The sequence below is a fragment of the Lampris incognitus genome, chromosome 4 (assembly GCF_029633865.1).
Source record: "Lampris incognitus isolate fLamInc1 chromosome 4, fLamInc1.hap2, whole genome shotgun sequence".
NCBI lineage: Eukaryota > Metazoa > Chordata > Actinopteri > Lampriformes > Lampridae > Lampris > Lampris incognitus.
Genome location: NC_079214.1, coordinates 26,650,168 through 26,790,289, shown reverse-complemented (window position 1 = coordinate 26,790,289; position 140,122 = coordinate 26,650,168). Strand labels below are relative to the sequence as shown.

General features: G+C 44.1%; 3 protein-coding genes across 4 annotated transcripts; 2 read left to right on the top strand and 1 right to left on the bottom strand.

Annotated features, from left to right (window-relative positions):
* The first annotated feature begins 41,824 nt into the window (after positions 1–41,824).
* Positions 41,825–69,601, top strand: tmod2 (tropomodulin 2). Its single transcript, XM_056278558.1, has 10 exons — positions 41,825–41,942; positions 51,723–51,969; positions 54,524–54,680; positions 63,375–63,497; positions 63,872–63,946; positions 64,050–64,180; positions 64,266–64,373; positions 64,585–64,728; positions 64,826–64,970; positions 67,090–69,601. The coding sequence occupies exons 2-10, from the start codon at positions 51,844–51,846 to the stop codon at positions 67,119–67,121; spliced, it is 1,041 nt and encodes a 346-aa protein (XP_056134533.1). The 5' UTR covers positions 41,825–41,942; positions 51,723–51,843; the 3' UTR covers positions 67,122–69,601.
* A 15,549-nt stretch (positions 69,602–85,150) lies between these two features.
* Positions 85,151–93,795, top strand: lysmd2 (LysM, putative peptidoglycan-binding, domain containing 2). 2 transcript variants are annotated; one of them, XR_008810170.1, is made up of 4 exons: positions 85,151–85,542; positions 86,340–86,683; positions 90,849–91,003; positions 92,978–93,021. XR_008810170.1 is itself a non-coding variant. In XM_056279000.1 (3 exons), the coding sequence occupies exons 1-3, from the start codon at positions 85,297–85,299 to the stop codon at positions 93,027–93,029; spliced, it is 642 nt and encodes a 213-aa protein (XP_056134975.1). In that variant the 5' UTR covers positions 85,151–85,296; the 3' UTR covers positions 93,030–93,795. The 2 variants fall into 2 exon arrangements, 1 of the variants encoding a protein (XP_056134975.1); XM_056279000.1 differs by lacking the exon at positions 90,849–91,003 and having other exon boundaries at positions 92,978–93,795.
* Positions 93,796–94,652: 857 nt separating this feature from the next.
* On the bottom strand, positions 94,653–109,173 carry scg3 (secretogranin III). Its single transcript, XM_056279054.1, has 12 exons — positions 108,643–109,173; positions 108,077–108,129; positions 107,877–107,919; positions 107,442–107,678; positions 105,172–105,314; positions 104,674–104,829; positions 104,355–104,586; positions 103,750–103,866; positions 101,819–101,902; positions 101,044–101,154; positions 99,708–99,797; positions 94,653–94,880 (listed from the first exon to the last, which is right to left on the bottom strand). Exons 1-12 carry the CDS (start codon positions 108,743–108,745, stop codon positions 94,762–94,764), a joined length of 1,488 nt encoding a protein of 495 aa, XP_056135029.1. The 5' UTR covers positions 108,746–109,173; the 3' UTR covers positions 94,653–94,761.
* Positions 109,174–140,122: the final 30,949 nt, after the last annotated feature.

The following is a 140,122-nucleotide window of genomic DNA, read 5'->3' as shown; positions in this document are numbered from 1 at the left end:
GCCCCAACCGACCAGAGAAGGCGCTAGTGCCGCGGCTAGGACACATAACCGCATCCGGCTTCCCACCCGCAGACTCGGCCAATTGTCTCTGTAAGGACGCCCGACCAAGCCGGAGGTAACACGGGGATTCGAACTGGCGATCCCCGTGTTGGTAGGCAACGGAATAGACTGCTACGCTAGCCGGACGCCCCTGCACTTTTTCATAGTTGCTGTAGGGTTCCTCAGATATTTTCAGTTTTTCATAAGCTCTGAGGAGAGATTTTGCATGTTGTTTTTTTTGTTTTTGTTTTTTCATGAGTCTCAAAGCACTGAGATGATTATCCACAAGGTCCCTTTTGAAAACAGAAAAAGGGGTTTAATTTTCCTTTATTTGGATGTGTGGATGACAAAATTCGCCAGGAGTATCAGGTTGTTCAAAATCAAGTCCCTCTTAATGTCCTTCATGTTATTACCAAACACAATATTTTCTCTTGTGAGAGTTTGGTTAACAGCCAGTCCTGCAAGACTCGACTTAGCTGATGAATATCCAGAGACTTGACTTTGACTGCATGAAATGACTTTATTAACGACAACCCGTACTGCATACACATACATTGAAGGCATGGCCGGACGAATCACACACTGAGTTACTCCACCTCCACATCAACTTCCGTATTCATATCAGTGCACGGCACTATAGGCAAAACACTCCCCACCTGGCCTCTGTGAGGTCCCTACTCAACCAACATACGAACTAAACTGCTTCCTGAACCTCAGTCTTTAGATGGAAGTAAGATAACTTCTGAGACTGGTCTGAGGAAAGTCTTTGAATGTCCTTGATCCGTGGTCTTTAATTCCACCTTTCTCACTTTTCCATCTTCTCCAGGGAAGGTCTTTGTGATCATGGCCATTGGCCGGTTGTTGTGGGCAGCTTGATCGTCTTGAAAAGGACAATGTCTCCTTCTTGCAGATTTTGGGGGAATTTGGTCCATTTCTTCTGGCCTTACAATGTGGACAAGTACTCTCGACTCCAACGGTTCCAGAATTCGTTAGCCAGAACCTGTACTTGTCTCTATTATTTGGTGAGGAGGTCTTTGTCTGTAAAGTCTCCTGTTTAGTCTTCATTGGAGTGATGCAAAGCGTTTGACCGCTTGTTCTCGGTTGTTAAGCAAGCGTCGTCTCGGCTGTCTGAATGGGAGTGGGGTTACCCAACTATGTGACTCATTGCTGTAGACTTCTTCATCAATTACATTCAAGAAAATCTAATTTTCAACTGAAGATGCCAGCTTGTTGTCATGTTCGGGGTGATTAAATATGGTTTGTCCCAACATCTCTTCTGCGGCCTTACTGGACTCTGAGAACCTGTCTTGCACCTCCCTTCCATGATGAATCTTTTCTTTGATATTTAAAAGGCTTGTGCAGGGTTGGAGGAGAGAGGGATGGCCATAGTCCAGCACAGTTGTCTTAAAGGTGTTGACTGTTGGCCTGCGTGTGTTCCCCAAAGAAACTTCTCCAACTAGCACCCAGGCTAGGTCTAGGCATTGGGCGAAGGGGGCATCGTGAGGGCCGTTGACTTGTTGTTATACCTTGTGCACTCTAATTAGGCCTCTGCCTAGCAACAGGAGAATCTCAGCAGCAGGATCCAGCTCTGGGATGTGCTCTGCTACCTTGACAAGATGTGGGTGATGTAGAGCTGCATTTGGTGTTGGGATTTCGGACCGATTGTTAGAGTATATTGTTGCACTCAATGAGTGGTGGGAGAGGGATTGTGACCTTTCCATTGAGTGACTCAACCACAAAGTCTTCAGCCTTTCAGCCGGACGTTTCCATTGTGCCGGAACATGTTCTCAGAGAGTAAGAATATGGTTCACATTTGACGTCGAACAGCTCAAAAAAATTGGACGCTAGCAACCGGTTACTTTGGTCATTCAGGATGACATAGGCCTTGATAGCTTTATCCGGTTGATCATTGCGATATACTTTCACAAGACAAATCTTAGAACAAGACCGGCTGACTTGTCCTGTTTCACAAACTTCAGTGCAGTTTGATTTGACAACAGATTTGACGTTGTTGTTTTCTTCTCTCTCCCCGCCGTTGTGTGGTGCAGTTGAGGGAGCTTTGATTTGAGGTGCAGGGCGGATGCATAGCAGAGTCGTGATAGGTGCTATCACACTCTGTACACTTAACTGCAGTAGCACAGTTCTTTGCTAAGTGAGTGGTTGAGCCACAACACTTAAAGCAGATTCCTCTTTCTTTAAGAAAACTCTTTCTGTCCTCCAGCTTTTTGGCTCTGAAAGCTTTACATAGCTTGATGGGTGTGGCTTGCAGCATTTGGGTCATTGACACTTTTCACAAGACTGTTTGTGCTCGAACCTGTTGAGGAAACATTTTTCTTGTGAACCAAAATAGGGTTCCTTGTGCCTTTATAGACAGGGTTTTCAGTTGAGCCATTAGCACTTGGAAGAGTGAAAATAGGGTCATTCCTCTTCCATGCTTCATAGCATATGAACCTGTCGAAGAATTAAAATGGTGGAAATTGTCCTCCATTTTCTTCTTCGTGCCTCGAACCAGCAGAAATCCATTTTTCTTGAACTGTATAGGATAGTTTCGCAACTATGGGTTCAATCCCGCGTGCAGTATCCAGGTAGGACAGGGCTGGGAGGTATCCATCCTCCTTGGCACACTGTAGTTCCATTAGCAAGTCTGCTAGTTACCGGAGCTACATAGTATGGTCTTTCCCTGAAACTCTTGGGAAATTGTCAAGCCGGTTGGAAAGGGCCTTTTCGATCATTTCAGGTGCTGCATAACATTGCTGGAGTCATTCCCCGGCCTTTTTGAGTGCTGGACTGGATTTGTTACGTGCACTGACCATAAACGTTTAACGTGGTCGCTGGTTTCCCTACCAAGCCATTTAGTCATCAAGTCCAATTCCTCAGTGGCTGTGAGGACTAACCCTTGAGTGGCGCGATGACTCTCACGCACGATAGTTTTCAGGCTTATCGTCAAATTGATATAAACTTGAACTCACCAGGTCACGCCGAGCTAAGTACTATGCTAGGTGTTCAGTTGTGGGTGCACTGTGGTTAGCTGTTGGCATATGGAAGGGCTGTGCAGACTTGTTTAAGTCAGTGTGACACATTTTTGAATTCCTCCGACGGTCACTTTCTCCATATGGAACCTGTTTTTCACTTTGTTTGCTGATGGCACATACACATCACCAAAACTGCCTTTGGCTAACGTAGGGTGGCTAGTGTTATTAGCATGTAATGGCTCATTTGGAAAAACAGAGGGCCGCCATCTTGTGGTGAAAGGATTGTTAGGGCTTACTTGAAAGTAGGGGTGGGACGATAGACTCAGCTCATGATTACGATACTGTCACGATACTTTGCCTACGATTATGATTAAATCACAATACAGTGATTCTGCTATTCTCGATGCATTGCAATTTAATTAATCTATGATACATCACGATATCTGTGTAACTGAACAAAAAATACCACTAAAAAGGCAAAAAACAGGAATTACGTACTTATTCACTGCATAGTCAGTGTCAGTTTCACAGAATGACGAATAAAATAAAACAAAAGGCTAAACTGCCAGAGAGCAGAACAGTTCTGTGCAAATTAGGTACTTTACAGAATACAAACCCCCCCCCAAAAAAAACAAATTAATGCAAAAATACATTCTGTAGTGCATAACAAGCATAACCAGCATTAGTTGATGCTGCATTACTTTATGTAAACCTGGACACATTTCAGTGCTTACGAACTTGTTTTATGTAAACCTGGACACATTTCAGTTACTAAACTTGCATGTTCTTCTTCAGGAACAGCAACTGATCAACATGCTCAGAGGTGAGTGCACTCCTCTGAGCAGTGATTATGTCACCAGCAGTCGAAAAGACTCTGCAGATACACTAGTCCCCGGGACACACTCATGCTTTTGTGCCAGCTTGACTAGAAGTGGGTACCTTTGTGCCTGAGATTTCCACCAATCCAATGGATCATCTGTCAGTGGTAGAGGTGGAGCTTCTTGGTACTGCCTGACCTCCTTTTCAGCTATGGAAGTAACTGACAGCAAGGGAGCTCTGGTGGTCTTGATCGTCTGCCCGAGGAGGTCAGAAAGTGCAGATTTCCTCTTCTTTGGTGTGTGTGCAGTGAAAGGATCGTTCCCATCGTCATCACAGGTGTCATCACTCTGCTCAGTGCTTCCTTCCTCAGTAGTGCTCTCTTCTGGATTATTCGCCATCCCCAAATCTGCATCCTGAAAGAAAATAAATCAGTGGCAAACCTTTTACATTATTATTTAAAAACATGTTCAATCTTCACATCAAGTCAACCATTTCCATTCATTTAAAATGTTCACACATTACTTTTTGCACATGAATAGGATATATGGATGGCATCTCTAGCAATAGTCTGATGGTTTAAAGTCACAACTTAAACTAAGAATTCAGATGACCTACTACTGTTTATAAGATGCATTTACCTTCAGAGCAGCAGCCTTTGACACCACTTTGGCATACATCTCCTGCATAACTTGCGGTGATAGGAAGAGCAGAGTTTTAAACCTGGGGTCCAAGGCTGATGAGACATACAGGTTGTTCTTCTCCTCTGCGGAGTCATATCTATTTGATAGGTCTTGATGGATGGTGTTCTTTATCTCTCTGACAAGAGGGGAATCCTCAATGGTTCTGATGGTGTCACTCAGAAGTTGGGCATGAAGCGGAGCGATGACACAAATGATTGGGTTCTTCTCCTCGCACATGATGTTTGTTGCAACCAGCATTGGCTTGAGGGCTTGCACAACCTCTTCGGCATTCGTGACGTCTGTCTCACTCAAGGTGCAAATGTCAGAGACACTCTTTCTTACTGTCGCGGTTTTTCTATAGCCCGGATAACTATGGATGGAGGCGGGGACTTTTAGGTGCGACAAACCGGGCTTCACCACCGTTAGCTAGATAGCTGCGCCAATGCTAGGGCTGGCCTGCTAGTTAGCTAGTTAGCCGTGTGCTAATGGGTTAGCAAGCTCACCTTGGGACCAGGGCTGGTGATGGAACAGGGCGGCTGAGCTCTAGGCGGGGCGGGAGATGGATGGCTGCTCTCCGGGGTGCGTGTCTCTCTCTCTCTCCGTACTCTGGCTCCGGCGTGACCGGGTGAATGTCTCTCTCAGTCTCTCTGGGGAAGCTCACGGGGGTAGTCAGCTAGCTACAGGTACCGAGGCAGTCTGCTGCTAACACTACCACTGCTAGCCACCGTATCTGCTGTCTAGCCCAGGATACGCTAGGTTTCCCTGCTCTATCCCACGCTAAGGTGACAGTCTACGATATGGTTGCTAAACAGTTCTGCCCTTTGTCTCCCCCGCGGTGTCTAATATAGTTGCGTCTGTGACAGCGCGAGCTAACCTGTGATTGGTCCTCTAGCTGCACGTGCCCAGTGCAACAGTCCAAGTACATCCCCAGGCATTTCCCACTACACTGCCCCCCTCCAGCACTGTTGAGTCCCTTCAACATAAATGAACAACAGACTACAAAGATCAGTCTGATTAATCTAACACGATAAACGGGACAGAACACCCGCGAAATGAACTAGGCCCGGAACAAAGGGCGTCAAACAAATGTGGGTGGTCGCTATCCATACTGGACTCTTGTGACTAGCCTAGTAACCCCCAAGTCAACTAGTCACGTCCGTCAAAGTTAGTCTAGGAGCCAGGCGGGCCTCCGGACTGGCCGGCCCCGTCTGGTGGTGTACGGGAGATGGGACTCAGCGGCGTCGGCTTCGTCTCCTTCTGGGTCAGGGGCGTTGGACTGCCCGCCCGGAGCACAGGCTGCTGTCCCACGACGTTGGGTGATTGTCGACTCGCCTGAAGAGTAGCTGGCAGCAGTGTGTTGAAGCGGCTGGAACCGAGCCGGGGAGCCTGGTGTGCTGGGTCCTCCATCGTCGTTTGCGTGGAACAGGTCCTCCAGCCGGAGATCAAGGTCTTCATCGATCTCCTCCTGCTCTGTCACTCCTTCGTACTCCTCTGTTCTCTGCGCCCCCGGCTCCTCCATGTCAGCAGCGGGAGGACCTCCTTCAGGTGTTTCCTGCGGCCCTATGGCTGGTGCTGGAGCAGACAACAGAGCATGGCGCCTGTCATCTGTGCCCCAGATCTTCACCAGGCAGTCATCTGAGCCCGTGAAAATGCGTCGCCCGGTGCGGTCGAAGGTGACACAGTAGACAGAGGAGAGATGTCCCAGAATCCTCTTGTGCATCTTCATGTGCTGGTAGACAGCTGTAGGCAGTAGCTGGCGTAGACGGTAGGAGCCATTGAGCCGACGCCCATTGCTCGTCTCCACGATATTGGGTGGACTCCCATAGATAATAGGAGGCTCTGGGGGTCGTCCACAGTGCAGAGCAGCCAGCGCTGAGCCCTTCCACACAACATGCTTGCAGCTCTTGTTGGTACGCAGGAGGTTCTGCCTGCCGGCTCCCAGGATGCTGTGGAGACCAGGCACGCTGGCAGGAACCTCTTTCTCCAGCAGTGGACATACTCGAGAACACACTTGGAGTAGGTGGTCTGGGCTGATGTGCCTGTGCAACTTCACCTTGTTAATGTTGTCGATGCCACTGGCCAGGGTCTTGAGCTCGGGGGTGCTCAAGCTGTCTCCTACCGGCGGAGGACTTGGAGAGCTATCGCGACGCCGCTCGTCTTCCCATGCTACTCGCCGGACTCTCCCCCCTCCTTCAACCTCTCGCCCCAGCGTCGCTCCAAAGTCATACTCGCGTGCCTCAACCTTCCTGATTGCTTCAGCTAGTGTTTTGGGTTCTGCCCCCAGGACTTCATACGCGATGTTTTGGTTCTTCAGCCCGCGCAGAAAGGCTTCTGCAGCGTAGGCCTCCTGCAGTGTAACACCAACCCGCGGGTATGCCAGTGTGACAAGTCCCCTCACTTCCTCGCCAAACGCATAGAGGGTCATCTCTCTGGCCTGCTTAACCTCGCTGAGTTTACGGCGCGCAGTTCCCCCAGGCAGCTCTTTACCGTAGCGGCGGCGTAACTGGGTGATGAGCGCGTGGTAGTCATCTTTTATCGGAGCCGGCTGCGCGATGACAAAAGACATGGCGTTGTCCCTCAGTCGGAGATACAAGGCGTCCAAACAGGTCTCGTCGGTCCAGCCCCTCTTTCTCGCCATCCGTTCGAATGGTCCAACGAAACTATCCCAGTCGCCCTTACCATCAAAAGTGGCGAGGAGCTTGATGTCATTTTCGTGTCCTCAGTCGGGACCTTGTGAGCTTCGGTTGCCGCTCCGACTTTGAAGGTCTCCTGTCTGGCTCTGTTGACCTCTAGAGGAACCTGCCTGCCCTCCAACGCTGTCATCCAGCAGGTTTCGGCCGCCGTTGCTGTCCAGGGACATTTGGCCACCCTGCATCCCGTCGGGGGGTGGTACTGCAGTCGCTCCATTTTTTCCACCATGACCGATCGGAGTGCTGGTAAGTGGTGCGGGCTCACTGGGTCCATTTCCTGTATAGCGCAGGGCTGCTGGGGCCGCTTTGCTGCTCGGCCTGGCTGGCGTCTCCTCATTGCGCCGGTCGCTCAAGTTAGCCACTGCGCCCATAGCTGCTGGCAACAGGTGATCAGCGCCATCTCGCTGTCTGGCCCCTGGGTTCTCCCGGGCCGGGGTGAACTGCGAGAGTAGGCCCATGTCTTGCACCGTTCTGCTAGTTCGTTCTCCGAGCACAGCCCCTGCCGACCCTACACAACTATCGCTTTGAGGGCCACCAGGAGAAACCCCCTGCTTCACCACTTGAGCGATGGGCGACAAACCGGGAGGCTCACCCCGGATATCCGAACGATGACGGGCCCAATCGGCGCGCTGAATGGGAGGTGTGGGGGGACGAAATCGCTTAGCCACCGCCTCCGCTAGTCCATCGATATGCGCTGTGAGGGCCTCCATCTGCATCTCTATCTGGCGTTGCATCTTAACCTGGGCCTGGCGTTCCACGTTTTCCATCTGGCGTTGCATCTGAACCTGGGCCTGGTTCATGGTTTCCATCTGCGCCAGGAGGAGCTTCATCCAGGCGTGCTCTCCGGGGTCTTCGGTCCCCACACCAGCACCATCCAGACTCAACTCAGACTGTTCTTCTACATCTCCCTTGTCCTGTGACATTTTCACTTTTCCACTGATTTACGTGACTGCTGAAGAAATTACAGTGCTTCACAAAACGGCTGACTCACTCAGTTGCTAGCTGGGTTAGCTCACAGTGTGCAGGCTGAATTATGCCGCCATGTGACCGGGGCAGGATCCTCCGGTGTTGAGATTATGGTGAATCCCAACCTTTTATCCCGCTTCTGACACCACTTGTCGCGGTTTTTCTATAGCCCGGATAACTATGGATGGAGGCGGGGACTTTTAGGTGCGACAAACCGGGCTTCACCACCGTTAGCTAGATAGCTGCGCCAATGCTAGGGCTGGCCTGCTAGTTAGCTAGTTAGCCGTGTGCTAATGGGTTAGCAAGCTCACCTTGGGACCAGGGCTGGTGATGGAACAGGGCGGCTGAGCTCTAGGCGGGGCGGGAGATGGATGGCTGCTCTCCGGGGTGCGTGTCTCTCTCTCTCTCCGTACTCTGGCTCCGGCGTGACCGGGTGAATGTCTCTCTCAGTCTCTCTGGGGAAGCTCACGGGGGTAGTCAGCTAGCTACAGGTACCGAGGCAGTCTGCTGCTAACACTACCACTGCTAGCCACCGTATCTGCTGTCTAGCCCAGGATACGCTAGGTTTCCCTGCTCTATCCCACGCTAAGGTGACAGTCTACGATATGGTTGCTAAACAGTTCTGCCCTTTGTCTCCCCCGCGGTGTCTAATATAGTTGCGTCTGTGACAGCGCGAGCTAACCTGTGATTGGTCCTCTAGCTGCACGTGCCCAGTGCAACAGTCCAAGTACATCCCCAGGCATTTCCCACTACATTACCTTTAATGAAAGAACATGACATTATGGAAATTTCATTAAAAACATTCATTTAATGTATATTTTGTGAATGAGATATAGCCTAAAATATTAATTAACGTGCTATGGTGCTCTGTTCTTGCAGTAATTTAAAACTAGGATGTGAATTATATAAATATCCAACTTGCCTAAGCTTTAACGCAGTAAAATTATGAATTAATATTTTAGGCTAGGCTATATCATTCACAACCTCAGTATTAAAATATAATCTATATGACATACAAACAAACACATTAGATCCATACAGATTTTAATACACTTAATCAATAACAATGTAGTATCACAACTTCGGCCTACCTCGGGAGAAAAGGGCAGCACAGACAGCAGGCTGCTGCTCGAGAAACCGGGACAGCATCTCATAGGCGCTGTTCCATCGGACGGCAACATCTGTTATGAGCTTGTGTGGAGGAAGCTCAAGCATCCTCTGGTTTCTCTTCAGTGCACCGGCGGCTGTGGTGCTTCTGTGGAAGAAGACGGAAATCCTCCGGACCTTCGCAAGCAGTCGAGCTACAGCTGTCAGTTTCAGGGCACGCTGTGATGCGAGGTTCAGTATATGCGCAAAACACTGAATGTGCTGATATCCAATCAGCTCAACAGCTACAATCATATTCAATGCGTTGTCGGTAACGACCACTGGACCCTTCTCAGTAAGCTTCCACTCTTCTGTAGCCTTCTGTAACACTTCTGCCATATGAGCACCGGTGTGGCTCTCGTTCATCACCCTAGTCTGAAGAACGTAAGATTTCATCTTCCACTAGTTGTCAATAAAATGAGCGGTGATGGTCACATATGACTCGGTGGCCCTTGAAGTCCACCCATCGCAGGTGAGTGCAACTCTGTCCGCCGATTGAAGTGCATCCTCCACCTCTGCTCTCGTTTCTGCATACATCGCTGGAATAGCTTTGTCGGTGAAATATTTTCGAGATGGTATCTCGTACCTTGGTTCTAGTGTTTTAACCATGTGGTGAAAACCTATATTTTCGACAACGCTGTACGGGCGAAGATCCTTGCAAATAAACCCAGCAGCTGACTTTGTGATGCTCGTAGCCCTCGGCGAGGTAAAGGGAAACTTTGACTTGAACATATTTTCCAGTGCTGTATGACTACTTCCAGCCGGGGTATCCTTTTTCTTGAGGCGATCGGGATGATGGCGAAATTGGTTGTGGAGGTTGGTGGTGTTCCCAGTGTACTTGAGTTTTACAAGACAGTTTTTGCAGATTACATGTTTTTTGTCTAGTTTGTCCTTCCCCTCATCACTCTCGTGGAACCCAAAGTGGGCCCATACTGTGGACTTGTAACAAGCCGGTGCGTCTCTTGTTGTCTTTTCTCTGCCGTTATCAGCCATTTGAGCTAGCTTCTTTACGCACAGGTCGTACGCATGCTTCTTCCGTTCACCTACTTCCGTTCACGTATTTTACCGTCGTTCATTTGATTAGCGCCACCACGAGGAGTCTTGAAATAGTGACTTTGGTAAGATAAATGGTAATGGCGGGGGAATCCATTTAAACGCTTGCATGTTTTAACAAAAACATCGATCTCTCACGCCAGTGAATCGATTACGCATCGCGCGAGGAAGCATCGCGATGCATTGCCGCATCGCTATTTTCGCTCCATTTTGTCTTCCTCTGATGGGCCTGCTTCATCCAATACAACACAATTTTCCATTGCACCTGCTGCTTCCCACACAGCCACTTTGGCTTCGGCAGCCGCTGCCTTTCGTCGGGATAGCGAGCGTTTCTAGCTCAGCATCCCTTCTTACCTTTTCTAGCTGCGCTACTAGGTCTTAAGCTGCTTTCTCTTTCTGGTATTCAGCTTCTCTGTCGGCTTTTTCTTTCTGTAACTCAGCCTCCTTAGCAGCTCTCTATTTTAGCTTTAGCTTCTTGGTCTGCAAATGCAAGGCGTACTTTAGCTGCCCCCGTTTTAGTGCGAGCGTGTATTAATGAGCTAGTTGACAAAGTAGATGACCCTGAACTTCTACTCGCCACTGAAATCTTGTCACTTTGTTTTGCATCCATCTCACCACGATGTACAACACCAGCTTTTCAGTGTCTTTTCACTATGTTGTCCTCACTACAGCGTAGGAACTGCAGCTATAAAACTAGCTAAACTCTTTCTCGCAAAATTATGACTTGAGTCGTAGTAAGCTTTGTAATATTTGCTAGTAATATTTGCTTTGCTAATGTCCCTTACGGCTTTCCGTAGCGTCACAACAAAGTCACGTGATGTACGTAACAACGAGAGTCGGAATCCGGTCGGTGAATAAACACTCAGCACGAGAGAAGTCGTCCTTGCTTTATTAATGTTATAAGTTAACATAGCCAGAGGGCACAGATCATTACAAGCTTTACTTGCTGTTTACTATGCTCTTTACACCATCTTACACAGACAGAGTGAAAACTGCAACGAAAACAATACATACAATCACCATTTTGTCGGTAGCATGCATTTCTTCAAATGTAAATACATGTAAATAAAACCCTTTTAATTACAAACAAATCACGTTTTTTCATGTAAATAACTTTTTTAACATTACCATAACTACTAAAACTATGAAATTATTACATTGCCTCTGTGGCATTTACAGTTTGGATTGGGGTGGATACAAAAGGCATGCGCACAGATTCAGCGGCTTCTTCGAATACATAACAGGAAGTGAACTCTGTGAACGTGGAACTCTTTTACGCTTGACAAACGCTTATCAAAATAAGAGTCTATCCAATATTATGCCTTAAAGGCAACAGACAGAGCTTTACCGACTTTCTGTCTACTCCGCCATTCGCCAAACCGGAAGTCCAACAATTGATTTTTAAAAACTTTTTTTTCAATAGTAGTAGCCTCCTCGCTGCTGGCAATGTTGACTTGCCACGCATCTGTTCACCCATCCATCAATTATCCAAACCGCTTATCCTGCTCTCAGGGTCGCAGAGATGCTGGAGCCTATTCAGGCTTCCGGAAAACACGACCGTCAGTCGCTGCTAACGTTAGCTCTTGGTAGCCTTTCTAGAAATGGAGCAGCAACAAATTCAGCCAGTCTCATCATCATTGAAGGCAAGCGTCTGGGCGCAATTTGGATTTCACAGTCTCCCGGGGAAGAAGGAGCATTCAAATATGCAAGATTTGCAAAACGAAAGTTAAGTATTGTAACGTGCATGGATAAGTAGACACGTTGGTCCCTGACTAACGGGTCGGACCCTTTAGTCGGCTGGTTAACGTTGTCCCTTGCGGTGTGGAAAACACGGGTTCGCGTCCCGGCTGTGGCGGTTCCCGGACTGCCCCCCGAATTCGCTACAGTATTTTGGGAACACTACAAATGTTAGCTTTAACATCAAACGCCATCATCCAGAGTTCAACGAAGTGGAACAACGTCCTCCTGCAACATTAACAAACAACCAATGCACACTGCACCACTTAACAAAACTCCTAGCCAATTCTGAACGGGCAAAACAAACAAACAAAACTAGATCCATCGCCTGTTGTATTTCAAAAGAGCTGCGCCCCTACAGCGTAGTCAACAATGAAGGCTTTAGATTTATGATCCAGACAATTGAGTCAAAGTACAACATACCATCTGTGATGTCTACAAGACACAAGTTGTATTTTTGTAAATTTTTTGTAATGATTTACTATGCCTTTGTATTGAATTGAATTGTTTGTTTAAAATATTCGATAAAGTTAGTTCAAACAGGCCACATCCTGTTAGTCAGTGCATCACTTCCTGTTAGTCAGCGATACCAGAAATGCAGGGGAAGCCGCACTTGTTATTCAGCATGTGAATCCATTCGCATCTACACTCAAGGACTGATGATTCAATGTCGTAAGTTGTTGTGTTTCATAATTTTCACGTTAAAGCTCATACATATATTAAGGGTTATTTGACGAAAAATGTAACAATAAGTTAAGATTATAAAACGTTGTATTTACAAGTATGTACAAGCTAGCTCATGCCTTTGCTAGGCTAATTCAGTACAGTTCTAAGTTTGTAAAAAAAACAACACAAGACTTAGTTTGCTTTTCTGTATTTTTATTATCCTGCAGTTTTCACTCCATGTCATTGTGAAGGAGTAGCCCTTTCTTCAACTACTACGACGACTCTTTTCTTCATCTCGAGTGGAGTTTAGCTTCGTGTTTAGTCTGCGGCTCTTACGCCTTTATGAGAACACTAAACCATTGCATCGTTTTTTTTACTGAGAAAGGTTAGGTTTGCCTTTGTGTGTTCACATTATTGCAATCAATTGATATAACTACATAATCTTATACACACTTTAGAGTGCTTTTATGCCATAATTTGACACACCGGACTAGATCCTGAAATTAGCACCCCTACGTACCAAATCTAGAATTGATTTTGAATCGGGAATCCTTTTGAATCGAAAATCGATTTTTAATCGAATCATGACTCCAAGAATCAAAACTGAATCGAATCATGACATTCCGAAAGATTCCCAACCCCCAAGGTGTGATGATGTCTATGTTGTTGAGCATAGGCTACGTTTGAATGTTTTGGGTCTTTTTTTAAAGAAAATACCTTGAGGTATCTGGTTATACAGCTAATAATTTTAAAGCTACTGTTGTTCATTTTGTTATTTCTAATATATGTGCAAAAGTGATTTGGTAGGCTTTAGCCTAACAGTTGTGATGTTTATTAAAAGCTGAGAGTTTTTTTATCAGCTGAATAAAAAACTTTGTTGCAAAGCAGTTGCATTTAATGGTACAGTATTTTTGCTACATCAAAGTCTCATGTATGAATGTAGAGGAGGAGAACAGAATACAGGAGCGCTACTCCTGTTAAAAGACACAGGGAAGCGTAAAACAACCTCAGCAAAACAAACAACGTATAGGTTCTAAAATAATGATGAGTCAAGTAAATACAGTTTAATTTTGCCCTAGAATAGGTGTACTTATTGCACTGCAAGATGTGTAATTATTGCATTAAGTATCAATGTAATTATGCACTAGAATGTAATTCCATCCATCCATTATCCAAACAGCTTATCCTGCTCTCAGGGTCGTGGGGACAGTGGTGGGACTAGAGTTTTTTTTTAATTGGGGTGGCCAAGGCTATTCAGGGGGGTCCATGATATCATGATAGAAAATTAATGTGTAGGCTAACCCTAACCTGGCGTCTTATAAGCATGAATGCCATTATTGCTGATTAGAGGTGTATGAATGAAGAAACATGATATAATTTACCTTTATTTAACCAGGTTAGTCCCATTGAGATTAAAATCTCTTTTTCAAGCGAGACCTGGCCAAGAATGGAAGCAATACATCAGTTTCAGCACATACTCACATGAAGATAGCCAGTGCTCCGAGTTGGAACCACAGCTCAATTTATTCCTCTCTTTTCTCTCTTTTCTCTCTCTCTCTCTCTCTCTCTCTCTCTCTCTCTCTCTCTCACACACACAGTACTGTACTCGCATACTGTACTGGAGAGACTAAGGTCACAGTTTTCATGGATACACAATCTGGGTGTATGTCTTGAACATCCAAAATATTTTCAGAAAATAAAGCTCAGGCATCAGTGAGATAAGATAACAACTGATTTGTGTGTGACACTTTACGGTTTATTTATGAAAGTGCTTTGACGTACCAGGTATGACCAACTTGTTAAGTCAACAATGTTTTTGTGTGTCTGACTGAAAACACAAGATATGCATGGACAAAATATTTAAACAGAAATGGACTGGAAATAAACTTTTCTTTGCCATTATTTATACAAAGGTACAAGTTTTAAAGCTTCTGCAGGAGGCAAAAAATATTTTACAGCATTGACAAGAAAAAAACAAACAATGTCCATAACAGTACACATAAAACACAAATCTTGCCTTATATCAGTGCACACATCATAGTCTTATGATTATTTCTGAGTCCAGACCATGTTTACAAGGCAATTGATGATCATTTTTTAGAGACATGTTTATTAACCTTTACAATGATGTCCAACTTGTAAGGATCATGCATATGTAGAATGAGCCATGTATCTGCATGCCCAGCTAACATCAGTTCATCTTTGGGCTGCTGCTGAGGATAGAGCTCTTGCCCCACAAGATTATTTCTGTAGTCTAGACCATGTTTTTGAAGGCAATCAATTATCATTTTTGAGTGGAAGATCCATACACAGCCACAACAGCCTGGCACCTCCTCCTCATGCTGGTCACCAACCTGGTCACAAGAGTCTAGAGCTTAACCCAATTAAACACACTGGGATCAGCTTGGACATGTTGTCCATGTTAAAGTGACCAACACAATCAAGCTTGCTGACCTGCAAAGAATCCTAGTTGAGGAATGGAATGCCATCCCACAGCAATGTGTGACCAGGTTGGTGACCAGCATGAGGAGGAGGTGCCAGGCTGTTGTGGCTGCATATGGATCTTCCACCTGCTGTTGAGGCTCCTGATGGTGTATTAAATGATAAAGTGTAAGATTGGAAATATGTCTTGTTTCATCCTTGTTGCTGATTAAAACCAATCCAAAAAAAAAAAAAAAAAAGATACCAACAGTAGAATACACTGCTAAGCATTGGCAGAGTGCTACCCACATTAACAGCCATGCTGCTCATTCCACATATGCTTGATCCCTACAAGCTGGACATCATTGTAAAGGTTGACAAACAGGCTTTCCAATAATATGAAATACAAAGCCAGTTAACACTGTAACATAGGCATAATGGACCAAACACAAATTTTATATTATTTTGAGATTATATTATCAATTTTTCTTTGCTGGTATCATGTTTATGCTCATACATATTATATATTGACTTTTCTAGGCCATCATTTTAGAGTGTACTAGCTAGTAGGACTACACAGTGCAGGTTTTATGACCAGAGGGGACCGCCAAAATGCCCAATTTTCATAGGTATTTAAAACAGCATAATTCTGCTTTTCGTGTGAGAACTGGCAAAATGTTTCACAAACTCATCCATGTTAAGGGAGCGTGCCCTCCTTGACTCAACACTAAGAATTCTGAGGTGACTTAAGCTGTCATCAGCCATTGTTGTCCTAAGGTGGGTTTTAATCAGTTTTAAAGCTGAGAAGCTTCTCTCACAGGAAGCACTGCTGACTGGTGTAACAACAGAAATCTTACAAAGTCGAAATAACTCTTTAGAGACCTCTTTGTATGGTTCTAGAAACACAGCAAAGTCAAGGAGTGTAGACAGTCTATCCATTCCACTTTTCTCTCTCCTTTCAATAAGCCGCTTGGTTTGATCCTTTGGCTGACTCAAATGTCAGAGCAAAGGCAAACAGAGGCTCCTCACTCAAGAATGTTGTACTCTTTGGGTTATGAGACTGGGCCCCTTGCATTATCTCACAAGTCTTCTTTGAAAAATGCCTCTGCAGCTCAGCTGTGACACAGTCAAGCACCTGATAAAAGATAGTCCTTTAGAAGCTCTCGTCATCCCTTTGGTCACTATTTTTCTGTCCTACAGTGCTCATCATAAATGAGACGTGGAATCTTGAGCTTGTAGTAGGCTGTGTCTTACACCCTGTTGAACCCTAATTTTGCAGTGATCTGCAATCTCTTTGACCTCATTCCACAAGTCCCCAAAGTAACCCTCACTTCTGCAGTCCAATAATGTGTCTTTCAGGGCATCTACTAGATCCACAGCCCTTGCTATGTCAAGAGAGCTGGAGTGGAGTGTAACGGGGGCAGTCCTATGCTGTTCTATGCTGGTCAGCCTGCTGCATGCCCGTCACTCTCATCATTAGCTCTGCGTTGTGTTCTAGTTGTGTGGGGCCCCAGGTGTTGTGGGGGGCCCTCAGTCTCTCATCATCATCATCATCATCATGATTAAGGAAGGAGCGGGGACACACAGGACTCTATTTGGCCCACCTTGCCATTTATTTTGGTTTCAAACCCTTCGACAACCGTCCAGTCCTCCAGCGGGAGCGGTGTTTCTTACGGACGTGGGGGTCGAAGTTCAACCACTGCCCGGACTCCACTCGTGTGCGTTAGAAGTAGAAACCGTCCAGGGGACTCCGATGTAAGAAAGGATAAACAAGTATTTTATCCCACAGCTTGCAGTATCTTCTTACAGGGATACTCAAGGTTACGTTCTCCTCAACCAGCAAAACTGTCCCACGGTAAGAAACACGTGTGGCTCGGCTCGATTGCTGCTTGAGACTCCTCCCACAAAACAAAAATGGCCTCTCCCGCGTTCCGTCTTCCGTGTACCCATAAGACCTCTCTCTTAAAGCGACAGTACACGTATATGACGGTCGTTGTAAAACACATAAAAGTAAATAATGACATAAAGTAAAATGTAGTAAACACAAATAACAGCACACAGACAGGATTTGGTGATATTTCATACTCAAACAAAATAAAATAAAAACATTAATTTTAACCTGGTTACATTCACCCCTCCTGAAATTCACCAACATCCTGACAGCAGGATAAAAAGAGAAAGAGGAAAGGAAAAGCCCATCACTGACTACTGGCACAAGTGAAAAGAAGGACCTAGTCCTCCAGTCAACTTAGGAGCTACCTCGGTTACGAGGTCCAGAAAATAATGAGGTTGATCAAGTCTCAGAATTCCCTTAGATCAATGTGACGCCTGATACGCCACACCATGCACTTGGCCCAAAACAACCCTGTCTGATAGACACCTAATAACTCACATTAAACTAGTTTGAATGACTCCAACCTCCATCAAAGTTCAAACCCTCACACTCCGTAGAAATGGCATCTGAGCCATAGATTCTATTAACCTGTTCACTGACCTCACCACCCTCCCTGTGCGTGTCCTAACCCGACCATCGCTCTCTACTTGTGTGCGTGAGACAGTGCGAGCTGCAACATCTGTATCGAGTGAGGGAGGTGCCCCTGTGTGCGAATCAGTGTGAGATATAACACCTACATCGAGTGAGTGTGATGCCTCTATGTGTGGTGCATGTGTGTTGTGTGGTGCGTGTGTGTTGGGTGGAGACTGAGCAGTGGCCCCCACAGGACTGACTACCAGACTAGACGGAATGAACTCTTCCGCTTCTGCCCACTCAGATCTAGGTGAGTCTCCAAGTGATGAGACTGCTAGCCCCACTGCATCCCCTGAGACCGTCAGGCCATCTGCACTGTCCTCCTCATCGGACCCTGCGCAGTCAAGCAACTGACTGGTTGTACTGGACTCCTCACCCTGATCTAACTCAGGAAGGGGCAAGAAGTTGACCTCCAACAAACGGTTCCTGTGCACCACCCTGGTGTGCCCCTCTGCATCCTGAATCTTGTAGACGTGGATATTGGGGTTGACACCGACAACCGTGTACACTCCGTTCTCCCATTTGTCAGCCAACTTTCTCTTCCCTCACTCACTCTGGTTCGCAACCAAAACACGATCCCCGACAGACAGGACAGTGCCCTTGGCATGTCTGTTGTACTGTCGCGCCTGATGCTGCTGCTCAGCCGTGGAGTGCTTCTGAGCGATCTCCATTGCACTCCTTAGACAGGAAAGCAGAGACTGAGCATAAGAGTCATAATCAACAACGTGAGGGTCATGCAAAACCTGCCTGAACATAACATCCACCGGCAGTCTTGGGACACGCCCATACATCAGGAAGAAAGGCGCGTAACCCGTGGTCTCGTGAACAGTGGCATTGTACGCGAGCGTGAGAGAATGGATCTGCTGAGGCCACTGTTGCTTCTGCTGAAGCGGAAGGGAACGGAGCATATTCCCCATCGTGCGATTAAACCGCTCTGTCCCGCCATTACCCATAGGATGGTAGGCCGTCGTGTGGGACTTCGCTACACCCGCCAACCTGAGAAGCTCTGCAATCAGGTTGCTCTCAAAGTTTGTGCCCTGGTCAGAATGTATTCTCTCCGGAAACCCGTAAACACAGAATACATGATCCCAGAGTTTCTTGGCGACCTGCTTCGCTGTCTGATTGGCGCAGGGGAACGCGTGAGCAAGCTTAGTGAAGTGGTCAGTAACCACTAGGACATCGACCGACCGCTGCTTACTGTCCTCAGCGGACCAGAAATCCATACACACAAGCTGCATTGGTGCGGAGGTTTTAATGCTCTCCAGGGGCGCGCAAGCAGCTGGCTCTGGGGTCTTCCCAAACACACATCTCCGACAGCATCTGACATATGCTCTGATATCCCTCTCCATGTCAGGCCAATAAAAACGCTGCCTTGCAAGAGAGAGAGTACGGTCCTGGCCCTGATGACCAGCGTGATCGTGGATGCCAGACAGTGCCTTGTCTTTCAGACTCAGAGGTAAAACATACTGAGACCTCCTCTGCTTGGACACTGGGTCCTTTGTCACCCTGTACAAGACACCATCATTGACTTCCAACTTCTCCCACTGTTTCAACAGCCTGAGGACCTTCTGGTCAGCACCATGTCTCTCACGTCTCGATGGCCGCTTCCGAACAGCGACAAAGGGCAACACCTTGGAGATGCAGGGGTCCTGCTCCTGACTCAACCTGAGCTCCTCGGTGGATAACATTGGCAGTGTATCCTGACCACCCGACAGATGCTGAACGTGCTGGACCAAACTGAGTGCTGTGAATACTGATGCATCAGGCCAGTCACATTTGGCTTGACAAAAAGCCCTGACCTCAGCTGCATCACAAGCAAACCCAGATCGCGCACTACTCACTGTTTGGGACTGGCAACTGAGTCTGAAAACATCCTGCACAGAGTCCCCCTCAACCCCGTCGGCTTCCTGAACAAGGGCCGGGTAGGGCTCCCTAAGTAGCCTCTGACTGACGGGCTTGGAAAAAGGGTCGCGACTCAAGGCATCTGCCACCACGTTTTTCTTCCCTGGCAGGTGTTTGAGATCGAAAGTGTAAGACGCCAACTTAGACACCCAGCGGATCTCACACGCGTCAAGCTTCGGCTTCGTTAGGAGATAAGTCAGCGGATTATTATCTGTCCAAACGGTGAAGCTTTGACCCTTCAGCCAGTGGCTGAACTTTTCACAAACACTCCACTTCAGCGCCATGAACTCCAGTCTATGAGCTGGATACTTCCGCTGTGAGGCACTGAGGGACTTGCTTGCAAAACCAACAGGTCTGGCCTTGGACTCTCCTCGGGGCACTTGAGACAGCACCGCGCCGAGTCCGTCCAAAGACGCATCGACCGACAAAATGAAAGGCACCTCAAAGTCTGGATGGGCAAGCACCACACACTCCAGTAACATCGTCTTCAACAGATCAAATGCTTCCCCACATTCCACCGTCCAGTCTGCGGAGGTAAGCTTACGGAAGCTGCCATGGGGCTTCTTATCCTTAGCTGACCTCCCCCTCCTCTTTTGTCCAGCTGTAAGGGCGAACAGGGGCTTAGCCACGGAGGAGCAGTTCGGGAGGAAATGCTGGTAGTAAAATACCATACCAAGGAAAGATTTGATCCTACGAACAGAAGGCGTGCACCCATCACCTTCCATGAGATCCTGCACTGTCATGTTGGAGATGACCTCTACTTTGGAGGGATCGACAGACACACCTCCGCCATCAACCACGTGGCCCAAAAACCGCACCCGCTTCTGCAGCAGATGACACTTTTTCGGAGCCAGTTTCAAGTTGTTCTCCCTCAACCTCTGAAACACAGTGCGGAGCCTCGACAGAGCCTCAACCTCTGACGGCGCGAAGACAAGAAGATCATCAAGATAGCACAAAAGCTTCGTGAAGTTCAGATCCCCAAAGATCCCAATCATCATTCTCATGAAGGCTGCAGGGCTATTACAAAGGCCCTGTGGCATGCGATTGTATTCATGCAACCCAAGGGGAGTCGTGAAAGCAGTGTACTTCTTGTCATCTTCATGCATTGGGATGTTGAAGAAGCCAGAGGTGAGGTCCATCGTACTAAAGAGGCAGTTACCACCCAGCGCGGCAAGACAGTCCGACTGGTGTGGCAAGGGATGAGCGTCTTTCAAGGTCCGAGCATTCAGCCATCTGAAATCAGTGCAGATCCGAAGCCCGCCATCCTTCTTCCACACCATAACCAGCGGTGAAGCGTATGCGCTCGAGGACTTCCAGATAATCCCTTTCTCCTCCATATCAGTGAGAACCTGTCTCAACTTCTGATAGTGGGCTGGGGGAACCCTCCTGTAGGGCAAGCGAAAGGGGCGCTCATCCACCAGATGGATGCGATGTGTGTATCCTGTGACCTCGCCACAGTCCAGAGAGTCCCTGGAGAAGATGTCATGGTACTCGGTGAGCAGCTGAGTGAGCTGGGACTTGCATGCCTCACTAACCTGACAGGAGCTGAGGTCAATGTCACTGAGTCCGAGCTCTGACAAACTCCTAGCCGGCTGGACAGGGGGACAGGCACTATCTGTGGCGTTGGACTCATGCCTCCCTGCAACTGATTGCAGTCCCTGGAAAACATTAAAGTCCTCAATCGCCAAGCGTGGAAACACATCAGCCAACTTGCAGTTCCTTTTCAGTGTGATGGCTTTGTCAGATGGATTGACAACAGTCATGGGTACCCACCTATCACCCCAGAGCGGTGTGACAAGTCGACCTACGAGGACACTGCGTAGCATGGCCTTGGAGTCTGTCGGCTCCACAACAACAGTGCTTCCAGCTGACATAGGCACCTTAGCAGGAAGTCTGCCCCAGACTAAGTGCTCGTGCCTCGGTAAGAGTGTCACGGCCTGGGTGAGCTTAACAGTACCTATCTTCTCAGGAACTGCACCACCCCTCCAGCGCTCTACATTCGTGAACATGGACAAGAACTGTTCAACGTCAGGACTAGACGGATGTTCCTGTCCGGACGCGATGTCCCAGTACTCAGTACCACTCTTGAGTACATGGGCCACATGTTTAATGACGTTTGTGCCGACTATCAGATCATCATGCTGACCGGGCACGACCAGAGTGGGTATGACAAAGGAAACACCATAAAGCTGCATGTTGAGGTCATAAAAACCATCAGGCCTAGTCTCTAGACCACCGCAGCCAATCAAGACAATGTTCTCTTCAGGCTGCTGCTTCTCAGGTAAAACACCCCCAGAGCGGAGCTTCTCTACTGCATTTTCACTGATACTGCATGACATAGAGCCAGTATCCAACATGCCATTAAGCTGCACACTCTGGTTGACAAGAACAGGAGCATAGAACAAGTCACTGAAAGCCTGAATCCTCTGTGTCGCCTGAATGACCATACGCGAACCCTGAGGTGCTTTGGCACACTTGTCTTCATACAAGTGAGCCAGGTCGGAGACATCAGTGAGGGATACATCTACTTTACCCACACCATCCCTCTCTAGGTGTGGGTTTAGTAGTTTAACGGACGAGACTGACGACCAGCTCTTCCACCAGGCTGAGAACGGAGCTGGTTGGGCGGCTGAGGGTGAGGACAGTCCCTCTTCCAATGACCAGGAGACAAACAGTTTATACATCGGTTCTCCCGGCTGCAGTGGGAAAATGTGGAGTGATCCGGAGACTTACAAATCCTGCACAACCTCTGTGGTGCGTCTGGCACCCGCCCTACGGCGTTAGCTGGCGGTTGAGTCAGCGTCGGTGTCCGGACTGCAGCGCTAACTGGAACCTGAGTCTGCATTGTGACCAAACGGTCTAGCAAGCTCACCAAACTCCTCATATAGTCATCACCGCCAGAGACAGGTGTGGGAGACGGTGCGGGAGACGGTGTAGGAGACCTTGCAAAAAATGGTATAGGAGATGACGCATGAGCCGGAACGGGAGATGGCACCACCGGCACGGTCGTGTTCAAGTCGGGAGCCATGTCGACTACAGGGACATGAACCTGTGAATGGAACCTACGCTCTACCGCGCCTGCTTCACGTTGTCCACCTGCAGCAACACGGGACTTCCTCTCCAGCATGTGCTCATCAAGCCTCTCCTGAATCTCGCTAGCAGACCATTTCCCTGCGGACTTGAACTTAAAAACATTGGCAAGAGACTGATCTGGACAGTGTTTGATAAACATCATGCTTACCTCGTGGCTTGGCTCTTCAATACTACGGCCCTGCCACTTCAAGCATTCGTCAGCCACCTCCACTGTCTTATTAAGCCTAATCCAATACTCCATAGCGTCCTCACCTGGCTTGGGCAGCGTACTGTAAAAGTCCGCCAGGGGCATGCTCGAGTATGTGAAGTCACTAAAGTGTTGCTTCAGTACATCAAAAATAATGTGGGGGTTCGCTATGTGGTCGACAGATGTGTTGCGCAGCTTTATCCTCACCACGTCCCCTGCTTTCCCCATAAGCTTAGCTAGAATATCATGTGACTGCTCACTAACTGGAATGGCTCGCTTCCTCAAATACAAAGTCATAAGGCTCTCCCACTCATGAACTGTAAACTTATCAGAGCTATCGCCCCTGAAAATAGGAGGCTCCCTAGCGTCTGTTTGCATTACTACTCTAACACTAGGAGCTGTCTCCAAACGCTGTTCAGCAGACCTAGCACTGTCTGTGTGTGTGTTTCTAAGCACTTGTGTTTCCTGCAGCTTAGCAGTGATTGACTCTCCTATCTTCTCTGCTAACCGAGTAATGAGCATGGCTAACCCTCCCACTGGCTGCTCGCTTTTACCTAGCACAGCCCCTTCGCTGATACCTGGCCTGGCCCGTTCTACGTAGCGTGTGGAGGTGAACTGAGGAGTGCCAAATGTGGTCGGGTCTCTAGGTCCTGGTGCTCTGGTGTCTGGTTCCCCACCCTCTAAGAGCTGCCCGAAACTCCTACCTACACCTAGCCGTAAACCCCCACCCACATCTAACTGGTACCCCCTCTCCATAGCACACTGGCGATCCAAAAGATCCTGATCAGCAATGTTACCCCCACCTACGTACGAACCACCCTCTGCCATGTTCCTACCTCTAACACTCAGATAAAATAAAAAATAAAATAAAAAATTGAAAAGCTCAATTCATTTAAATAATTGAATCTAGAAATCACTAAGAGATTGAAACAATCACACACAATCAACAAATTCACCAATAGATTATTCACATATGCACATATCCAGTAGTTTAGATCAATAGAGTCCTTCAATCACATCAACATTAACCTTTTTTTCCTTTTTTTTTCGTGTGTTTTTCTTCCTTCAGTATATACAAATGTCCTGTTCACAAGCCCAGTCCATGGTAACCACAGCTATGACTGTCTAGTGTCCACACAGCTCAACTCCAGTCCACTGTAACATGAGTGTACAGTCTATAGAAATACCTGAGGACGTCTGGGGCTTGATGACGACAGCAGCCTCCCGCGGCGAGCAACTGCTGTCACTCTCAGGATCCAGGAGGGTCACGGCACCAATGTAACGGGGGCAGTCCTATGCTGTTCTATGCTGGTCAGCCTGCTGCATGCCCGTCACTCTCATCATTAGCTCTGCGTTGTGTTCTAGTTGTGTGGGGCCCCAGGTGTTGTGGGGGGCCCTCAGTCTCTCATCATCATCATCATCATCATGATTAAGGAAGGAGCGGGGACACACAGGACTCTATTTGGCCCACCTTGCCATTTATTTTGGTTTCAAACCCTTCGACAACCGTCCAGTCCTCCAGCGGGAGCGGTGTTTCTTACGGACGTGGGGGTCGAAGTTCAACCACTGCCCGGACTCCACTCGTGTGCGTTAGAAGTAGAAACCGTCCAGGGGACTCCGATGTAAGAAAGGATAAACAAGTATTTTATCCCACAGCTTGCAGTATCTTCTTACAGGGATACTCAAGGTTACGTTCTCCTCAACCAGCAAAACTGTCCCACGGTAAGAAACACGTGTGGCTCGGCTCGATTGCTGCTTGAGACTCCTCCCACAAAACAAAAATGGCCTCTCCCGCGTTCCGTCTTCCGTGTACCCATAAGACCTCTCTCTTAAAGCGACAGTACACGTATATGACGGTCGTTGTAAAACACATAAAAGTAAATAATGACATAAAGTAAAATGTAGTAAACACAAATAACAGCACACAGACAGGATTTGGTGATATTTCATACTCAAACAAAATAAAATAAAAACATTAATTTTAACCTGGTTACAGGAGCATGTCAAAAAGACATTTGGCATCACCTAGTACTTTACAAAAGGTAACTAAAAGCCCTATGAAGTGTAAATCTATCTGACAAAGAAGGCCCTTTGCCTCCACTGATCTATCGCCGCTATTTTCAAGTGCAATATCCTGTAGCAGTCTCAGAACTGCTGGAAGCCTGTCCCTCAGGCTGCAGCATGTCATGTATCTGCATGCCTATCTAGTATCAGTTAGTCTTTATAGTTCCCTGGGCTGCTGCTGAGGCTAGAGCTCTTTCTGAACAGCAAGCCACTTGAGATGCACATATGAGCCAGATACAAAATTATAAAGTTTCTGCAGAAGAGAAAAAAAGTTAACTGTTTCGGGCACAGATTTTACAGCGTCAACAAGAACTAAGTTCAAACAATGGGCATTATAGTGCACATAAAAAGCAAATCTTGCACTACTTTTGATTTGTGCAGCCACACCAGAATGCTTACCACTCATGACGGAAGCACCATCATACCCTTGCCCCACACTGTAGTCCAGTCCGTGTTTTTCAAGGCAATCAATAATCTTTTTTTTAGAGACCTGCAGCATCTAAGCTTTCAGCAGACTTAAATTGTAAAACGCTCTAGTGGATGGTCCCGTTGTAATAGTATCTCACAACTAAAGACATTTGTTCCTTTTTCTTCAGATATTTTGTTTCATCTGCAATTACACTGAGCACTTCACTTGATTTCACTTCTCTCATTATTTCACTTTGTACCATCTCAGCTAATGTCTCAAGAACTTCGTTCTGTATTAGGTGGCTTGTGTACTTGGCATTGCCAGTTTCGTTCATTCTCTCCTCTATGAGAAGATCATGCTTTGCTATTTCTTCTAAGATTGTTAAAAAATTGCCCTTGTTGTGAGAATCATCATCAGACTCTTGATGACCTCTCCGCGCTATATTTTGAGTGGCAGTTAATAGGAGCACATCTGCAATAGATTTCATGTAAGTTCAGTTTTCCTCAACTTTCTTTTTACGGTCCTCATTTATGCTATCCAGGATTGAGGAGTTGCTTTCTCTGGCCCTTTTATGTTGATTCCATGCATACATTGCATTAATATGCTTAAAACCAGAATCTTTGAACAGTCCCTTTTTCCAATTACAAAAGCCTGAGTTTGATGTGAAGGCAGATTGAGGTGTATTTGGCAGTGAAAAAATGCCTACAGGCAAAACAATAGGTTGAATATCGACTAACAGAATATTCAACCCATGGATTTTCTATGTACCAAGAGCTGTTAAAACCCTTCTTCCTTGTACCATGCTGTGTCCTAGGAAGTGGCGTCAAAGATGGCTGTACAGGACCCTCGTCTCTGGATCTTGATATGTCTGGAATACACATTAAAAAAAAATTCATATCTCTATGGAAATGTGTAATTAAAGAATCAACAAGATTGCATACGAACAGTTGCCAACAAAAATTTGTAGTTTTTAAGTAGAGGCCTAGAACAACACTCCTTGATGCAGTTGCACCTGGAAAGGGCTCGATGTCTCCCTCGATGTCTCTCTCAGAAGCAGAGGTCTCTGTGTCATCATTAATGCAAGAATCATCAGTGTATAATCACAATACAAATGCCACAGCCATTAAAACAAAAACACAAGAATCAACATAGTGAGGCTCAATCTGACAAAAATAAACTATTGTTGCTAGTTGAAACTAAACTTAAATTCTGAACTGGGCATGTGACTGGCTGTCTGGTAGATACTCTGACCTGATGGTGGAGGACTACGCTCCTGGGCCTGTGAAGCCTGACCACACTGACTCTCAGCATTACTATCCTCGGGTAGGGAGCTGCTGTGGGGTCTGGTGGTTATGCAAGGGCTGGAGGCTGTGACCACCTGATCTGATTTTTTCTTTTTTATAAAGAAATTTGAAATTCCCTTTCTTTTCATGACTTTTTGACCCTATGCAAAAATAAGACTGTGGCATTAGCTCTGGAACACATTTACCCATCTGAAATAATCAGGGACTAATCTTAACCATCCCACATAAATCACAAAATGAACTGATATAGCGCAGTTAATACATAATATATTATATTTCAGTAAAATTGTGTAATATTTATGCCGGATGGTCAAGATTAGCCTTGGATTGTTTCAGATGGTTAAACGTGCTCCACAGCTAACGTTGATGCTGCTGTAATAGGCCACGTTGAGTAACGCTAGCTAGCTATAATTTATCAGACTAATCTTAACCATCCGATGTAAATATCAAAAATGAACGCTGATATAGCGCAGTTAATACACAATATATGATATTTTAGTAAAATTGGGTAATATTTATGATGGATGGTCAAGATTAGCCTTGGATTGTTTCAGATGGTTAAACGTGATCCACAGCTAACGTTGATGCTGCTGTAGTAGGCCACATTAAGTAACGCTAGCTAGCTATAATTTCTCAGACTAGTATTAATCATCCTACATAAATATCACAAAATGTACTATGATACGGCACAGTCAGTACACATTATATGATATTTCAGTAAAACTGATATTTATGTAGGATGGTCAAGATTAGCCATTGATTGTTTCAGAGGGTTAAACGTGCTTCACGGCTAGCTAACATTAATCCTGCTGCTGTATAGGTAAGATTTTCGCTAGCTATAATTTATCTAGCGCACATTTCCCTTTTTGAAACAATCAGATGCTAATCTTAACCATCCCACATAAATATCACAAAATGGCCTAAACCAATGCAAGTTTATTTAAAACTTACTTCAACATATATTGTTCTTTCACGTAGATCCCATTGTGTGTAGTGGCATGAACTCTGGAAGTATTGTCCTCGTCCTCGATATTAAAAAGACGCCAATAAATAAAAATTTGGGGTGGCACCTGGGGTGGCCAATCAGATATCAGGGGGCACGTGCCACCCTGGACACCCCTCTGGCTCTGCCAGAACATGGGGATGCTGGAGTCTATCCCAGCAGTCATTGGGTGGCAGGCAGGGAGACACCCTGGACAGGCCACCAGGCCATCACAGGGTATTATGTATTCAGATACACAGAGTTTATCTTTTTATTTTGGCAGTTAGACTCTACCGAGACCAAACGTCTCCGTAGAACTCTGCCTGTGAAGGTAAAGTCTAGATGCGTGTGGTGGTTGAGACCCTGGAGGTGGATACCCCAGACAAATTAAGGTTTTATTGGGGAGGTGATAGGGTGGGGGTGGAGATGGGTTGTGCTGCTAGAATGTAATTTCGCTCCATTATTACCGACAGGTATCAATCTCTTTATTAAAAGTACACAGTAAAATAATGTGTTTTCCCTGTGGGACGGGAGAAGACGCAAAATCAATGGAATCCTACTGTGTGGGCCTGAATGGTCAGAATGTTTGCGGGAGTGGGCGGGAGTGGACAAGCACATCGTGGAGTGTAACACGCATATTGCGGGTGCAGGCGGTAATGGTCAGAAATCCAGCGGGAGCGGGATTAAGAAAACAGTTCCGTGTAGGGCTCTAGCAGCAGGTATTCTTCTCCGGTACAAGATCAATAAAATTAGGGCATGTTCAGACAATTACCAGAGGAAGCGTTAGAAATGGTGGTGAAACTCATCAACAAGATATGGACAGAAGGAATGTTACCTGTTAAGTGGAAGGTGGCTTTACTTTTACTGTTCAGTAGACCAGGAAAAGATACAACAAATGATGGGAATTACAGACCAATAGCACTAACCTCCCAGTTGGCTATCATATTTTTTCGAAAAAAAGAAGGTTGTTCAATGAGAGTGGCTTTCAGAAAGGAAGATCTACAGCAGATGCTCTAATTAAAGTAAGTGATGAAATTGAAAAGACACTCAAGATGAATGAAATGATGGCTATAATTTTCTTTAATGTAGAGAAAGCATGTGGAGAAAAGGTCTTTTAGCTAAAATGAACAAACTAGGCTTAGGTGGAAGGTTATATAACTGGGTGAAGGATCTTCTATCAAATAGAACTACTACTACTACTTGCGGCTGCTCCCGTTAGGGGTCGCCACAGTGGATCATCCATTTATTTCTTCCTGTCCTCTGCATCTTCCTCCATCACACCAGCCACCTGCATGTCCTCCCTCACCACATCCATAAACCTCCTCTTTGGCCTTCCTCTTTTCCTCTTCTCTGGCAGCTCCATATTCAGCATCCTTCTCCCAATATACACAGCATCTCTCCTCCACACCCAAGCCATCTCAATCTTGCCTCTCTTGTTTTGTCTCCAAACCATCCAACCTGAGCTGTCCCTCTAATATAATCGTTCTTAACCCTGTCCTTCTTCATTGCTCCCAATGAAAATCTCAGCATCTTCAACTATGGCACTTCCAGCTCCGCCTACTGTCTTTTGGTCAGTGCCACTGTCGCCAAACAATATAACATAGCTGGTGTCATGGTGTGTGATCTGGGCTCTCCCATCCCCTGATTGGTGGCTTAGTTCACCTGCGTCCGTGTGCCTGAATGACCCTGATGGCCCGGCTTCACTCACCTCCCCCTTCTCCGATTGGCTGCCCGGTTTCTGCCCGGTCCTGCACGCCTGCGCCAAATCTTCCTGATTGGCCTCCACGGGGTATATATGCCCCTTGGTTGTTCTGCCCTTTTTCGGTTCGCTTCACTTACACTCTGAGACACACAGAGACTTTGTTTGCCAGAGTGCCGCGTCTGTTGTCAGCGCTCCCCGTTGTCTGTTCCTACCATTTTGTTCCTGCAGCGCGTAAGTTTGGTCTCGTTCCTGCTGTGAGCTTTCCCCGCTGTTTGTACCTACTATTTGTCATTTCCCGGTAATAAAAGAGTTGTCCGCACTCGGGTCCTCTCCCCACTACTTCCGTGACAGCTGGTCTCACAACCATCTTGTAAACCTTCCATTTAACTCTTGCTGGTAACCTTCTGTCACAAATCACTCCTGACATTCTTCTCCACCCTGCCTGCACTCTCTTCTGCACTCTCCGTTACTTTGGACAGTTGACCCCAAGTATTCCAACTCATATGCCTTCGTCACCTCCACTTCTTGCTTCTTCACCATTCCGCTGTCCTCCCTCTCATTCACGTTTATGTATTCTGTCTTGCTCCTTCATTCCTCTTCTCTCCAGTGCATACCTCCACCTCTCCAGGCTCTCCTCAACCTGCACCCTACTCTTGCTACAGATCACAATGTCATCCGAAAACATCATAGTCCATGGAGACTCCTACCTGATCTCGTCTGTCAACCTGTCTATCACCACTGCAAACAAGAAAGGGCTCAGAGCCAATCCTTGATGTTATCCCTCCTCCACCTTGAACCCATCTGTTATTCCAACTGCACACCTCACCATTGTCACACTTCCCTCATACATATCCTGCACCACTCCTACATACTTCTCTGCAACTCCCGACTTCCTCATACAACACCACACCTCCTCTCTTGGCACTCTGTCATATGCTTTCTCTAAATCCACAAAGACACAATGCAACTCCTTCTGGCCTTCTCTATACTTCTCAATCAACATTCTCAAAGCAAACATCGCATCTGTAGTGCTGTTTCGTGGCATGAAACCATACTGCTGCTCGCTAATCCTCACTTCTCTTAACCTAGCTTCTATTACTCTTTTCCATATCTTCATGCTGTGGCTGATCAACTTTATACCTCTGTAGTTGCTGCAGTTCTCCACATCGCCCTTATTCTTGAAAATCGGTACCAGTATGCTTCTTCTCCACTCCTCAGGCATCCTCTCATTTTCCAAGATTGTGTTAAACAATCTAGTTAAAAACTCCACTGCCATCTCTCCTAAACATCTCCATGCCTCAGCAGGAATGTCATCAGGACCAACTGCCTTTCCACTCTTCATCCTCTTCATAGCTGCCCTCACTTCCTCCTTGCTAATCCACCGCACTTCCTGATTCACTATCCCCACATCATCCAACCCTCTCTCATTTTCTTCATTCATCAGCCCCTCAAAGCACTCCTTCTACCTTCTCAGCACACTCTCCTCGCTTGTGAGCACATTTCCATCATCCTTGATCACCCTAACTTGCTTCAAATCCTTTCCAGCCCGGTCCCTCTGTCTAGCCAATCGGTACAAGTCCTTTTCTCCTTCCTTAGTGTCTAACCACTCATACAACTCACCATCCACCTTTTCCTTTTCCTTTGCCACCTCTCTCTTTGCTTTATGCTGCATCTCCTTGTATGCCTGTCTACTTCTTCATCTCTCTGATTATCCCACTTCTTCTTTGCCAACCTCTTCCTCTGTATACTTTACTGTACTTCCTCATTCCACCACTAAGTCTCCTTGTCTTCCTTCCCCTGTCCTGATGACACACCAAAACCTTTCTAGCGGTCTCCCTCACTATTTCTGCAGTGCTTGCCCAGCCATCTGGCAATTCTTCACTACCACCCAGTGCCTGTCGTAACTCCTCCCTGAACGCCACACAACAGTCTTCCTTCTTTAACTTCCACCATTTGATCCTTGGCTCTGCCTTCACTCTCTTCCTCTTCTTGGTCTCCAAAGTCATCCTACAGTCCACCATCCGATGCTGCCTAGCTACGTTCTCCCGTGTCACTACTTTGCAGTCTCCAATCCCTTTCAGATCATGCCTTCTCCATAAGATATAGTCCACCTGTGTGCACTTTCCTCCACTCTTGTACATCACTCTGTGTTCCTCCCGCTTCTTGAACTATGTATTCACAGCCATTTCCATCCATTTCGCAAAATCCACCACCATCTGTCCTTCCGCATTTCTCTCCTTGACACAATACCTACCATCACCTCCTCATCACCTCTGTTCCCTTCACCAACATGCCCATTGAAGTCTGCTCCAATCACCCCTTTCTACTCCTTGGGTACACTCTCCACCAATTCATCCAACTCATTCCAGAATTCTTTTCTCTTCCATCTCACACCTAACTTTGCGGGACATATGCGCTAATAACATTCATCAATACACCTTCTATTTCCAGCTTCATATTTATCACTGCCTGACACTCCCTTCACCTCCAGCACACTCTTGACATACTCTTCCTTCAGAATTACCCCTATCCCATTTCTCCTCCCATTCACACCGTGGTAGAAGAGTTTGAACCCACCTCTAATGCTCCTGGCCTTACTCCACTCCCACCTGGTCTCTTGCACACACAGTATTACCTGCCTTTCTTCTTTCCATCATATCAGCCAGCTCTCTCTCTGGGGCCGTGCCTATAGTCCCCGGGTCCTATATTCCCCAGGTCCCATATTCCCCGTTTTCCCCTAAAAAGGTCCTATAAACCCCGTTGCAATAGACACCGGGGAACATAGAACCCTCTTTTGGAAAAAGGGTCCTATATTCCCCGCTGTTTCCAGGGGGACATAGGACCTTTTTCCAAATAAAGGGTCCTATATTCCCCGCTATTGCCAATCGAGGAACAAACCGGGGAACTTAGAACCCTTTTTGCAAATTATTTCCTTAACGGGTCCAAACTAATAAAAACTGGGGTCATGGCTGAGATGTAGGCTACGACAATCTATTCCTCCGCTGATTAAATTAGGCCGTATTACCATTGTTGGCTGTTGTATATCGCAGGCCACCTTGAGTGCGTATCCAAATTCGGCCTAGAGGAGGCTGTAATTTGCTTTATTATTTCTTACCAATATTTACTGCAGTAGGCCTAGTTAGTTGGCTCTCCGGCTCAGCATGGACAGTCGGCAATCAACGTAAGTTTGTCTTGCAGTAGGCCCGCCTACCAGTATAACCTAGCCATTTCCACCTTCGCTCAAAGTTCAATTTGCACAGCACTGGACACTTCAGCCACTTTCTTGTTACTTTGCAGTTCGTTTTCCATATTAAATCACTTGGCAGACTTTCTTTCAAAAAGACTTTAATGATGAACTTTTTAGGCAGAGAACTTAGACCAGGACTTGGGAATTTAGGACCAGCACAAAGTATCCATCAACGGGGGCCGCCTACCTTACACAATAGGCTAATTGCCTAATAATAATAATATGTGCTTCTCAAAAAACTAAAGGCTTGTGGAGGTGCTAAACCAAAAACATGAATCAAAGACGAACATCAAAGGATGTAAGGTAACACTCACCAAATGGTAAAAAAATAACAGAGGCAGTCCTCTATTTCACCATTTTATTGTTTGGCATCAGTCATTAAGGTTTCTGAAGAAGACTACCCGGCCAAGTTAATGACTGATGCCAAACAATGAAATGGTAAAATAGAGAATTGTGTCTTTTTTTTCATTTGATGAGTGCTACCTTACATCCTTTGATGTTCTTCTTTAATAATAATAATAATAATAATACCCTAATAACAAATAACAATTACAGGCATAATACTATCAATAGTAACACTGATAATAGGCTATTAATAACAAAATGCTTCTAGTAAAAGCTTGGCTGAAAAAGGGTTGGTCTATGGCAGAAGCCCCCCAGAAAAGGCATGGTCTAAAACAAAAATCTCCAAGGCCTAACTAGCCTAACGTTAAGGCTTTTTTCTTCTTCAAAAAAGCAAAATGAGTAGTCCTAGCCCATTAGGCTACTCAACAAAGAGGGGCTAAAACCTCTACTCAGCCTATCTGAAAATGTGATGGCTTACAGCCCTCCAATATGATTCCAAATCTCTGTGACCAGCATCCAGTTGACCCTTGAGCCGCAGGAGACGGGCCTCCAACCTCCTCCACTTGGGCTTCCGCCTTGGGGGAGCATCTCCTTGCTCCGCCATCTCCAGCCTTTCCTCTGCCAGGGTTTGCTGGTCCTTAATGTGGCGCAGAAACATCCAAAGGGATGGGTGGCGCACTTGGACCGCATCATTTAGAGTGCGATGATAAGCTACAAAAACAAAAACAAGAGGTTAATCATGTAAACTGTTAAAGAAACGTGAATATGCTGAACATGTTGACAGTGGCTTGATAAACATGAATGCATAATACAGCTTTAGGAGTGTAGGCCTTTGTGTGATGTAGACCTCCAAAAATTATGCTGGATTGTGTTAAACTGATTTTTAAAATGAAAGTTAAATACATAGCCTATGGTGAATTCCACAGCTAATTGATGGAAACAATGTAGATTCATCAAGCTTTAAGAGTATCCAAAGCAATGGTTGACTGTGAGTCCTACACCGATGCTATATTATTTTTTTAAATAATGATACAAATAATCGACTAAAAACAGTATAGCCTAATTTACACAACCATAATCATACAATTGGCCTACGTTATCATAGCCTGCACGCTTCTGTGGTGTCGCATGAAAATGTTAAGTGTGTTATGGACCACACATCAAAAATAAAGTCTGTTCGCTGATTATTCAATAAATCAGAAAATAAGTCTTAGTCACTTACACTCAACGTGGTTGTTGGTCCTTTGCTCCATGTTGCGTGCATAGACGTTCCACATTGGATGTGGGAAGAGGGCTCCATCGTGGACGTATGTGTTCCCGACATACTGCAGGAAGTCATGCAGCTCTGGATGGTCCCGCTGGACGCGCCTCGTGTATGGGTGGTGAACGAGCAGGGCGAAGTTGCCTTGAACTGTGTCCAGTGGTAGGTGGCCGAGTGCCATCACCTTGCGGATGACTGCTGCCAACTGAAGGTCATCCCGGAATGCAGTAGTCAGTCCAAGTCTTTGCACCCTCTTCCACAGGGCTTGACTGAAATGGAAGTAGCATCCACTCACTTGTGCCCTTGGAAGTTCTGTTTCCAGCGCATTGATAAGCGCCTGTTCAAAGTCGCATATGACCTTTTGAGGTGCCCAGTGGTGCTGCGTAATCCTCCTGGTTTCCCGTTTGATGCAATCGAGCACCTGCCGGTAGTGCCCAATTGTGCGCTGGCCCATCAGCGCATGCACAAGAGGGATAACGAAGCCATGCATGTTTCCAAGTACTGTAAAAACTTGGCTGAAGGGGCGGGGGCCCGTTCTGAACGTTGCATCCATATATACGGTTCCACAGCCTCGCAGCTTCCTGATGTTTCCCTCTGTGGCAAACACAGCGATAGCCCACTCGTTGTCTTGGTGCAGGAGGAACTGTTCCCTGTCCCATGTTTCAGCCCATGCACCTTCGATGACGACATCCTCAAGTGTAGCTGGAATCGGGGGCGTGACTGCTGCGCGTGCTCTGGCCATAACAGTCCTTACAGACTGGAATCCTTGTGGTGGTGGTCTGTCGCCGCCACCTTGGATTTGACGTTGCCGATGCTGCAGGACCCTTTGCGCATTATAGATCCTTCTGATTGGGACTGTTGGCTCCCTCGCAACTTCTGCAATCACCCCCTGTCGGAATTCTGCACGGTGCACCATTTCTCCGTCAGGGGGATGCACGTGTTCCCCAACATCGTGCACAATAATGTTAGCATCCACGTCCTCCACTTCAAATCTATTTGTGATCAGTGGCACTCTACAGTTCCACCTCCAGCACCTCCATCTAATGGTGTCTTGATTGGTGCGGTGCTTCTGTTATCTGAAGTTCTCATGTACCAACACTTTGCCCCCTCGATCACCATCCATAACTATCGCCATTGTTTGTCTTCTTGTAGGCTAGTAAGCACATGACAGTGAGTCCACGAGTTATCGCCGATAACAACCGATTGTTGCAAATTGTTGCAAGTTGGCGGGCGGTTTAGACATTGGTGAATTTTGATCATGTGGTTTAGAACGCCAGGAAACTTGCGTGCAGATGACCACACATCCACGACAAGTTTTAAATATTTCCAAACTCGAAATCATGTGTGCATTTGGCTATTTATAAATTATTTTTCGAGCAATATGTGTTTTGTGATTCAGCTTTAGCGTTGTTGATTAGCCTTTCATTCATATTTTGTCAAAAAGGCGTATTCATTAGCCTAGGCCTATGTCCCGTTATTTCTGTAGCATACAGCATCTTGGAATCTTAAGAGACCAGGCAGATATTGTTATTATTTTGTTATTACCATGCTATATTAGCCTACTTTATAATTATAAATATTTCAATTATCCAATTTTTAGCATTTCTAATATAAGGCTATATTGTTATTATTATTATTATTATCATCATCATCATCGTCATCATCATTATTATTAGGCTATTATTATTATTATTATTATTATTGTCATTATTATTATATTATTATTATTATTATCATTACAATTATGATGCTTAAAGGGCCTTACTGAGCAGATGGTTTCTATCTAATATCTGTCAGATGCTTTTCCCAATAAGCTGGTGTGGTTATGATGGGAACGACGGCTTTCTAGCGAACATAGAAGAAGTGGGTCGGAATTGGCCTATTGTCGATATCAGCTAGCTTTCGCAGGAGTCTATCCCTGGTACAATGCACGAGACCTCTGGGAGATGGACTGCTGAGGACGGAACACAACACCCATCCTCAGCTCCCAGCACTTCTCGCACAATGTGCTACTCATACGCTGAGTTGGCGGCACCCGGGATCGAACTCACAACCTTGCGATCCGTAGGCGAGAGCTCTACCGACTGAGCTACGCCCGGGTACAATTGCCCAAGAAGCATAGGCTTACTATATTACATTCAGACACAGACGAGCCAGCTCACCTACTCGGCGAGGCGCATTTTCCTCGATAAGTAACACATTTCACGCATAAATATCAGAGAACTACCGGGGTGGGTTATGCGCCCAAATATAGGCTATAGCCTAATAAGTTGAAATTGGTTTAGTGTCGAAAGTTTCCACATACTTTAGCCAACCTGGACTTTGTGAATTCGTTTTTGTGATATAAAAATAGAAATCGTATGATTCATTGTCTTCTTAATAATCTGCCCTAAATAATGCATTATTGAAAATGCACTTTTTGCGCCAAACAGCGTCAAACCTGCTGACCGGGAACATAGGACCTTTCTTTATAAAAAGGGTCCTATGTTCCCCGGGTGCCCTAGGGGAACATAGGACCCTTTTTATAAAGAAAGGTCCTATGTTCCCCTGCACATACAAAACGGGGAACATAGGACCCTTTTGGGGAAAAGTGGGGAATATAGGGCCTCTGTATACAAAAAGGTCCGATATTCCCCGGTCTCATACAAAGCGGGGAACATAGGACCCGGGGACTATAGGACCCGGGGACTATAGGGAGGACCCCCTCTCTCTTTACCAGTCATAGTGCCAACATTGAAAGTTCCGACACTCACCTCCACACTCCTACCCTTCCTCCTCTCCTGCTGCCTCTGGACATGCATTCCCTCTCTCCTCCACCCAACAGTAGCATAGTTTCCGCCGGCACCCTGCTAGCCAACAGTACTGGTGGTGGTCGTTATTAACCCGGGCCTCGACTGATCCGGTATGGAAATCCGATTTATGATCCACATATTTGATTTGGCAAAGATTTTATGCCGGGTGCCTTTCCTGATGCAACCCTCCTCATTTATCTGAACTTGTGCACTAAGAATGCACTGGCTTGTGCATCCTCAGTGGCTGAGTTCAAAATAGTGCTATATGCTGGTCACCAAAAAAACAAAACAGGTAATGGGAAGGGGTTAACACTATATAGCAAGCCCATAGAAAGAGTTAAAGTATTTAAAACATTAGTTTATGGATTGATGAAAAATATACATGGAAGAATCATATTAATCATATTGAAAATACTGACACCTTTGCGTCCAGGTGGCATCGCAGTCTCTTCCGTTGCCTATCAACACAGGGAAATCGCCGGTTCGAATCCCCATGTTACCTCCGGCTTGGTCGGGCGTCACTACAGACACAATTGGCCGTGTCTGTGGGTGGGAAGCTGGATTGTGTGTATGTGTCCTGGTCACTGCACTGGCGCCTCCTCTGGTCGGTCGGGGCACCTGGTAGCGGGGGGACTGGGAGGAATAGCGGGATTCTCCCACGCGTTACGTACCCCTACCCGCTACGCCTCGGCCAACCAGAGGAGGTACTAGTGCAGCAACCAGGACACATACACACATCCGGCTTCCCACCCACAGACACGGCCAGTTGTGTCTGTAGGGATGCCTGACCAAGGCGGAGGTAACATGGGGAATCGAACCGGCGATCCCCATGTTGGTAGCAACGGAATAGACTGCTACACTACCCGAACGCCCCCAATAAAGGAATTGTTGAGAGAATTTCAAACAGGGTATCAGTATACACAGCAGAGCTGTCAGCAATAACTCTCAGTCTTCAGTGGGTAGAGGAGGTTAATCCAGTTAAAGTAGTGATATGTTCAGATTATGCTGCTGCAATGCAAAGTATAAAATCATATAAAATAATTGAGGTTTATACTTTATATATATATATATATATATATATATATATATATATATATATATATATATATATATATATATATATATATATATATATATTGGGCGGCACGATGGTCCTGTGGTTAGCACTGTGTCCTCACAGCTGGAAGGTCCTGGGTTTGAACCCCAGGCCGTCCCAGGTCCTTTCTGTGTGGAGTTTGTATATTCTTCTTGTGTCTGTGTGGGTTTCCTCCGGGCGCTGCGGTTTCCTCCCACCATCAAAAAGACATGCATGTTAGGGTTAATGCTCCTGTCTGTGCCCACTGACCAAGGCAATTGAAAGAACTGGAGTTGGTCCTCCTCCTCCTCCTCCACTACTACTTTCGGCTGCTCCCATTAGGGGTCGCCACACCGGATCATCAGTTTCCATCTCTTTCTGTCTTCTGCATCTTCCTCTGTCACTCCCGCCACCTGCATGTCCTCTCTCACCAAATCCATTAACCTCCTCTTTACGGGCGTCCGGGTAGCGCAGCGGTCTATTCCATTGCCTACCAACACGGGATCGCCGGGTCGAATACATGTGTTACCTCTGGCTTGGTCGGGCGTCCCTATAGACACAATTGGCCATGTCTGCGGGTGGGAAGTCGGATGTGGGTATTTGTCCTGGTCGCTGCACTAGTGCCTTCTCTGGTCAGTCGGGGCGCCCCCCGGATCGGCAGAGGGGGTGGAGCAGCGACCGGGATGGCTCAAAAGAGCGGGGTAATTGGCCAGATACAATTGGGGAGGAAAAAAAGGGGGGAAATAGAAAAATAAACCTCCTCTTTGGCCTTCCTCTTTTCCTCTTCCCTGGCAGCGCCATATTCAGCACTGCTCCTATACAATAGGAAGAGTTAAATGCAGAGAACAAATTTCATTGTAACCTGTACAATGACAAAAATAAAGTAGCTTTCTTTCTGGCTTGCTTTCTTCTTCTTATACGATCTTATTAAAATATACAGCAACTAGAAATAGATATTCATCCTGTTGGATACCAGCACATGTTGGAAAAGAGTGGCATGGGGTTGTAGATAAGCTTGCTGAAAGTGCATTAAACAAATATTACCTGGAATAATGACACTAAGGGTAGAGATTACGAAATTCAAAAGTCTGTCAGAATGAGAAGTAATATAGGTAAATGTCGGAAAGAAGATGCTATTTTCTCTAGATTGAGAATAGGACATACAGGACCCAGTGCTACGTTACACACAATGAAAAAGACCGTGTCAGATAAATGTGAAACTTGCAACTGCAAGGGGACAGTTGAACATGTGCTGATAGGTTGTTAAGTGTAGAAAGAGAAAGCTGAAGGACAGGGTGGTAGATATGGGAAGGGAGTGGAGCATCAAAGGTCTGTTAGAGACAGGGGACAAACAATTACAGGTGATAAGGACTTTGTCTAAATATTTAAACGGAACAGATTTGTTATCCAGACTATAACTCCTTTATAAAGTTATGATGTTACACACTCCAGTACAGTAGGTGGCGCCATGGATCTTTAACCTTGGTTTGTAGTCCGCCAGTAAAACCAAAGAAGAAGATAAGCAACTTTTTGTGCCAACTGTCAGTCTCGCTCTCTCTCTCTCTCTCTCTCTCTCTCTCTCTCTCTCTCTCTCTCTCTCTCTCTCTCTCTCTCTCTCTCTCTCTCTCTCTCTCTCTCTCTCTCTCTCTCTCTCTCTCTCTCTCTCTCTCTCTCTCTCTCTCTGTGTGAACATACTTCATTTCTTAGACGATTTACAATTCACACATATAGGATGCCCAGGTTTGTTTTCCAACAGAATTGTATGCTTTTTTAATTACAGTCTACTACTATTCAGTATGTACTACTACTTAGTATGTAGTACTAACATACTACAGTATGTTTTGGACATTCAAATATGTCTGGCAATACAATAACGCCATTCTAAAACATATCCCTGCATGCAATCATGTCCTAAAACGACAAATAGATGTTAAGTCTTTGTGCTCGTTTCGAATTCAACGGTGCCCTTAATCTTGGCGTTGTTCTTGATATTTTTGGGGGTCTATTTTCAGTGCCTCAAGGTACAGTTCATCTGAGAGGATTAACCTTTGCAATGAATAATATACATTCGTGTTTAAAATAACTCATAGTGCACATTATCTTTACTCACAGTTTACAATTTTTATTTTTTAAACGTTCAGGAAAAAAATCACCAGCATTAAGTATTTTGTTCACATCCTCCATGGTTCAAGATGCAAGACTTTAGGGATCCCTCTAAATACTATAAAAGATTGGTGGTTGGTGTTTAGCTTGGCAGCCGCACAGACAGTATCCATGGCTGCTCTATTCAGCGGCATGTCATTGAAAAACCACAGGGGTTCTCTTTGGCATTCTTTCTCACTACTACTCCACCCCCAAACAACAGAAAAAAAAGCTATTCAGTGGGCTGGCACCGACTGAGAGGCAAAAAGACACATTACATTTGGCCTACTATCTGACTGGAATCTCTCATATTGGATCCTATCTTTAAATACTACTGCAGTCATTATTTATTAGCAAGAATTGTAAAGCATTGTACAAGCGTTGAGTGGTGCTTTACCTTACATTCTAGACATGTGGTGGTGCTAATGAGCTGTACGTAAGGGGCAATATGTTATCTTAGGTTAACTAGGTTAACCAAAGGCCATTAGATGTTCACCTCTGATAGGATAGAGGATTGTGGATGACAAAAGTGCCTTTAGGGCAAGGCAACATCTTTTATTCCTTAAGTGGTTTTTGTCCTGCAATTAAGTTTGTTTTCAAGGTAATAGGAATTTTGCTAATAGGTATTATGTTGTGATTGTATGACAGAAGACAAATACCATTATTATTTTTTTAATGGCAATATACTTCTCATTTTCTGTAAATTCTGCAGGCCATTATTAGGAAGGCCGGAGGCTCAGGCAATTGCAAACCTCAAGATTTTCCTAATACCAAGACCTAACTCGTTCAGACATATTCATGTACCTTTGAGCACCTACTACTGCCAGCAAGGTTTGTGCATTACATACAAGATATCTCATTACAGTGCATGTATTGTATGTCTGAGAAGACTCGTGAAATTCTACCACCGCTATTGTGTAACATGCAGTTGTAGAGAAAAGGCTGAGTTGCCCTTAATCTTTGAAATCTGAGGTACAGTCACGTCTTCAATGTCACTTGGATGTAAGAGATTATTATTTAGACTGGAAAGTATAGCAATTGCTATTAGGGTTCCTTCCAATATCCAAAATGCATTCTAAAATGCACTCAAGAACCGGTAGTTCCTTCCTGAATGGAATCAAAATGCGCAACAACCTTTTCACTTTCTCTCTCTTTTAACATCATTATGTTGCCTATTCATGAGACATGTTTTACCTCTTTAAGTCGGTGCAGCCAGAATGACTGTCAAGTCAATTTAATTTTATTTGTATAGCCCAATATAACAAATTTCAAATTTGCCAGTGTTCCAGCCAAAGCTTACATCAACTAAACTCATATTTGCCTTTTCAACTTCAGTGATGCAACTCTCATTAAACCCTGCATAACTCGCTATCTTCCAAATTGCTAACAATTGGGCCGATGGACGCAATTACTGTCGTTATTTAATAATGATAAGCAACCCTTTCCCGTGTAACCACTGTCAAACAGAATCGCTCACCTGGTTATCATCTGATTGGTCCGTCGGCAAGAAGGGGCAGATTCACTTACGCTATTGGTTAAAATGAAATATCCTCCCAGGTTATTGGTTGGATTGGCCTTCCGTCGGTGAATGTCCTGGTTCTCTGTTCCTGCGTTACCGCCCTTGGGGTGAGTGAGTAAAGTAAGCATTGGAGACAACACACCCGCAGGGAAGACTGAGTTATTGGCAGAGGTTTTTCCCAATTCGACTTCATCAGTCATAGGTAAGAAAATGACTTTTATTGCTTTTCTGCGTTTAGGAATGTATTTCGACTTAAGCCGAGTGCTCGCTATGATATTTCCCATACTGTCACTTTCATTGTAGCTAGTTGCTGTGGCTAGCTGAACGGCTAACGGTAACGTCAACTCGGGCGTTAATGGACTAACACATTAGCGCGCTAGCATGCTAAAAGCTCGCGAATTTTTTGAGCATTGAGTCGTTGGGATGATGTTGTTGTACTGCTTCCAACTCACGCAAGCTAACCACTCAAGCTAAGTTAAGGTGTGTCCCCTATTACCGCGTCAGTATGACTTGAACGGTTACGTCAGGGTGACTATCGTTAACTGTGTTACCTTCTGCTTTGTAATGATGGTCGTGGTCATGATGAATAAGACCTCGATTTTTCAGGTATAATGTCTGCTGTCGCTATTATGTTTTTTTCTTCTCTCTCTCTCTCTCTCTCGCTCTTTCTCTCTCCCTCTCCCTCTCTCTCTTTTTGCAGTAGTCGGGTGTCGTGTGTTACTGCTGTTCTGCTACCTGAACCTTACTCCTTTGAATTGGGATTGCACTGCGTGTATAATAGTCCTTTAAGTTTGTAAGTTGAATGTTCAGAACCCCCTCAGCCAGCGGTACAGGCACGTTGCAGACAGTACGCATTTATCTGTTGTGTGCTGTCTGCCTGAAACAGCTGGAAAAAGGAAAATACACGATTTCAAAGATATAGTTTTGCTGCAGTGACTGACATCGGCGTGAACATCCAGTTGGGTACGGCTCCGGTGCTGAATTGTTTACTCTGAATTGGGTTTGAGCACTGCTGCTCTCATTATTATTATTATTATTAGCTAGGGCATTGTACCCGTGTCAATGACTCGACTGACACACGCCTGGCTTGATAAGGTTTTTGTCCCGGAGCTTGTGCATGTTGTTATGCGAGTTGACAAGGCTTGTTTGTTTGGCAATGCTCAATAGTGAATAATGGGTGTGGTTCAAGTCTCAAGGAGTAGAAAGAGGAAAGCCTGCATAGGAAAGTGTTTTTCCCAGGCCTGAAAAGCAGGTAGCCTTCATTTCAAACCGCCTTCCAAAGCTATAGAGCAGCTGTTGCCAGTGAGTGGTACTCATTTTCACCGCTGACCTGGCGTGTATGTTGAAACTGCTGCTGTAGTTTAACACGTTGCCATGTTGTATTGCTGATAAACAGGCTCCACAGTCCTTACTCTGCAAAACCTGAAGTTTGCTAGTGTGCTGGTGTTCTATGATTGAGAGAGAGAAACTAGGCTATAAACTAAAAGTAAGGCATACTGATAATTACCATTAGCTTTCATTAAGGAGAGGTGGTGTGTCTTGGTGGGGGGGCTAAAGAAATGGTCTGGAGTGGAGCTGTGTTAGCCCTCGTTAACATGCAGTACAAGAGAAGGCTCTCCTTGAAGTCACTTCTCATTATATAGTACTGTAATGTGTGAGAGTGGTTAGTGAGGGAAGGGAACACAGATCACGTGTCTTGCTTTGAAAATCATCCTTGCTTCTTTTTCTACCCTCCATTCTCCTTCCTTCTACTACTTATTCTTCAATTCTTCGTAAAATTATTGGTACAACATTCCTCCAATCGGGGCTTAGCAACTGAACTGCTTGCTCCAGCATTAGAGCTTTAACAAAGAACAGCTTTTATGTAATGTTTAATGATAGACATATCTAAGGCTAAAAAATTGGTAAAAATTTGTAATACAGATTCGTGCTATCCTAAGCATTCAGTAAACTTGTGATAATTAGCAGAGGTGGATGGTAGTGGCCTTCATCTTGGAAGCTTGTCAAATGGAGCAACAGTAGCTCAGGAAGGTGGGCCTCGCAGAAATGTTGGCAACATGTTGATAGTCTATACAAAAACGGAGGATAGTGTGTGGCAATGTACTTAAACAGAACTCCTTGACACTTCTCTATTATTTTCGTCCAATATTATCCCCAGCTTTTAACTGCAAGGATAGTTTTGATAACAAATCCCATTCGTCATTTTTTTCATAAATAATTTGTTTTATATCTGTTGATAAAGCTTGTTAGTCAGCATCGGCCAAACCAAACGGCTCTCAAAATTTTTTTAATGAGAAACCAGGCACCCATTTGTTCATATATTATGTGTTTATGTGCTGTATTACAGTGAGTGGATCTAAGGGTCAGCATGACAAGACCCTACCTAGCCATCTCTAGCCCCCATCCATCTGTTTTCAATCAAACTCTTCCTTTCCCTAGACATGCTGGTAGGGCTTATATCACTGAAGGACAGATGAGCGTTCAGGAGCAGCTGGATGGAGAGGAGGAAAGTAAGAGAATAGAGAAATGAGAGAATAGGTGGAGGAGGAAGTGTAGACTCTTCCCCTGGGTAGCAGGACTGGGTCATTCTAAGTATAGTCTTACTGTCCTCTGGGGCCGCGTTCTGTAATAATGTAATAACTAGTCTCCACTTCCTGTTCATTTCTCAGCCTTGAATTACTGTCCTCCAGCTTCTCCCTTTGACATCAAAAATAATTCAGGCAACCTGGAAATAATTAGTACATACTGCCAAATGTTGTGGGATGCTTGGAAAACATGTGCACATACAATTCCAGCACACATTTAACCTCATTAACCTTGTAAGTATGGGAACATATTCCATACTCCATACTTGTATTTCATTCTTTACAGTTATTATTTTATGTAATAAAACAGCTGAAACTGATGTTATCTAATCCAGTACCACCTTATACTTACTGCCTAAATATTTTGCTCTTTATTTAAATTTTTTTTGGGGGGGGGGTCAACTGCAAAGAAGCTCATCCCCAGATTAACCCAACTTTTAATGTGAGTGTAATGCACATGTCTGCAAGTGTGCTTCACAGTAGCCCAGGTTCAGGTCGCTGGAGTAAAGTGTAGGCCTATTGTGAGCACAGAGAGGATGGTGATGTTATTGGCTCTCAACCATCTGTTGTTCAGCAGGATTATCTGCCAGAGGGAAAGGAGAAAGGGATCAATCGGACTGGACTAAGGAGTCGTCTCAGTGTCTCATCTTCTCCTTAGCCCACCCATAGCCATTTTAACTGTTGTCTGGAACATCGCCACAAGAGCAGCCATTCCTTTGAGTGTTCATGTATTTTGAACTCTGTGTGTGTGTGTGTGTGTGTGTGTGTGTGTGTGTGTGTGTGTGTGTGTGTGTGTGTGTGTGTGTGTGTGTGTGTGCGTGCGTGCGTGCGTGCGTGCGCGCGCGCGCGTGTGTTGTCCCAGTCAACGCTTCAGGGATATCTACCCTTCAGGGAAATAATTTTGCTTTTTCCCATACTAAACAAGAGCTGTCACATCATCATTTGCTTTTATGCATCTTGAGTGGTCCTAACTAAAGCTAAGACAGCCTAGTCAGTGGTTCATACTTGATACGATGTAAAAATAGTTGCACTTGTGGATTGAATTTTAGTGTCCAATTAGCCTTTTATTGCTTTAATCCTTAAATCAGTTCTGGCTGTTTTATCCCTCTACATTTTTCCTTTAGTCTCTTTTTAAAATGCCCACTTCTCCATTTCTTACTTAATGTCTTTTTTTTTGCCTTAATGTAAAACACTTTGAGATGTCTGTGCATGGAATGTTCTATACAGATAAAATTGCCTTTTTTTTTAATCAGAAATACATATCTAAATCCCGAAAACCTTTAAAAACAAAGTAGGAGAACTATGGTTTGCAATGATGTAAGAACCAAATCGTGGAGCTGTTCCATGAACAGTGAATAGCGGACTGCAGTTTTCATGGAGTGGTGGTTATATCTGCTATTTTTGAATCTTTTGGCATTAGAATTAAAAGTCGGTCTGATCTAATTTTTATTATAGCCTTCATTATCTGGTTTCTAGTTAGCTAATAGAGATATTTTGTGTGAACAAACATTTGGGCATATTATGCTCTAAGGTAAAACATTGTGGAATTTTTTTAAATGATTTAGATAAACCCAAATAGAGCTGATGACATTTTTGACGTTTACACTAGCTGGCTGACTGTGGCTTATTGTCCTTTTGGTTGCAGCATCTGCACTCAACTTACAAAATTAGTTTAACCCACATTGCAGTTTATATGGACAATCTGTTTCTGCCCTATTCAGCTCAGTTAGCAGTAATCATTGTCCATCTTGACCCTTTGCAATCACAATGGACTACATTGATCCTTGGTGCTCTGTTAACATGATTTGATTCAGCCATGATTCAGTGGAGCATAAAAAGATGTATACTGTACTGATTTTACAATCAGTACAGTATACAACAGTATACAACATAGTACACTCTCTATCATTGGACTGTAAACCCAAATGAGGAAAAACTCCACAAGAAAAACCTTTTCAGGGAAAAAAATAAAAGTGGGAGAAACCTCAGAAAGAGCAACAGAGGAGGGCTCCATCTTCCAGGATGGACAGATATGCAATAGGTGTCAAGTGCACAAAATACACAGAAATAACAAAATTATAATGTAACATAATAGATTATACAGAGCAAGGTAATGTAGTATACGTAGAGTTAAATGCCTAAAATGTAACGAATTTAAATGTGCGGGGTAATAAACTTGTATGGAATGCTAGGCAAATTTAGGCAGACTTCAACACAGCATTCACACACAAGTGCTTTTCAAACATAGTTCCTGGTAAATTCCTGGGATAACCTTTCAGGCACCACTAGTGATTGTCACTATTTACACATGGAAGCTACATGCAGGGACATTTCCGTCTTGCGCCTTTTCACAGCCTTTTCACACATGCCATGTCAATGCCAGAATAGATGAGCCAAGGGAAAGTCCAGGAGATGATGATGATGATGATGATGACGACGACGACAACAACAAAACTTTATTTGTGTAGCACTTTTTAAAAACGAGTTTATAAAGTGCTTCACAGATATAAAAACAGAAAATACACAGTGCAATCAAGAAATAGAAACATAGATAAGACAATGAAATAAAAATCTTAAGAAAAAATAAATGAATAAAACCATAATACAAAGATAAAAACTCCTAATTAAAAGCCATTTTATAAAAATTAGGTTTTTAAAGAGATGGCGGTAATGCAACATTTCTGGATATCAATTTCATCCTCTGTGCACACTGAGAGGAGCTCCCTTATTTCTGAATCAATCCAGTTTCCAGCCATTCTTGGAAAAAAAGAACTTGTATGACAGTTATCAAATCACCCGCAAGGCATGGAAACCGTTGCGAATTAAAATACGTCATCAGCAGAGTCTTGCAATTGGTTCACTCGCTCCACGTGAAAGCATCTTTCGTCAGACGGCCGTAATCCTTTATATGCGCTTCCCTGCAGTGTTACTGCTTTCATTCACAATACAGCCTTACCAGCATTTTCCCTGGAATGTTACATGGTCTTTTTTTTTTTTTTTTTTTGATTTTCCCCTTTTTCTCCCCAATTGTACTTGGCCAATTACCCTGTTTTCCAAGCCATCCCAGTTGCTGCTCCACCCCCTCTGTCGGTCCGGGGAGGGCTGCAGACTACCTCATGCCTCCTCCGACACATTTGGAGTCGCCAGCTGCTTCTTTTCACCTGACAGTGAGGAATTTCACCAGGGGGATGTAGCGCGTGGGAGGATCACGCTACTCTCCCCAGTTCCCCCTCCCCCCTGAACAGGCACCCCGGCTGACCAGAGGAGGCGCTAGTGCAGAGACCAGGACACATACCCACATCCGGCTTCCCACCTGCAGACACGGCCAATTGTGTCTGTAGGGACGCCTGACCAAGCCGAAGGTAACACGGGGATTTGAACTGGTGATCCTTGTGTTGATAGGCAATGGAATAGACCACCACATCACCTGGACGCCCCTATGTTACATGGTCTTGAGGCGGGAAATTGGCAGTACAGATTTCCCAGAATATCAATCCCTGCTCCCATGAACCCATGCAGGAAGTGTCCCTGAACATTTCGGGGAAAGAAAGGTGTTGGGAAGAGAAAGAAAATGAGAGAAGTGATGAGTTTTGTTTTTTTTTGTACTATTTTGATATACTTTACTGATCCCTGTATAGAAATTACGCTCTGCATTTAACCCATCCTAGCTGTGGAGCTAGGAGTAGTGGGCAGCCACCGTGCAGCACCCGGGGACCAACTCCAGTTCGTGTTGCCATGCCTTGGTCAAGGGCACAGACAGGAGTAGTAACCCTAACATGCTTGTCTTTTTGATGGTGGGGGAAACTGGAGCACCCAGAGAAAACCTACCGCAGACACGAGGAAAACATGTAAACTCCACACAGAGGACAGCCTGGGATGACCCCAAGGTTGGACAAACCCAGGGTTCGAACCCAGGACCTTCTTGCTGTGAGGCGATAGTGCTAACCACTGCACCACCGTGCCGCCAAAGTTGATGCTGAAGTTGCCATTGCTAAAACAAATGACATAAAAGAAAAGCAATTTCAAATGAGAACAGTGCAAAGGATGGCATAAATCTACAGGCTCTCCATGGCTAAGAGCATTTTGAAGAGTCTCAGTAAACCACAAACCCATCATACAGGATATTTTTCTGCTAGGACTGGGCTTATTGTTGGACTTGGTGCTGTTGGGACTTTTAAGATAGGTAAGCCAGACAGAGTGGGCTTTCCTATGAAAATTATAACATGCGTGATGATCACACACGCACACACATTAGATGAGCGTCAGGGCTGGTTTTAATTCAAAGCATCTGTGCATTTAATCCAGATGATGTGCTGTATATTGTCTTTCCTTGGTCTTTAGTCACATACACATGAATAAACACACACACACTAGAACCCTATCCCTGTGTATTAAACTAGACTAACTCCTAAATGTTCCACTTATTCTGAATGCACACAAGTTTGTCCCCTGGCTTTGGTCATGAGGTGCTGTTTTAGGGTGTGTAGGGTGTGTATGATGCAAGATGGTGTGAAAGTGCTTCTTGGAAGTAACAGGTTAGATTGTGTGTGTGTGTGTGTGTGTGTGTGTGTGTGTGTGTGTGTGTGCGCGCGCGTGCGTGCGTGCGTGCGTGTGTCTGAGTGGTAAAGAATCATAACCATCTGTGGGCCAATTAAGAGAGTCTAGAAATCACCTTAGCTGTATCCGAAATCACATACTAGCACACTATTTACACCTGAAATCATAGTATGCATCAAGTGGTACCTGAAAAATACCAGGATGTCATACTACATTCAGAGAAATTTCGTAGTATGCAAACACTGACACTACGCTGGCATGCATATCCTTCAATACATTGTCATACTTCACGACAACGACCAACAATGGCGAAGGGCGTTACACAACCAAACGGCCGAACGGTTTAAATTTAAGTATTACTTTTCACTATGCTAAGCAGAAAGTGGTGAAACCTTGTTTATTTTTTTGTTAAAAAAAAAAAAAGTTGTGGGTCCCCACACCTGTAAAAGTTTGTGCGCAGCCTGTCATAACCTGCAAAGAGGTGAAAGGAGGTGGTGTGGCTCTATGATGAATTAGTATGTCTAACCAACCCTTGTACTTTCTACTCACATACTAATAGTATGCTGGAAGATAGTAAACATATGTAGCAAGTAGTATGTGATTTCGGATGCAACCCTTGTGCTCTACACCTGTCATATAGGAGGCTGAAACCTTTTCAGTCTCTTAGATAGGACACATCCCGCTTGCTCATACACTCACTTGTGGTCTATGTAATCCTTGCCGTTTATTTTAAATCCTACCTACTTATGAGTCTATAATTTTCTGTCATTTTTTTCTATCATCTGTAACTCCTGTGAGCTCTAATAAGATTATGCTTTCTCAGTCTTTTTTTTCCCCTTAAAGTTGATTGTTCTTTCTATGCTCACGCAAAATTGGTGTACACGTAGAGCTTGTTTGTCCACATGGGACTATTCTGTGTCCTGCCCAGCCTGAGAAAGTTCCTCTTCCGTCACATCTGTGTGTGTGCATGCGCGTGTGTGTGTGTGTGTGTGTGTGTTTGTGTGTTTGTGTGTGTGTTTGTGCGTGCATGTGTGACAACAGTTAAATGTGTCGTTTTTCAACCCAGCTGTGATTAGTGATCCATTCTTGTTGCTCTGGTATGTTTTATACTGAGGTGAACATTGTTCTGCCGTAATTACAGTAGTGCTTGAAAGTTTGTGAGCCCTTTGGAATTTTCCATATTTCTGCATAAATTACCTAAAACGTCTGATTTTCACACAAGTCTTAAAAGTAGATAAAGAGAACCCAATTAAACAAATGAGACAACAATATTATAGTTGGTCATTTATTTATTGAAGAAAATGATTCAATATTACATATTTGTGAGTGGCAAAAGTATGTGAGCCTTTGCTTTCAGTATCTGGTGTGACCCCTCCCCCCTTGTGCAGCAATAACTGCAACTAAACCGTTCTGGTACCTGTTGATCAGTCCTGCATATCGGCTTGGAGAAATTTTAGCCCATTCGTCCATACAGAACAGCTTCAACTCTGGGATGTTGGTGGGTTTCCTGACATGAACTGCTCGCTTCAGGTCCGTCCACAACATTTCGATTGGATTAAGGTCAGGACTTTCACTTGGCCATTCCAAAACATTAACTTTATTCTTCTTTAACCATTCTTTGGTAGAATGACTTGTGTGCTTAGGGTTGTTGTCTTGCTGCATGACCCACTTTCTCTTGAGATTCAGTTCACGGACAGATGTCCTGACGTTTTCCTTAAGAATTCGCTGGGGTATAATTCAGAATTCATTGTTCCATCAATGATGGTAAGCCATCCTGGCCCAGATGCAGCAAAACAGGCCCAAACCATGATGCTACCACCACCATGTTTCACAGATGGGATAAGGTTCTTATGCTGGAATGCAGTGTTTTCCTTTCTCCAAACATAACACTTCTCATTTAAACCAGAAAGTTCTGTTTTGGTCTAATCCGTCCACAAAACATTTTTCCAATAGCCTTCTGGCTTGTCCATGTCATCTTTAGCAAACTGCAGATGGGCAGCAATGTTCTTTTTGGAGAGCAGTGGCTTTCTCCTTGCAACCCTGCTATGCACACCATTGTTGATCAGTGTTCTCCTGATGGTGGACTCATAAACATTAGACAATGTAACAGAGGTCTTTAGTTGGTTAGAAGTTACTCTGGGTTCCTTTGTGACCTGGCCGACTATGACACGCCTTGCTGTTGGAGTGATCTTTGATGGTCAACCACTCCTGGGGAAGGTAACAATGGTCTTGAATTTCCTCCAGTTGTACACAATCTGTCTGACACTGGATTGGTGGAGTCCAAACTCTTCAGAGATGGTTTTGTAACCTTTTCCAGCCTGATGAGCATCAACAGCGCTTTTTCTGAGGTCCTCAGAAATCTCTGTTCTTGCCATGATACACTTCCACAAACATGTGTTGTGAAGATCAGACTTTGATAGATCCCTGTTCTTTAAATAAAACAGGGCGCCCACTCACACCTGATTGTCATCCCATTGATTGAAAACACCTGACTTTAATTTCACCTGCAAATTAACTGCTAATCCTAGAGGTTCACATACTTTTGCCGCTCACAGATATGTCATATTGGATAATCTTCTTCAGTAAATAAATGACCAAGTATCGTATTTTTGTCTCATTTGTTTAATTAGGTTCTCTTTTTCTACTTTTAGGACTTGTGTGAAAATGTGATGATGTTTTAGGTCATATTTATGCAGAAATATAGAAAATTCTAAAGGGTTCACAAACTTTCAAGCATCACTGTACATCAGCATGTTTCATACAGCTAAATAAATCTGAACTTTCTCTCTCTCATATGTTTGTGTGTTCGCCTTTGGTCACGTGTGTTTGCGTGTCTTTAGGAAGCCTCGCTTGGGTCCAGAACTGCGATTGAGTTGAAGGAACAGTGAGGTTGTGCTTTTTCTGTGCTGTACCGTGCTCCTGCTGTGCCGTGTGAGTTTCAAGCTAGCCGCAGCCTGAACCATGGCTCTGTCGTACAAGAAAGACCTGGACAAGTACAAGGAGATTGACGAAGATGAGATCCTCAACAAGTTGTCTGTGGAGGAGCTCAAACAGCTGGAGACGGCGCTCGAGGAAATGGACCCTGAGGTGAGCAGTCTTGATGAGGGGATGGCTAGGGAAATTACAGGGTTCCCCAAGTATGAGTGCTTGGGGGTTTTCTGAAGTCAAAAACATAGAAATGAATTGGAAGTTGGAGGGTGAGGATTAACTGAGGTTTGATCATAGTGTGATAGAAGAGAATGCAGGCCAAGAGATAGTTGGATACAGTAGGTGAGGAGACAGACAACAAGGGGTTAACCACTCCTCAGCTTTCTTGACTTGAGGAAAATAGCTCAGAGGGAGAGAGCAGAGTTTCAGCTGCGTGACTTTGGTCAGCTGGCTGTCAACTGTTTGTATTTATTTGTGTTTATTTATGAACAGCGCTCTTGAGTGCAATGCAATCGCCCATGGCCTCTGAACAGTTTATTTGAATTCTATTTTAAACAGCCAGAGTGAAACCATTCACCCTACATGTTAACAATGTCCAAGGTAGCCTGACCATTATGGGATTTTTGAGACAGATACCGATTTTAGAGGGGAAATTTTCACCGGTTATTGATATGCTGGCTGATATAATGAATTTTTGAGCTGGAATAAAAATAGACCTTTTCTATGTGGATTGTGCACTGATTTTGCACCGATATAAATATGCAAAGATACTCAGAAGGCTGCTTTCTTAAATGAATAACTTTATTAAAGAATATTTAACATTATTATACATTGTCAACCAATTCTAGAAATGAACTCTGAGAAAATAAAGAATAAATGAAAATAAAACCAATAGCCAAATAAACATCAGTACTGTATGTTCAGTATCGGCCAAATGCTGATCATTTAAATAAAGAATGAATAAAAATGAAATAAATAGCTAAATAAACATCAGTACTGTTCAGTATCAGTCAATAGCTGACTATTTGTTATGTGTAGCTAGATAACTTTGTTGGCTACCAAGCCATGTTAGATACTTGTTCAGCTCACATTTATTTACGTATCCCCTCTGGATAAATAATTGCCAATGCACAGACTAACTACAGACATGCAAATCGCAGATATATTTACAATTGCTTCATTTAGGCAGAACAAGTTAAACGCTACCGTTTAAACGGTCATTAACGTTAGCGGTCTTGCACTGATGAACATGACATTAGCTAGCTTTGTGGGCAACCTAATTTAGCAATGGACAACGTTATAAGCTACTGTAAGTGATGTTGCCAGAAATTTTTTAGAAGTGATAAAGGAGAAATGATAGGACTGTTGCTTGTTTACTTGCTAGAACTGCTGCACTGTTTCATAAATAAACCTACAATGAAGTTTGTCAACAGATTTGCCTATACCACTCAGCTACCGTAACATTAAACATAATTTTGAAGTTTGACTGACGGTACTGGCTTTCACGTTACTGCAGCAAAACTAAGCACTGCAGACATGAATGGTGTCAGGTTTATTTAGGCTAAAAGGAGAAGTGATGGGGGATATCAATTATAATTTAAGTATTGTATTTCACGTGACAATTATCAACATACCATGAACACAGATGATCTCCGTCCTGGGTTACTCTGCTCAGCTCTGCTTGGGTCAGCTGATTGTTGTGATTTGTGGCATTCCAAATGCATGTGTTGCCACAGTGGAGTTGCAAACTACACAACGGCAACACTCATAACATGGTTGAAGGGTCCATTTTCCATCTTCCCGTTTCTTTTATAACCCATTATGACCTAAGGTGTCCTCTAATAAAATATTCTAAATCCTAAGGCATTGTTTGAAAACAACCTTCTAAAACACGATGGTTTTCTGAAAAGCTTGACAGCATTGTCAACATTCACTAAAACTTGTATTTCTCAGCCTCTGTAGCAAATAGAAACATGAAATAACCATTTTAGAGCTTAAAGCTTTGTCTTTAATTGGAAATTATTACCTTTGCTCTAATGTTCATTAACATTTAAAAAAAATCAATAACAAAAAAATACGGAATCGGCAAACTCGCTGAAATCATCCTCCTCCTCAGACATGTCTCTTATCCACTGAGCCTTCGCTAGCGGGTCAGCAGCCACATCATAATCTTCTAATTCATTGTTGTTTTTGTCTTCAAATTACTGCTGTGCTCAGTGTCAATGTTGCTGCCCTTGCTGCGATCATCAGCGTCAGCCATTGTCACTGTTTGAAGCACAACTTCAGAAACTTTTTTGCAGTCCGCACAGAGGCTAAGACAGGCTAAGAGCACTGAACCCCCCCCAAAAAGGGAGAAAAATGCACACGTCACACCCTGTCTTAAAGGGATGTACACGCAAATGTTGCATCTGGTCTTAATGGGTTGTCATTTATCAGCTGTTATAAATGCCAATATCGATTTATCTGCAGTTGGCTCATATCAGCCGATAATACCAGCACGCCGATTTATCGGCTGGGCTCTAGTCCAAGGGATACACTAAAAATCAGTTGGATCATAGAATTTTTTGTTCTTTCCCCACAATGTCCTGTCCATTCACAAATGGAGTTGTGGAGTGTTAAGTCTTAAGGGATTGAAGATGTGTCTTAATACAGCAGATAGACTGTCATTCTGCAATCAACAGATTGGCACTAATTGTCCCTTTGTCTATTTCAGAATGCTCTCCTCCCAGCAGGCCTGCGTCAGAAGGACCAGACAGCCAAGACAGCAACAGGAACCTTCAATAGGGAACGCCTCCTCAGCTACCTGGAGAAGGAGGCCCTGGAGTACAAGGACAGAGACGATATCGTGCCCTTCACTGGGGAGAAAAAAGGTAGGTGTGTGTATCAGTCATCAATGTTGCCCCACTGTCTATGAGATAGAGCTGCACAATATTGGAAAAACTCATATTGCGATATGTCTTTATGCATGCTCAATAATCCAGGTAAGGAAATCACAGAAAGTTGAGTCAGTTCATTCAACTTTCTGTGATCATATTGCGATAATTTTTTTTTCTATATATTGTGTTATGAAAAAATACAGGGATTTTCACCAGGTGACTTGAATAACTCTATTTGGAAAGAATTAATCATCTAGAATGATTGGGGTGATTTTGTGGGGGAGGTGTTGGGAAATTTTGAAAAGTGAGCAGTGCCTTTTTTCGGCATTCGTAAGGGAAGAGGAGATGGTGCCAGACAGAGGACACAGAGCAATGGGTAACAATAGTGATGGCGTGGATTGGCTCTGGCATCTTCCAAATCTGCATGTATGCATCGTCCACCCGCCAACCACCCGAACAAATTATTTTCTCTGATTTATTGGAGACCCCCACCCAATCACACATTAACATTATTTCTCAGTGGGATATATGTAAGCGTGATGATATAGTAACATATTACACCATGTTTGAGGTACCACTTTTGTGGGTATCATATACCTACATAGAGCGCTTTGCAGCTGTTGCATTTGACATACCCAGCACTTGACTCGTTGTGGTTAAGTATTTCACTAAATTGCTCCCACATGGAACTTTTCTGCCCTTTTTTTGTTTTTAATTCTATTTTAATTTTCTCTCGGTTCTTTTTTGCTTCCATTGCTGTTTAAGACAAATGGATGCCGCAATGACAGTCTAGTCTGCTAATTTGTGCCTGATGAAAAACTAAGCTTAGAATATGTTCACATTTTAGAGAATGTAATATTTTCCTTATTAATTATGTATTATTTTACCCACCTGCAACCCATCCACTATTAATCAGAATGTTAATTTTTATGACTTGGCCTGCAGATATAACTGCGATCTGCGCGTAACTAGCTGAGAAGCAGATGAACATGTCTCGATGTGTCATTTGTCCAAACGGAGTGAGAAATTACGATGTTTCAAGCATTAAATCGGAGTAAATTATGTTACATCAGACAGAATTCTCTTGTAGATTAGTCATGGAATATGAGAACCGTGTGAGTTTTCCTTTTGCATCAAGTAGCATAAAATTGTAGCATGAGGTGTTTGAGTTAATTTGCCTTACTTCACATTGCACGTTCTGCGATGTGACTGATGCACATGTGCACATCGCTATGACAATGCTGAAACAATATATCGTACAGCCCTACTATGGGAGTATTATTAATGCATGCCTGCTCTTATGCAACACACAACAGTGTGGGGTAGGCCGTTTAGGCCAGTGGGAGGGTTGACGGAGGATAGAGAAGGAGTGTTGGAGGATTGGAGATGATTTAGACGGAATTCCTCACAAATGGTGAAACTGAGAAATGATTTAAGACACCTAAGATGTGAAGCTTAGCTTAGCCCAAGGTCTTTTTATCTCCTCAAGTGATAGTCACTGGTGGATCTTTGGTTGATGGTTTCTTAACAGGCTGGGGTCTGCTTTGGAAGAGGCTGTGTAGTTTCTGATGGCATCATGTGCCTCAAAGGTCCTTCCACTTATTTTCTGGAAGAGAGGAAAGTAGATGTTCTATTTACAGTTTCTACCCTTGACTTGGTTGAAATTCTGTCCAGTGGAATTTCAGAGGCCAAGTGTCAAGAGTCTCAGGGGATCCAAACACTCCTCTCTTGCTGAAGAGGAAATGTAGAGCTAACGCATTACCCTGACCCTGACCCTCGACTTGCTGGAAATATCCCTTTGTTTAAGTGTTTTGTGTACACACATGCATGTGTGCCTATGAAGCACTGAGAACATGGAAAATTCAAATCACTGTTGTAATTCTGTGGAGTAAAGCTGATTCTTTCCCCTTGTAGAGGTCACCTCCTGCGGATAAATAATGTGTTGGTCAAGGGAAATGCAAATACATGCAGACATGTTCTTGCATTGCCGAACAGCCTCATTGGTGGCTGGTATTGGTTCTTCATTACACTTGCTCCTTCTCTTTTCTGTCCTCTTTCTTCTGGGATGAAAACTATGATAATCACAACTAGAGATGCAAGATAACTCTACATTCTATATTAAAAGAAAAATGCTTTTATAGCTTTATTGGCCCTAAATTAGCAGCACCTTAGAGTTCGAGAGACATACAAGCACTTCATGTCATTGTTCAGTTCAGGTTTCAGGTGGGAGTTAATTCAGACCCAACAGACAACTGAGGCATTATAATGTGTTGAGTTATAGGCATATTTCATACTGTCTCACTCAACAGAGCCTTCAAGGCATCCTTCCACTAAAGATTGATAGCTATAATGTTTAAAAAAACAAAGCATGAAGGGTGTGGCTACTTTAACAAAGAATGCTGTCTTACACAAACAAATACACGAATGCACACAAACACACACACAGAAATAGAAATAACACACACCACTTCTGTCCCACCAGCCTTCAGCAGAAGCCCCTTTCTTCCTGTTCTCAAGGTTTACATAATGATCCCGAGAGCAATTGAAACGCAGCCATTACCCAGCATTCACTGCCAGCACAAGTCCCTGTGGATTTACATGTAGGGACCGGCACTGCCCGTGGACTACAATACCCATAACTCCCTGCTCAACCTCACAGGTGATCTTCACCTACCGCCTCACCTTTCACTGTAACATTATTGCATATAGCAGTACTGTACCCAGTGATGCAATTTCGCCCTTAAAACCACCACAAAATGGGCGTCCAGGTGGCATGTCAGTCTATTCTGTTGCCTAACAACACGGGGATCGCCAGTTCAAATCCCCATGTTACCTCCGGCTTGGTTGGGCGTCCCTACAGGCACAATTGGCCGTGTCTGTGGGTGGGAAGCCGGATGTAGTATGTGTCCTGGTCGCTGCACTAGCACCTCCTCTGGTCAGTTGGGGCGCCTGTTCATGGAGGAGGAGGAACTGGGGGGGAAAGTGTGATCCTCCCACGTGCTACATCCCACTGGTGAAACTCCTCATCACAGGTGAGAAGAAGCAGCTGGCGACTCAACATGTATCGGCGGAAACATGTGGTAGTCTGCAGCCCTCCCCAGATCGGCAGAGGGGGTGGAGCAATGACCGGGACGGCTCAGAAGAGTGGGGTAATTGGCCAAGTACAATTGACCTTTCGCAAAGTCCCGCCCCCCTTAGTTACTGTTGCTATGCCCGTCAAGCATTTCAGAACTATCCAGGAAGTAGCCGGAAAACACGAAAACATGAAGGAAGAAATCAGCGCATTGTGTGGGTAAAAGTAACAGTAATAATACGTTAGCTGTATTAGCTATCAATAATAGCTAGTAGCAAGCTTAGCTTGGAGCAGACAGGTATTTTCGTTGATTTTGGGTGGATTAAGCTGGCCATGGGGTCTGCTATACTGCGAAATCTATTGCCGACATTGCGCTTCTTGCTTTCTGGGTTTCGGGAAGGGAAAGAAAATGACACTCCCTCCAAACTTTTCAGAGATCTAGTATCCGATTTGCAGATCCCATAGGTACACCGTTTCAGCATTTTGCTGTCTGTTTGAAAGCTTGACGTACCGTTGCTAAGGTAGGATTGGACAAGCACCGTTCTGGGGCGGTACTTTGCGAAAGGTCAATTGTGAGAAAAAGAGGGGACCCCCCCCAAAAAAAACGCAACATGTAAATTTATCCTCTTGCTGTGGACCGTGCACCCACAAGCATTTAGAGATATTCTCTCCTGCAGAAGAACAAGAAGATAACCTAGTTTTTTTCATCTGCTAACCAACTGTGATTACCGGTTAACCTTTCCTCCAAGCCATGCAGTTTCTACTGAAAGAGAAGGTGACCGGATCCCTTTTTGTTTCTTAAACATCGATGCAGTCACAATTTAGACTCCTTCGAGACCATCCGACGACCAACGGAGCATTGAAGTTCTTTTAGCGGACGAGCTGTGTGAAAGAAAAGAGACTTTGTTTTTCCATGGAGCCGCACTTTGACATCGGACGACGAGGAAAAGAAATGGTTTTCTTGAACCTGCGCCCCGTGCTGTTCGTCAGACAACAAGGACTTTGATAGCCGCAGAGGAGGGATCTCAAGTAAGGCTGGTATCTGTGCAAGAGTTAGCCTTTGCGGTTTAGTGGCAGAGTTAGTTTGAACAGTTGGTCCAATTATCTCACAAGAAAAGTGTTGTTAGTTGAAATCATCCGCGATCTAGATAACGTACTGTGATTCACGTAGGAAGTGTTACATAGACTAAGTTTTTTTTTAATTATTATTTAATTTTTCTTTTGTTTGAATCTTCCCTTGTTACTTGAGAAAAATACTTTTGTTTGAATTCAGTTGCATTTCAGTTGCGTACACTGATCTGCATGGAGTTTGCTGGACAGACCAGCTACTTTCTTTTGTTCATTTGCTACTTTCATTTTGTTTTCTTTGCACAATTATTTATGGTAGATTGTGCACGCGCTGCTCTCTGCCCCGCTCTCTCTTTTCTCTCCTGTCTCTTTGTCTTAACTTCATCACACTCCTCTCCTGCGCACAATTTTGTCTGCGTGATTTTGCACAGCCTTTCCCCCACAAACACCTCCTTGTGGCGTACACATGCAGGGGTGTAACTTTCACTTGAACATTGGGGGGGACACATTTAGCGGGGGTCAGGGGGTCCTCCCCCTGGAAATTTTGAGCATAACACATTTAATTTCCTGCATTCTGGTGAATTTGTATGCACCAATTTGCTCTTTTTCTACATCAATTTATTGTGGAAATGTCTTATTTATGTAAAAGAAAAACAACTTTCAGATAGGCTAGCCTATAGTGACACAAAAAGGAAAATAATGAAGTAGACTGTCATTATGTATTTCAAATACAAAAAGCACCGGATATCTTCTGTAACTTTCCTCTTGCTCATGTTGACTCTGTGAATGAAAGTAGTAGATGCATTTGAACTAATACAATACCCTTGGCACAAATTGGTTTGTAGATGTACGTGTTATGTTATCTCATGTGCCCGAAATTATCAGTTCAAGTTCATTTAAGCTAACATAAACGTCTACGGGCTACTGTTAGCAAGCGCTAGCTAGCTAGCTAGCTAGTTTGTGAGGGGGTCTGAACTGATAACCCCAAACACAAGTTATAAACTAGATAAGGCTATAATTCATCCGGAAATACATACGGAAATCTAACTCAGAAACCCCAAAGGTAAGAAAGGGTGGTGTACTGGGCTAGACGAGCAAGCTGGCTAGCTACGTTACTTACACTTGCTTACACAATCATTCATGCTCCGGTCTCCTGGTTGTCAGGAGCAACTGCAAGACAGCAACGAGGTCGGCAATCCCAGTGGCAAGGTTAAAATGGTATGGTCCAAGCATAGGGGTGTATGAAATCGTTGGAAAACAAGTATGAATGACATTGTAAGTAGTTCGACTGTCTGTGTTGTTATTTTACCTTTTTTGGCGAGGGAGTTAACATTATCATTCATGATATATTTTTTGGGGGGGACAAATTCACCTCTTCTAAATATTGAGGGGGACATGTCCCCCTGAGCCCCCCATAAGTTACGCCTGTACACACACAATTGGTGTAACATTGATTCCATCCATTCGAATGGTTCAATTATAACTATTGAACACCAAAGTTAATGATTTTATGAGACTGATTTAATGAGACAGATTTGATTATTCCATCAATTTTAGTAGTTCAATTATAAATTATTAAACACCAAAATTACTGGTTAATACATTTGAGACTGATTTTTTTTTTTTAGACTGATTTGACAACCCTGTTGCACTCATACAACTCATACACATAACTCCCATTACAGATAGGCACCACTGCACTGATCGTGCTAATTCTCCCACCCTGTTTGACACGTTAACTCCACTCTCCACTGTATTTCTCCATTAGCCACGTTCTTCATGAATCACGTGGATGACTACTCTTTCTGGCACCGTGCTTATGCACTGCTGAGAGGCTGAATGTCAGTCCAGAGGGACTGGCACAGGATGTTGCTGGTTAGACTGTATTGATGTACTGTTTATGGCTTTCAGGAAGTGCCTTTCCCTCCTCCCTTGGAAAACAGCAATCTGACTGGCCTGCCTATGGAGAGAAGTGATTTTGTTTGTGAAGACTTTAATGGGTGGAAGAATGGGAGGGTTCAGCTTTATCAGCCAAGTGTTTGTCACCCCGGCAGCACAGTGAGTTTAAACTCCAGTCATTGTTCCGGGACAGTTCCCTCTGTTTCTTTCTTTTGCTTCCTTCAGTCTGGTTGCTATGGAAATGCCGTGATTGTAAGGAGAGTCATTGCTGCACTTGGCCCATTTTGTCTATGTTGTCGGTGGTTGTGTGTGTGTGGGGGTTGGGTTGGGGGGTAGGGTAGGAAAGTGCCTTTTGGTGCTCTGTAGTCCTTAAAATCCTCTCAATTAGTGTAAAATGCAGGAGACTCAGTTTCAAAAAGCAGTTGTAGTAGAGGTGCGCTCCATCATTCACCTCACTGGTGCTAATTTCTCTTCCTCTTTGGCAACCCTTTAATTGTTACAGCTGTGCACCATAGCCTGCTTTGGAGCAGACACTGTATGTCTCTATGATGCAAATATCGCCGCATGCACAAGCCTGTTTGCCTGGGTGTGCAGCATAATGCAAACCTCGAATATGTGACAGTAAGATAAACCTCAGGTCATGTAGTAATGGATAGTGCACATGAAATGGTTAATGAAGGTTCAAAACATATCAGACCTTTTATTTAGCACATTTTGTTGTAAAATAATACATTTCATTTACAATGATGATTGAAGATGAAGTGAAACAAATGGAAGAGTTGACCTCTGAATGACACATGACAGGTCACAAACCAGCCACCAACCAGTTGTTTTTTTTGCTTTTTACATGCCAGATGTTACTCAACTGTGTTGACTGAGGGCAAGAGCAAAATGAAATGTGTGAATGATGACATAAGATACATACTGCAATTAGATTAGCATCAGGGCTGGTTTTAATTCAAAGCATCTGTGCATTTAATCCAGATGATGTATATTGTCTTTCCTTGCTTTTCGGACACACACACACACACACACACACACACACACACACACACACACACAAGTGAGCCAGAGCTTAACAGTCATGTGATTCCATGAGTGAGGTACGAATCAAGAGGATAGGGAGGGTTGGGAGGAATAACATCAAGCCAAGTTAACTAACAGTTTGACATTTAAAATACTTGTAGAAATAGGAGGTTGGGCAGAATCTCTGAAACTTTAGACTAGCCTGTATATGTTGTTAGTATCTGATAGGGATCGACTGATTATCGGCCTGGCCGATTATTGGCGTAGATATTTGTCATGTTTCATATTATCATTATCGGCATATTTTTATCGGCCAAGCCGATATTTTTTTTAATCACGTATTGAAAATGTTTATTATTTCCTTACATACAGAAAAAAGGTTTTGAAACAATCACATGAAGAGAAGAGATGTGAAAAGAGGAGAAAGGGGAAACTTGTACAAAAACGTCAAGCAAGAATGGTCAGGGTGTGTGTTCAAGAGCATAACTACAGCATGATCAGGAGTAAAATCTATTAAGACACTCCAATAAATGCAGCAGTCAAATTTCGCTGCACAGGAGCAAGGTTATAAAAATAAGCTTCAGAATGAAGCTACTACCTTTATATACCTGGAATTCACCTGAATATTTTTCAAGGCATTTCTAAATTTTGCAAAAGTCTTTAAACCTTCTCAGCATTGGCAACATCATTCCTTCAAAATACATTATTGACAGTTGCTTTTAAAAACTGTCATAAACTTTCATAAATATAGAGAGCAAAGGCCAACTCTTTGAACTCTTTGGTAAACTGGTAGGGCTGTCAATGAATGTTCCAAATTCATGTATAACCGAATCGTGGGGGGGGACACATGGGAGGGTTTTGTCTGTGTCCCATTCCTCAACTTCTATGCCAGCTACTCCTGCTGAATCTCCAAACTGGGAGCACACAGACTCCCATCTACTGCGGGTAATATACACTGACTATTGATAAGTACCTCATGCAACCCCACTTCAAAAACCCAAACTATCACTTTAAAGATAAGCGAAAGGGAACATAATGACACTAATGTACATTTTTCCATTCAGTTCAGTCAAAGCCTGCTGGGAGCACTTTAACCAATTTATGTGGAATTATTTTAATATTATAATTATTCAGTTTGGTCAGAGTTTACTTACTGCTGTTCATGCTGTTTAATTCATTCCATTTTCATGTTTTGGAAGTTATTTATTTTTAATTAGAAAATAATTCCACTCAGATTGTTATCTAGTGCCCTGAACATCATGCGCTTTATTTTTTCAAAGAGTTTCTGTTTTACACAAACTTCAATCAAACATATGTTCATTTAAAGGCAACCCTGTGTTGGGGTTTGTGTTGCTGTAAATTTTGGCACAAATTTTTTTACATTTACTGCAACTGAATATCAACCCAAAATATCGGTTATCGGCCGCCACAACTTACCGATAATCGATGTCAGTATCGGCCCTGAAAAAACCATATCGGTCGACCCCTGGTATCTGAGTTAGTGGAGAAATGATTTTTGTGTGTGTGTGTGTGTGTGTGTGTGTGTGTGTGTGTGTGTGTGTGTGTGTGTGTGTGTGTGTGTGTGTGTATGTGTCCTTCTCCTTTTCTTCCTTTCTTCCTAGGCAAAGTGTTCATCCCCAAACAGAAACCCATCGAAACACGCCAGGAAGATGTTACGACTCTTGACCCAGAGCTGGAGGAAGCTTTATCCAGCGCCACAGACACAGAACTGTGTGACCTTGCAGGTAAAAGTGAATGAATGACTCCTGCTGTTATTTACGAGATTTTGTTTTCTTTTTAAATGAAACTATGCTCATGCAAAGTGACCTACTGGTTCTGGAGGTTCTTACACTTTGCCTCTACTGGTGTAGTAAAACACAGGCCCCTTTTTACTCTTCCCATGGCATCATCCCTTAGCTGAGTGTCCATGTGTGGGAAAGGGCTCGCTTTGCAAGAGAAGAGTTCTATTGTTTACTAGCTCTCTAAATGTAATTACTGTTCACTTGCTCAACAATGGAGTGCTGGAGAACACAAACGCACATCACAAAAAAATCTACAGTACTCTGCTCAGCTTGCTCAGCTTGTTGGTCTGTTTTTTTTTTGTTTTGTTTTTTTTAAGCAATCCTGGGAGTGCACACACTTGTGACCAGTACTCAGACATATGATGGGACCACTACTAAAGAGGGTTTCAACAGTGAGTAAAATTTAAAAAAAAAAAACATTACTCTTCTGCAAAACTGATACCGAAATGCAGCTTAGGGCCAATAACCTGACACGTGTGTCTGTGTTTTTCCTAGATGTGATCAAGGGAGAGAAGATGAATCCAGTGTTTGATGAGCCACCCAACCCCACCAATGTAGAGGAAACCCTGCAGAGGATAAAAAGCAATGACAGCTCCCTAACAGAGGTCAATCTTAACAACATCAAGGTACCACCACAAACAAACACACACAAACACACTTTTACTTTCTTGTCTATGCCACTATCTGTGAGAGCATTTTGTATGCTTTCAGAACATTCCAATACCCACGTTGAAGGAGTTTGCCAAAGCCATGGAGAGCAACATACATGTCAAGAAGTTCAGCTTGGCAGCCACACGGAGTAATGACCCCATCGCTGTGGTGAGTGCCCACATGCATTTGTGGTGTATGTGTATGGTTTAACAGCACTATTTAGTGTCTTTCAGTTTTCATATCCTTCATGAATTTCAAGAGCTTTCTGCCACCCCTGATCTCACTCTCATTTCTCTTTCTTGCTGTTCTCTCTCTTCTTCCCTGCCTTGTACTTTTTCTTGTCCCTCTGTTCTCTGTCTCTCATTCTCCCTGATTCTAGGCATTCAGTGATATGCTGAGGGAGAACAAGACATTGCGTAGTCTCAATCTGGAGTCTAACTTCATCACTGGGGCCGGGGTGCAGGCACTGGTTGAAGCGTTAAGGGACAATGACACTCTCACAGAGATCAAAATAGACAACCAGGTACCCCACACACACGCACGCACAGACACACAGACACACACACACACACACACACATACATAAAATCCTAATTGCTGTGTATCTCCGTGTTCCTCAGAGGCAGCAGCTGGGTACCACAGTTGAGATGGAGATAGCTAAAATGCTGGAGGAGAACAACGGCATAGTGAAATTTGGTTACCACTTCACCCAGCAGGGACCACGCTCCAGGGCTGCTGCAGCTATCACCAAGAACAACGATCTAGGTAGAACATTTCACAGGCACATGGACACACAAGAGCAAACAGGAGATTCGTAGATTTTGATGTACCCATTAACCCCATTTACACCTGGTATTTACATGGAATCTGTGCCCAGGTATTGAATCTGGGTCAAGAAAGTTGCATAATAATGCAAAGTGTAAATGCAAACAGCACATATTGTGATCGGATCTATCAGACACCCCTCAATGGAAATTGGGAGCTGTAGAAACATTCACAGTGTTTGCAAAACAATTTGTTTGGCCAAATGATTCTTTTCTTTCACCTCTGTTGTATTAAATACGATCCCTTGAATGGTTTTTTTCTCCCCCTTTCATCCCAGTTTGGCATGTCCAGTCTATTCTCCTAAATTCCTGCCATTTTGCAACCCTTACAATGGTTGGAGAGGGTCTAGACTCCATTAAGATGCTCCGATACATGTAGAGCAAGCCAACTGCTTCTTTTCACTCTGCCAGCTGAGGGTTTCTTTGGGGGAACATAACACATATGGAGGCTCATGCTATTTCCCCCAGATTCACCTGCAGCTGTAAAGGTGTCCCACCACCTGTAGCAGTCACTTTTCACGATGGCAGGACACATTACCCCTGCCTGCTCCCCATCTCGGAGTACTGTGATGCTCGGTTGAGCTGGAGGCAACACGGGATCAGACAGTGGACCTCAGCATTGGGGTGCTAGCACACTAGTCTGCTGTGCTGCCCAGATGACCTTTTTCTAAATTTTCTATTTGACTATTAATTTCGACTGTCTGCCCATTCTCCCACCCACTTGTTTTTGCATGGAATGCTTGTGAAATGAAAATTTAATCACAATGCAGACAACGAGAATGCATCTGAATACCAAGTGTAAATGAAAAAGTGAAGTGAATAATTTGATTGTTCTTTATGTAGATAACATCCAGATATATATTGCATGTTGATACTAGGTGTAAATGGGCCTTTCTGTCATCCTATGTTGCAATAAAGACTAAAAGATAAGGCATCTAAACAACTTGGATAAAGTGCATTTGGATAATATGCCATGTTTTATTCATAAGAGCAGAGCCAAGCAAAAGTAGAGTGTGTAGTAGCCCCAAGTCATGATATTAATCTTCATGCTCTTTGTACTGGAGAAATGGCACATCCTTCATTCTGATAACTAAATGTTCAGATAATCCAAGCACATAGGGCCTTTTCTAATATGTTACCACTAGTTAACTGGTAAACTTTAAAGCAGAGCTTTTTCTATAAAATTTCCCATAAATAATCTAAAAACTATATATTCCCACTGCTAGCTTCTTGAAAACACAGTTTATTTTGAAAGAAGATTTTAAGTATCAGTGGATAACCATTTTGAAGCATTGAGATTTTATTGAAATAAGTGTTCCCTAGTTTAATATGTGTATACTGAACTTGCTAGTGTATTCTAATAGTTAGGAAAAGATCATAAATTGTGTTGTAGGAGATAAGCGAGACTACAGTAAAGATTTGATGTGATGGTCTGCCTTACAAAGAATATTGGCAGAGATTGGTGCTGGTTTAGTTGCCTATGTGCTTTAGAGTGTGTCACAATAGATAAAAAGTACTCCACCTGCAGTGGTCTTGTCTTGATGTCCATATCTCTTCACCCTACACTGGGTCCTTTGCCCTTACAGTGACGGTCCTCGGTGTACCCTTTGCTCTCTCCTCTAGCTCCTCATCTTCTCAGAGCCGCGGTAGCACAGGTCTGATGCATGGGTGTGGTCTTAAGTTTGTCCAAATGCATTGAGAAAACAGCGGTTACTTTCACAGTATTTTCAATGGAGCATTCACCGCATTCACATTAACAATATCTGGGCTGACACTGTGTGTTCCTCCGACTTGTTGTAGCAGCAAAGACTTATCACTCATTTCCTGTACACAGTGACACATTACATAAGGATGGGTGTGACCTTTGACCACATAGTTCATAACTCACTCTTTATAAGAACTAACAGGATTGAGTAGGTTAAGGGTTACAAAGCATGTTTGCAGTTGCTCCTTATTCAACCCTGTCCTTCTCTTTGTCATTTCATTGCTATTGAAGAATCTGTGTCTTTCTTTATCATTTTTAATTTCTGTCTTTGATTCATCCCTCCTGTTCTCTCTAGTCCGCAGGAGGCGAGTGGAAGGGGACCTGTAAGGGGCAGAGCCTATCCTGTCTCAAGCCAATGTCTCATCTCACAATGTGGAATAATTTCAGCCAATCCCCTGGTCTCATCTCACTGTGTGGAATCTTGTGCCAAACTGTGGAGTAAGGCACCCTCAACCAGAACCAACATCTGAGAAGAAGGGAAATAACTGGAATTGCCCTCTCCCATCTACTTGTTCATACTTATTTTTATTATGTTATTATTGATGCTATTATTGCAGCTGTAAATCTATTTTTTAGTTTTTAGTAATTTCATTTCACTTGCTCCTTTTGTTTTCCTGAGCCTATATGTGATCTTTCCAAACATATATTCGTTCTGTTTGGTTTCGTTTTTTTTATACGATGAGCTTGTGAAACATGACATGATCATGATCAAGTAAGGGAAACATCAGCTTTCAACCATAAACTAACATTGAGGAGTCCCTGTTTCCTCTACTTTGATAATGACTTGTCGATCCATTAGCTTCCAAGGAGTTCAAATCCAGAGCGTTCCTCATCAGTGGAGAAACTAGGATAGCTGAAAGATCACAAATTGCATCTTTCCTTGAGAAAGTTGAGCAGAGTGAGGCTTAAGCAAACCTCCACCCACCCACCCATTCCAGCTAACTGGTGCCCCATAGAGAATGATAAATTCTTGGCCATTGCTGGTACCTTGCATCCCATGCAGATTCACTGTACAGCTGTAGAAAGCACACAGTGCTGTCACTTGCCGTGTAAACAACAGCAGAAAGTAACAACATTCAGCTGTACTGTGACTGAACAGACGGCTGTTCTTCGTTTACACAGCAGAGGGTATCTGCTCTTGAGATGCTGTGTGCTGGTAGTGCTAGGCTTAGCTTAGAGGCAGGGGGGATTTCAGGGCTAGCTAAGAGGGGTTGCCTTTTGAAGTGAGCTGCATGTTGGCCAAAACAGCTAGACCTGTAGATAAGCTAGTGTTTGTGTCAGTTATTGTGTGCGGTTACATTGTGCAATCGCTTGGTTGGCGCTGGTTTCATTTGGTGGTCAGATAGCATTTAGGAAAAGGCTCCATTTGTCTTGTGAAGATGCTATATTAAAACAATAATGATTTTTTTTTCAGCTCTTTGGTATAAAGTGCATGAAAGTCTTAAAATTTCTCTAGTGTTTTATTCTGGCTGAAGCTGTTTTTATATATATATATATATATATATGGTTCAGATTCTGGTTTTGAATATCAATGGTTATCCCCACACCTCAGTGGTTAAAAAAAAAAAAGGATCTACACTGCTCATTTTGAACCCTGTAAAAGTGGGACTGCACCACAGGATATGAAGCCCATTCCAGTCTGAAGAAGCACTGACCTGAATTTGCTTTCTTAGCAGTGATCTTATTGTTTATGTTTTCGCTTCTATTTGGCTTCTCCGACATGTAACCATGCCAAAGACAAGCCTGTGCAGCGCCTAATGTATCTATACCAGACTTCTTATAGGCTAGGTGCTTGCTTCATCCTGATACTGTGGTTTCTTTATACAAAGGAGATGTTGGACTGTAGGGGAGCCATTCAAGAGTCTGTGAGTTCATAACAATAGTCTGTACATGTCTAGTGCATCAAATCACTTTTTTTTCCATTTGCACCATGCCATTACACTTTTTTTCCTCTTTGTGGGCCATCACTGTATAAAGGAATATGTTAAACTCATATAGTTCACAATGAGATGTGAAAAAGGAATGGCACAACAGATTTTTTTTGTCTTGTGAACCCTTCCTGACTTGTTTTGTCAAGTTGCAGCTACCTGTTAGTTGTTTTTATGAATATCAGGACTTAGATGGAAAGGGTTTCCAACAGGCCTTGAAAATGTGAGCCTTTAACACAAACTCACAAACTCATCTACACTCACACAGCATGATCGTGGTGGTGGTGTGTCATTCATTATGTATGAGATTGAAAAGTCTTGGGTGCACTGGCTTGCCTGAGATGGGCACAACAGGACCAATTCAACGGTTACTTGAAACGTGTATTTACTGTTAATGTCTTTTAATAGGAACAATGTGTTGGCATGCACTCATCATGTTTCCGTTGACCAAATATGTATTTTCATCTTAACCTCTACATTCCTCGGACACAGGTTCAGTGCTGTGGATTTTACTCTCTTTGTGCTGCGTCTGTCATCTCTCCTTTCCCTCTTCTACTTTTGTTTTTTCATTACTTTCCTTTGCTGGTGGATCATCTGCTTAAGTGGACTGCCTCTTTGCTTCATGTTGTTCATATCCTGTGATCTTACAGTATGTATTCACAATACATTGTAAAATGCCATCTCAAATGTAAAAAACACAAATACACAAGCGTAAGCAAGACACTGCTTAATGGGTTTTTTTGTTTTTTGTTTGTTTTTTTTACTGCTGAAGCATCCAGGTCTAGTCTCCTGAAGAGGGAATACATACTATTGTAAAACCACAATACTGGGGAAGGCACTGTTGAATATGACGTCCTCAACAATAAATGTTTTTGCATACTTGGTCCCATGGAGTTTGATTTATTTATTGTTCATTCATCTGATATTCCCTTTACAAATTAATTACAAGTGAATTATAATAAATCATACTTAGCATCTATAGCTTGGGTACTAGAAAAAAAGGCCAGCTGCTAATGCAAACCTGGGCGTTGTGCGCCTTTTGGCCGAAACTCAAATTCACAGAGCGTTCTCGTGATGATTATAAGAGCAGACCTTTAGTTGGTGGAATGTGTGTGTGTGTGTGTGTGTGTGTGTGTGTGCGCGTGCGTGCGTGTGTGTGTGTACACATATAACGTGTAACGTGTGTGTCCTCTAATTGGATCCAGTTTCTGTGATTGTTTTCACATGCCTGAGAGATGATGCAATGTATGACTCCATCCCTTGCTTGGTTTCCTGTGCCAGAGCATTGCGGTGAATCTAGCCGCTGCAAAGAAGAAAAGAAAAAGAAAAAAAACTGATGGGGGGGGGGGACGAATGACTTAAGTGTTTCCACTCCACGAGAAAAGAGAAGACGGAGTACATTTCATGACAGCGGCAGGTTTCAGTCATCCGTGTTTATCACACCCAAAGAGTTTCCTTCTTTTCGATGGAAAAACCTCAACATAAGAGTCAGTTTGGGAAATGGTAGTGACGTGTAGCTTCTTTGTGGAAGTACAGTAGGCCGTGACTTTTTGCAGAGCCCGGCTGGTTGCCCTTTGTATCGTAACACTGTTGGAATCAAGAGATTCGGTGAAGCAACAGGAACAGTCAAGAATTCAGTCAACAGTTCCCCTGTCTCACTCTTCTGATTTTCACAGAAATTATGTTACAGTGTTTGGTATTAAGGGGAGAAGGCCTAGTGGCAGTAAAATCTGAAATCTGCTGTCAACAGCTTGCATGCTGTATAAGGCCTGAGTATTACAGGAGGGGAAAATCAGTAGTATACATACTGCAAACGGCCCTGTGATGGCCTGGCGGCCTGTCCAGGGTGTCTCCCCGCCTGCTGCCCAATGACTGCTGGAATAGGCTCCAGCATCCCCACGACCATGAGAGCAGGATAAGCGGTTCAGATAATGGATGCATGGATGGACATAATGCAAACAGTAAAGCCTGATACTGAAAAGTAATCGGCTCGCTGGAGATGAAATATTGCATCGGCATTTAAACCATCCATAACTGAGTATGATATTGATAATGATCCCCCCCCCGGCACTTTGACATTTGGACTTAGATTGGATGCGATTATGTGATTGTTCAATCTGTAGAAGTTCTTTGCTTTATTACTTGCGAATGAGAAAACCAGCCAGTGTTGAATTGCATGCAGTCCCTTTTGAGGCTTTCAGTTGTGTCCATTTCTCAAACAAATACGCCGCGTTGACCGGGTATGTGACGTTTCTTGTTGTCAATAGAGCGCTCATGCTAACATCATGTATCCATATTACTCAGGTGGAGCATCAAGGTCGTACTTTCACAGAGGGAGCTGTTTGAGCTGCTGGAATATGCCTAATCAGAGGCAAGAGGTGCATAAACAGCATCCTTAATGATTGTGTCACTTGTCGGAAGCTCCGGGGAAAGCTAGAAAGGCAGAAGATGTCAGACCTACCAGAAGAGCGACTGAGCACCTCCCCAACTTTCACCTACAACGGTTTGGATGTCTTTGGCCTCTGGACAATGGTTGCACGGCGTACAAGAAGTGGTCTAGCATACAGCAAGCGCTGGACAATACTCTTTACCTGTATGAGCACTCATGCAGTCCACATTGAAGTGATCAAAGCCATGGCCACTTCTAACGACATTAATGCCGTTAGAAGGTTCTTTGCCATCCGAGGACTCTCTAAGCAGTTACAGCCGGATTATGGAACGAATTTTATTGTTGCCTGCAATGAGCTTGAGTTTCGCAAAGTGGTCAAGGAGTCAAGGGTTCAGAGGTTTGTGAACAGTCAGGGTTGCACCCGGGAGGACTTCAATGTACCACATGCTTCTCACATGGGAGGAGCATGGGAGCGTTTGACTGGAGTGGCATGGAGAATCTTGGATTCTATGCTGGCACGCACAAGCTCTTCTGGTCTAACTCATGAGGTTCTGTCAATCCTAATGAGGACTCCCGGCCCCTGGTCCCAGTTTCCACTGATGGAGACTCATCTTTAATACTTACTCTTGCAATGCTCCTAACTCAGAAAGTTAGTGCACCGCCTTCACTTGGAAACTTCAGTGGAGAACATCTCTATTAACAGCAATGGCGCCAAGTGCAGAGTCTCGCGAACCAGTTCTGGAGTCGCTGGAAACCAGAATATCTGCAGACACTTCAAATGCGATACAAATGCCAAGATTCATGCCCTAACATCCAGGTTGGCGAAATCGTAGTGCTAAAGCACAGTCAAGCAGCCCAGAACGATTGGCCCATGTCACATGTTTCAAGCTTCTTTCCTAGTGGTGATGGGAGAGTTCGCAAGGTCAAACTCAAGGTGACAAAAACGGGGACAACTAAGAGGTTCCTCAGACCTGTAACTTACACTTCTTCTTGAGTAGTAGGACTGGAGGACTGGATTCAACTTTGTAAATTTGTAGGTTACACGTATGTGGAATCTTGACAGATTCCAGGCGGGGAGTGTTTTGTATCCCGATTGTAGTAGATACAACCTGCCTTTCGGCGCTTTTATTTAGTTTGCAAAGAAGTCGGGGTGGGGCGGGACGTAACGGCAAAAGGATCCACTGTAATCCTTGCCTGTATCTTGTGTTGCCTTCGGAAGCATTGACTGTGAATAGTTGTCCATCACATATTGTAGTTTATTGTTCTTTGATTATTGTTGGGAATTTGTGTGGTAGAGATACATGGGGCCCGATTTGAAATGAGCATGCGTTTTGCGGGCGGCGCAGTGGTTAGCGCGGTCGCTTCACAGCAAGAAGATCCCGGGTGCGAGCCCCGGAGTAATCCAACCTTGGGGGTCGTCCTTGGTCCTCTGTGTGGAGTTTGCATGTTCTCCCCGTGTCTGCGTGGGTTTCCTCCAGGGGCTCCGGTTTCCTCCCACAGTCCAAAGAAATGTAGGTCAGGTGAATCGGCCATACTAAATTGTCTCTAGGTGTGTGCGCGTGTGTGTGTGTGTGTGCCTTTGTGCGATGGCCTAGCGGCCAGTCCAGGGTGTCTCCCCGCCTACCGCCCAATGACTGCTGGGATAGGCTCCAGCATCCCTCAGAGCAGGATAAGCGGTTCGGATAATGTATGAATGTGTTTTCGGTGAGCAAGTTAGCTGTTTAGCCTAGCTTCACGTAACCAAATTTTTATTTAGCCTAGCTTAGCCCATTTTTTGGGCTAGCCTAGTTTAGCATACGCTATTATTCGATGCAACTGTTGAATGTAAATTGTATTAATGTCTATGCATGTCCATGTGTAAATACTGCTTTATTGTTTTTATTTCAGTTTTACACCATTCATTGTGAATGCAGCAGTGCCCCAAAATAAAGCACTAGGTGCGTAGAACGCTACTCCCTGACACCGGTATTCATTTTGATGGAGTTTGGCTGGCTGCTTAGTTGTGTTCCTTTCCTCTTTACACACAATGAGAGGCAGGACAGCCGCTCGGGAAGCCGGTGGCGTGGACAGGGACAACCGCGGGACCGCTTGGGGCGCCTGAGGCGGAGCCACTGGAGACCCGGGAAGCTGAGCCACTGGAGATCCGGGAAGCTGAGCCACTTGAGACCCGGGAAGCTGTGCCACTGGAGACCCGCGAAGCTGTGCCACTGGAGACCCAGGAAGCTGAGCAACTGGAGACCCGCGAAGCTGTGCCACTGGAGACCCAGGAAGCTGATTTGAGATGGGCATGTGTTTTCTGTGTGCTAGTTGGCTTAGCTTACACTGTTTAGCCTAGCTTCACGTAGCCACGGACTGTAAATGTGAAGCGCTGTCTCAGTACTCCACATAACCATGGGGGGCGCATGTATTGCGGATTGTACCTTTAAATCAGGAGGCTGAATGGCCTCAGGAATTTACAAATAAGAGCCCCGTGGTGAAGTGGACAAGCTTTTTTTTTTGTAATTCAGATAGAGAAACTATATTTCATTTGTTTTTTCTATGTGCCCATTCAGTTATTTGATATGCAAGACTTTATGGTAACACTTTCTATGAAGCTTGCATCTATAAGGCCCTATAAGTGTAGCTACAAGTCATTGTAAGATTCATTATAACCATGTATACGCCCTCACAACACCTCATAACCACCTTTATGCTACATTATGTCAATTTAAAACGGATTTATGCATTATAAATATGTCATCATTAGCCTGTTTATCTGTCAAATGTCATAATGCATCATAGCCAACTTGTTTTGCTGAAGTTTTGTAGAGATGCATAATGAGACCAGGGCTATTTCACAGTCTTCAGCCATCACATTTGTTATACACATTATAGGAACGTATGGGCGTTATAGATGCTTATAGGACGTTATAGATGCAAGCTTCATAGAAAGTGTTACTGACTTTATAAATGGAAAAAAATAGTTACTAATGTACAGATTAATTTATTAGATGTGGTGTTATATTTTGTGTTCTATGGGATGGACAGCAATATTACCTATATAATTCAGCTTCTGATTAATCTTGGTAAATTTCACATCCACAAATCTAAATGGTATGACTTTAAACCCTGCTTTCATCGATTTGTTGTTGAACTCACGCAGTATGGCACCTTAACTGAAAATGCGAAAAACAAAAAAGCAATAAAAACTTTCGATATTTTAAAGAAAGTACATTTTATATGAACTCTGAACGGACTTAAAAAATGAATGGACTTTGAGCCCCCCTGGTCTGTAAAAAGTTGCTATTTTTTCTGTATGACAATTGTATACCTCTTTGTTGTAAATAAAAGTAAAGAAAAGATTACAACATCGGACTGGATCGTCTCCAAAGTGGAAAGGAACTTGCTCTCATGTGAACCGGGATGACATAGGCTAAGGAGTTGTAGCAACAGAAGGCAAAACTTCAGCCTGTGTTTCTGTGCTGTAACACCTGTGTGAGAGCATTATGTCATATCTGCAAAGAGCAAACAATGAGCTAAGCCCCCCACCCCCCGCCCTGCCTTTTCTGCTCTCTCTCCACTACTCGTTTACACAAGAGCTTTGTTAGTAAAAAGGTGAGTTCAACTCCAATCGCACTCGAACGAGAGACGGTCTTGTGAGTCATCAGCCAGCAATGTCGGCTCTGAACTGCACCACCAGTCTCTATCTTTGACCTCACACCTCTGAGGAAACAAAGATGAATTATCAAGAAATAGGGGCGTTAAAGACTTGCAAGCTGACATTTAGGTTTTAAATAAACAGTCGGCCAAAAGATATTGACTCAACAGTTGTGGTTATGTCAATGGGTCAACCTCAGAGAGAGGTTATTTTCAGATGTTCTGAGATCTTGCACGGGGGGAGGAACTGGTAAAATATAGACTCTGCTACTGATCTATAAGTGGGTGTATGTGTGCTATAAGAGGCAAAAGGAGTATTTTGACAGAGAGCTGGTATATTTCTGGTCCTCAGCGCTTTCCAGTGACTCACTGAAGAGCTACAAACTTGGAGCCAGGTGCAGTGGAAACTCGGTGGGAGCCGCCCGCAGAGGAGGGGCCGCTGCCCGCAGCACGTGTCCCACAGCATGTGTCTGGCTGTAACAGGTGACGGGCCACATGGATACTAGGCATGGAAAGTCATGGAAAACCGAACGTCATGATATGAGACTAACGGTTGACAAATGTATATGAAGAGTACTACCAAAGCTACTGCCCCCCCCCCAACACACACACACACACACACACACACACACTTCCTTACCTCTACCATCAGCAACACCTTCACTATCAACACCACCACACACAGCATGGCCAAGTCCTGTCAATAGCCATCCCACTACCACTAATTACATCATTATAAATACATTTAAAAATATTTCAAGAAACTTCAGCTGCAGCAATCAAACTATCTATCTATCTATCTATCTATCTATCTATCTATCTATCTATCTATCTATCTATCTATCTATCTATCTATCTATCTATCTATCTATCTATCTATCTATCTATCTATCTATCTATCTATCTATCTATCTATCTATCTATCTATCTATCTATCTATCTATCTACTTTTATCACATGACCTCAGCCAATCCATATAATTAGCCAAGAATAACGTTAATTAGCTGTAAATTAACCTTGTCCTAAATGTCAGCCTGTGATGTGGATAGCAGATGTGTTTTATTGGGCACCAGATGTTGAAAACAGTACACTATTTCTGTAGCTTAATGTCAGACACATTTCACTGAGTGAAACCACCAATGAAATAATTGTAAAAATATGTATCTCTTTGCATAAACCAAGAGAGATTGGTGGACTAGGACTATCGTACTTCCTGCATTATTACTGGGCAGCGAATGCAAGGACCCTTGTCTATTGGCAGGAAGGTTACAGAACGGAAGTATTGACCAAGACGCCCTCTTGGGTTGCCATTGAAATGAGTGATGTCAAAAACAGCTGTCTTCCAGCACTCCTTTTCTCAGTACCTAGATCCCCTGCAAATACTAAGATGGATAAATTAATAATTTTGTATTGCTTGAAAATATGTCAGCAAATTAAGAAGGGCTGCAGATTACCAGACACCTCTATTCATACCCCAGTATATCACATGTGAATTATGCCACACACTCTCTGAAAAACGCCTGAGAGGAGGAACTGGGTATACAGATTGGGGCTGATGTTTGGGAGGAGGGCCTTAACCGGGCCTGATCTTATTTCTATCAATGATATGCCTCAATTAATCCAATTCAAGTTGATGCAGAGGCTTCATTATTCAAAAAATAAATTGTACAGAATCTTTCCTACCATTTCCTCTCTATGTGTAAATCTGCAGAAGGCTCTCTGACCCACCTTTTCCGGACGTGCCCAAAACTGTATCATTTTCGGTGTGACGTATTCAAGTGCTTCTCTGACATGTACAGCTGTGTGTTTGAACCTGATCCAGAGATTGCACTATTTGGGTTTTCTCTTTCCCTACTAAATCGTGGTGTCTCCGTGCAAAGCACTATTATGTATAGAACGGTAATTGCAAAGAAAGTATTTTTAAAGCTCTGGATGTCAGATACTGTGCCTCAGTTTAAGACCTGTTTAACACTCTCTTTGTCTCTTTTGTCCTAGGTCGAATGTGCCCCTCTGACAACACAACTGGCCCCAGCCTGGCCCCCCAGTAAAATTGGTCTAGAACTGCCACTGCAACAGTGTAATCCATTATTTTCCTTAATTCCTTAAATGTGTGTGTGTGTGTGCGTGTGTGTGTGCGTGTGTGTGTGTGTGCGTGTGTGTGCGTGCGTGCGTGCGTGTGTGTGTGTGTGTGTGTGTGTGTGTGTGTGTGCGTGTGTGTGTGTGTGTGAAAATGTATTAAAGAGACCACTCTTTGAAGAAGCTCCTACACATGTAGATTAACTTCTCCCTCCTATTTGAGCAAGTGATGTGTGCCATCTTGTGTTCATTGTGTAGAACCACGTTCAGTTGGCCATAAGAAGAGCTATGCTATGCTAGGATGATCAGCCACCAGCAAGTTACTAAGGTCAAGTGAATGTGAACCCCATTTGACCTCATGCTGTATTTCTCCTGTACTGAAGAAATGTCATGACTGCTGGGATAGGCTCCAGCATCCAGCAGGATAAGCAGTTTGAATAATGGATGAAGAAATGTCAATTTCTTGGAATCAAAAGAAATGAAGAACAATGCTGAAATAACATTCAAATGCGGAATTTTATGTTTTTTTTCAATTGGATAAAAAAAATATAATAAGAAAAATCTTTATGTTAACATGACAATGTTTATTTAGTTTCAAGTTTATTTATACAGTGCAACAGTCGCCTATAGTGTAGCCAGGCCAGTGCAATGAAATTCTTGGTTATTGATGCTTGAAACAATCATTTAAATAAATAAACGAAGGCAAAAATTAAAAAATAAAAACACAAAAAACAAAAGGTTAAGAAAAAAATGACAGGGAATGATGAAAAAACAGTGTATAAAGGTAAATTATGAAAAACGTGAAGGATAAGAAGCGGTGACTGCCGATGAAACAGTGTCACCTGGTGGTTAAAAAAAACGCTGATGACGACTGATACACTGAACGGCCAGTAGGGGTCAGAAGAAAACCAGGAAATGAGATGTAAAGGTTTTTATGTGGCCATTGCAGACCTTTCGTTTTCATTTCTGGCACCTTTTGTGTGATTATTTTCTCTTTCTGTGCTTTCACCATCGGTTGTGGTAATTTTTTTGAATACAGGAACAGTTTTTTCTCCCCACAGGTCATCTCTCTCACAAACACTTAACAGCATGATGCAATAACGGACACTTATGTAAATATGACACTTTGTAATAGCCCCCTCTGGTCAAAATGTCTCACGTACATATCTACGATGTGAACTACTTCTTTTTAAACCAGATATGCAATACAATGTACAATTAATACACATGCAACTTCTGTATACTGGTTAAAAATTATTGTTGTTGTTATAATTAAAACAAGTACATAATATATTATATAATAGAGAATAGATAAATATATATAGTATATATTTTTCCATCCATCCATTATCCAAACCGCTAATCCTACTCTCAGGGTCGCGGGGATGCTGGAACCTATCCCAGCAGTCATTGGGCGGCAGGCGGAGAGACACCGTGGACAGGCCGCCAGGCCATCACAGGGTGGTATATATTTTTACTAAACTTAGCAAAAAAAGTAAGGAAATTTGAGTTTGGTAGATTATGTCTTTGTTGTAACAATGCTTCTTGGCAATAAATCTTATATCAGGGCACCTGATTGTCAGCACCTGGGGTACCAGAAGCTCAACACAAGAGCCAGTAGCAACAGCAAAATAAGCTGTTTGGCATTGGCAGAGAAGATTTGGCAAATAGTTCATGGGCTCAACCCACATACTCAGCTCTGCTGCTCATCCCACAAATGCATGTTTCTTACAAATGTGGCATCATATTGCTAAAATTAGTATATAATATAGTATATAAACATAATGAATTAAAAAGTCATAATATATACACATAAGTTATTAATTATTCAGCCATAACAAAACTCTGCATAATAGTTACATACCTGTTGTGCATACATACATACCTCCAGTATTCTATCTATTATTCCATTTATTTCTTTTGATTTTCTTTTTTTTATGTGAGTGATACATGCAAGTACTAGAAGTTTCTGTAAACTGGAGTCAAATTCCTTGTATGCCTAAATACACTTGGCCAATTAAGTTTATTCTGATTCTGATTAGTAAACTTGCTCCACTCGCTCCAGATTATGCCATGCAAATGCAAAATGTAAACAGGGGCTTAGCCAGGACACTTTTACTGGGGGGGGGGGCAGCTGGGGCCAGCCATTTAATTAGGGTGGCACTTGTCAAAACTGCTATTTTAAAACTACTTTCGAAGATTATGGTAGCCCTTATAAGAATGCCATGGGTTGTGTATAGCCAAAGGGTTTGGAATGGTATCGTTCATCTAATCTACATGTCCCATGCACGGGTGTTAATGCAAGGGGTATGGTTTAAGTGTTGTAAAGTGTAAAGACCGAAGACAGAAATGTCATTTAGTATTTCATGCGCAATTTCAATTGCATGAAGGGGAAATGTACACAATGAAGCCAACATTTCCATATCCTGAACACACACAACTAAATAAACTGCATCACTTGGACTTGCCATGCTGCACTTACACACTCTTGCTTTTATACTTGGATTTACACAAATATGAGCCCATTGGGCTCCTAACTTTAGTGGCAAAGGACAAGACTTAATAATGGTAGGCTAATAATAATAATGCATGTATTTCAGCTTCCATTTGACTGTTTCTGTGCAGGCGTTTTTTTGTTTTTTTTTACCCACTCGGGACAGGGGAAGGGGGGCGGCGGGGCCAGCGGGGGGTGTGTGTGCTCTGACCAATGGGGGCCGTGCCCCCCCCGGCCCCCACGTAGCCACGCCCCTGAATGTAAAGGTTAAGATCCTCTCCTCTTGGACAATAGTAAGGTTTACTGCTTTGAACTCCATGGCCTCTCAATCAGCACTGGGCCCGTAGCAGCAACTGGTGAAACTTGAGGCAAAATCTCTGTGATGGCCCTCTTGCTTAAAATGTTTCTTTTTCCATCCCTTCATTGTATATCAGATTTGCAGCCTTCCTTATTAAAAAAAAAACCAAAAACAAACCAAAAACTAAAACCCACTATTGATTTGAGTCCAGGTTTTATGGACTGAACCAAGAATCTTACAGGCTGCCCCATGGCCTCTGACCCTTCTCTCTATCTAGATTTTAGAAGGCCAGTTTATTTGTATAGCACCTTATCATCGCAGAGGTCATTCAGGGAGCTTTACAGGCAAAAGACAAGAAAAGAAAAAAAAGATTGTTCTGCTTTTTCAACATGAGCAGAACAAAAATGGCTGCTGTCATTGGCAGTGTTGTTGTGACTGACTGACGTCTTTGTTGGCTCTACCCACTCTCCTTGCCTTTGTCTGGTAACTCTATGTAACGGGGCAGTCCTATGGTGTTCTATGCTGGTCAGCCTGCTGCACGCCCGTCACTCTCATCGTTAGTTCTGCGTTGTGTTCTAGTTGAGTGGGGCCCCAGGTGTTGTTGGGGGGGGGCCCTCAGTCTCTCATCATCATCATCATCATCAAGGAAGGAGGGGGGACACACAGGACTCTATTTGGCCCACCTAGCCATTTATTTTATTTTCTTACGGACGTGGGGGTTGAAGCTCAACCACTGCCCGGACTTCACTCGTGTGCGTTAGAAGGAGAAACCGTTCACGGGACTCCGATGTAAGAAAGGATAAAACAAGTATTTTATCCCACAGCTTGCAGTATCTTCTTACAGGGATACTCAAGGTTACGTTCTCCTCAATCAGCAAAAACTGTGCTACGTTAAGAAACACGCGTGGCTCGGCTCGATCGCTGCTTGAGACTCCTTCCACAAAACAAAAATGGCCTCTCCCGCGTTCCATCTTCCGTGTACCCACAAGACCTCGCTCTTAAAGCGACAGTACAGGTATATGACGGTCGTTATAAAACATACATAAAAGTAAATAATGACATAAAATAAAATGTAGTAAACACAAATAACAGCACACAGACAGGATTTGGTGATATTTCATACTTAAACAAAATAAAAACATTAATTTTAACCTAGTTACATTTACACTAAGACCGTGGCTTAGACAGAGAGAGAGAGAGAGAGAGAGAGAGAGAGAGAGAGAGAGAGAGAGAGAGAGAGAGAGAGAGAGAGAGAGAGAGAGAGAGAGAGAGAGAGAGAGAGAGAGAGAGAGAGAGAGAGAGAGAGAGAGAGAGAGAGAGAGAGAGAGAGAGAGAGAGAACTTAAAGGATATTGAGAAAATTTTAAGTCAAATTGTCGAACGTAAAAAAAAACTTTGTGGATATTCTCTGCTTGACCAATGAGACTGGAGAGCTGCTGTTAATGAGAAAATAAACAAAAAATCTGATGCCTCTTCTTCTATCTCCATTAGGTCATCTTTACCTACACAGGTGACGTTTTTGCTTCCTGTTTTTGTCATGTAAAGAGACCTGATTGGATAAAAAGTTGGACAAAAGATGTGAGGAAAATATGACTCAGGTCACAAATAAAAACACAACTTGCTGTACATTCTGATAATTGTGATGTCACATAGCGAATGTCATGTATAATAGATGAACGAAGCGCCCTCCTCTGCCTCTCTCTCTCTCTCTCTCTCTCTCTCTCTCTCTCTGTGCTCTCTCGTGGGCATAATGATGCGATTTCCATTGGAAAATGTCACCGAGACAATGACATCAACATGCCATTATCAAAGTCCACGAGAAACTAATTCAATAAATTAATCATGCAGAAATCCTCATTATGCTCACTTGTTGCCTGCTGTCGTAACCCAATATTTGTTCTTCGCGCGCGCGCGTGTGTGTATGTGGATTGTGGCTGTCATAAAGCAACACCCCTCCTCGCAGCCTTCATGTCTCCACGACTGACTTTCACTTCCTTTGCATTGCACTGATAATGATCACCGCTTTGTACTCTCCATGGCACCAACAGATTGTTTTGCACCTTCAGGTCTTTCTCTCATATGCTTGTGCAGATGATCTTCTGGCTTGAACTTGCCAAACTGATGATTTAAAAATGAGTAAGCAGCGAAAGGGAGATACATCTGTACGCATGCTCAATAATCCAGGTAATAAAATAAAATAAAAGTTGAATCAGTTCATCTGGACACAACGTTTACTGACAGATCTTTTTCATCACTCATCTAAGTCTAAACTGACTGCAGGCATCCCCACCCTTATAAAAAAAATATAGCGGCATAACGATTGAAAACCACGACCAGTTTCATATGCAAATTATGGGTGTGAGCATTAACTAGAGTTAATGTTTGCAATCACAGCATTATAAGGTGGTGACCGATGTACATATGAAACTGGCCGTTGGTTTCGATCGTTATGCCACTGTATTGTTTATAAGGTGTGGGGATACCTGCAGTCAGTTTATTTATTTATTTACCCCTCCCTCTTCTCCCCAATTGTATCCGGTCAACTACCCCTCTCTTCCGAGCCGTCCCGGTCGCTGCTCCACTCCCTCAGCCAATCCGGGGAGGGCTGCCGACTACCCACACGCCTCCTCCGATACATGCGGAGCCGCCAGCCGCTTCTTTTCACCTGACTGTGAGGAGTTTCGCCAGGGGGACGTAGCACGTGCGACGATCACGTTATTCCCCCCAGTTCCCCCTCGCCCCGAACAGGCGCCCCGACTGACCAGAGGAAGCGCTCGTGCGGCGACCAGGACACATACCCACATTCCGTCTTTCCACCCGTAGACACGGCCAATTGTGTCTGTAGGGACGCCCGACCAAGTCGGAGGTAACACCGGGATTCGAAACGGCGATCCCCGGGCTGGCAACGGAATAGACCGCCACGCCACCGGACGCCCCTGCAGTCAGTGTAGACTGAAAAGGACACTTAGATGAGTGATGAAACGTATCAGTCAATAAACGTTGTGTCCAGATGAACTGATTCAACCTTCTCTGATGGAGACATAAGGTTTTGAAAAGTCATGCACTATGTACCAAGTACACTCACTACAGGAACATAAAGTACTGAGAATTTTAATCATCATCCATCTAGTAATAATTGATTTTTGATATTCCCAGTGTCCTTCGCAGCTTGTTCGAAAACAGCATTAGTATCCACTTTGCATGCTTGACATTCTGTTCATCCGTGCTCCTTCATTTATGGTTGTTCAATAACCACCTTTACCCTTGGCACTAACTTTATCATGACAGACCAGAATAATAAACTAGGCTATGGGCTCTGATAATACACATTCAACCAAATAGCCTTCCTTTACTTATTCAGCTCTCAACTCAATTTTATTCCATTTCATCCATTAATTCTGCAGTCAGACAGAATATTGTGCTTTGGGTTTTTCCTCTGCTGCAGTGGGATAGCAGGTAATGTGGAAAAAGCCATAAGGCTCACATATCCAACATGTCTTTATGCATGCTCAATAATCCAGGTAAGGAAATCACAGAAAGTTGAATCAGTTTTCCAGATGAAGTGATTTAGATTTCTGTGCTACATATCCAACAGTTTCTCATTTGGTAGACAGAGTATAGGAAAGTTTTTATGAGTTGCTTTTACAATGTGGTAGTCATGCTTGTGGTCGACATCTAAGACTGGGCATGGCATTGTTTCACAGATTCCCCTCAAAGACTCCCTAAACAACACATAAGCATGCTTTTTCAGGATCAGCAGTGGGTCTAGAAATCACATGCAGCAGCAAGCCTTCTGTCACAGGGTCTTGCTGAATGTTTTCAGTCCATGTGAATGACCCCCCCTCCCTTCCTGTGGGTCTAATATAGTGGGCTGGTAGTATTCCTGATGCAAATGGACACACGAATAGAGTATTAAGTACTCCTCTGAAGGCCAACACAGGGCAAACCAAGAGAGGTTTCAGGTCAGGTTTGTCACCTATGTGCAACTTCTACAAAATGCATGCTAGAACTTTGGTAAATTGTGGCTTTTGCTTCAGATTATCGGGCCATTGTTGTTGTAAACCACAGCAAATAACAAGAACAAAGCATTTCTCTCTGGAGAAATTAAAAAATGCTGACTGACTGATGTGTCATGATGTATTATTCCATTCTCTTTAGGGTAAATGTTGGTGAGGCCAGTAAAGCTCGACTGTTAACATCAGTACAATAACAACATTTACATGGTTTCACATGGTTTGAAATAACCCTTTTTCCATCACTTAATAAAACAACTGTAACAATATGTCCTTCGTCTTCTTCTTCTTCTTCTTCTTCTTCTTCTTCTTCTTCTTCTTCTTCTTCTTCTTCTTCTTCTTCTTCTTCTTCTTCTTCTTCTTCGTGGTTCAAGCCCTTACATAATGATAATAATGATGGTAATAATGTATGACTTTGTATCCATTATTGTCATTACTGTAGTACAGTAACATAATAACAATGACAATAATAATGCCAATAAATAGTGACAATGCAAATAAAGATAGACTGTAGTTCAAAAATAAATTTGGTCTGGTTCATCTTGGTGACACAACTATGATTTATGGTATATGGTCTCAGACCTGGAAACTTTGTTCTAGTTCTATTCTGGCTAAAGATCTGATATAATGTAGTCTAAAGCCATTTCCTGGCATTTCCCCCTCTTGCTGGGTTGGTGCCTGGAAGACTGAAAAGGCCAAATGCCTGACTTCTGCTTACAGCCTTCAAAAGGGGAAACCCTTATTCATAGACCATAAGCCTACCCTGTGATGAGATATAAAAACAGGTAACTGAGCACCAGGCACGGTTGAAGTTCAGTTTTGGTTGCCACTGGATATGCATGACCAGATGTTCCTCTCACCAGTATCAAGACCTCACAACAAACCTCTATATTTGCATCCCCCCCTGCCCCATTATTGTTCTAGCTCCTATCCATATCTTTGATCCCATCACAAAATGAACATAGATGAACACAGGTCCGATCGTGAGATTCTATGTATGACACATACACGCGCGCATGTGCACATGTCAGTTTTGAGATTTAGAACAATTTCTCGTATTTGTGTACTTTGGTAACTAAACAATGTTAGACATGCAGTATCAGTCCTTCTACCTTTGCATTTCCTATCATTTTCCTATCAGGCTGTGAATGGCAACGTCCAAGCAATTGATCATCTGCTGATGTTTTACATGGTATGTGACCAACTGATTGCTATGATATCAAATCAGTACTAATACTTATCATTCCGGCGGGATAATTTTCATTAAATGTGTTCTTCAAAAATGATTTAGGATTTACGCACGTGTTTTTAAAAAAAATCTGTGTCTGTTTTTGTAATTAGTATTTTATACTTAGTTAGCTTATCTCACAGCTGGTATGGCTTGGTCAGCGTACGTACAACATCAAGGGGCGGGTCCAAACGGACGCAGCCTTACGTCCAATCACGTCGCTTCCGTCACTGCGTCGCCGTTCTTACGTTTTCTCAGATCTGTAACTAAAGCTAACTGGGATGGTGGCCCCGAAACATGTCACACTTCCCCGGGGGTGACACTCACACCAGAACCGGAGATGGGATTCTCCCTTCGGTTTAAAAAAGCGAATTGAGAGTTCGGTTTAACCGCAGTTCACAGCAAAGCTATCACGCTCTTTATTTATTTATTCAAGAGAAGATGGCGGAGTTCTCGCCTGTCCTGCCGATGCGGGATGGAGGGGTACGGTTCGGCCAGCCCATCTTTCCCCGGTCCAGATCGGGTTCCGAGTCAGAAAGTGAACTATCACAGAGCCTGGCCCGAACCAAGATCCGGTCCTACGGGAGCACAGCCAGCGTTACGGTTTCTCTGGGGGAGAAATTCATTGAGCATCGGGTTACTGACAGTGATACGCTGCAAGGGATCGCTCTCAAATACGGTGTCACGGTAAGACTGATATAAGCTAGCACGATAATGTCGTTGTGATGTTCACCTTGACTTTATCTGATAGGAATATTAAACCACTGGATATACACTGTACATTTGATTAGCTGTCAATGCATGTGAACATTGTTTGCATCACCCTGTATGATAAATGGTAACTCCGCACAACATCAAGCCTCCGCTGGCTTGTGTCTAGGCGTGGACACCCCCTTTGCTTTTATCCATGCATATGTGAAAGTAATTTCACAGCCTTTTATATTTTGATCCTTATTAGTTTATTCTACATGCATCACAACAAACGTTTAACACGAAGCATCAAATTCACATCGAGGCCCGTTAGAAACCAGTAATAAGGCCGTTCCAAGTGCTCTGAAATGCTTTATGATGTCGGCTTAGTATGGGCAGTGATGGTCAACCCAGTAAGAATATAGTGTTGATCATTTAGTTGGAATGGGGTTGGTTACTTAAACTTTGCATTTTCTCCATGTCTAGCGCAGTATTGTGCTGGGCAAGTATGAACCCCTCACCAAAAAATAACAGCCTAGAACTAGGCAAACATTGTACAGCGCCTTAAAGTGTGGCAGGACAGTTTTCCTCACAGCTTTGTTGGCGTGATCAATTTGTCAAGAGTTTACATAGATCGGTTCGGTTGGTTTTCCTCTTGTATCTGACGTGCCATATTGTTCTCCACACAATACCTTTGCACTACACACAAGACCAAAGCAAGTGAAATCAAGTGAGAGGATCATAGATGAACTACTTCTCACACCATTCATGTTGCTGTCTCCCTTGTATTTCAGATGGAGCAGATCAAGAGGGCCAACAAGCTGTTCAGCAATGACTGCATCTTCCTGAGGAACAGTCTTAACATCCCTGTTGTATCGGAGAAACGCTCCATATTTAATGGACTGTCTCTTGAGTCTCCCGACGGGGATGGGGAAGCAAGCTCACAGGTACCTGACTTTCCCTGTGTGACACAGGATATTGAGGAACCCTCGCCACCCCCTTCTCCACCCCATGAGGACTCCAACCCCCTCCAGACCCATCCAGAGGAACTGTCAGCCAAAGACTTCTTACATAGACTGGACTTGCAAATTAAACAGTCAAAACAGGCAGCGCGTAGGCTGAAAGAGGAGGAAATAAGGTGAGGTGAGGCCCAAGTGCCTGATCAGTACATATAGACACGGAGAGGGAAAATATGAGGTCAGGCTGAGAACATGCCTCAGTCAACTACTACACCTTTTTATGTGTGCAGAACTTACCGGGCATTCACATTTATTATTACAAAAACTATGTAAATGACAGGTCACTTAGTTCTAATGGCGATAGCGAGCAACAATGACAGGTTGACACCAAGTGTGGTGACAATGGAAAGTTGAAAAGTGTTCAACTTCATGCAAATGTGCCATGACATGTAGTCATGACAGCTCAAGTGAACCAATATTAGGGCTCTTGTCTGTGAGTCCTATGAGAAATGGATATTTGGTTCCTACTCAACTTTCGTTTCCAATGGAGAAGTAATTGATCACTGCAATTTCTGCGTTCCAGCTTCTTGGGATCCATAGTTGCTAAATACAGATATGACACACAATATTTATGCACTGGCAAAGAGTCCCTTCAAGACATTAATAATCAGCAGCAAATGAATTGATGGGGCAGATACCTAAAACCAAATCATAGTGGCTGACAAAATAATCACATTGAAGGGCATGAAAACATTGCCTGGTTGGATAGCTATGTTTTTAGTATAAAAACCTGAGCAACATCAGAAAATAGCAATTCAATTGGAGCTGGCTATGTAAATTTGTATTCAAGTACAGATAGATACACCTGGAAGCAACAGAATCTGGGAGACAAAAGTAATATTTGTCGCTTTTGTAGTGATAAATGTGAATGCTGGGTTAGTTTCCTTGAGACCTGCACATTTATCTGAAAGCCCCTGACTGATAACCCTCTTCAAAAGCAAGAGTCCCCATTGGCCCTGTCATTCTTGTTATATAGCTTGGCATCCAATCAGACTGTTGTTCTGAGTGTGGGGTCTGAGACTCTCCTTAAACTGATGCAGATAATGAATACCTGTCAGTGTTAACTAGTGCCTCTCTCTTTTAGCCTTTTCAGCGTGTGAATGTCTATGGCTTATGAATGCTGAGTCGTGTCCCTGGCAAACTGAGTGTGTGTGTGTGTGTGTGTGTGTGTGTGTGTGTGTGTGTGTGTGTGTGTGTGTGTTTGTGTGTGTGTGTATGCATGATTATGTGTGTATTTTTCTTTACTTACAGAAAAGATGCTGAGAATGCAGTTTTAGTTTATTCAATTTTTGCTTATGTCCAATGCCTACATGTCTATGCCTGTCTATCCAAGAGCTTCAGACTTTTGATATTGAAGCTTTATCTTAGTAACAGTTTCATTGTGTTAGACTTCATTGGTCAACTTCAGCATGATAACCTCAAAGGAAAACCTAATTGCCAATAAAAAGGCGAAATTGAGGAAGCAAGACAATAGTGGTTTTGGTAAGAGAAGCAGAGACGGGAAAAGTCAAAGGGGAATGATGAAAATAGGAACTGCAACAGGTTTGTGTGAAGCTGTTGTAGTAGTCACCCACATACCAAATGATATAGCAGTGAGGTCTTCAGAGGGAGATCCAGCACACTGCAGTGCTCTGAATCAGGCCTGAACACATCTTACTGACACTGCGTGTTGAGACAGAGGACACTCATATCCACTCACTGCTTAGATGGTTTGTCTGGCATGCACCCATTAAAGGGAGAATCAGGTCCAGTCAGAAATACCGGTTAAGCCAAGACTGAGTCACACTGCAGCAGACAGATCCCCTTGTTTTCCACTTCTGACTAACCATCTATCTAAATGCCCAGCTGAAGTTGCAGGATTCAGTGTTTTGCATACTATGCAGTAGTTCTCCATAATGGATGCAAGGCAATCCTATAGCAGTTTCAAGAGCAGCTGTTATGCTAATCCCCTTTCTGGTGTTCTAAGGATATAACCTGACCTTTCAAAACCATGTTAAAGGATTCTGAGGTCTCTCACAAGGAAGTCGGGGCAGGGATTCAACTGTAAGATGGTCTTATAAGGGCTCACATTACAGCTTGAAGATGTGGTGTACTATGTCATCCATAAATGATAATGCCCACTGCTACCTGAGAGAATCACCAAAGATCGTACACTACCATAGCATAGATAGTTCAGCAACAACTGAATGATATTGTAATTGCTACTTTGTCATAGACAATAACAATTATGCAATACTTTGATATTGTGATGTAGTGTTCTTTTTTCTTTTGACTGCAGTAAAGGTGGAATTATTTCCTCAAAGGCAGTAAATTAAAACTTAATTTGACATTTTTCATGATATTCATAAACTCCAAGAATTTTTTTTTTAATTTTCATAAACACAAGAGGATTTAGCACCATTACTGAATCCGAAACTGTGAAATGTAAGTTAATGCATTCAATGTATGAAGCTGATGCAATGAAAACCACTGCGTTATGCAGTTCCATTATGTTTATATTTCATTAGTTGCTGTCGCCATCAGCACAGTGGATCTTAAAAATGCAAATTTGGAGGCATCCAGGTGGCATAGTGGTCTATTCTGTTGCGTACCAACACAGGGATCACTGGTTTGAATCCCCGTGTTACCTCCGGCTTGGTCGGGCGACCCTACAGACACAATTGGCCATGTCTGCGGGTGGGAAGCCGGATGTGGGTACGTGTCCTGGTCACTGCAGTAGCGCCTCCTCTGGTCGGTCGGGGCGCCTGTTTGGGGGGGAGGGGGAACTGGGGGGAATAGTGTGATCCTCCCACGCACTACATCCCCCTGGTGAAACTCCTCACTGTTGGGTGAAAAGAAGCGGCTGGCAACTCCACATGTATTGGAGGAGGCATGTGGTAGTCTGCAGCCCTCCCCGGATCGGCAGAGGGGTTGGTGCAGTGACTGGGATGGCTCGGTAGAGTGGGGTAGTTGGTCAAGTACAATTGGGGAGAAAAAGGGTGGAAAAAAAACAAAACACAAATTCAGGTCAGTCCATCAGGGGTGAGACACTTCCCTGCTCCATACCTGTGTGCTGTGGTTTGCAGGGCTTGAGGAAGTCATTTTCGACAAATCACGTAACTTTTTCACTGAGGACAGATAACTGATGAAATTAGAGGAAGTAAAGTTCCTAGTGGAAATTTAAGAACAGTGCATCTTCATTGTACACCTAAGCTGCAAATGTTTGTACAATTCAAACAGTTCTCTATGTGTACACACCATTATCAGGACTCAGAAGGGCGGTACGGCACAGAATCTGATCCTGTATTTCCCCTATCTAGCTACGCAGCATCAAATCCTAGCCCCCCCCCTCCCTTTTACTCTTTTAGCTGAAGCCTTTATTCTACAGACATAGACACATTATGTTTTTAATAGGCGATTAGATGTGCTTGCTTATTAGTTGACGGTCTACTGTAAGCCAAGCTTTGTGCCCAGGCTGAATCTAAGACTATTACCACAAAGTTTGGCCTCTGAGGCCAGAGTGTGTTAACTCAAACAAGAGACACACTCCATTGTTTTCACATGGCCCGAGAGCAAACACAGAACGCATGCCAGTGTAAACTAATCCATCAAGTTACGAGTAACTCGGGGATTTATCCACCCCATTTTCATTAGTTTTTCAATTCAATTCAATTCAATTTATTGTCATTAAAAACAATGTGCGGGCACATGTTAAAAATGAAATGAGGGCTGTGGCTTCACCAAACAGTGCAAGACAGACACAGATAAACACAGCAAACACAATATAAGATATACACACATGAAGACCAAAAGCTAAAAATAAGTTAAAAGAGAGCTGGAGTACAAAATATTTAAAAATATCTACAGACATTCAGTGGGTAGCCAGGTTCAGGTGGGCAACAGCTTGTGGAAAGAAGCTGTTTTTGAGCCTGGTAGTGTGGGCTCTGAGGCTCCTGTAGTGCCTCCCATAGTGCAGGGGGGGAGAACAGTCCATGGTTGGGGTGGGTGGGATCTCTGCTGATGCTCAGACCCCTTCGAAGGCAGCGTTTGTGATAAATGTCTTTTATGGCTGGGAGCTGGGTACTGGTGATATGCTGGGCCGCCTTGACGATCCGCTGCAGAGCTTTCTGGTCTACTGAGATGCATTTACCGTACCACACTGAGATGCAAATGGTCAGGATGCTCTCTATGGTGCAGTGGTAGAAGTTGGTGAGAATTTTGGGGGGCACTCCTCAGCCTCCTCAGGAAATGCAGGCGTTATTGGGCCTTTTTCACAAGGGCCTGTGTGTTTAATGTCCATGAAAGGTCCTCGCTGATGTGGACTCCAAGGAATTTAAAGATGGAAACACGCTCCACTTCCACCCCATTGATGTGAATGAAGGAGTGGCTGCAGCTTCTAGACCTCCTGAAGTCCACAGTCAGCTCCTTTGTCTTCTGCACATTAAGGACAAGTTTTTTTAGTAAGGCTAAAATAAATGTGTGTTCTTCTGCCTACATACTAAGACTGAGTCCATCCTGCCTTTGCCTCTCACCACCCTTTGTTCATGTCTGAGTTTTGAAGTGTGTGAAGGCTTTTTTTACACAGAGGGCCTGCAGTACCGCTGTAATGAAGACTTGTCTTTACACTGGCTTTGTTTTTTTCACACTGAACCAAACAAAAACGGCATGACGCCGCCACAGTGTGTGATTTTACATGGCATGCCAGCGTTCTGGAAGCAGAGGCGTCACGATGTGTAACACGACAGCGTTGGCTGTCCCATCCTGCCTGCTGTCCCTTTTGCACAGATGTCGATTCGGCTCTGTGACTACCTCCACTGCCGGCTTAACCCCGGAACAGCACTGATCGCCATTCTGTGTTTGTACGTTTTACACAGAATGCTGAGGCAGATTAATGGTGCAACGTTCCCGCCTTGAAAAGGCTGTGTAAAAAGCCTTTGAGAATCAGAGAAGGTCAAGGCCTGATGACACTACAGTGAGCTCTCATCCTGCCACCATGCTTCCACTTTCTATCCTTGCTTCTCTTAACTTTCTCCTCCAAACTTTTTTTTTCTTGCCCTCCCTTCCATCTTCAGTAGCCTATTCATCACATTCCTCATCAGCATCCTGTTACCTTTATTTTACCAGTGGGACTAGCGCTTTAGGGCGGCACGGTGGCACAGTGATTAGTGCGGTTGCCTCACAACAAGAAGGTCCTTGGTTCGAGCCCCGGGGTAGTCCAACCTTGGGGGTCATCCCGGGTCATCCTCTGTGTGGTGTTTGCATGTTCTACCTGTGTCTACATGGGTTTCCTCGTACAATCCAAAGACATGTAGGTCAGGTGAACATGTGAATCAGCCATACTAAATTGTCCCTAGGTGTGAATGTGTGTGTGTGTGTGTGTGTGTGTGTGAATGTGTGTGTGTGTGTGTGTGTGTGTGTGTGTGTGTGTGTGTGTGTGTGTGTGTGTGTGTGTGTGTGTGTGTGTGTGTGTGTGTGTGTGTGCGTGCCCTGTGATGGACTGGTGGCCTGTCCAGGGTGTCCCCCTGCCTGCCACCCATTGACTGCTGGGATAGGCTCCAGCATCCCGTGACTCTTAAGTCGGATAAGGAAGGGTTTGGATAATGGATGGATGGACTAGCACTTTAAAAGTGCAAAAATTAATTTCATATGGTTTGTAAAAGACAAATGTCTAACTGGATGATGAAGCTCAACACATCGATATTATACGTATATTGAGATGCTATTTTAGGACCAGAAGACTTGTCATCTGTGATCAGCACAGCAATGCAGGTAGCTGCCTGGGTTAGCCTTATCCATTTTTCATATAAGCTCACCTAAACACTTATGTGATCAATTAATTAGAAAATAGGGAGAGAGTGAGGCTTGCGGGTAGTGTGGCGGTCTATTCTGTTGCCTACCAACACCGGGATTGGTGGTTCAAATCCCCGCGTTACCTCCGGCTTGGTCGGGCAGCCCTACAGACACCGTTAGCCGTGTCTACGGGTGGGAAGCCGGATGTGGGTATGTGTGCTGGTCGCTTCACCGGCGCCTCCTGTGGTCGGTCGGGGCACCTGTTCCAGGGGGAGGGGGAACTGGGGGGAAATAGCGTGATCCTCCCACGCGCCATGTCCCCCTGGCAAAACTCCTCACTGTCAGGTGAAAAGAAGTGGTTGGTGACTCCACATGTATCGGAGGAGGCATGTGGTAGTCTGCAGCTCTCCCCGGATCAGCAGAAGGGATGGAGCAGAGATCAGGATGGCTCGGAAGAGTGGGGTAATTGGCCGGATACAGTTGGGGAGAAAAGGGGGGGGTGAGTGAGAGTGGAAGGAAGAGCGACAATGGAAGAAATAGAACACACAGGGATACTGGGTGACGGTGTCAAAACTGGTTTTGTTTTTCTCCATTGTGGAAAATATCAAACTCATTAAAGTTGTGTGTATTGTGCTTGTTTGCAGGGACAGTGAATCCGACTACACGGCCCCCACTACATCCTACCAAGAAATCTGAAGGACAAGTCTGTTTACCGTGAAGCCTTGTCACGAACACAGACACAGACACAAACACACATGCACACAATTATACATCTCAACCTTGTCGCATCTATCTTTTTATATTTTGCTTTTACCAAAACGAGGATGTACTGAGGACATCCTCTTTGCCTTTTGTCCGTTGGTTTGTGTCATGCTGTTGTCCCATCATGGTGTTATTATGCATATTGTTATTTTTGCTGTTTTGCATGGTTTTAATCGGAGACATACAGAGCAAAATAATGCCTTGTCAAAGAAGCATCTTCAACATGTACCCAGGCATGCTTGCAAAGCTACTGTATAGCAAGCCCTGCTGCCATATAGTTACATGCACACATGCAAACACATGCACACACACTCCATGTGAAGCAAAGTCAGGAGGATTAGCTTGATAGACCTGCTAACAGCATCTGACGCTCTAAATCCCACTCTTAAAATAGTATCAGTACACACGGAAAACATATTCGGTCCCTCCTCCCTTGTGTTAGACCTCTGAATGAGTGACTACTCCCTTACCAGAAGCTGTGGATGGACTCAAGCCTTTTCATTTGTCTTATTTACCTGAAAGAAGCTTTTCTTTGGGAACAGAAGGGACTGTTTTTGTTTTGTTGTTTTTTTGTGTGTGTGTGTGTGTTTGAAGTGTGAATGTATTATTTAAGTGTGGAATACTGTGTCTGAAACAGCTGTTTTACTGTGCTTATTTTACATAAGTTTTTTTTTCCGAGGGAGAATAAATATATATTTAAAGCAGACTTGACCAGTTTTGTGTGTTTGTTTTTTTTTTCCTCCGTCACTGAATTGGAGGTGTAAATGTGCGGTTGAAGAGAAAGGTGGCATCAGCCCCGGTTTTAATGCCCCTTCACAAGTCGAGTACACAGGTAAATTAAAAGACAAAATTTTTTAATTGCTTTTACATTTTAGGAAAAAAAATCAAATATTTACATTTAAAAATACTTCATTTTGCGTCTCTAAAGACATGTAAATGCTTTATATACTGAAACATGTACTGTAGAGGGAAATGATACCATCATCACCTGCTAGCGGGTTCCAAATAAATTACAGCAGAAAAACAGGAAAAGAGGATACAGGGCACTGACATGATACTGAACAGATATATTTTTGGTAGAGTCGAAAGCAAGAATGCATTAAGATCTTACATGTATACTGGAAACATAAAATAGGCTAAGACAGGAACAGGATGTAATGTAATATATGTATATGTATATATGTGTGTGTATTTTCTTGCAGAAATGTTTTTCCAACAGTAGTAAATGCTACAGTATTGTACTCCCATTCTCAGCATCCGTTCCAACAGGGGTCAAGTTTCAGTCCTTACGGTAATAAATGCCATCAGTTATGTGTGTGTATGGGTTAGATAACATACTTGGTGGATTTCTCTCTCAAAGACACTGGTCACTTACCGAGTTATCTCACTGTGAAGACTGCTTACTAATCAGTTTGGTCGCTGTTAATAATCATACTTTATGATTCACAGAGTACATACTATTGTATTCCTCCATAATATACATTCAGGGAATTTCGTAGATGATAAAAAATAGTCCCTAAGATTTTGAATACATAAAAAGTACATACTTTGCTTTGTTGCTATGGGAGATAAACATGAAATTCAAGCTACTCTGAGAGATTTGGGGGTCAAATTCAGTTCCATGTGAGAGGCCAGAGGTTGTTGAGAGATGCTGAGTGCAGATGGATTACAAGCTGCTGTAGATCCTCTTGATGGTCTCGCCTTCATCCTTGGCAATAATGCCCTTCTCAATGTACGAGTCCACCTGCTGGTCCATAAAGTCCTTCAGCTTGGACAAGTCATAATCTGTATTGTCAGATGCAGAAAGTAAATCGGTTATTGTCTTGCGGTTACGGAGCACAACGTCTCTGAACATGCTAGCTGCAAAAGGAGGTCGCATGGCCAAAATGGTTTAAGTCTGCAGTGAACATTGCTCATAAATGCATCAGACATGTCTGAACCTTAAAGCCCCTGGTGTTGAGATGGGACACCCAATTACCCCACTCTTCCGAGCCATCCTGGTCAGTGCTCCAACCCCTCTGCCGATCCAGGGAGGGCTGCAGACTACCACATGCCTCCTCCGATACACGTAGAGCGCAAGCTGCTTCTTTTCACCTGACTGAGAGGAATTTCACCAGCGGGACATGGCGCGTAGGAGGATCACGCTATTCCCCCTAGTTCCCCCTCCCCCCCAAACAGGCACTCTGACCGACCAGAGGAGGCGCTAGTGCAGCAACCAGGACACATACCCACATCCGGCTTCCCACCCGCAGAAATGGCCAATTGTGCATATAGGGACACCCGACCAAGCCGGAGGTAACACGGGGATTCAAACCGCCGATCCCCGTGTTGGGAGGCAATTGAATACACCGCCATGCCACCCGGACGCCCAAGCATTGATTTTCTCTCGTGGCAAACACGATAATTTTTCAGTAACGTCATCATGTGCTCGCGGGTGTACACCGACAAAAATGTCCAGTGAATTGGGAGCGAGACTGGGAGAAGATGAGTGATCCTCTAACATTAAATATAAACTAGCCAGTAGCATATTGCTGCCCATGTTCTTCTACAAAAACCTGGTCATTGTTGGCTGTCTGTCAAATCAATCTCCCTCCCCTCACAAAGTCCCATCTGACGGTTCTGTTCCATCCTGACATCTGTCAAATCGTGGATGCTTGTGGCGCTCTAAATGCCGTTTCAAGGCAGTGGCAGTAGGATGTATTTTTATCCGGTGATTCACACTCTAATCTCCCGTATTATCAATCACAGTAAAAAGAAGAAGGGAAAAAAAAGAGTCTCTCTGAGAGCAGGAATACATCTGCTGCTTCAGTCCCTGCTGCTTTGAAGTAGGTGGGCGGGGGGGCGGGGGCAGTTGATGTTGTGAGGACAGCCAAAATAATACAGCTCTGCACCCTCTGGACAATCTGGCAGCAGGCCTAGATCCATCCAAATGTTCAGTGTTTTGGTAGCAAACCCAGTTCAACCTCATTACTCTAACACTTCGATTTTGTTGAAATGCAGCTAGACGGTGGCAAAGATGAGGTATGTGGGCTTTTAAGAGGATGTTTCTGGAGTCAGCACTATTCTCACTTGCATCTATATAATGAGTCCTGATACAAGACTAGGATGGGTCCACAACCTCCATCTGTTCCTCTGGTTAAGGTATGCAGGTAGTAGGTGTGCACAACAATGCACACATGGCTGCACATGTGCACGTGTGCATGCGCGTGCGCGCACACACACACACACACACACACACACACACACACACACATACACACGGCTGCGCGCGCGCGCGCGCACACACACACACACACACACACACACACAGTCCACTGAGTTTGCACTAATGGAAGGCTCTTGTAAACATAATAAATGGACTGTTGCCCACTCTGTTTCTATGACGCTGTTATTAGGTGGCGAAAGCTTTTGTTATCCTCCAGCTGTGCTTTTCCTGAGAGCACGAGTGATAGAGAGAGGGAAAGATATATAGAAACTAGAACATTAAAGATGTTAAAGGGAGATGAGAAAATAGCGTGGGAGAAAGAAGGAGAAGGCTGGACCCCTGAGAAACAGGGAATAAGCCGAAAAAGAAGAACAAGAAGAAGAAGGAAAAAAAGATGATGATGATAATGATAAGTAAGGTAGAACAGCATGCACAGACTCCAGATCTAGACATCTCGGTGTATCATGTAATAACCACTTTCACCAAGAGACCTGTTCCAGGGACATGGAGCAGTTTGGGGCCTTTAAAACTACTTCAATGGCAAAAAAAAAAATAGTTCAGGGCCAAATATCTTTTTTATGTGATCCATCCATCCATTACCCAAGCCGCTTATCCGAAGTCAGGTCGCGGGATGCTGGAGCCTATCCCAGCAGTCACTGGGCGGTAGGTGGGGAGACACCCTGGACAGGCCACCAGTCGATCACAGGGCCGACGCATTCACACCTAGGGACAATTTAGTATGGCTGATTCACCTGACCTACATGTCTTTGGACAGTGGGAGGAAACCGGCGCACCCAGAGGAAACCCACGCAGACACGGGGAGAACATGGGAACTCCACACAGAGGATGACCCCCAAGGTTGAACTACCCCGGGGCTCGAACCCAGCACCTTCTGGCTGTGAGGTGACCGCTCTAACCACTGTGCCACCCCTTTTTATGTGATGTGATACATAAATAAGATATCCTCCCAGGGAGAATAAAGAACACTCTTGCCGAAAAAAATCTGGGTGGCTGTGGTGTTATAACATCTGAATGAGAGTGACCACAATTTACACAATCTGGCTTTTTTCACAAACTCTAAATGAAGTTCACATGGCCTTGATACCGTATGTGTGTGCATGTGAGCACGCATGCGCGCGTGCATGCATGTGTTTGTGTGTGTGCTTTTGTGCGGATGTCTGCCAGTCTGAATTTGTTTATTCTGAAACTTTTATCTGTCTCCTCTCCCCACATCACTAACAGTCAGGCAGGGAGGCCCCATTTTCCCAGACAGCTGCCTGTACACTTGAATGCTAATGATGTGGCCTGGATAAATGCAGGACAGGCAGGATCTCTAAGGAATACAATGCCTCCTTCCCTCTCCCTGTCACCCCCCTGTGCCCCCATCCCACCCTGCTCCTCTTCGGTATCCCAGCCAACTCATATGGGTATGTAGACAGCAGCGCTACATACCCTCCATGTTAGGCATTTTTGGGGCCTGCAGAGGAATCCGGGTCAGACTTTGTGTTTGTCTGCTTGGCCCTGTTCTCCAGTGAGCTTTTTGCTTACTCACCAGCTGGGTGAATCCCCTTATTGATCCATCCTCAGTGAAGATTCAAAGCCATTTTCAATCTCAATTGGCTATGCAATTTCTATTTTTTTTCTGAGCTGTTCTACTTTTGGTCATCAACAGTGGATGGATGAGCTGAATAGCCTTAACTCATTAACATTTCATACTCTTCCACTTAATTAACCACCGCTGGGCATTGATGCTCTACTGTGCAGAGCCGATTAGCTCGCGCCTACCACTTCATCATCGGTCCCAATTCCCTTATCCAAACCACTCACAACTTCTGCCTAATCATCGATAACACCACTCTGTTTCTCTCCCCACTCATCTGCAGCCTCAGCATCATTTTTGACAGCAACCTCTCCTTTGAACACCACGTCAATCAAATCACCACAAATGCCTTTTTCCCACCCAAAAACATAGCTCCTCTCCGCCCATCACTCGCCTTCTCTGCTGCAGCTCATCATCCAAAGTCCTAAACAAACTCCAGTACACCCAAAACTCTACTGCCCACCTGCCCACCCTCTCCCGCTCTGGTGACCACATCACCCCTGTCCTCCAGAACCTCCACTGGCTCCGTCCCACAATGGATCCAATTCAAAGTCCTTCTCCTCACTCACAAAGCCCTCCATAGCTAGACCCCCTCCTACCACACCGACCTACTCCACTACCATACTCCTTCCTGCAATCTTCGCTCCTGCGATGCCAACTTCCTTTCTCCACCACACAGGACTAAATACTGGACCTGGGGCGTCAGAGCCTTCACCATAGCTGCTCCCTCCCTCTGGAACCCCCTCCCCAAGCACATCAGAGACTGCACCGATTTGTCCATGTTCACATCATTAATCAAAACTCACCTCTTCAGAATTGCCTTTAGTGTGTGATTAATGTTGTGTGTTAGTATTGAAGCGATGTGTGTGAAACTGCCAGTTCTTGCAACACCATATGGAGATTGAGTTTTCACTTTCTGTGCACATCATTATCAGTACCGACAGTTAGATTAGCAGTTAGTCAGCACCATCAAGACAAATCAAGACAAAAATATCTCACACACACACACACACACACACACACACACACACACACACACACACACACACACACACACACTAAATGCTGAGAGCCAATGAGAGAGGATGACAGAGAGGGGTCTATTCTTTTGGGCTTTGTGGATTTTTGCTATTGAAGTGCTAATGATGCACTCAGGTTCAATAATCACGACTCATTCTCCTTTGTACACAAACTCACGTGCATGCAAGCATGAAATCATGAACACAGACCACTTATGGAGACACAAACACAGCAACAACCACACACACACACACACAAATGCTGAGACACACGTCTGTTGCAGGTAGGAAGGATGATACGAATAGGATTTTTGTCTGCACACTGGGGAGCTATAGTTTATCAGAGTAATTAGGACAAGGCTCATCAGGACTCATCTATATTCATGAGGCTTGGGGAGAAAAGCCTCTTTCTGCGTTCGCCTCTCACATGATTTTAATTGCAAATCCGGTCAAACAAAAGAAGCCTTAATTTCCTCACAGTTGGGTCTTAGACCCAACTGTGACCCGCCACACTCCAGCGAGGAGACGCTACTTGCATATGGGCACATTTGCTTATTAAAAATGCTTTTGTGGTTAGAATCAAACATAAACAGATTTGTGTGGAGAGTGCTGGGGGCAACTGGTTGTGATGGAAATGTCCCGTGGAATTCATATTTCTAAAGGAGACAGCGTTTTCTCTCTAGTCTAACTCTTTCAACTGAGGGGGATGGGGGCCAGTGGCACCGCAGCCTTTGTAATATCCTTCATCCTCTCCTTTTCATGCTATAACAGGGATATTGGTATCTCACCATCTTTGCCTTCCTCTTTGTTGTGTTTCTTGAGCCATTCAATGTTCTTCCTGATGGCCTCCAAATAAGTCTCTGACCTGCCCGGTTGATCTGGAGTTGGGAAAAGAGCAAAAAATTATGAGGTCCAGCTGAGGTCTGTTATGAGTTACCGCAAATTCAAAGATAATAAAATAAAAAAAAAAAAAATAGAACATCATCTCATTTCCCGCTAGTCTTTTAATGATCCTCTGGCGATTTTCATCAAATGATTTCCACTAAAGTGTAAGCCAAAGACTAATAATGACTTATCCCTTTTTTAGTCTTTGTTGACTTTGATAAATCATTCCAAAAGGAAGACGCCTACAGTGGATTTTTTCCCTCCAACTCATTAACAACTGAAATTAAATAGTAGCTGGGTTTATGTATTCACACTGGGTTATCTGTGCATTTTTAAATGCCCAAATTCATTTTGTGCTGGCTCTGGCAGAGGAAATGTTAATAAATGTGTGTGCCCGTAGTACATAGAGATGTGCTGTTGCTGTAGCCTGAGATTAAAATTTCCATTATTTACCAATCTAGATTAGATTATCACTTCCCTATTGGTTATAGATGATTAGATTCCCCAGGGTTAATTGTATAGGACTTTTTCCTTTATTAAATAAATATTAGCAAAACTTATTGCTTCCTGTTACATAGAGATAAGTTTGTGGAGGCCTTATAATTTACTTCATTTCCTGTGGAAAATGATGTACTGATGCAAATCTGCTCTCTTTGTGTTTGCTTTAATATTTCTGTGTGCTTGTGTGCTTGGATTAAGCCCATGAGGGAGTACAGTAGAGGGCGGAGACAGGGGTTGCTACGGCAGCTGTTACAGGCTTTCCTTTCAGTGTTATTGGACTGGCCTAGTTCAGGAAGGGGCGGGGACTGAACTGTGACCAGCTTTAGCTACACTGTCCTGCCGTCTTCCTCCCAGCCCCGCAATGCGTAACCATCCCATTTAAACCTACTTTCTTGACTGTTCATTGAAATAGAGAAAAGAAAACGTTTTAGCTTTATAGAGCCAATGTAGTGTGGATGTGCTATATTTGAGAGTTGCCATGATTCATTTATTTGAAAATTTTTTTGACACAAAACAAAGCAGTGAAAACAGAATACAAAACATCGAGGCCGTTTCCTGGTGAGGCACAAAGTTTGTAGTTTTTGCTAATATTAAAATTTTGTCAGGCTGCATTCATTTCACCAAACGAGCTAACCCAACTAGCAAAAAGATAATCACGAATCCTGTCTGTTGACTTTCTGTCCCAGATGTTTGGGAGAGACAGTTGGCTCTACTGGTGAGAAGTGGTAATGGACTGACTGGTCTCAGTTGGCGGCTGATCCTCCTTGGTTGAGTCTTTAAGGTTCTCATACTCCTTCTGCATCTTGGCTGCCTCGGCCTTGGTGTTGTCGTCCTCATCTGCATTCTTTCCTAGAGCGAGCGAGGACACAGCAGAGAGACGAAATGAGAAAAGAAAACAGGTCACCCAACCTTGGATACAGGCAATTTTTTTTTTTTTTTGCTGGGGCATACATGCTAAATGCACTGTAAAGCAGTCTTTATTAATTTTGTTCTTGGGATTTTTTTTTTAGATGGAGAGTCCATTTTTGTTTGAAACGCACCTAACTATCAATGCATGTTTTTTTTCTTTTTATTTCTAGAGATATTTCTGAACACAATTCTCATTGTAGAGTATCTGAGTGTCAACAGCTGCCATTGCACACTTCGGCATCTGCTCTGTAAATCTAATAAAGTGGAAAGCCAACAATGCACTTTTTACAAAACCCTTACATATATATATATATTTTTTTTTGTATGTGTTTCTGTAAATCACAAACATTTGCTAAAACTTGTAAATATGTCAATAGTCAGTGTATGGACAATGATACAATATCAATGTTTTTTTTTCATCATTCTTTATCTTCAGTAGGTTTAATTTGCTGTATTAGCTTTCATATATATTATATTATTTTATAACAGTCTATATCCTACTTGTTGCTGGTGTAATGACCCAAATTGCCTGTGGGGATAGCTTCATCGAATCTAATATAATCTTATCTCATCTACTATATTGGGTTTACTTGTTTACATTTACCAGTGTTTCCAATGACGTCAGAAGCACCCAGAGACTTGCCCAGTTTGTTCTTGGTCTGCATGGCTATCATGGCATCAAGGTTCTCTGTTGGTGAGGAAACAAGGCCATTTTTACATTAGAATGTCTGGTTATATAACAGACAATCACCCTGTGAGAGCAGCTTGACTATTTGAAAGCAGAACAGTGTTTTTGTGGGGGATGAAGAGAGTTAGGTTGGGATAGCCTGATGATAATTACGACCTGATGATGTAAATATTGCTTTCTCATTTCTTTCATCTCTCTCTCGACCCTTCTCGACTGGTCCTTTCCAACAACTTGCATCTCTCTCTCTATATATATATATATACACTATCTACCACCTCCTGTCTATGGACTTCCACCTGTAGCACACTCATACCCGTTATCTCAATTGACGTTTCTGCCCACACAACGGTCTCCTCCTACCCTTCCCTCCCATCCTTTCCTCTCTATATCTTTTCCCTTTCCACCCCCGCAGGATGCACCACAGCCCCCCCCCTCTTAGCCTTTATCTCCCTGTGGCAGATTACCTTCAACTGACAGCTGCGTGACTGACATTTGTATACCTCGATGACTCATTTCCGCCCGCTGGGCCAGTAGGAAGAAACAATAACTTGTTGCTAGGACACAATGTTTTTCCATCCCATTATCTCCCCACAACCTATACACAAAGTCAAACAGTTGCCCAGGAAACCCCCAATTTGTGTATGCGTATATGCCTTTACCCTCGCTGTGTGCTTGTTTTTTTTTTGTCCTATTGTGTACTGTTTGTTTGAGCAGTGGACATAAATAATGTGGAGGTGGTCATTTGCTCAGGTATAACAGCACAGTCAGGTAGCCTAATAGCTGCCAGGGGTCATCTGAAGGAGTACTGTACTGCTACAGTCTACATATATCAGCCTATAATTTACTATATACTATATCAGTGTTACTGTGGTTGACTATGCACGATGCACAACCACCACTTTTGGACGTTTCCTCTATTGATAACGAGGTATCTAGGTTGACCATGAAATAGAATATAGTCAGCTCTTGGCTAGGGAAGAGCTGGGGCTTCTAATTCATTCGCATCATAGAGGGGAAAGTCCTTTGGATGGAGAAAGATAGTGTCCGGTGGTTCTTGGGACTCAGAGGGAAAGTTGACATTTGTGGCTGACCTTCTGACTAGCTGCTGATGAGATGTCAATTACATAAGAATCAGTGTAGTTGAACAGCATTCACAATGGTCGATAAGAGACACACGCTTAGCTGTGCACAAAAAGGGCATATGTTTAACACAGACACAGACACGTAGCTATGCACATGTAGCGAATTCAGGGGTAGCTGGGAACCACCGCAGCCAGGACGCGAACCTAGGTCTCCCGCACCATGGGCAACTACGTTAACCATGCCAGTCGACTAAAGGGTCTGACCCGTTAGTCAACCAGCTTGCGTGTCTACTCATTCATGATCGTTACACTACCCCCCTCCTTCGGGAACCGCGTCCCCGTGCTTCAGCATACCAGCTCCATCATGCCTCTGGGCACACGCGCTTCCGATGGCCTCACGGTCTCACCGTTCCACTTCTGACACCAATGTAGCGAATTCAGGGGGCAGCCGGGAATCTGCCGCAGCCGGGAAGCGAACCTGGGTCACCCGCACCATGGGCAACTGCGCTAACCAGTCAAATAAAGGGTCTGACCTGTTAGCCAACCAGCTAGCGAGTCTATTCATTCATGCTCATTACACACACTCATGCGTGTGCGTACACACACACACACACACACACACACACACACACACACACGCTAATACATATAAAAACAGGGCTATGAAGTCTTCAAGGGTTTTGGTGCCTACAACATGCTCGCCTCAAATACAGGTATTGAATTTACCCATCCACAAAAAAACAGGGTTGCTTTTTTCAGGCTTACCCAGATAAGAGACTCCCTCTTCCGGTGTGATGGTGCCATATTTCACCATCATCTTCACGAAGTCAATCAGGGTCTTCATGATAGTTATCAATGTCTCTCTCTCCTGGGCGTCTTGATCTACAGCACCAAACCACAGGGATTTAATCAGACTCACATACATCAATACACAGAATCAATGTTTTCCACTGACACTCAGTTTGTGGTTATCAGTTACAATTGTGCAAGATGTTTCATGATAATTCAGGTTGTGAATAGTTGTAACTTTTAATGGAAGCATGAATGTGTAACATGGGTGTGTATATACGTGGTTGTAAACATGTGACTGCCTGTGCATGTGCGTGCACAATTTGTTCATCTGCAGTTTGTTAGGAGTTTTCAGGGAAATACAGGCATGGGGTCAAGGTGGGGGGCAGGCAGAACAAAGCCATGACTCATCCATCCCATCATACGGTCCTGAAAATAACCTTTCCTGCCCCCTTCCTGATCTATCTGGATCCACAGGTCAATGGAGAGAAGACATGGCCATAAAAATCATGATCATAGCTCCGAGTTCATCATGTTTGCTAATGTCACTACAATTTGAGTGTGTGTGTGTGTGTGGCTACCTGAATCGAGGCTTCTGAGCAGACGGTAGAAATTGGGGAAGTACTGCAGGTCCTGGAGGCCATCCTTGGGGCCCACCTCGTTGCCCTCCTCAGTGCCTCTGTCCCAGGTGTTGTCCACTGTGTCATCCCCCTCCTCGTCCACATCCCTGTCCACATCTTCCTCAGTCTGATCTTCCTCCTCCTCCTCATCGTCATCTTCCTCATTATCATCATCGTATCGGCGCCTGGGTGACTGTGACATGTCCTGAACATTAGAGACCATTGGTGAGTATTGTCATCATTATTGTCATTGTCTTTAAAGGTTTACTGCAGATTATACCGTGTTGTCATCTTGTCTGTCATCCTGCTCTCCCCTGATAGCTGGATAGTCCCCCTCCAGATCTTCAATTTCGTTGTTCTTGGCATTTTTAGTGATAAGATCCTGCAGAGCTTCAGCCACCTGATACTCCAGAGTATCAGCCTGACTCTCTGTGATCTACACAAAGAGAGGGAGAAAGAAGGGGGTGTCTTTAAACTATTTCCAATGCTGTCTCTTAAGTCATGAGTTATTATAGGCTTAAGTACAGTGATTAGGCATGGTAGAATAATATGTACTGACTGAATCCAGCAAGTACACTGCTGTTACAGAGAAATCCACTCCAGACAAAAAGAATGGTACCGAGGCGTAATATCTACTTACTACTTAGAGAACTGCAAGAAGATTTTTCAGGGCTGAATATTTTTTCCCTGTATACTGGTAAATAATTTGCACGAGGGAGTTCCCACTGAGCAAAGTGATATAGCATGCAAACTCAAAAGCCATCCAGGCAGAACCTACCAGTCCCAATTTGAGAAGTTTTGAGACGATCCTATCAAACACTCCTCTATCATCCTCCTCGTAGATCTTGTTGGCAATCTTTTGGACGATGTCCTCCGCTGTCAGTGGGGTGCCATCCACTTGGCGGAAGCTCTCTGGGTCATCTGAGGGGAGATGTCAGGCATTTCTAGCTCTCTGATGCACTGTGTCATCAAATGTACAGCAGAATCACTGAACACGTGTCTGACATCAGTCATGATCAGATATATATATTTTTTGGACTCCCCCCCCCCTTTACTTCCAGTTGTACTTGGCCAATTACCTCACTATTCCGAGCCATCCCAGTCACTGCTCCACCCCCTTTGCTGATCCGGGGAGGGCTGCAGACTACCACATGCCTCCCCCGATACATGTGGAGTCGCCAGCTGCTTTTTTTCACCTGATATTGAGGAATTTCACCAGGGGGATGTAGCGTGTGGGAGGATCACGCTATTACCCCCAGTTCCCCCTCCCCCCGAAAAGGTGCCCTGACCAACCAGAGGAGGCGCTAGTGCAGCGACCAGGACACATACCTACATCTGGCTTCCCATCCGCAGACATGGCCAACTGTGTCTGCGGATGCTCGACCAAGCCGGAGGTAACACAAGGATTTGAACCGGCGATCCCTATGTTGGTAGGCAACAGAATAGCTCACTATGCTAATCGGATGCCAATGATCATTTATTTGTTGTTGGATTAATACCAGACATGACTTTACTTCTCTAAGCCCATCTCTGTCTGTCTGTTTCTCTATTGCCTGATTCTGTATTGTCCTATACTCTTGTTTAGGTAAAATCTCCCTCTCAAAACCACGCCAGACTTTTCCAGCAATAAGCTCCTCTCCAACTGGGTGGAGCTCAGCTGTTTTTGTTACTAATAGTTATTACTAATTTCTCCTCCTCTGCTCTCTTCTCTTCTTATTTTCCACCCTCCACTCACTTTTTCAACTCATCAATGCGATACAATTCAGAATATCTGCTTGCATTATGGAGCAAGAGCTATGGGAATTGTAGCAGTTTGATTCTTATGTAACAGCCTCTAAAAGCAGCTGCTTTCTAATCCACATGCACATCACCAAATGTTGGACTACTCTGTCCTAGATAGGGTGAATCATCGTTACTGTGCCTTGGTTATCCCTGAATAACTTGGATATTTTTATTCCACTCTTGATAATAATAAATAGAAGCTGAAACAAGGAGCTAAATTTTGCCTCATCATAAAGCAAATAGCTGTTTCATAGCAGAGTCAGCTTTGTGAAAATGTCATCGGTTATACTCAGCATTTTGTATCTGATTCACTTCAGCTCGAAGACTCTGCATCATGCTGAAGATCGGTGCATGTATCGAATTACACACAGTGCAATATTTACTGTACTCCAATGATGAAATCCAGACTGAATAAATGCAGTGTACTTGCTAATGGGGAACAGAGTACAATGTAAGACATAATGCAAGATGAGTCTCTGTGGTATTGACAAAGGATTCAGTAGAGTGCCCCATATGTCTGCTTGGCAGAACCAGGATATATTTCCTGATGTAAGGAGATCTGCTACAATGCATAAAATCAATGCTTCAAACTCAAGACATCAATACATTTTAAATCCTGCATCCATTTATAAGTAATCAGGAACATTTTTTTGGCTGAAATAACCACAGAAATTGAGGAAAAAAGGGGTTTTCATCAATTTAGTTTACCCAGTTGTTCTTGAAGTAATTCTTAAGAGCACTGTAATTAGTTATGAGCATCAGCAATTTAGAGTTGGATCAGAGCAGCTATGTGAAGAATGGATTGATCAGTCTTTTCTCAATACTATCCATCATTTAATCATTCCAAATAAGATGGATGTAGTTTTACTGGTGGGGAGATCATTAGAGTGAGGGTCAGCTACCCAATGTTTATAGTCCCCAATTCAGACAGTTAAGATGGAAACTTTGTAGGTGGGATCATGGTGTGAGCCTCAGCAAGAGCAATGTGACAGTAGTCAGCAGGAGAGAAGATAATCCTCTCTCTCTCTCTGTCTCGCTCTATCTCATATTTCCCCTCACACAAAATGTCTGCCTGATGGCCTGACAGTGCCGGATATAGGCATAAAACCTGAGAAGTGCCAGGACAGGGGTCAAACACACAGACAGGCATCAACAACCTGCCATAATGACGGTGGGCAGCACAGTCACTGCATCAATACCAATTTACCCTTTTTGCCACAATGACGCCTTCTGAAAATTTGCACAAATGCACAATGGTAGGTGTACCTTGGTACTTGCCATAGTCCATGCCATTCTTGGTGGAGTCATAATCCTCAGCCAAACGCCGGCTCTTGGTAGAGTCTGATTCATCTGGGATATACTGCTCCTCCCTCTGGCTTGGTTTGACTGGCATCTCATTGGCCTCCTTTGATTTCTGTCCTTCAGCCAGGGATTTTAGCGCAGTGAAGTCATCACTGTCCTCCTCTAATTCTACATCCTTAGGAATAGTGGAGGGTTTGGTCTCTGAATAAACAGCAAAATACACACAACAGAGTGGTCAAAAACAGAACAATCCACCAGGCAAAATTGACAAAACTATTTCAAATATATTTGAATGATCCTCTCCAATTGTTATGAGAGCCATTGATGTAAGTGACAACATGAGCCTGCGCTAATGTGGAGAAAGGTAATTTATTGACTGGCCACGACTTGTCTTCTTACCTGCAGACTGTACTGCAGCCTGCACGCTGTCTGCCTCTGCAATCTGGAAAATCATAAAACATATTTAAGTTTCTGTTGACAAGCTCTAATTAATGACGTATGTTGCGCCACATATTTTTTTTGCATAGTGTCTATAAAGACAGTTTGTCCAGATATTGGATGGGAAATATTAACTTTAGGTTACATGGATAAAGGCTTACCTGCTGTTGGAGTGGTCTCTCTTCTGTCAACTGTCTGTTGTACACAGTTTTACCTACATGAATAATAATACAAAACAGTATGTAATCATCAAATGGGCGAAGAAAACATCGTTTACTGGTGTTGATTTTGGACGAGTTTGCAGATTACTGCTATGAACCGAACTATAGGCTATATTGCTGCTGGGAGGACGATAATGTATTCTGAACTGCACTTTCGATTATTTTGGCGAGGTGCTTTATCGAAATAGGCGACTTTATTGGAGTTTCAAATTAAATGTAGCCTTTGCCACTTGACACGAGGGGGCATAGCTTAATCGGATTACTAAACAAAAGATTAAACTGAAAATAGAACCGAGAAATCGGCCTTAGCAAAGCGATGCCAATAAAACCTCACCCACTTTCATGCTCGTTAGCTAAATTGCTAAGCTCTTTACATCAACAACCTTACAGACTTCGCTAGTTGATACGCGACTTTCAGGCTCAACAAAGACCACGAAATTCATTAAAGGAAAAAACAAAAAACAAACAAAAACAAAAAACTAAAAAGAAGAATTTTACAAACTCACCATCCACTGAGGCGGCAGGTGTGGGAAAGGCAGAGATCTGGCACACTACATTCAGAAGTAAAAGCTGGGAGAGGATCCAGAGGCCAACACACTTTGACGCCATGCTGAAACAATATTATTTTTCTTAAAAAAAAAGAAAGGATCCTAGAAAAAGATGCCCGTGTAAATAGGTGTAAAGGAGACGGTCTTCCCCAGCTGTCTTTTTGGCGTTTGTGGGAAAACAGCGTCGTTGAAACAAAGTGCTGAACGTGTGGACAGCTCCACTCTGTTTCTCCGGTGGTGCTGAAGGTGGCTGGGGGCGGGGAGGGAAGCAGGGAGGGGGGAGCTGCTCGTTGCGGAGCCGCTGTGTCCGACGCAGCCCGGCGGGGAGGAGTTGCTGACGACCCGCGGTGCTGAGAACCAGGTCAGCCGCGGTAACTATAACAAGATAAGCTGCCGACGGTCTCTCGGTCTCCTTGTGCCTCCGTCTAAACGACGACTGCAACCGCTTGCCTTCTTGTCAGCGGCGCTCCGTTACAAACAGCACCTCCCCTCTCCATCAGCAACCCTGTCCGGCGGGGGGCGGAGGAAGTTGATCCGAAAATCCGCCCATGTCTTTGCGTCAAACGTAACCTGCGTCACCGGTGCACAGCTACTATCGCCCCGGTCGATGGCCCACGCCATTAAATTGATGGAAACCAAAAACACGGTTGGGCCTGTTACAAACGGGCGAGGGGTTTATTGCTCCAGTTACACAGCCATTTCATTTTTGTGTAGAGACACTGGAAGCTGTCGCTAATTAGGCTAAGTGTCGCTAATTAGGCTAAGTGTGGCTCCCTAAGGTGCAGTTAACTCACACGAATAAAGCAATGTTCTTTGTGTGTGTGTGTGTGTGTGTGTGTGTGTGTGTGTGTGTTTGGGGGAGGAGGCATACTGTAGGCGGTTTATGAGACAGATAGACTCAATTAAAGCAAACAGCAGTAACTCAGAATTCACTTCTACCTCAACGGGAATTACAGCACAGGTCCACTGAGTTAGAGCCTACAGCACACTAACAAAATAAATCTCTCCTGCTGTTGAAGCCACCGTTAGTGACAGTAAGCTGCTATTGGCACGAATGCCTGATTCTTTCATCTCAAGACATGAAAAGTCAATAACAGCCACTTCACACAGAGGCTTTGGCTTAGCCCCCCCCACCCCCACCCCCGGGGGGGCCCCCTGGGTCTGTTCAATGATCCATCCATGGGGGTAGTAGGGGCACCATGCTGGTTGACCACAACAAGGAAACCACCAGCAACATTAATAACATTAGGCTTCTTATCCAGATCTGATCCAGATGATTTGGCATGTCACAGTTAATCCTCTGGTTTATGAAACCCTTATGCCTCACATGAACATACGTATGTCCTGGTAAAGGACTTGACAAAGCTTATCATTTGCCAAAACACACTGGATTGCTAATGGCCGCTGGCAACATGAACGTGATATTTCAACGAAATATTTTGTGGCGAGGAATCGATAATGTAATGAAAAGAATAATACAAAACAGTGAAAAACCCTTTAGGACTTCATGTTTTGCTGTTTTAGCTCGTAACATAATGTAAATCCTAACCTGGGCTCAGGGATGCACACCTAACTGGACTGTAAACTGGACTGTACTTTAATATATACATATTTGTTAATGGCGGCACAGTGGTTAGCGCGGTCGCCTCACGGCAAGAAGGTCCTGGGTTTGAGCTCCAGTGTAGTCCAACTTTGGTGGGTCATCCTGGGTCGTCCTCTGTGTAGAGTTTGCATGTTCTCCCCGTGTTTGCGTGGGTTTCCTCTGGGGGCTCCAGTTTCCTCCCACAGGCCAAAGACATGTAAGTCAGGTGAATCAGCCATACTAAATTGTCCCTAGGTATGTGTGTGTGTGTGTGTTGGCTCTGCGATGGCCTGGCGGCCTGTCCAGGATGTCTCCTCGCCTGCCGCCGAATGACTGCTGTAATAGGCTCCAACATCCCCGTGAACCTGAGAGAAGGATAAGCAGTTCAGATAATGGATGGATGGATGCATATTTGTTAAATTTTTAGGTCCTGGGTTCAAGCCCCGGGGTAGTCCAACCTTGGGGGTTGTCCCGGGTCATCTTCTATGCATGTTCTCCTCGTGTCTGTGTGGGTTTCCTCTGGGTGCTCCGATTTCCTCCCACTGTCCAAAGACATGTAGGTCAGGTAAATTGGCAATACCAAATTGTCCCTAGGTGTGAATGTGTGTGTGTGTGTGTGTGTGCGCATGTGTGTGTGTGTGTGTGTGGGCCCTGTGATGGCCTGGTGGCCTGTCCAGGGTGTCACCCCGCCTGCAGCCCAATAACTGCTGGGATAGGTTCCAGCATCCCTGCGACCCTGAGAGCAGGATAAGCGGTTTAGATAATGGATGAATGAATTTTAATTTTTTTGTAATCTGAACTTAATCTGCTATGTCAGGGGTTCCCAACCTTTTTTGGCTCGTCACCCCACTTTGAAGTCACAAAACTCTAGTGACCCCAGACATTCTCAAATTACGCTAGAATTAATTTGGTGCAAGAAAATGTTCATTTCAGAACACATTTAGGCTCTACCCATGACAATTCTGTATATTTATTATGCATTTTATGTATTATGGTTGGTGTCTCTTTTTTGTGATAATTTTTTTATGAGACATCTACTTTTTTCCCCCAACACAAGACAATATAAACACAATACAAAAACATACGAAAATTACACATACATACATACATACTCAGACTGCTCAGATCCCCTCCCCCCACAGGAACCATGGTTGGTGTCTTTCACCTATTTAATGGGACAGCTGAGCTTGCACATCTCGCTGCAGCTTTTCAAAGGTTGGTGGTGTAGTAGACAGAGTGCATCTTATCACTGCAGGTACATCCAGTCGCGAATGGTACTTTGACTTCATGTACACAAGAGCACTAAATCCGGCTTCACACAAATATGTGCTTCCAAAGGGAACCAACAGTTTTAAAGCCCACTGCGAGATCTCTGGGTACTCTGCGAGATCTCTGGGTACCAAAATTCCTCCTTCGCCACTCACAAATGCACTCCCCGTTGCTTTCTATCACATGTCAGTTCAATCAGCTGTTCAGCTGTTCAGGTGTTCGGGTAGGTCCACTGAACCTGCATCACAGTGGAACGGATCCCTCACCCAGTCAAACTTTGACATATCCAAGTCTGGAAACAGGCCCGGCTCCAAGGGGTGCTGTAGTGAGCCTTAGCACCCCCCCCAAGCGATATTCAATGCCCCCCACCCCACCCAAATTATTTCAAGATTTTTAAATCCTCCAAGTAAATCAAAATCGTTATTGCAGTATTTCATGTTGGTGCGCTATTTTTTTTAGTATAATATATATAGTTTGGGTGCCTTTGACGGTGGTAGATTGGTAATTTTCCATGTTAATATCTTTCGCCCCCCCTCCCATTAGTCACAATGCCCCTCTAACAGTTTTGCCCTGGAGCCGGGGCTGTCTGGAAAGTAAGTGGAAAAGCGCTCTTCTGGGAGTTTCAGGTGCTCGCACATCATCTTTGTGGAGCACTGGTCATCGATGCTGTTGTCTGTTAGAAACTTGCTCAGCTGGGGGAAAAGGGGTGAAGTTTGCTTTTGAAAGGCTTTCTCTCCAGTATGTGATTTCCCCCCCTGAATCCATCAATACGGTCACTCATCTGCATGATATTCTTGTTTTTCCCCTGCATGCTTATGTTCAGTTCATTAAGTTTTCCAAAGATGTCTGTTACATATGCAAGGAGGCACAGTTTTTTTGCTGGTCACAGAAGGTCGACAAAATCCCCCCCCCCCCACACACATCCATGAAAAACACCAACAGTTAATTTCTCAACTTGAAAAATCGCTCCAGCACCCTACCTCTCGACAACAACCGTTGTAATGAATGAAAGGTCACGTGTTTAACTTGACCTACTCACGGGTGTACGTGCAGTGCGTGTGACGTATACAGGAAGTGAGACGCGCATGTTATGAAGGTTGGATGTCGGATGAACGCTAGTAAAAGCTACACAGTTAAGAACCTACGAAGTCGGCTCATTCTTGAATTATTCTTATGTCAGTAAGACAAGGCGTCTACGGACATTACATGGTGTCAGAATAGTCTGTGTATCGGAACACGAGCGGTCATGCCGAAGTTTAATCCGCCGAGTGAATTCAAGTTTGACTGCCCCGTTGAATGGCCGGAGTGGAAACAACGGTTTTCGCGCTTCAGGCTCGCGACAAAGCTGGATAAAGACGACGGGGAGATTCAAGTGAGTTCGCTGATTTATGCAATGGGCAGCGAGGCTGAAAAGATATTCAGCTCGTTTGACTTCGCGGCGGAGGGTGATAAAGTGGACTATGATATCGTACTGAAAAGGTTCGACGACTACTTTATTCCCCGCCGTAACATCATACATGAGAGGGCGTGCTTCTATCAACGTAGCCAGCAGCCAGGAGAGACAGCGGAGATGTACATCCGGACATTGTACGAGCTGTCTGAACACTGTGAGTTTGGGGACAAGAGGGATGAACATATCAGAGATCGTCTGGTAGTGGGCACAAAAGACAAGGTGCTCTCCCGTCAGTTCCAGCTCACAGCGGACCTTACTCTGGTGAAAGTCATTGAACAAGTGCGCCAGGCGGAGGCAATAACAAAGCAGCTCAGCCTCCAAGCTAACCAACCAGAGGCCCAGCTGGCTAACGTCAACGTTGTCCGACGGCGGGACGGACGCCAAAACAAAAAGGGCGGACAGCGTCATGGTGGCAGCAGACCTGCAACCAACAAAGTAGATGAATGCGGGAGGTGCGGCAAGACGCAGCACACCGATGAGCGGAAGTGTCCTGCAACGAACAGTAAGTGCAACAAGTGTCATAAAAAGGGACATTGGGAGCGTGTATGTCACTCTAAAGCGGTGAGAGAAGTCACTGAAGAGGTTAAACAGCTGTACTTTCTGGGAGAAGTTGGCAAAGAGAGCAGTCAGGAAGATTGGACTGTTAGTTTAACAATAAGTGATGTACCAATAACCTTTAAAATTGACACGGGGGCTGACGCTACTGTTATCAACCAAGGGACATTTAAAAAGCTGAAGCCAAACATAAAACTGGGACCTCCTGACACATGCTTCATAAGCCCAGGTGGAAACATCAGCTGCATAGGACAGTTTCAAGCCACAACCAACTACAAGGAGAAACAATACTCCTTTCCAGTGTATGTGATCAAGGGGAGAGGCAGCTGTCTGCTGAGTCGTCCAGAGGCAGTGGAGATGGGTCTAGTGAAGCGGATGAATGAGGTCAGTGGAGTTTTCGGTTCAAGTGGACTGCTGAAAACAGACCCAGTGAAAATAGCTCTGGTGGAGGGTGCCCAGCCATATGCGGTGCATACAGCCAGACGGATACCGCTGCCACTTGTACCACTGGTTAAGAAGGAACTGCAGCGCATGGAAAATGAGGGCATTATTGAAAAAGTGACTCAGCCCACAGAATGGTGCGCCGCTATGGTGCCGGTGCTGAAACCGAACAAGAAAGAGGTTCGCTGCTGCGCTGACCTCAGGAGGCTGAATCGAGCGGTGAAACGTGAGAAATACGTGCTGCCCACTATGGAGGAAATAATGCCAAGGCTCGCAGGGTCAAAGTTCTTCACAACGTTGGATGCAGCAAGTGGGTTTTACCAGATCCCCTTGCATGAAGACAGCAGGGGGCTCACCACTTTCATCACTCCATTTGGGAGGTATGCTTTCTGCCGCCTTCCATTTGGTATAACGAGTGCTCCAGAGATTTTCCAGAGAAAGATGGCGGAAACTCTGACCGGGCTAGAGGGCACAGAGGTGTACATGGATGACATCCTTATACATGGAGAGACTGAGGAAATCCATGACCGGCGCCTAGCAGAGGCGCTGGGGGTCATTGAAACAGCAGGTCTCAAACTGAACCAAGCGAAATGCAAGTTCAAACAGAAACAAGTCCGCTTCCTTGGTCATATCATCAACGAGGCAGGCATCAGACCTGACCCGGACAAAGTGGCCGGAATAGAGAACTTTCCTCAGCCCCAGAACGTGACGGAACTCAAGAGGTTCCTCGGGATGGTGAACTATTTGGCAAAATACGTCCCAGAGCTGTCCACTGTAGGTCAGCCGCTTTATGGACTGCTTAAAGCAACAACAGAGTGGCTGTGGGGACCTGCACAGAACACAGCATTCCAAGACCTTAAAGCAGCACTCGCCACCGCCCCGGTACTCACCTTTTATGATGTCACTAAGGCTACGGTGGTGTCAGCAGATGCCAGCAGCTACGGGCTGGGAGGCGTTCTGCTCCAGCAGCACGGGGAACACTGGAAGCCCGTGGCCTACTGCTCCCGACGGCTGAGTGACGCAGAGACAAGGTACGCACAGATCGAGAAAGAGTGCTTAGCCAGCGTCTGGGCATGTGAAAGGTTCGAGAAGTACTTGTTTGGGCTTGACAATTTCAGACTTGTCACCGATCATAAACCACTAGTGCCTCTCATGAACAGCAAAGACTTGGATAATGTGCCCATTAGGTGCCAGAGACTGTTAATGAGGCTGATGCGTTTCAATGCAGTGGCTGAATACGCACCAGGCAAAACTTTAGCTGTGGCTGATGCACTCTCCAGAGGCCCAGAGCAGTGCTACGGAGATGGTGCTTCTCATGATGATGTTGCAGCGCACATTGATGCCATCGTGTGCCAGGTGCCTGCCACACCTCAAAGGATGCAGGAGATAAAACAGAGCACGGATGGGGATCTGCAGCTCCAGACAGTGTTGGGCTTCATCAGACACGGCTGGCCTGAGTATGTCGATAAAGTGCCGGAGACAGTCAGAGACTTTTATCAGGTGAGAGGGGAGTTATCTGCGGTAGATGGTTTAGTCATCAGAGGCAGTCGTATCGTCATTCCCACAGAGATGAGGGAGGTGATCTTAGAGAGAATACACGACGGGCACCAGGGGATAGTTAAGTGCAGAGAGAGAGCTAGCCAATCAGTGTGGTGGCCCAAAATGACAGCACATTACAACAAAGATACAGCAATGTCAATTCTGCAGAGAACACAAGAACACACAGAGAAAAGAGCCTTTAATGTCAAGTGAGCTCCCATCCAGACCATGGCAGAAAGTTGGCATAGACCTGTGTGAGTACAAAAAGCAAAACTACTTGATAGTGTCTGACTATTATTCCAGGTTTTTGGAGATCCTAAATCTACCAACAACTACTAGCAGTCAGGTTGTAGCTAGGCTGAAGGCTACATTTGCACGTTTTGGTATCCCTGAAATTGTAGTTAGTGATAATGGGCCACAGCTAGTTTCAGAAGAGATGAGGAGGTTCAGTGAGGATTATGATTTCAATCATGTGACTTCAAGCCCACACTACCCCCAGAGTAATGGACAGGCAGAGAGGGCTGTTCAGATAGCCAAAAGCATATTAAGGCAGGAAGACCCTCTCCTCGCCCTGTTGACATACAGAGCTACACCCTCTTCTTCCACTGGAGCCAGTCCAGCGGAATTGCTCATGGGTAGGAGACTCAGAACCACCTTACCCACATTGCAGCACAACCTGAAACCGGCCTGGCCTAAAGAGGAACTGATCAAAACCGCTGACGCCGCAGCCAAATCGAGGCAGGCTTTCTACTACAACCGCAGGAACGGCGTGCGGACACTGCGCCCACTGAACTCGGGTAACGCAGTACTCACCAAACTTGATGGACAGAAAACATGGACAATGCCAGCAGTTGTTCACAGTCAGAGCTCCACTCCCAGATCCTACATAGTGGAGACAGCTCAAGGTGAGCATTACAGAAGGAACAGGCGCCACCTGTTGGCCACACCTAAAACACTCACCTTTGTCAGCAGGGATCCTGACCATGTCACTCCAGGGGAGAGTGGAAACACGGATGAGTCCCGAGCAGCAGAAATGCCAACTTCCACACCATATGTTACTCGCTCTGGCAGGGTGAGCAAGCCTGCAATCCGGCTGGATTTGTGAGGCGTATGGACTTGTGTACTGTGGGAGATTTTTTATTTTTTTGTGAAAAGGGGGGTGATATACAGGTTAAAATTGTTGGCAGTAAATGTTCAGAGAAATGTTTAGAAAATAATCTTAGAGGGGGAGATGTAATGAATGAAAGGTCACGTGTTTAACTTGACCTACTCACGGGTGTACGTGCAGTGCGTGTGACGTATACAGGAAGTGAGACGCGCATGTTATGAAGGTTGGATGTCGGATGAACGCTAGTAAAAGCTACACAGTTAAGAACCTACGACGTCGGCTCGTTCTTGAATTATTCTTATGTCAGTAAGACAAGGCGTCTACGGACATTACAACCGTGCTTCTGTGTGAAAGAGCAAATTGTCGTGTTCAGAGCCCATATCGCCGCCTAGTTTTGCAAATAGACGTGCATGCAGTGGATGTGGTTTGATGAAGTTGACCATGGCTACACAACCTGCTGCAATATGTCCGCGATGGGCACACTCTGTTCTTTAGATGCCACTTGCTCACGATGAATCATGCAAGGATTCCATACTACAGAGGCGGCCACTGCCACGATTAACGTACGTAGGTCTGCTCGCCGCATCGCCATAGACGAAGCCCCGTCTGTACAAAATCCTACCATACGCACCCATGGAATGTTGTTTGTCTCCGTATAGTTGTGGAGGACATCGTACATTGCCTTGGCAGTCTCTTGTTCAGGGAGAAGGAGACAGTACAACATATCCTGGTGAATAGAACAGATGTCAAAGCATGGGCATTTTTTTCCTTCTGTGCTGACATCCATCTGTAGAGCATAGGCTGGAGAATTTCATAGTCGTGCCATTAGCATGCTCTCTTGGTCATTAGTGATTGCATCTATCCTTCTTTTTACTGTTATCAGACAATGGCATTGTCTGATAATCAGACAATGGTATTGTTTTATTAGCTACCATTTCAATGGCAGGTGGCAATATCAAAGTCTCAGCGATGGTATATGGATGGCCTCGTAGCCTTTGCAACAAGATAGGTCACCTCAAAAGATGCTTTCAAGGCTTGCTCACTGACAGTCATTGCATTTCTGAAGTACACTCGCTTCTTATTCAGCTCGCCATATTTCTTTTCAAAGAAACATTTTGGTTTGCCTACACATCCTTTATGCGTTGTCTCAAAATGTCTCTTGAGCTTGTTGGGTTTCATGCTCTCCGTAGACAGGACGTTACCACACAGCGGACATTGCAGCCTTTCCTCGTTGTGTTCAGTTATGCTAGTAAATCCCAACTGAAAGAAGGTTTCATCGTATTTTCTCTTTCTTTTCGATGTCAGTTTGTCCGGTTCACTCGAAGATGTGGAGGGCACAGGTGGAGAAATCTTTCCATTTTCTGTCGCTCTGATTTGCTTGCAAACTTCGCTCGCCATTAGTGTGAGCGCAGGAATCTGCACGTTGGTCACGTGTGATCGCGTGAATCAAGATATGCCGAACTCGATTTTTATGAGGGAAGTGAGTTGTTTTAAATCATGTGTGGTGTTTTTATAATAATAATAATAATAATTTGTATTGATGAATTACTAGAAATTTCAGGCGACCCCAAGGTTGGGAACTTGTGTGCTATGTCATATTCTTAGCTTTTTTGCGGTTGAACTGATGCCTAAGCACTTCATTCTCAGCAATGCCTGCCATGCTGTCTTGTTGTGCATTTGAGAAATAAAACAACCTGAAACTTAAACTGGATTGAGGTTTGTGTGCAGATTAAATACACATCTAGGCTGTATCACATATATAGGTTCTGGTTCCTTTGTGTGGTGCCAGCCCCCGACCCCCACTCTGAGACACACACACACACACACACACACACACACACACACACACACACACACACACACACACACACACACACACACACACACACACACACACACACACACACACACATTGACGTTTTAATGCCTCCTCTGGAGAGTAAATTTAGTTCCAACTGAGTTTTATCCTTTCTTAACTCAATACTGCTCACGATCCCTAGATAATGATATCCCTAGATATTTTGATCCACTTAAGGCATCTGTGCTTTTTCCTTTTAAAGCGAACCACTCCCTTTTTACCCTCCCTTTCGGGTCCCACAAACGGAGGTTTGCTTCTTGTAAAATTTGTTCATTTATGGCAAGTCTGCACAATGCAAACAGACATCGCAGGCTTAGCATTTTTAGATAGCTTTTAACAAGGCATTTTTTTCCTGAAAATTCACTGAAATATATGCCATTGACCATACATCAAAACAAAGTAAGAAAATACTCTACTGGAGTTTCTACTGTAGATTTGAAATTATTTCAGCTGGCTTCCTTAGTTCTCATGTCACGTTGGAGGACCTTAGCATTTTTTCCTGTGGAGAAGTCAATCCTCCTCATCTTCAAATCTACAGATAGTAAGTCCAGTTGAACATTTTCTTACTTTGTTTTGGCATCGTATTATTTGAATGACTCAGATGAGTATACACAGGCTGTACATTCTGTCTTGGCACCCAGATTGCAAAGGCCTGATATCAATTCTATGTGAAGTTATGAGTCACATTTCTCCTCATTCACTTGAGGATTTTGGAAAACTGTGGGAAGCAGATCTTTGACTGGAGATGAGTGACCTATGATCAAAGTGAGGCAGCCCTTGATCTGACACACACGTGGCCTTCCAAGGCGTTCCTGCAGCTTCACATCACCAATGCAAACCTCATTAAAATGTATTCTAATAGGAATCCCACTCGTGCCTCTGCTGCAAGAGCCAACCGGCAGACCATTTGCATGTCCTTGGACTTGTCCGTATCTGTAAACATTATTATCCAACGTCTTCAGGACTTACACAGAGAAGTTTCAACCCTCTTCTGCTCCCAAATCCTTCCATACTCTATTTGAATTCTCCTCAAAAACCACATAAGAACAGAGCCCATGTATTTCTAGTTGTCATTCAAGTTATTCTGCTCTCCTGGTGGAAATATTCCTCACCCAAGTTTGGATACTTCCTGAGTTGTAGAGAGATATAATGTACACCCTTACAGGCTCCATACAAGAATTAAGGAATGTACACAAGTGATTAACCTTCATCTTGAATCTTATATGATTTAGCTATCAAGAGGTAATGAGGTCTTACATGATTTAGCTATCAAGAAGTAATGAGGTGAGGAGTTTGTTTCCACATTGCTTTACCACACTCACATCTCTGTGCATAGATAGATTTTTGATTTGATTTTGATATACTTTATTAATCCCTGTAGGGAAATATGCTCTGCATTTAACCCATCCTAGCTGTGTAGCTAGGAGCAGTGGGCAGCCGCCGTGCAGCACCCGGGGACCAACTCCAGTTCGTCTTGCCGTGCCTCGATCAGGGGCACAGACAGGAGTATAAACCCTGACATCAATCAATCAGATTTTATTTGTATAGCACTTTTCTTACAAACAAATGTAACATAAAGTGCTTCACACAATAAACAATAAAATCCCCCCCAGTCACAAAAAATAAAAGTACAGGCAAATTTTTATAAAAGTACAGACAAGTTTAAAACTGAGTTAGTAAAATAAGTAAAAGTGCCAGAAACACTGGTTAATCAAAAGTAACAACAGAGCAGAATATATAAAAATAGCAAAATATATAAAACACACTCACACACACACACACTATGAATTTAGCTGTAGGCTGTTTTTAAAAGTCAGGTTTTTAACCTGCTTTTAAATGTGTCCAGTGTGGGGGCCTCTGCATGTCTTTTTTATTCATTTATTTTTGATGGCGGGAGGAAACCGGAGCACCCGGAGAAAACCCACTGCAGACACGGGGAGAACATGCAAACTCCACACAGAGGATGACCCCCAAGGTTGGACAATCCCGGCGTTCGAACCCAGGATCTTCTTGCTGTGAAGCGACAGCGCTAACCACTGAGCCACTGTGCTGCCCAATGCATGCATGCATGCATGATGGTGCTAAATTACAGCCTTACATTATGCAAAAGTGAGCTCTACGAGTGTGAGCAAATTTTCAAATGATTGATGTTTACTTGAAAATTTCGATGGAGTCCACATTCAGTGCTGTTGTATTTTGTGCTGTGTGCAGTGTAGCATGGGATGTACGCCTTGCCTTCCCACTGCAGGAGAACTGTCCTCTGCCTGTCTCAGCAGTCTGGAGAGAAGCCAAGAGCCTATCACATATCCAATACATTCAGTATGACACCACAGAGGAAATTCACTATAATGATGAGCTTGATGATGGACACTACGCAATAATCAGTCTGAAGCCAATGCTGTTTCCTTCATCAGTGCTCATTTAAAGTGGGTGGATTCTCCCCCAATGTTAGATTTTTGACTGGAGCTTGGATATGGTCTTCGTGTTGATATCTGTCTTTAAATTTGATTTCTCTTAGCTCTAAATACAACATTGATCATTACTCCTGACCTCTTTCCATGCATGCACTTTCTCAGACTCCAGTGTGGAAAATGTGAGTCCACTGACATCTAGTGTTTGGCAAGCAAAAACACATTGGTGGTTCTGAGAATAGACCCCAGAGCTCTGTTTATGTCTCCCAACGTGCAGCCCTGAGAAAGAAGACTTTCACAGAGACCTGTTAACCTCAAATAACAACACAAGGACATCTCTCTGTCAAGTGTTTTGGCAGGGATTTTAAACTAAATGCTTTGACGGATGAGATCAGCGCTTTGTTATGACGGGACTGCTCCTGCTTGTTTTTATTCTCCGTAAATAAAAATCCATTAACACTTCAAATATCATGTCTGCTGTAATGTCTTAGATACAAACTTTATCCCGTCAATAGTGTTGAACTGAATGACATCTGCAACCTTCGGGCCTGTATTCATTTTGGAAGTGATACTAAATAGAGACAGTTTTGCTTTGTGTTTACTAAAATATTTATCGATTTTAATCACGTTTTTTTTCATTTTAGGCCTTTTTTTAAAAGCTTTTCAAAGTTTAGCCCTTTTGACTGTCCTTTCAACATATCTGTCTGACTTAATCTTTTGGCAAAATCTGTATTGTATGATTTATATTTTCTGCAATAACTACTTAAACTTAGAAATGTCCGGGTCGTTTTTTTTAATTGTTTTTTTTTAACTTAACCTCTTTAAGGTGAGAGGAAAACATGATATTAAATGCAAGTAGGCATGAAGTCTTTCTCTGTATCTCTGGAGGTAAAACATAACTGGAAATGATAAAATGCCAAAACAAACGGCGTCAGATTGTCTCTCAGTGAATTTACGTTTGACACACTTTTGTCGAGATTATTTGTTGGGATGCAAAATATTATTTGGCCATGTCTGTGTGGAGACATAGTTGTGCAAAATGTGGTTGTTTTCAATCAACAAAAAACTGTTTTTTTTTTTTTTGTTTTTTTTTTGTGTGTGTGTGTGTGTGTGATTATCAGAACCGTCTTACACAAAAGTCAGCAGTTAAAGTTCCCATGAAATCAAAATAGATATTTAATTCTTTTAATCACATACTATGCTTTGCACTGAATGTCACCTATACACCAGTATCTGACCCATCCATCCATCCATCCATCCATCCATTATCCGAACCGCTTATCCTGCTCTCTGGGTCATGGGGATGCTGGGGCCTATCTCAGCAGTCACTGGGCGGCAGGCGGGGAGACACCCTGGACAGGCCGCCAGGCCATCATCTTAATGATATTTTAGATTTTGTCATTTCCTGGAAAACTATGAAAAAATGTTGATGGCTCATCCTGCGCTAAAATAGTAAAATTTAAAAATATCAAAAATATTCGCCAAGAGATAGCTAGATGGATGGATGGATGGATGGATGAATGGCCAGCTAGCTAGCAGCTAGCTAGAGAGATGCTTTATTGTCCTCACAATAGGCTATTTGTTTTCACAGGGAGACAACAACACATGAACACAAGAGTTTAGAGGTTCAGTGAGTTTATAACTTCAATGGCAGAAGGAACAAAGTTCTTTTTAAAGCAGCCCATCTCCAGGTGAGGGACCTGAACTGAGACCAGATGGAAGCAATGTGAAGAAAAGAACCCTCCCTCCTTTTTTTCCCATGACATTTGCATTCAATTATCAATTTCATACTTACTCCACACGTAGTTCTTCTCTCCTTAGACCCCCCTATTCCCGTACTTCCCAATCTGATTTTAGTATATTCTACCGTGGGTCCAAAATATGGAATTCCCTGCCTTTATATTTTTTGAATTTGTCTTCACAGCTGTTTAAAAGAGCCCTGAAATCACTTCTCCTAACCAACCAATATTTTCCATCTGGTCTGCCTATATAAGCTGGGTCTAACCAATATTTTCCCTTTTTGACAATTTTTTTTAATTGATTTTTCACAATATATTTTTACACACAGACACATGAATATACAGTGCATCCGGAAAGTATTCACACCCCTTCACTTTCCCCACATTTTGTTATGCTACAGCCTTATTCCAAAATGGATTAAATTCCTTTTTTTTCTCATCAATCTACACACAATACTCCATAATGACAAAGTGAAAAAGGTTTTGTAGAAATTTTTGCAAATTTATTAAAAATAAAAAACTGTAATATTGCATGTACATAAGTATTCACACCCTTTGCTATGACACTCAAAATTGAGCTCAGGTTCATCCTGTTTCCACTGATCATCCTTGAGATGTTTCTACATCTTGATTGGAGTCCACCTGTAGTAAATTCAATTGATTGGACATGATTTGGAAAGGCAAACACCTGTCTATATAAGGTCCCACTGTTGACAGTGCATGTCAGAGCAGAAACCAAGCCATGAAGTCAAAGGAATTGTTTGTAGACCTCTGAGACAGGATTGTATCGAGGCACAGATCTGGGGAAGGGTACAAAAAATGTCTACAGCTTTGAAGGTCCCAAAGAGCACAATGGTCTCCATCATTCGTAAATGGAAGAAGTTTGGATCCACCAGGACTCTTCCTAGAGCTGGCCGCCCAGCCAAACTGAGCAATCGGGGGAGAAGGGCCTTGGTCAGGGAGGTGACCAAGAACCCAATGGTCACTCTGACAGAGCTCCAGCGTTCCTCTGTGGAGATGGGAGAACCTTCCAGAAGGACAACCATCTCTGCAGCACTCCACCAATCAGGTCTTTATGGTAGAGTGGCCAGACGGAAGCCTCTGCTCAGTAAAAGGTACATGACAGCCTGCTTGGAGTTAGCCAGAAAGCACCTAAAGGACTCTCGGACCATGAGAAACAAGATTCTTGGTCTGATGAAACCAAGATTGAACTCTTTGGCCTGAATGCCAAACGTCACGTCTGGAGGAAACCAGGCACCTCTCATCACCTTGCTAATACCATCCCTACAGCGAAGCATGGTGGTGGCAGCATCATGCTGTGGGGATGTTCTTCAGCACACCTCCCACAACTTGGAGACTAGTCAGGATCGAGGGAAAGATGAATGGAGCGAAGTACAGAGAGTTCCTTGATGAAAACCTGCTCCAGAGTGCTCAGGACCTCAGACTGGGGCGACGGTTTACCTTTCAACACGACAACGACCCTAAGCACACAGCCAAGACAATGAAGGAGTGGCTTCGGGACAAGTCTGTGAATGTCCTTGAGTGGCCCAGACTTGAACCCCATTGGACATCTCTGGAAAGACCTGAAAATAGCTGTGCAGCGACGCTCCCCATCTAACCTTACAGAGCTCGAGAGGATCTGCAGAGAAGAATGGGAGAAATACCCCAAATATAGGTGTGCCAAGCTTGTAGCTTAATACCCAATTAGACTTGAGGCTGTAATCGCTGCCAAGGGTGCCTCAACCAAGTACTGAGTAAAGGGTGTGAATACTTATGTACATAGCTCCGATAATGACGGGCGCGGCCAAACATCGGTACACAAAAGAGCCACTCATGTCTATGGCTCTGTTAGCGACGGGCGTTGGTAAACATCGGAACACAAAGAGCCGTGGACATCAATAGCTCTGACAACGATTCCAAAGATGATAAATTATGAGTCTCATTACCTGCCAGTTAGACTATCTTGGTCTAGTCAGAAAGGCACGAACTGAAGAAGCCTCTTGGATGAGAGGCAAAACGTCTTCACGGATATATATCAAGTCCAGTTGCACTTGATTCAACTCCTTTGGATAACCATGACCTGGATGAATGAGAACATTCGCAGACACTTATGTACATGCAATATTTCCGTTTTTTATTTTTGATAAATTTGCAAAAAAATCTACAAAACCTTTTTCGCTTTGTCATTATGGGGTATTGTATGTCGATTGATGAGAATTTTTTTTTAAAATCTATTTTGGAATAAGGCTGTAACGAAATGTGGGGAATGTGAAGGGGTGTGACTACTTTCTGGATGCAGTGTATATGGAACTACCTGACCATAAATGCATTATACCTAATCCATGTACATAGATAATCCATATACACAGATTGCACATGTATCTTGCAAATAAATATTATTCATAATACACACTTAAAAAAAGGAAAATAGACAAAATTAAAAAAAAGGGGGGGGTTCTCTGTTGCCTCAATTTAACTCTAATCTTCTTTACTGAGTGGGATTTGTAAACGCTTGTAATACTCGAAAAAGGGGGTCCAAATCTTCATAAACTTTTGTATAGAGCCTTGACGGGTGTGTCTGATTTTCTCAAGTTTCAAAAACTGCATAATGTCTTTAATCCATCTGGAAAAGTTAGGTGATGCGTTTTGCTTCCATGAGAGAACAATGAGACGTCTAGCAAGCAAGGCGGTAAATGATATAATTATATGTGCTTTACCTTTAAGGGTACGAGTTTCTGGAGCAAAACCAAATAGGGCACATATGGGGTTAGGAGGAATGTGTTTTTGAAACATCTTACTATAGGTGTTAAAAATACTAGTCCAAAGTGTGTTAAGGTTAGGGCATGACCAGAACATGTGTGTGTCATCCGCTGGTTGACTTTTACAGCGAGGACAGGAAGGGTCTGCATTAGGAAATTTTTTGGCCAGTCTAACATTGGTCAAATGTGCTCTCAAAACAACCTTTAGTTGTATTAAGCTGTGTCTTGCACAAGGTGAGGAGGTATGTATTAGGCCATGTGCAGCCTCCTAGTCATCATCTGTCATTTCCCCTCCAAGGTGTCTGTTACGGGTCTAGATAGATCGATGCCATCGGCTATCCACTAGTTTACCTTAGACACGCGTGACCCGCGCTCAGGAACATGTTACAACACTTCGATTATACTTGGCTGTACTGTGCAACTCGTGTGTGTGTCATTCTTTATAAGATAGCCTACCGAAACATGGTGCCAGAAGTCGGAGAACTTATTTCTTACTTTACTAGCTCGCATGTTTAAGTTTGTAGGCCTGAGTAGGTCGGATGACATGTCGGAGGATTCCGATTCAGAGCAAAGTACTTCTGCTGAAGACGTTGTCACAGAGGAGCTAACGCTAGCATTACCGGCGCCGATAGCATCACATACAATGGCAGCTAACGTGAATATTCCACCACCGTCCCCGATGAGCTTCACAGGCGATTGGAGTGTCAATTGGGACATTTTTCGGGCCGAATATGAAGACTACGTCCTCGTCACGGGCATACTTGGCAAGGACAAGAAAATACAAGCGGCTACTCTAAGGAGTGTGATGGGAAGTGAATGCAGGCATATTTACCGCCACAATCTGAACCTCTCAGAAGATGATCAAGGGGATCCTGATGCCATACTGAGAGAGTTGGGGAAATACTTCAAGCCAGCAAAAAACACAATATACGAGAGGTACATTTTCGGGAGTTGCAAGCAGGAGGAAGGAGAATCGTTTGATACCTTTGTGACGAGACTGAGAGAGAGGGCAGCAACCTGTGAGTATGGACAGTTGAAAGATGAAATGATCCGTGATAAGATAGTCCTGGGAGTTGCAAGCGAGGCCGTTAGGTGCAGGCTGTTGAGAGAGAAGGATTTGAACATGGTCACAGCTATTGACATGTGTCGCGCAGCAGAGCAAACTGACATCCGTATGAGAGCAATGGAGTTTGCAACAACACCGCAGCCGGAGGCAGTGCATGCCGTTGCTAGGCAACCCAGACAAAACCAATGGAAACAGAGCAATCCACCCAGAACAGCAGGAGACGCAGGCAATTGCAAATATTGTGGCAGCTCGCATTCAAGGGGCAGAGAGCATTGCCCGGCCTTCGGGAAACAATGTAGGTCATGTGGGACACTTAATCACTTTTCTAAAGTGTGCTTAAAGAGCAAAAAGGGGCATGCTGAGGGCAAGGTAAACTGTGTGGAATACACAGAAGAACCCCCCAGAGCATAATAATGATGCAGATGATCTGTACATGTTTGAGTCAATCGGCGCAGTGCACACCAAAGGAAAGAAGTGGTTTGTGACTCTGAAACTCCACGACAAGCCACAACAATGTCAGCTGGACTCTGGAGCCACCTGCAATGTAATGGGCTTTCAAGACAAGAAAAGGCTGGCCCCAAACACACCTCTCCGCCCGAGTGACACCAGACTGAAGCTGTATTCGGGGAAAACACTGAGCTCTATGGGCACCTTTGAGACTGACTGTACTGTGAGAGGCCAAACACACAAGCTCTCATTCGAAATAGTGAGGACCAGCCAACATCCTCTTCTGTCAGGCTCCACCTGTGAACGCTTAGGGCTCATGCATTTCACAATTCCAGAGGATGTGCTCAAAATGGAACACACACAACCAGGAGCCCTAACTAAAGAACAGCTTATCAACAGATACAGTGACGTGTTCAACTCCCCTGTGGAATCCGTGCCTGGGGAGGTCCATTTTGACCTTGATCCTAGTGTTGCTGCAGTACAGAGTGCCCCTCGCAATGTCCCAATCGCAATGAAAGCAGCAGTCAAAGCCCAGCTGGACAAGTACGAGGCTGACGGCCACCTCGCGCCTGTCACAGATCCTACAGATTGGATCAGCAACATGGTGATTGTTAAAAAACCGGAGAAGCTGAGAATATGCATTGACCCTAAACCATTGAACAAAGCCCTAAAGCGCTCTCACTACATCATGCCTACCTTGGAGGACATTTTGTATAAATTGCCCAAGGCCAGTCTTCACGTTAGTGGACGCTCGGGATGCATTCCTGCAATGCAAACTGGACTATGGGAGTAGCCTCATGACCACGTTCTGGACCCCCTGGGGGAGGAAGCGGTGGCTCAAGTTACCATTTGGAGTATCGGTGGCGCCCGAGGTATATCAGCGCAAGCAGCACGAGCTCCTCGCCGGTCTGAAGGGCGTTGAGCCCATTGCAGACGATATCCTGGTCGTCGGCTGCGGGGACACAGACAAGGAGGCTGGGGACGACCATGACGTCAAGCTTGCGGCGTTGATGGAACGCTGCCGCGAGGTCAAGCTTCGCCTCGGCCTGAAGAAGTTGCAGTTCAAGGTGGCTGAGGTGCAGTTTCATGGCCACATTCTCTCATCTGCTGGACTGAAGCCCGATCCAGAGAAGGTGAGAGCCATTATTGACATGCCGAACCCAACAGATGCCAAGGGCGTGCAGCGTCTCATTGGCTTCGCTAACTATTTAGCCAAGTTCATGCCTCATCTATCTACTGTCTGCGAGCCGTTGCGATGCCTGTTGGACAAGGACACACCCTGGCACTGGCTGCCTAAGCACGAGGCGGCGGTTCATGAGCTTAAGGCGCTGGCGACAGCCATGCCCGTCCTGCGCTACTATGATGTAACTAAGCCAATCGCAATCCAGAGCGACGCCAGCCAGAGCGTTCTCAGATGTTGTCTCATGCAGGAAGGTCAGCCCATCGGATTTGCCTCGAGGGCTCTTACCCCCACCGAAAAAAACTATGCACAAATTGAGAAGGAGTGTCTCAGTATCGTCTTCGCCTGCCAGAGGTTTCACCATTACCTATATGGCCGCGACCCAATCACAGCAGAGACGGACCATAAGCCTCTGATCTCTATTTTCAGCAAGCCACTTCTCAATGCGCCCAAGAGACTCCAGAGCATGCTCATGACTCTGCAGAACTACGACCTGAGGGTAATCTACAAACCAGGCCCAGAGATGTTCATAAGCGACACGCTCAGCAGAGCTACGGCTGGATGCTCCGGCAGAGGGACTGCATATCAGCGACACGCTATCTGCTCTCTGCAACAAGAGCAGGAAGACATACAGCACGTGAACCAGGCAGAGTACCTGAATGTGACTAACCAGCGGCTGGAACAGATCAGACGACGCACCGACAGAGATGAATGCTTACAGGCACTGAAGAACACTGTTCTCGTGGGCTGGCCAGATGTAAAGGAGGAAGCGCCCCTCATCACTAGGGAGTACTGGCCCTTCAGGGATGAAATCAGTGTGCAGAACGGAGTTCTGTTCCGGGGGCAAAAAGTCATCATCCCAAAGTCACTCCGCCCAGAAATGTTGACGCGCATACATTCAAGTCACATAGGGGCAGATGCATGCTACCGACACGCTCAAGAGACATTGTACTGGCCCAACATGCAGTCAGAGATAAAGGACTTTGTAAGCAGCTGCTCGACCTGCAATGTGTACGCCCACAATCAGCAAAAGGAGACCATGCTCTCTCACGAAGTACCAACCAGGCCATGGCAGGTCTTGAGCATGGACCTATTCAGCTTCAGACAGAAAGACTATCTCCTAATAGTCGACCACTATTCCGATATTTGGGAGATTGAGCTTCTACCCGACATGTCTGCAGAGACAGTCATCAAGCGATGTAAGGCACAGTTCGCCCGACATGGTCAGCCAGAGAAGGTTATTACAGGCAACGGCCCTCAGTTCACAGCTCAGTTCACACGGTTCGCTTCTGAGTGGGAATTTGAGCACGTGACCTCATCTCCCAGACACCCGAAAGCGAATGGCAAGGCCGAGTCGGCCGTGAAGATTGTAAAAAATCTTCTGCGTAAGGCCGCGCATGATGGTGAAGACCCCTGGAAAGCCGTGCTTCACAGGAGGAATACACCTACGGAAAACATGGGCAGCAGCCCAACACAACGCCTCATGTCCCGCCGGTTGAAGACGTCCATCCCGGCGGCAAGCAAGCTCCTGGAACCAGCTGTTGTCGTGGGCGTCACTGAAAAGCTGCGCCACAGGAAGCAACTCGCCAAATCCTTCTATGACAGATCTGCCCGTGAATTGCCGGTACTTGAAATTGGGGAAGTCGTACGGATGAAGCCCCTGCCAGGTGATAACACTGGCCGCTGGAGAGTCGGAACTTGTCTCCGCAGGGTTGCGCCGAGGTCTTATCTTGTGGACATTGATGGCTCCCTGTACCGTCGTAACAGGATCGATCTCAGAGTGGCTGAGCCAGCTGCACGAGCCGCGCACGATCCTGTTGAACCCGCTGCGGCACACACACCGGACGGGGATCCAGCTACAGAAACTGTCATTGAGACCCCTCAGGCTGTGTTCGAGCCGAGCCCCATCAGGTCCATGCCCAAGGCGCCATCTACTCCTGTTGGCGCTCCGCGTTCGGATGGACACACTTACACAAGGGTTGGACGGCTGTCTAAACCTCCACTGAAACTCACTATGTAATCTGAATAATGTTGATGGTTGCTATGTGGGAGAGAGGGGGAAAAGAGGAGAAATGTTATCATACGCTACTGTGGTTATTACACTGGTATGGGATATGAAGAGATTTACTGCTGTTGCACTGTTATTGGTTGTTCGTATATGAAAGTAATTTTATTTTGCACTAACTTCATGTGTATGTGTTTATACTTGGAAAAGGAGGATGTTACGGGTCTAGATAGATCGATGCCATCGGCTATCCACTAGTTTACCTTAGACACGCGTGACCCGCGCTCAGGAACATGTTACAACACTTCGATTATACTTGGCTGCACTGAGCAACTCGTGTGTGTGTCATTCTTTATAAGATAGCCTACCGAAACAGTGTCATGGCGAGAGCAGGAGAGAACCCAAATGCAGACAGCAAGGACAGGCTGGGCTTGAACAAACACAAACAGCAGGAACAGAAGGCAGGTACAGACAGCGGGAAAGCTCACAAAACGGCGTGGTGACCTGGCGACCAAGAGTCCCTGAAAGTTTCGCTGGGAGTGTCCCTGGGAGTGTCTCTTGGAGTGTCTGGGAGTGTGTGAGACGAACCGACAAGGAGCCCGAGCAACCAAGGGGCATATATGTTGGGGGGCAGTCAGGGAGATCGGGCGCAGGACCCGTACAGCCAGTCGGAGAAAGGGGGAGGGGATTGGGCGCAGGTGTGCAGGACATGGCAGGAACCGGACAGCCAATTGGAGAAAGAGGAGGGAGATTGCGCAGGTGCGCAGGAACCGCACAGCCAATCGGAGAAGGGAATAGGTGAGTGAAGCCGGGCAATCAGGGTCACTCAGGCACACGGGCGCAGGTGAACTGAAACACCAATCGGGGATGGGGACGGGCGAGCCCCGATGACAAAGATCACACACCCATGACACAAGGTCCTCTTCCAAAAGTCTCCTAACAACTTGCGCTGAATGAGGGGAGATATTGATTATTCTGTCAGAAAGATTTGATATTAAGCCTTTGCAGAGTAAGGATAAAGGAAGAATGTGATCAATTGTATTGTTTGTTGGCAAATTTGGAGAAGAATGTTTTTTTTCTGGGCAAAGTGTCGAGTTTGGAGATATCTGAAATAGTGAGATTTTGGCAGCTCTTACATTTGGGAAAGTTACTACTGCTACTACTACTACTACTACTACTACTACTACTACTACTACTACTACTACTACTACTACTTTGTGTAAATGACCGAATTTTCCATCAACGTATAAATTAGAAAGTGACTTGATTCCCCTTGAGAACCAAACCCCAAAGGTAGAATCAGAGTGACAAGGTGGGAAGTTGTAATTATTTTGGATAGGGGAAAGTACTGATGTCGTATGCAACTTAACATGTCTCCTAAATTGTGACCAAATTCTAACTGAATGGCACACTATTGGGCTGGAAGAAATTTGGCTGTGAGGAGGCACAAATTGAGGAGCGTAATGAAATGGGTTGTCACACATTCCACAATCCAGGATAATATTTTCTTTTTTTTTACCATCTTTGTCTTCATTGGTGTGACCACTCTTTTACATTTTTTATTATTAACAGAATTTAAAATACAAACAAAGTATAGAACAAGAGGTGTTGTTATCATCCAACACCAAACAACTATATACAGGTACAGGTCATCACACAGGGATTTCAGCAGGATAATATTTTCTTGATGTTACAAGCCCAATAATAATAAATGAAATTAGGTAGAGCAAGGTCAACAAGCTTTTTAGGTCTCTGCAGCACGCTTCTTTTAATTCTATGTGGTTTACCGCTCCAGATAAATGAAGTTATACGCTTGTCTGATGAATTAAAAAAAGACTTCTTGATCAGAAAGGGGGTCTTTTCAAATAGGTAAGTAAATTTTGGTAATATAATCATTTTAATAAGATTGACTCATCCAACTATGGACAGGGAGAGCTTCATCCATCCAGCCACAATTTGTTTACATTTTTCAAATAAAATACCAAAATTCTTGGTGAAAAGAGCGGAGAAAGTGCATTTGATTTCAACCCCAAGATAGTTAAAGCCATTTTTGACTATCTTGAATGGGAAATGTGAGATAGAAATTAGGGTAGCTGCCTGATTAAGGGGGAACATTTCACTTTTCTGAAAATTGACTTTGTATCCTTAAACTTTTCCAAACTTAGTCAAAATATCAATGGGAGGAATGGACGTTAAGGGGTTCAAAATATACAACAGACGATCATCTGCGTACAAAGACAGTTTTTAAGTTTGGCCCGCAGTTTCCACTCCCCAAAATTCTCTGGATTGTCTAAGAGCAAAGGCTAAGGGCTCAATGGCAATAGCGAAAAGAATGGGCAACAAGGGTGAGCCCTAATGAGTACCCCTGCTGAGTGAGAAATATCTAGATTGTTGTTCATTGATGATCACACTGGCCAAAGGAAGGGAGTAAAGTAGTCTAATCCAAGAGATGAAGGCATCGTCAAATCCAAATTTATTTAGGATTGAAAACAAATATTGCTATTCAACCCGATCGATCACTTTTTCAGCATTAAGCGATACAACCATTTTAGGGGAGCAGCTCGGAGGGGAATACATAATATTTAGTAATTTTGAGCTGGAATGCTTATTTAGAATGAAACCCATTTGGTCTGGAGATACGCTCTGAGGCAAAATCTTCTCTAATCTAGCTGCTAGAATTTTAGCTAGTATCTTATAATCTACATTTAATAAGGAAATCGGACAGTATGAGGCTCACTGAAGTGGGTCTTTATCCTTTTTGGGCAGAAGTGTTATCAACGCTTGTCGTAGGGTTTGCGGAATGCATCCCACTGACAGAGAGTCATTTAACATGACTTGAAGCGGGGGGGGGGGGCAAGTTGGGAGCACATTTTTTGTAAAATTCAGAGGTGAAGCCATCTGGTCCAGGTGTCTTATTATCTTGTAAGGATTTAATAGCTTCTAGAATTTCTGTCTCAGAAACTCACCACTCAGTGACCAGTTTTATAGGACCGAGACTAAGGGTAAGTTTAGGTTCTTCAGGAAGGAGTCAAGTTGTGGACGATTTCCATCACATTCAGAACCATATAACTTACTGTAATATTCCTTAAAAATTTTGTTAATTTCTATCTGGTCCGTTACCATTTCCCCCGATTGACTGCAAATCTTAGTGATTAAGCAAGAAGAAGCAGCTTGACATGCTTGCTGGGCTAGTAGCTTGCCGGCCTTGTGACCCAATTCATCAGTGTTGTAACGAGCTTTTGTGAGTAGAAAGTAAATCATAATCTGTCTACAGACGCAGTATTTCTTTGGAAAGGGTTGGAGTAGGGGAGGAGGAGTAATATATATATATCAATGTCAGCATTGGATCTAGAGATATCAAGTCTAGAAGCTCTTGATTTATTTACCCAAGAAGAGTATTCAATTATCTACCCACGAAGATAGGCTTTGAGCACCTCCCATAGGGCGTTCCTGAGGAAACATTAGTTGCAAGAAAATTAAATTGAGAAGAGACAAAGTGTATGGCTTGTTCATCAGCTAATAGGAGAGAGTTGAGTCTCCAGCAACGACAGGGCCTGAGGCAGTGTTATAAAGCTAAACGAAATGAAATGGCACCCTGATCTGAAATTATAACACTGTGATATGAGCTGGAGTTTACATTCCCCAGTAGTCTATTTTCAAGAAGAAAGTAGTCGATGCGAGTATATGTATGGTGGACCTTAGAGAAGAAAGAAAAAACGTTTTGGTCAGGGAACTTAAATCTCCAAATGTCTTAAAAGACACTTCTGAGTGCAGACTTAGAGAGAGGCCGAGTTCTGTTTGATGATCTATCCAAAATGGAGTTGAGAACACAGTTAAAGTCGTCTCCCACTACCAAATTATAATCATTATGCCCGGGTATAATAGAGAATTGCTTGTTGAAAAAATTATGATCATCACAGTTTGGGGAATAAACATTGACCAAAATAACAAGACTGGTGAACAGTTGCATAGAGACCATAACACATCACCCATTTGTATCACTAATTCCAGGGGACGTGCGGTCAGGGGAGGCAGGTGAGGCAGAACCTCACCTTTCATCATGAAAAGAAAAAATGATGATAAAATAAAATGAATATTAATATTTGTCTACTGATCTGTGCTATAAATGTAATTTATATAATTCCAATACTTTAAATCATTTTTATTATCAAAATCGCTGAATTTGCATATTTCCTGTTCAATTAGAGGGGAAATACGCGAGTTGAGGCAGCGAGGAGTGGAGCCTCACCTCGGATTGCGCAATCCCTCACAAACTGGGTTGAGCGCATGCCTTTTGCTTTCTCACTGTTTGTCACCAATGTAATGTTTGTAGACACTTTTATTATATGTCCTCACTTTCCTTAAAATAATTAATGTATTTCATGTATGTGTATAACATATTTAGTCTTGCTGATCTTACATAAAACCGCACTGAAAAAGCATGAGATGAGGCAGCCAGTACCTCTGCCTCACTGAAGGGGGCGTATGCGTGAGCCTACGGGTTTACAGGATGCTTTCTTCTTCTGCTGTTGCTCTTCTTTAACGCAGAGTCAAGTTCATTACAGCAGTTAGTTTATTTTGAAAAAAAATTCTGACTGCAAAAATGGTAGATTCTCTATCTAAGCTCAAAAGTTTCTCAAAACTGGACTTTCAATCAAAAAGCGAAGTGATAGATGATGGAAGACCAATGCCGGAGCTCAAAGGTTTGCTTCAAACAACGGGACAGAAGATAACTCGCTCTTTTCAAACGGAGTAGTGGTACACCTGAAAAGACTGGCTGTGTGGCTGTGCTACAAGAAACCGCCTTTTCTGCTTTCCCTGTCTTTTGTTCTCAACATGCGATAATGTCTGGACTACCACAGGATTTTGTGACTTGAAAAATCTACCAAGAAGCCTCAGCAAACATGAAAGATCAACTACTCATATTCAAAGCCAAATTGCTTTGGAAACTTTTGGATCTTCAAGAATAGATTTGGCTTTGGATGAACAACGGAGACTAAATATTTCCGACCACAGTGCTAAGGTAAAGGAAAACCGAGAGATTTTAAAAGACCTCATTAATGCAACCTGCTTCCTAGCCAAACAGGAATTGGCATTTCGTGGTAACGATGAGAGTACAAGCTCTTCTAATCATGGCAACTATGTAGAACTATTACATGCTTTTGCCGAGAAAGATGAAAGGTTAGCTAGACATTTGGAGACAGCCACTGTGTTTTCTGGCTGCCAAATGAATGGTGAATTGAAGCTACTATATTAGGTTCATATATTTGTAAATCTGACTCTGAAAAAGTCAGTGCTTCACCAGCCGTTCTAGGGTCAGAACGTGTGACAGCCATGGAGCAGACATGACGTGATTAAATACACAGAGACAAGATTTACTTTTCAGCTTGATTTATTAGATAACAGAACATCGTAACTGTCATGTGATATTAACCTGGTTTGAATAGTACAAATGAGCGACATGCAAACCCCGCCAAGGGCTTGGTACTTTATCATTGAAGACGAAGGAAATATGGGAGCAGCAGAGATAAAAGGGGGAAAGAAAGAAAAAGAAAACGCAGGTTGAGAACGCAGGTTGAGGGATGGTAAGGAGGCAGGTGTTACCGGCCTCGTAATACTCCTAACAGCCATTGTAAGGCACCTAACTTACACTTGAACTCTGTTTTATAAAATGTACTAATGTGAGCCAAAAGGAAGGGACAAATCGATCTACTTTTGCATTAACGACTGAATACAGTGCGATAATAGCAGAATAAAAGTACCACCGCGAGTGGGTACTCTGTGAGCCCGGTCCACATCTAAAGGGGTGGGGGAAAGCGCCAGCATCAGAAATTTCTTTACGACATGCTTCAAAAAAAGAGGCAGCTTGTAAGTCTTCAGTTTCTTTCCGGTATGCCCGTTATACGAATGTTATTGCACCTCGATCTGTTTTCCAAACCGTCCAACTTGAATTTGAGTGCTTCATTTTCTTTGTTCGGGGCTACACAGGAGGATTCTAGAAAAACAAGTCTTGTTTGCATGTCATTGAGCGTCGTTTCCATTTGTACAATTGGCACCACGGGCGACTACGTTAACCACTCGACTAAAGGGTCCGACCCGGTAGCCAAGGGCCAGCGAGTCTATTTACCCGTGCACGTTACGATACGTTCTTCCACGGCCTTCAGCTGCTTCTCCATGGCCATTAAGGTTAGCGGCGAGTTGCTAGCTTCCACAGCGCTTGTTTGGCTAGTTTGTGCTTCGTCGTCACGGTTAACGTCGTCATTATCGTCCTTTGCCTGTTGGTTATGCTTTTTGTTTGGTCTCCCCATCTGTGGTAGTCTTTCGCGAAAATTTACACAAAGTAGTTGTGGAAGTAGAGTACGTTTCAACAAAATTTTGCCAGGATTTCAACAGAGCTCTCCCTGTTTGTTTGTAACCTACGCCGCCATTAGTCAAACCGGAAGTCTCCCAACCAATAATTTCCTGTTTATTTTCTCCTTTGTCTTTCTTGTCTTATGAAAACTCTAAACCATATCACATGAATGTATATTCTTAGTCTGCTAATGATAGTGTTTGTGTATACTTAGTTGCATGTATCATAAATGAGTGTTCTTCGTGTGTGTGTGTGTGTGTGTGTGTGTGTGTGTGTGTGTGTGTGTGTGTGTGTGTGTGTGTGTGTGTGTGTGTGTGTGTGTGTGTGTGTGTGTGTGACTTGTGACTTGGGACTATGACTGATTCATTGTACTGCTGTAACATGGGTGTTTATGGGATGCATTGTTGTCGGGTGCTGTGCTGAACTGTGTCTCTGTTATTAATTATTGATAGATACATACAAATTGTGCATACCGCATTGCTGTAATTGTGCCCTGTAGTATGCAGCCTGGAGAATGCCACTTTTCAAGCCCCTGGAGGGTTTTAGGCAGTTCTTCACGTTCTCTTTCCAATTATATATTGCATCTTTTATTTTATTTTTCATATGTGTAAACAAACAAACGAGAATGGGTTAAGGGGGATCCTGGTCTGGTGGCCTGTCCAAGGTGTCTCCCCATCTGCTGCCCAACGACTGCTTGGATAGGCTGCAGCATCCCTGCGACCCTGAGAGCAGGATAAGTGGTTTGGATGGATGGATGGTTGGGGGTGGAAAGGCCAATGGTTTGGGATTCCAAAGGGGGATGTAGACAACGTGGTTGACACATTTAGAAATCAAATAATTGAAGCACTCAACAATGACATGTAGTAATAACAAAACAAAGAAAAGAGGACACAGCGATATTACCGCATGCAGAACACAAGTGGCGCATCCTGCCCAAATGTTACCTCAGAGCAGCAGCCTCCCATCGCCGTCCGAGTGTTGCAGAGCTCTGGGGGAAAAAACCCCCAGAACCAATAAAGCTCTCATACACACAGCAGATACATTACTCACACCAGAGAGGAAGTCCAAAGTTTACAAAGAAATTGTAAGGACGTCGAGCTGGGAAAAATAAAATCTTATTTTTGAACTGTTTACTGTCCTTTCCAGCATTGTGCTAGTTTGAGCGTGGAAAGCTGTGTTAAACATTTTCCAGGAAACCTTGTGGTTTGTAAAGACAGATATGCCTTTTTGCGGACACACATGGAGGCATAGTCAAACTCTAATTGTTATCTTTGGCCCCAGGCTCAGCATGAACGGATTTCATTTAGATGTCTGTCTTTGTTTTTTTTTATTACTGAAAAGAAAACACTATGCAAATATCCAGCAAAACCACAGCGGCTGTTTTAGTAAGCTTTGACCGGCCTCCTCTGTAAATGACATTAATTTCGTTCATAATTTCATTTCATGTGGATGGATGGACTAAAACCTTCTATAAAACTTTCAGGTTTCAAAAGAAGCACAGTGAAAAATTGATAAGGGATGAGTGATTGAATAAGAAATAGAATAATCATGACCTGTAAAAGCTTTTCGCTGTTATCACCCCTGCTACTTGGAAGTAAACCTGATAGATGATTTTTAATGATGGATCACATTTATAGAGCACTTTATCTAGACAACCAAAGCACTTCACATTGAAGGGGGAAACTCACCTCAACTGCCACCAATGTGTAGCACCCATCTGGGTGAGGCACCGCAACCATTTTGCACCAGAATGCTCACCACACAACCAGCTTGAGGTGGAGAGGGAGGAATCATTGAGCCAATTAGATGGGGGGGATCATTACGTGGCCAGATGGAAAGAGTCAGGTTAAGAATTTTGCCAGGACACCAGGGAACTCCCTACAATAATTTCCATGGGATCTTTAATGACCACAGTGAGCCAGGACCTCGGTTTAACGTCTCATCCGAAGGACGGCATCTCCTACAGCACAGTGTCCCCGTCACTGCACTGGGATTTTTTTGTTGTGTAGTAGAACAAGAGGGAAGACTGTACCTACTGGCCCACTGACACCACTTCCAGTAGCAACTCAGTTTTTCCCGGGAGGGCTCCCATCCAAGTACTAGCCAAGCCTATACCTGCTTAGCTTGTGTCATGTAGGACAGCGTTTTTCAAACGTTTCTCAAAAATGATCAACTCGTTAAGAGTTCCTGAAGCTGCCTAGTAACAAAACTGATCATTTAAACCAGCTGTGTTGGAGCAGGGAGAGATCTAAAACATGCAGGACAAGTGGTTCTCCAGGAGAGGTTTGAGAAACGCTGATGTAGGAGAACCAGGGTACATGTTTTTTTTTTTGACATTTTTTTCTTTGATTTTTTTTCCCCCCATTCTCCCCCCAATTGTATCCAGCCAAGTACCCCACTCTTGTGAGCCATCCTGATCTCTGCTCCACCCCCACTACTGATCTGGGGAGGCCTGCAGACTACCACATGCCTCCTCCGATACACGTGGAGTCGCCAGCCGCTTCTTTTCACCTGACAGTGAGAAATTTCGCCAGAGGGACTAGTGCGTGGGAGGATCATGCTATCCCCCCCGAACAGGCACCCCGACCAACCAGAGGAGGCGTTAGTTCAGTGACCAGGACACACTCACATCTCACCTGCAGACACGGCCAATTGTGTCTGTAGAGACACCTGACCAAGCCGGAGGTAACACGGGGATTCGAACCGACGATCCCGGTGCTGGCAGGCGACAGAATAGACCACGCCACCCAGACGCCCCCTAGAACCAGGGTACATGTTGGTATGACAGCTGGCAAATTTTAATTTCTGATTTGAAAATTAATAACTTTGCAAAAAATAATCTTGATTTAAATAAATATGCCTCTTAAATCAGTTAGTGTCATGAAGGGCCATTTATAGATATGCTGTTAGTGTGAATGGTAAGTCCAGTTTATCTTTACCTTGCTGGTATACACAAGATAATTTTTAGGTTTAATGTTAGAATTGGGGAAAACTGGTTTTATTTGGTGGTGACAGGGGTGATGTTGTTCACCTCACATGCATAGAGTCAAGGCTGAAACAAGTAGTGAAGACAGTGTTAAAAAACATGTCCAGAAATTATTCTAACAGGTATGGATTTTAGTAGCTGGATGGAGCAGCATTTTGTTTGGGTACGAGTCAATGTTATTCCTCCACCAGAGGACACTAGATTTCACTCGTCAAGCCGTCTCCACAGAAGAGGAACGAGGAACAAACAGTTACTGTATGAAGCCAGAGCTTTAGGACGACCCATGCACATTCAAAAATTTCCCCATCTGTTCAATCTCTTTCAGACTAAGTGGATAACTATATGGCACGGTTGTCCTACATCCAGTTTTACATTTACCTTTACCTGAATTGTGAATTTACCGTGAGAGACCAAGTTGGGGGTATATCGCTCTGTTTCATTATTTTTCAGGACTGATCTGTCACTAATGGAAATACATCTTTTGCCTTTTGATTGTCTGGTGATCTTTCTAAAAACGGTACCACCGTGTCACCCTTTGACTCTCTGTAAAGTGACAGCCGGCTTGTTCTGTCTCGCTCAGCTTGGGTCAGGGCTATTAATCCATTAGTGGTAGGTGCTTTCACCTTCTGTGGATCATCTCTCTCTCTCTTTCTCGCTCTCTCCCTCTCTGTGCGTGCACGAGTGTGCG

Bases quoted from the DNA above. Each gene is read 5' to 3' on its own strand.
- tmod2 (XM_056278558.1), top strand. From the start codon at position 51,844: ATGGCTCTGTCGTACAAGAAAGACCTGGACAAGTACAAGGAGATTGAC. The intron at 51,970-54,523 runs GTGAGCAGTCTT...TGTCTATTTCAG, and splicing joins TCGAGGAAATGGACCCTGAG to AATGCTCTCCTCCCAGCAGG. The intron at 64,729-64,825 runs GTACCCCACACA...CGTGTTCCTCAG, and splicing joins AGATCAAAATAGACAACCAG to AGGCAGCAGCTGGGTACCAC.
- lysmd2 (XM_056279000.1), top strand. From the start codon at position 85,297: ATGGCGGAGTTCTCGCCTGTCCTGCCGATGCGGGATGGAGGGGTACGG. The intron at 85,543-86,339 runs GTAAGACTGATA...CTTGTATTTCAG, and splicing joins CTCTCAAATACGGTGTCACG to ATGGAGCAGATCAAGAGGGC. The intron at 86,684-92,977 runs GTGAGGTGAGGC...GCTTGTTTGCAG, and splicing joins CTGAAAGAGGAGGAAATAAG to GGACAGTGAATCCGACTACA.
- scg3 (XM_056279054.1), bottom strand. From the start codon at position 108,745: ATGGCGTCAAAGTGTGTTGGCCTCTGGATCCTCTCCCAGCTTTTACTT. The intron at 107,920-108,076 runs GTAAGCCTTTAT...ATGATTTTCCAG, and splicing joins AGAGACCACTCCAACAGCAG to ATTGCAGAGGCAGACAGCGT. The intron at 103,867-104,354 runs GTAGCCACACAC...TTGGTGCTGTAG, and splicing joins GCTCAGAAGCCTCGATTCAG to ATCAAGACGCCCAGGAGAGA.